Source organism: Pituophis catenifer, unplaced genomic scaffold (assembly GCF_029215685.1).
Source record: "Pituophis catenifer annectens isolate HBS135680 unplaced genomic scaffold, rPitCat1.0.hap2 SCAF_2, whole genome shotgun sequence".
NCBI lineage: Eukaryota > Metazoa > Chordata > Lepidosauria > Squamata > Colubridae > Pituophis > Pituophis catenifer.
Window position 1 is genome coordinate 11,077,452 of NW_027256882.1, and position 144,179 is coordinate 11,221,630.

The 144,179-nt window shown below is 41.5% G+C and overlaps 4 protein-coding genes and 1 pseudogene across 4 annotated transcripts; all 5 read right to left on the minus strand.

Moving 5' to 3' along the window:
- Positions 1–42,620: 42,620 nt before the first annotated feature.
- LOC139309832 (vomeronasal type-2 receptor 26-like) lies at positions 42,621–56,282 on the minus strand. Its single transcript, XM_070934034.1, has 6 exons — positions 56,272–56,282; positions 52,295–52,586; positions 51,082–51,894; positions 48,882–49,112; positions 45,022–45,148; positions 42,621–43,522 (listed from the first exon to the last, which is right to left on the minus strand). The coding sequence occupies exons 1-6, from the start codon at positions 56,280–56,282 to the stop codon at positions 42,621–42,623; spliced, it is 2,376 nt and encodes a 791-aa protein (XP_070790135.1).
- A 1,464-nt stretch (positions 56,283–57,746) lies between these two features.
- On the minus strand, positions 57,747–67,362 carry LOC139309833 (vomeronasal type-2 receptor 26-like). Its single transcript, XM_070934035.1, has 6 exons — positions 67,211–67,362; positions 65,114–65,405; positions 63,092–63,907; positions 61,846–62,073; positions 60,550–60,676; positions 57,747–58,648 (listed from the first exon to the last, which is right to left on the minus strand). Exons 1-6 carry the CDS (start codon positions 67,360–67,362, stop codon positions 57,747–57,749), a joined length of 2,517 nt encoding a protein of 838 aa, XP_070790136.1.
- Positions 67,363–71,283: 3,921 nt separating this feature from the next.
- On the minus strand, positions 71,284–80,036 carry LOC139309834 (vomeronasal type-2 receptor 26-like). Its single transcript, XM_070934036.1, has 6 exons — positions 79,885–80,036; positions 77,785–78,076; positions 75,770–76,585; positions 74,522–74,749; positions 73,445–73,571; positions 71,284–72,185 (listed from the first exon to the last, which is right to left on the minus strand). Exons 1-6 carry the CDS (start codon positions 80,034–80,036, stop codon positions 71,284–71,286), a joined length of 2,517 nt encoding a protein of 838 aa, XP_070790137.1.
- Positions 80,037–83,957: 3,921 nt separating this feature from the next.
- Positions 83,958–108,439, minus strand: LOC139309835 (vomeronasal type-2 receptor 26-like). Its single transcript, XM_070934038.1, has 11 exons — positions 108,433–108,439; positions 105,932–106,128; positions 101,094–101,220; positions 98,657–98,778; positions 97,981–98,230; positions 92,476–92,644; positions 90,475–90,766; positions 88,444–89,259; positions 87,196–87,423; positions 86,119–86,245; positions 83,958–84,859 (listed from the first exon to the last, which is right to left on the minus strand). Exons 1-11 carry the CDS (start codon positions 108,437–108,439, stop codon positions 83,958–83,960), a joined length of 3,237 nt encoding a protein of 1,078 aa, XP_070790139.1.
- A 28,775-nt stretch (positions 108,440–137,214) lies between these two features.
- On the minus strand, positions 137,215–139,354 carry LOC139309836 (zinc finger protein 91-like; annotated as a pseudogene).
- Between the last annotated feature and the right edge of the window lie 4,825 nt (positions 139,355–144,179).

Below are 144,179 nucleotides of genomic sequence, written 5' to 3' on the forward strand. Positions count from 1 at the left end.
TCTTTTGTGGACATCCGGTAGAAAAAGGGGAATTGACTTTTTTCACTCAGAGCCTCTGAAACAATCCTCCAACTGATCTGGAAAAGCAATCAAGAATGCTGTGTTATTCTTGGGATCAAATAAACTCCAAACTACAAGATTTTAATAAATTCAACTTGGTTTTCATGAACATATTAGAATAGTTCATTGTTGATTAGTCATTAGCTTTATAAATGTCAATATCTCAGCTGGGATATTTATTTTATTTATTAGTTTGTCAAACATGTACAAGATAGCAGGTATGAATATGAACATGGACATGAACGAAGAAAATAAATACAAATAAATGGGGACAGTAGGACAGGGACGGTAGGCAGACTGGTGCGCTTATGCACGCCCCCTTTACGGACCTCTTAGGAATGGGGTGAGGTCCATGGTAGACAGTTTAAGCTTGAAGCTGTGGGGGTTTGAGGATGTAACAATGGAGTCATGTAGAGCATTCCAGGCATTGACCACTCTGTTGCTGAAGTCGTGTTTTCTGCAATCAAGTTTGGAACGGTTTACCTTGAGTTTGTATCTATTGTTTGCCCATGTATTATTGAGGTTGAAGTTGAAGTTGTTGCTGACAGGTAAGACGCTGTAGCAGACAATTTTGTGTACTATGCTTAGATCAGACCACAGGCGGCACAGTTCCAGATTGTCCAAGCCTAAAATTTCAAGCCTAGTGGCATAAAGGATTCTATTGCGAGTAGAGGAGTGGAGTACTCTTCTCATGAAATACCTCATATTAATGTCTGATATACAGTGTGGATTCCTGGCAGATGAGCTGTATTTGAGAATTGGTCTGACAAAGGTTTTGTATGCCGTAATTAGCAATACAATGTTATCGGAGAAGAAAATTTATTGAATAGTTCAGTTGGAAGAAAAGTTCCTCTGGGACCTTCAATCTTTTGTGATGAATTTCAGCAGATTAGGGTAAAAATAGTTGATATGTTGGCTAATGAATTTTTTTTACAATAAACTGGTTATTTAATGCTATTGGTCACTATGCATCCATACATATGTTTTTACTAACAGTCCTTAAAATAATCCATTTCATAAAGTTGTTAATTAATTCTAGAACTCCCTACAAATCCATAGGACATAAATATTGTATCAACTGTAGGTAAGATAATCCATTGGATTTCTTTTCATGAATATGGGATTTATTTACCATTGAAAATATTTTGGTTGGGTTCCTGCACAAAATATGAGTTTTCTATCACTGCTGCACCTTTCTTATTATAAATGTCCCTTTAATTGGACACAGAGGCTCTCCTCACCTTCACACGTGTGCAGCAGAAGCCCACAAACAATGAAGATGGTATCATGATAAGGTATGTCTGCTTTGATCCTTGCCTCCACCCCACTATGATCTTAATCCCTGGTCATGACACTTCCAGTGGCCAAAGGAGCTCTTCAATTCCATAGAGAAGATAGAGCTAACCACCTTCCCTCTCATTTTACAAATTACAAATCACACACACAAACCTGTGGGATTTTGTAGGGACCTACTAATGTTGACATCTGGATTGAGACGTCCCAGTCAGCTCCATCAATAAGGGCCAAAAGATTGTCCTTCCTTCCACAACTGTAGTTGGGAACATTGGCTTCGCCAGTAGAGAGTATGCTCAGCAATGCCTCTGAAGTGCCAAGTGTATTCAAATAGTTGTCATGGATGTTGTAGCCAAGTGTGAGATTGTGCAGGAAATAGGGATTCTTGTTGACTGCTTGAATGGCGAAAATGAACCGTAGGATTTCTGAATGATCACTAAAGCCCCTGTGTTTAAAAATGTACATTTGATCATTATGATCATCTTCTTCATCATCATCATCAAAGAAACAACAAAATTCTTGTTTTTTTATTTCATCCTCTTTGTCTCCACAGGACTATTGAGTTTTATGGAAACACTGATCCAAAACCAAAGGTGAATGACAGTCACCCGTCAGTATATAATTTTTCATTAGTGTTGAAAAGATGGGATGTAGGTACTTTTCAGCAGGGTGAAGAATCATAAGTAAACCACTCCACAGCTGTTTTTGCTGGGTATAATTACAGATTGTACTGTTATAGAGACTAATTTGATTTTAAATTTAATAACCGCAGCAAGACTTTTGGTGGTGCAGTATTGGAAGAAGGAAGACTTGCCTACTATTGAAGAATGGACACTAAAAGTAGCGAACTTAGCAGAGATGGCTAAAATTTCAGCGTATTCAAATGAAGGATATATTGTGGAATGGAGAAGATGGATCGACTATATTCAAAACAAATATCGGATTAAAAAGTTTCAAATAGTCTGTGAATGAATAAAGAGATTTTAGAAAGTATTTAAATTTAGTGATGTAAAAGGGGAGTTAAAAGTACAAGACGGAGATAGGAGTCTATAGATAGTTAGCATATGTTAGTATATGATTGTTAAATGCTATACCCTGTATTTTGCTCTGGGAAGTCGGGGGGAGGGCTGGGGAGAGAGGGGGGAGGTGGGATGGGAAAACATTTGTAAAAAAATTTTAAAACTTTTTAATAGAAAAAAAAAGAATCATAAATAAACCATTATTTGTAGCAGTCTTAATTTTCATTGGCCCAATAAACCAGGATTTAAAGCATCCAATCATTAAAACAGACGTATTAAAAAGAAAAAGATGTTTCAAAAGTGATCCAGAAAAGCAATGTTAATAGTGAACTAAAAATATTGAGTAAGAGGATGTATAGAGATGATGTATTAGGGATATAGATATAAGAGATAGGTTAAAACAAGAAAGAGTTAAGGTATAAACAAGAATATAGATTACCGATGTGACAAGTTTGAAAAGGAGATGTATAGATGAATTTTTGTTTACTTGTTTCGTATGTTTTGTTGTTGCTTGTTTGTTTGTTTATATTTTCTAATAAAAAATTAAAAAAAACATGTCATTTTTTATTCCTATAAATATTAAGAATTGAATATCAATGAGCACTTATAAATCTATGGAAATGGGCTGAGCAGGGGCATCTCTTATCTGGCAATCTATTTTAAGCTTCCTCGAGATTGGCTGGGACATCAGCAATATCAGAAGCAGAAGCTCCATAATTCATAAGGTTAAATCAATTTTAAAAAATGCAGCTCAGGAAGAGATTCTAGTGGGTAAATCTAGTTGTTAATGCACCTGGCTAGAAAGTGGGAGGCCGTGACTTTAAATCCTGCCTTAGCCATGAAAGTCTTCTGGGTGTTTGGGGGCCAGTCAGTCTCTCTCAGCCCAACGTATATAGCAATAGCACTTAGACTTATATACCGCTTTACAGTGCTTTATAGCCCTCTCTAAGCGGTTTACACAGTCAGCCTATTGCCCCCAACCATTTGGGTCCTCATTTTACCCACCTCGGAAGGATGGAAGGATGAGTCAACCTTGAGACAGGTGAGAATTGAACTGTCAAATTGCAGGCAGCCGGCAGTCAGCAGAAGTAGCCTGCAGTACTGCACTCTAACCACTGCGCCACCACAGCTCAATATCATAGGATTATTGTTGTGATGAAAACAGGAGGAGGAATGTGTGTTAGATATGTTTGTTGCCTTGAGATATTTGTAAAAATAATAAAAACAGGATATAAATAAATAAGTGTGTGAATGAATGAATGAATGAATGAATGAATGAATGAATGAATGAAACAAAAATATAGGAGTATAAGAAATGTTAGAATGTATCAGACTGAACAATCTGTAACAGACTGAATGACTTACGACTTAGTTTGAATAGAAGGAGCCACGTCAAAAGGCAATATTATGTCCTCTATTTTTATGGCAGTGGCAACCATGCTAATCAGATGGTCTCCTGGCCTATAAAAACTCCATGGGATTTTTTTATCTTGGTGCTGCAAAATCATAGGGCAGTTCGTTCTAAGATTCCCAGAGATTCCCTGAGACACCAGCAGCAACAGAAGCAGAAGCAGGAGCTCCATAATTCAGAGAGAGGAATCAATCCCCTTCCCATTTCTAAGCCAGAAAAATAGAAGGTGTTGGCAGAATGTAAAGCATTCTCACAAAATGAGAATCCCAGCAGCTTTCAGGATTCAGAAAGAGACAAACCGAGGTTCACCCGGAAATGAAAGATAAATTCAAGAGCACAGTCCCTGCCTGCCTTTAAACTGATGCTGCATAGTGTGTGATCTGAATCATTTATCCTTTTCTGATGCAAGATCCTTTCCATATTGCTTCTGCCTGATGTTCACATCAAAAGCAGTCATTGGAGACATAGCGGAAGAGGCCTCAAAGATCAAGATGGTGATAATTACAGTGAGAAGAACTTCTCTGGAGATCCTGAAGTTCTTCCTTGTTTCTATGCACAGAATGTCAGAGGAGAAAAACATACAGATGAAAAATCACAGATACACTTGGGGAAGAGAGAATGTTTTGCAGTGATGAAGTCCTTCTTGTTAGGACATGTCCAGAAAGTGATGCTGGAGGAAGAAACTTCAGCACCCAGAGAATGGACTTTTGCCGTCATTCAGGATGGCCGGTTGTCTCCAGGATTGCTGGGAAAGGTCACTCCGAGCTATGGAGTTCAGTGCTACTCTTGTCACTTAACTCTAGTACTGTCTGTCTTCTAACACCAATGAAGCAGGCAGAACTCTTGAATCCTGCCAAATGTTCAGAATAGGGCCTGTTTGTGATTTTTTCCCCAAATCCCTCCCCCTCCCCATAAGGACCCAGGCTGAATGTCCAATCCCATCCCTTATGGTGTCATGTGGGGCACATCTTCAGGTGTTTTCGTCCATCTGGTATTCCAGGACGGTTGACCTTGACTGGATATAAACATCTCCATTCAGCTGCACAGTAGATCATTAGAGCACCCCTCCCTTTTTGTCCACACAGGCCATCTTCACTTCAGCTCACTTCCCCACCCAAATGCCAAACTTCCCCCCCCTCCCCATTACTATGGCAGCCGATAGCAAGCATGCATCAAAGTGGTTGGCACTATTCTCCAAAGCACCAGAGGGCAAGACAAGAAGTAACAGATGGAAGCTTATCAAATGTTCTGAATAAACAGACAAGTGTTATTGCAAATACAGCTCCAACTATGAGTCAAGGGGCAGAGGAAGTGACTTTCCATTTCTTCCTTCTCCGTGAGGTTGTTTCTTTAAGGAAGAGAGGAAAGATCAGGGAGTGGACCATCATCTTTCCTTCTTTCTTTATATGGGCTTCAGCTGCCATCCTTTTCCTATCATTGGATGTGGCAATGACGGTTGACCTCTAAGCAGCTTCCAGAGAAGGTGGGCTCTCCTAGCAGTTCTCTAGATAAATCTGGTTAGTGGAACCTCAGGATTGCCTTCCTGTTATTTTCTATCGTAGATTATTATTTTCTCAGTCACATAGCACAATTGTGAAGCAGGGGTGAAATTCAGCAGGTTCTTACAGGTTCTGGAGAACTGGTAGCGTAAATTTTGAGTAGTTCAGAGAACCGGCAAATACCACCTATGACTGGCCCCAGAGTGGGGCGGGAATGGAGATTTTCCAATATCCTTCCCCCAGGAGGGGAGGGAATTGAGATTTTGTAGTATCTTTTCCCTGCCATACCCACCAAGCCACGCCCACAGAACCGGTAGGGAAAAATTTTGGATTTCACCCAAAGGGAAGGTTCCGACAGACGCCCTAATTAATTCATGAGTCTCAAGCCAAGTTTCAAAAGAAATCCAATTATTTATTACGAGCAGCATGTCGGCATCTACTTGAGTGAGGTCTGCTCTGCCGCACATAAGTTACGTCTCAACTTTGACCCTGTTTTCCCCCTCCTCTCAGTCTGTGTCATAAATCACATTCTCCAACAAGGCACTCCCGCGGGCTGTAGAACCACGCCTCACAAACCGGTTTTGGTAATCTGAAATCCAACGTTGGAAGAAGGTGTGAATGGAATGAATTTCCCCCTTGCTTCCCATGGCAACTCGAGAGCAGGCTAGAAATGTTTTGCAAGTTGACAACAATGCTGAAAGATTCCCATTTAGGAACCAGAGGATCATGTGGCTTTTTCAAGAGACTTCCATCTGTTTTCTTTTTTTCTTTTCTGGTTCAAGTCTGGAGTTTTGGGTTGACTCGGTCTCTTTTTTCTTTTTTTCTTTTGAAAAATTTTATTTTTATTTTTACACAAACGTACATAAAATCATAAAAACATCTTCAATTACACACAGTGTGTCGGTTGGTTACAAGTCTTTTGTGTGTCTTCACCATATTCATAGGGGGCGGAGCTGGCGTCGCAATGGTATGGCGGGTTGACTCGGTCTCTAAAAGGTTCGCCATCACTGATCTAAACCTTTATCAAGCTGCTCAGTACATAAGTAACAGTCTTATAAAGTGGCAAAATTATCTCCAGGAATGTAGCAGGAGACTCTTTTGCACATTTATGTTGTTTTTAACTACAAAAAAAATGTACATTTGAAACAAATTAAGTTTATCACTTGGTATGGCCTTATTATCTGTGGGACCACCACTTCCAGGTAGAACTCCCCCTCCATTTTTTTTCCCAGCTAGGGAAAAGAAATAATTTCCCACACACACACAACCACCACCGCATTAGTGTCACTGAGAACAAGTTTTTGTATTTCCAATTTAGCGCTGCCTATGTACAACTTAACATTGTGATCAGGCCAAGGGGCTAAAAAAACCCTTTCCTTTCTACATAGATAATGCAGAAATCTATAAATTTGATAAACAAAATGTAAACATTGGGGCATGGTCTATGAGAACTCGCTGCAGCCAACTTGCCGCAGCCAATTCGCCATGCAACGGCTCGCCACAGGGCAAGAGATACATTAATATCAAAGAAGCAGTGGAAGAGAATCATTAAAGAAAAGATGCTGAGGAATGAACGAAATGAAACGTGGACGACAAAAATTTTTTTAAAAAATAGTTATTTTAAATAATTAAATTGAATTATTCAATTGTCTGCAGTGAGTTATCCCATGATGAGTTGGCTACGAAAAATTGTGCCCACGGTGAGCTGACCATGGCGAGTTGACTGTGGTGAGTTGTTCTGTTCCATGGTCAAAATCTTGCTGACTGTTTTGTAAAACAATAAGTAGGATCCAACTTCAGTCTCTGAAATTGTGTAATTGTCCTGTTATGTCTATGAATTACTTAATGAATGGATGGAAAAGAGAAAAACAATTTCAGCTATCTCCATGTGCGCTTACAGATGTTTCTGAATGACTTCACTTTTTGTAAAAATCTACTTCTAAGGTCGAGATCTAGAGGTTTAAAAAATGCAGTCATCAAGCAGCAAATCCTTTTTCAATTGAATCCACAGCTTTGAGGACTAGCAATTCCCAATGGACAGGTCTATGGAGAAAAGATCCCTTCCACTCTGTTGAGGGGGAAGGAATCTGACCAGGGGTTGAATCCACTGCTTTGAAGACTAGCAAAACCCAACTGACAGGATGAATAAATGTTAAAACAAGCTAAACTGTAGGGGAAGAAGAAGAAGAAGAAGAAGAAGAAGAAGAAGAAGAAGAAGAAGAAGAAGAAGAAGAAGAAGAAGAAGAAGAAGAAGAAGAAGAAGAAGAAGAAGAAGAAGAAGAAGAAGAGGAGGAGGAGGAGGAGGAGGAGGAGGAGGAGGAGGAGGAGGAGGAGGAGGAGGAGGAGGAGGAGGAGGAGGAGGAGGAGGGGGAGGAGGAGGAGGAGGAGGAGGAGGAGGAGGAGGAGGAGGAGGAGGAGGAGGAGGAGGAGGAGGAGGAGGAGGAGGAGGAGGAGGAGGGAGAGAAGTCCTGAACAAGCCATAATTTTAACACTAGGCAGAGTTCAAGGATACTGATGCTTATTGGAATTAAAAGATAGGGAGAAGTAGAAAGTGGTCATATCAGCATTGAGGAGCACCAAACTCCAAGGGACCTGAGTGACCTTCCCCAGCAATCTCTGTGGATGCTGAAAAGCATAGGAGACAATTCACCGTCCTGGAGGACATCAGAAGTCAACGCTCCAGCATCACTTTTGGGACATGTACCCAAAGGAAGGACCACAACTGCCGCAGAACTTTGCCCCCACCATTGTGTCCGGAATTTTCATAAACACGTTTTTCTCTAGATACATGTTTGATTATGGTATCCCAGTAGAAGCTCAGGACAGGTTGCGTCTTCCTGTAATTATCACTATTACTGTCTCTGAGACCTCTTCTCCTACTTCTCTAGTGACTGCCTTTGATGTAAACATCGTGCCAGGGATCTAGCATCGGAAAAGGATAAATGCCTCAGATCAGGCTGAAGGTTTGGCATTGGCTTTGGGATAGGCAAGGGCTATGCTGTTGAATGTATTTTTCTCCCCTTTGCATGTGAAGCTTGGTTGGGCTTTGTCTGCAGCAAGAAAACCAGGGTTTCCAGGTTATAAGAATCCTTTGAGTTCTAATTCTTCTTGTTGTCGTTTAGAGATAGGGAGGCGATTCAGCTCGAGGAGGAATGGAACTCCTGCTTCTGCTCCTAATACTGCTCTTGTTGCCCCAGATAAATGCGGAGAAGCTCAGAAACAAATGTCCTCTGACTTTGGACCAGCAGGATCCACAATGTGTAAAACCGTGGAACCATTACAAGCCAGGAGAGCATCTGATTAGTGTGCTTGTCACTGCAACAACAGCTCTCTATAAGCCATTCGACTTCAGCAAGACTCCTTTTCTGCAATATAGGGTGTAAGTAATTCAACCTGTGATGCACAGGCATAACCTCTATTTGAATTTCTACACTCTTTTTCACTTATTCGTATTCTACTAATTAGTAGCATAATAGTCACAGGAACCATGTAATTTCTTGGCTTGTTTTGATATCCATGCCTCCCCCCCCCCTCTTTTTTTTTTTTTTTGGTCTTACGTTGTATAAAATGCTCAAATCCAAGAATGAGGCAGAAAACATCCCGAAGGAACATGGAAAAGAAAAACCCAGAAGCCCCAATCCAGATGATCTTCCTTTCCTCTTATAGTGCTGATTCAAATTCTTGCTTATACTCTCATTTTACTTTTCCCATCACTTTCTTTGTTAAGTCGAAAGGGTGATTTTTAAATCAGGCATTTTATGAATATTGATTTTTCCACATTTTCAAAATATGCTTATAAATATTAAAAGCCTGTTCCCTATATAGAATTAGTGGAGGAAGATTTGTTTTACTATTGCTTCTCTTGCTCACTTATGAATTCCATGCTCTTGTTTATATGGTTCTACTTAAATGGTTTAGAATAGAATAGAATAACAGAGTTGGAAGAGACCTTGGAGCAGGGGTGGGTTCTAAATTTTTTTACTACCGATTCTGTGGGCGTGGCTTATTTTGTGGGTGTGGCTTGGAGGTCATGTGACTAGGTGGGCGTGGCTAGCTGGTCAGAGTCATTTCTGGAAGGTCATCGCACTTACAACCCGACTCATTTGTTTGCTTTTAACACTGATCAGCTGTAGGACGGCCCTTTGAAGCCCCTCGGCAAGAGTTTAAACAGTTTTTTTCCCTCATCAGCTGGGACTCAGGAGGCAGCAATAGATTGGGGTTGGAACCAAATAAAAGGTAAGAATAACGTGGGGGGTGGGGGAGGGGGAGAACCGGTTCGGTGACGTCATATCGTCACCGTTACCGACTCGGCCGAACCGGACCAAACAGGGAGGAACACACCACTGCCTTGGAGGTCTTCTAGTCCAACCCCCTGCTTAGGCAGGAAACCCTACACCACTTCAGTCAAATGGTTATCCAACATTTTCTTTAAAATGTCCAGTGTTGAACCATTTACAACATCTGGAGGCAAGTTGTTCCACTGGTTAATTGTTCTAACTGTCAGGAAAAATTTCCTTAGTTCTAGGTTGCTTCTTTCCTTGATTAGTTTCCACCTTCTTGTCCTACCCCCAGGTGCTTTGGAGAATAGCTTGACTCCTTCTTCTTTGGGGCAACCCCTGAGATATTGGAAGACTGCTATCATGTCTCCCCTAGTCCTTCTTTTCATTAAACTAGACATACCCAGTTCCTGCAACTGTTCTTCATATGTTTTAGCCTTCAGTTTCCTAATCATCTTTGTTGCTCTTCTCTGCACTCTTTCTAGAGTCTCCACATCTTTTTTACATCGTGGTGACCAAAACTGAATGTAGTATTCCAAGTGTGGCCTTACCAAGGCATTATAAAGTGGTATTAAAATTATTTTGAAATAATAATAACTAGTGGGTCAAGTGGTTCAATACGTCTCTCTTAGAGACCTCATAGATAAATTTTTGCTATGACAATCTGTCCCTAACCTGATCTTCAGGTTTTTCACCCATTGCTACTCTCTCAGTCCACCTTGCTATTGGTGATTCTTTCATTTCACCTTTTCCTAACATTTATACTACTTAATGCTACTATTAATAACAATGTAGCTGTTCTTATTAACCTGGTGGAGGAACATCTCTATTCTATCTTCTCAATGGTCATAAAAATTAAATGCTGATCAGCTTGTATAATTTGCCTTTGGGTTTGGACCAGGCCTGGTTTAAGGTTGAAAAGGTTCAGGCAATCAAACAAGGATAATTTCAATATAGATGATAATGATGGTGATGATGATGATGATGATGATGATGATGATGATGATGGTGGTGGTGGTGGTGGTGGTGGTGATGGTGATGGTGATGATGATGACATCTAATTACAGTGAAGGAAACACTGGTTATTCAAAGATTCTACCCTTCATTCTCACCATTCAAGAAGTCAACAGGAACCCCCAGCTCTTGCACAATCTAACGCTTGGCTACAACATCCATGACAACTATTTGAATAACATTGTGACTTCAGATGCCTTGCTGGACATCCTGTCTACTGGAGAAGCCAATGTTCCCAACTACAGCTGTGGAAGGAAAGACAATCTCTTAGCTCTTATTGATGCAAGTGATGATGACATCTCTGTGCAGATATCCATTATGGTGAACAACCAGAAAATCCCACAGGTTTGTGTGAGAATGTATCCATCTATCAATGTACCCATCTGAGAGTGTATCCATGTGAGTTGGTTGTGAGTGAGTGAGTGATTGCTCCAGATTCATCTTCTCCATGAAGTTAATTGTCATTGTAGGCGTGATGGCTATAGATTGGGGATCCACAGTGGGGAAAGGGAAAGGATCAGAGCAGATGTAGCTCCCCATGTCAGCATCTCCACAACTTCTGGGGTTTTTGCTGCATCCTCATGAATATGCAAGAGATGAAAACAATGAGGAGAGACACAAATAGTACAGAAACCATATTATAAATGGCTATATTATTATATTACGAATTATTAAACAAATCTAAAATTCCTGGAAACAATTGTAAGACAAAGTTAGATTCATTAAGATCTAATTCAGTTCTTGATCTGATTCCAAATAAGACACAACATTCTTTCTTTCTTTTTACAGATCACTTATAAAGGGGTTTCAGACACTCTGAATGATCAAACTCAATTCCCCTTTTTCCACCGCATGGTGCCCAAGGAAGGAATCCAGTACCCAGCAATTGTCCAACTGCTCCTCCATTTCAGATGGACCTTGGTTGGGGTCTTTGCTCCAGACACAGGGGAGGGAGAGGTTTTCATGAGGACTATGGCTCCTACGCTTGTCAAGAATGGAATTTGTGTTGTTGTGTCGCAGAAATTCTCAATGAAGCCAGGTGAAATACGCTTCATTGATGGCCTCTCTAAATGGAGACAAGTCAATGTCTTTGTTTACTTTATAGAAAACGGTTGGCTTGAACATGGAATCAGGATCGCACATGACACACTTCAACACTTGCCAGGACCCACTGAAGGAAAAGTCTGGATCACCACAGCCTTATGGGTACTTACATATTTATGGCAATATAATGCAGAATATTTAAAGTCCATCCATAGTATTTGGTTCTTTCTTATCCAGACAAAAAGGAGGCAGAAATATGATTTCTTTCAAGAAGCTTTCTGTTTTAACAGAGATTTCAAAGAAAAGGCTTTTAACTGTTCTTTTTCCAAGCATGTCTTTTGTGTCAAAGGCCGGAGAAGATGCACTGAGAAAGCACCATTGGACACACTACAGGAAAGGAAGGGAATCTGGATTTTAAATGAACACCGCATCTATAGTGTTGTTAAGACTGTGGCGCATGCCTTGATCGCTGCATATTCTTCCAAATCCAGGAGAAGGAATGAGGGCAAAGACAGGTTGGTGGCTCCAATGCTACAGCCATGGCAGGTATGGGACAAGATCCATTAAACCAGTGGTAAAATCTGAACCGGTTTGCTACCGGTTTGTTGGCCGTGCATGCACACCAAATGTGTACTGCGCGTGCATGCACAGTGCACTCCAAATGCATGATGTGCATTTAAAAAGCTACTGGTTGGGACTCAATAAACGCCAAAAGGAGACTTGGGAAGGTAGGTAGAACAGCGAGGGGGGGATCAGCTATGCCGCGCGGTTTAGCTTTGCTCGAAAACAGGAAATCCTGCTTTCTAGCAAAGATAAATCGCGTGGTACAGCTGATCGTTGGATCGTAGCTTTTTCACTACCAGTTCAGCCGAATTGGAGCAAACTGGCAGCATTTCACCCCTGCATTAAACCTAGTTCCTTCTCAGCAGAAATCCAAAGGAAGAGCGAGGGAAACCTTCTCAAGATCCTTCTGCTCTTCCACCACCTTCTTCTCCTCCTTTGGTCCCATTGCTTCCTTGTCCAATTCTTTCTACTCAATGGTTGTGAGTCAGCTGTAGGGAGTTCAAGGGTTGGGAAGGAGAGCATTAAACATCTCTGGTTTTTTGCTGATTATTTTCTCACTGTACCGCTCTTTTCAGCAACTGCAGATTGTTTAGTTTGTGTCCGGTAAGCATATATCATGATGCTAAATAGGGTGATTTTTTTAAAAGATATATCCATTTTTTTTTAAAAAAAAAAAAATTCTGTATGGATGTATGTATTTGACATGTTATAATTTTAAAGTGATTTTGCATTAATAAAGTTTATATACACCCTGACACCCACCTAGCCTCACCCCCTCCACTCTGCAGTGGAGAATCCCAGTTAAAGCCTTGTTAACTGATGGCTACCTGGTCTTTCATGAAGACCATCCATGAAGGAGAGACTGAACTTCTCTGGTTCACCCTCAAGCAGCTCTTCTTTCTGAGATATTTTTTCCTGTTGTTTAATCAGGAACTACCTTTAACCTCCTTTTTCCCATATCCCGCACTCTGTTTTTGTTGCTTATACATTTTATTAAGATTGTTTTGTACAGTTCAAGATAAATAAAAAGAAAGATGAAGAAGAAAAAGTGCAAAAAATGAAAGTTGGGAAAGATAGCAAAAGAAATGGAAATCAAGATATAATTAGATCAATGTTCCTTTCAATACGTATTTAGAAGCTTGTTAAGTCGCGGTGGCTCAGTGGCTAAGACGCTGAGCTTGTCGATCAAAAGGTCGGCAGTTCAGCGGTTCAAATCCCTAGTGCCGCATAACAGGGTGAGCTCCTGTCACTTGTCCCAGCTTCTGCCAACCTAGCAGTTCGAAAGCACATAAAAAATGCAAGTAGAAAAATAGGGACCACCTTTGGTGGGAAGGTAACAGCTTTCTGTGTGCTTTTGGTGTTTAGTCATGCCAGCCACATGACCATGGAGACGTCTTCGGACAGTGCTGGGTTTTCGGCTTTGAAATGGAGATGAGCACCGCCCCCTAGAGTCAGGAATGACTAGCACATATGTGCGAGGGGAACCTTTACCTTTACCTTTAACTCTTAAAGATTACATAAATCCCTTTTTGGTGGAGGCCCTTTCTTTTATCTTCTTCTTCAATCACCAAATCCATAAATTGTCAATTCCTTTGTGTCTTACTTCAGCAAAGAGTCCATATAAGGTTTCCAGTCTTCTAAAATATATATATATATATTCTCTATGACCAATTGGAACATTGCCGTTTCTGCAAATTATGGCAATTTCACAATCAATTCCTCAACTGGGGAAATTTCAATATTCTTCCACTGCTATGTGTGTATTAGCATTGCTGCAATTATCCTATATGAGTCAATTTTCCTTAGGTCTTTGCTAATTCTTTCTCCTTAAATCCCAATAAAGAGAATGGTGGTAAAGTGGTAAAGAATTCTTTGCATACTTCATAAGTATCTGTTTCCTTTTTTCCAACGATGGCTTGAGATATCTCTATACTTCTTTGATAATTTTTCTAATGTTACTTGATACATACTGTAATAATACCAAATGCCAATCAGAATAGAATAGAATAGAATAGAATAGAATAGAATAGAATAGAATAGAATAGAATAGAATGGAATAGAATGGAATAGAATAGAATAGAATAGAATAGAATAGAATAGAATAGAATAGAATAGAATAGAATAGAATAGAATAGCCAAGTGTGATTGGACACACAAGGAATTTATCTTGGTGCATATGCTCTCAGTGTACGTAAAAGAAAAGATACATTCATCAAGAATTATAAGGTACAACACTTAATGATAGTCATAGGGTACAAATAAGCAAACAAATCATATTAGGAAACAGTCAATATATATCGTAGGGATACCAGTAACAGGTTACAGTCATACAGTCATAAGTGGGAGGAGATGGGTGATAGGAACGATGAGAAGATTAATAGTAGTGCAGACTTAGTAAAAAGTTTGACAGTATTGAGGGAATTATTTGTTTAGCAGAGTGATGGCGTTCAGGAAAAAACTGTTCTGGTGTGCAGTGCTCTATAGCATCGTTTTGAGGGTAGGAGTTGAAACAGTTTGTGTCCAGGATGCGAGGGGTCTGTAAATATTTTCACAGCCCTCTTTTTGACTCGTGCAGTATACAGGTCCTCAATGGAAGGCAGGTTGGTAGCACTGGTTTTTTCTGCAGTTCTAATTATCCTCTGAAGTCTGAGTCTGTCTTGTTGGGTTACAGAACCAAACCAGACAGTTATAGAGGTGCAGGTGACAGACTCAATAATTCCTCTGTAGAACTGGATCAGCAGCTCCTTGGGCAGTTTGAGCTTCCTGAGTTGGTGCAGAAAGAACCTTCTTTCTTGTGCTTTTTTGATGACGTTTTTGATGTTAGCTGTCCATTTTAGATCTTGCGATATGGTAGAACCTAGAAACTTGAAGGTCTCTACTGTTGATACTGTGTTGTCTAGTATTGTAAGAGGTGGAAGTATGGAGGGGTTTCTCCTAAAGTTTACCACCATTTCTACGGTTTTGAGTGTGTTCAGTTCCAGATTGTTCCAGTCGCACCACGAGGCTAGTTGTTCAACCTCCCGTCTGTATGCGGATTCATCATTGTCTCGAATGAGACCAATCACTGTTGTGTCATCTGCGAACTTCAGTAGTTTAAAAGATGGATCGTTAGAGATGCAGTCACTGGTATACAGAGAGAAGAGAAGTGGAGAGAGCACACAGCCTTGGGGGGGGGTGTTGTGCTAATTGTACAGGTGTCTGATGTGATTCTGCTTAGCTTCACCTGCTGTTTCCTTTATGTTAAAAAGTTTATGATCCACTTTCAAGTGTGTTCAGGTACTTGTAGCTGGTTTAGCTTAGTTAGAAGAGTGTCTGGAATGATGGTATTGAATGCTGAACTAAAGTCTACGAAGAGGACCCTTGTGTAGGTCTTTGGAGATTCAAGATGCTCATTTATCCATCTCAAGATTATGACCAAAATAGCAGGCCATTTTATCATGCAATCCTTAACTTGGTTCCGTTTCAAAGCTTAACACCAAGCTTTATAGTGTTGCTATTACATGCTCATCATTTGTATATAATTCAGTTTCCAATTCTGTTTTATATTTTTCAAAATATCTTTTTAATTGTGCATATTAAAAACATTGAAAGTATTCATCCTTCTATTTCTTTCCAAAAACTGAAGGTTCACTCACCTGGTATTATTTTTTCTATTGTGCTGAAGATCTCCATTTAATATAAATTCTTCCCCCCCCCCAAAAAAAAATGTGCTCTAAATAGTAGACATGGTGAGACCAGAATCAATAAATAGTCTTCATCTGAGGTTTGGAGCTGGCTGCTCTCCAAATTTCCCAGAACTCTTAAAAAGAGCTGACAAGATCCCTTCAGATCTTCAGTCTTCTCTCCAGGAACAGCAGTTTGGGCAATCTCAGAGCTTTCTCCTTGCTCTTAGGTCCAGCTTAAATCCAGCTACCAGCTTTCTCCTCTGCATTGTTTCACCACCTGACTTCCAGCTTTGCAAAAATCAAGAGGTATTCTTTCAACAGCATTCCCACAATCTATTAAGAAAATGATCTAATCAAAAAACGGGAGATTAGCCTGGTGAGCTTTGATCCTGAAAAATCCTGATCTTACCTCATTGTCTTCATTCTTTATGAATGGTTCCTTTAAGATCTGCTCCAGAATTTTCTCATAAATTGATATTAGATTAAGAAATCTGTAGTTTTCTGGTTCTTTATTTTTTGCTTTTGAAGATGCTCTCCCATCTAAGAAAACTAAAATGGCTAAAGGCCAAGTAGGATCAGAAACCTAGTTCTTTCTTTCTTTCTTTTCTTTCTTTCTTTTTCTTTGCTTCTTTCTTTCTTTGAATTACTGGATTTTTTAAATTCTAGTTTCATCATTTTGTGGACAAGACTGTCTTTTACAATATTTCACGGGCAAAACTGTATTTGGAGGCAAATGGAGATCTAGGAGCTGACCTGGATATCTTTAGTTCAGTGGTTATCTACAATGAAACCATCATTGAAAAACAACTGGGGACTTTTGAAAGAAAGAAACTTACTGTTGACCAAAATACTCTGTCACAGATGAAGTTACTGAAGAAGGTTTGGAAACTATTATCATTTTCCCCCTCAGTTTTACATTTATAAATGTTTGAATCCCTTGGATATTTTTCACTGGGTAGAAATACAGGTAATCCTTGATTTACGACCATAACTGAGCCCAAAATTTCTGTTGCTAAGTGAAATATTTGTTAAATGAATTTGCCCATCTGGCTTCCCTATTGACTTTGCTTGTCAGAAAGTCGCAAAAGGGGATCACATGATCCCAGGACATTGCAAGCATGATAAATATGAGTCAATTACCAAGCATCTGAATTTTGATCACGTGATCATAGGGATGCTACAACAGTCATCAATGTGAAAACTGGTCAAAATGTCACTTTTTTCAGTGCCGTTGTAACTTTAAACAGTCTCTAAACAAACTGTTGTAAGTCAAGGACTACCTATACCTCAGTGTCAAACTCGATCATGTCATGTGACGTATCACGACATATCGCAACATTTTTTGCCTTTGTGGAGCTGGGGTGGGTGTGGCCTGCGTGTGACGTATCCAGCCCACAGGCCACCAGTTTCACGGGCCTGATCTATAATCAACTCAATGAGTCCTAACACATTAACTGTGGCATCCTTCTATTTTTGCTTAGCGTCTGCCTCAGTCCAAATGTGTGGAAAGTTGTCATCCTGGATTTGTCAAGCGGGCTCGGGAAAGAGAGCCAGTTTGCTGCTATGACTGCATTCCTTGTCCGGACGGCACCTTCTCCACTCAAGAAGGTCGGTGACACTAGAGCAGTGATGGCTAACCTTTTTGCCATCGTGTGCCAGGAGGGGGAGGGGGTTGGGGATCATGCATGCATGTGCCCACACCCATAATTCTATGTGCCCCGTCCCTTTGTATGCACGTGCGACACCCCCCCCCAGCATGCGATGGCCCAGTAGGCCCATTTTTCTCTCTCACCTTGCTCCAGAGCCTCTCTATGCTTCTGGGGAGGGCAAAAACAGCCTTCCCCACCCTCCGGAGGCCAGAAACAGTCCATTTCTCAACTCCCAATTGGACAGGAAGTGACTTTTTTGCTGTCCCCAGCCTCCAGAGACTCCTGGAGACTGGGAAAGTAAGAGATAAAAACAGGCCTTCCTCACTACCACCCCCAGTACATCTGGAGGCAGGAAACAGCCTGTTTCCCTACTTCTGGTGGGCCCAGAAGGCCCAAAAATCACCTGGCTGAGCTCGCGTGCCCACTGATATGGCTACATGTGCCACCTGTGGCACGCATGCCATAGGTTCGCCATCACAGCTCTAGAGGAAAGGCAGATCTTGTCAAAATGGATTTATTCAGAGCATTTTTATGAAAATTCATGTAAAAAGTCACATTGAAGCTCAATTGGGGTTTTTTGTTTGCTTATTTTTCCAACTGCACAATTTTCTATCTAAAGGAAAGAATAGCAAAAAGTTGAAGGAAGATCTGGGAAGAGAAAGGTGTGACAGACTGGATGTGCTTGATCACTGCCAGAGAAAATATCTCTTCCACTTTCTTGTTTGGTTGTCCCTTTCCATGTTCTTTGAAAATTGAGGGATTGTCTTAGATCTATTGGAGTTGTTTTTAAAAATTATCCTTTTGCTTTTCTCAGACACAGAAAAATGCACCAAGTGCCCAGATGATCAATACCCAAATGTGAAGAGAGTCCAATGTATTCCAAAAATTATAACCTTCCTGACTTGTGAAGAACCTCTGGGCATCATTCTGGTCTCTTTTGCTCTACTATTGTTCCTAACTACTGGATTCATTTTAATCATATTCGTTAAACACCTAGGAACTCCCATTGTCAAAGCCAACAACCAGGACCTCTCCTTCATCCTCCTGGTCTCTCTCCTGTTTTGCTTTTTGTCTCCTTTTCTGTTCATTGGTCAACCAAGGAAAGTCACCTGCCTCCTCCGACAAACGGTATTCAGCATTGTCTTCTCAGTAGCCGTGTCTTCTGTGTTGGCAAAATCCATCACCGTAATACTGGCTTTCCTGGCCACAAAACCAGGAAACCGAATGAAAAGATGGTTGGGGAAGAGCTTGGCCAACTCCATCATCCTTTCTTGTTCTAGTGTTCAAATTATCATCTGCTCCATCTGGCTTGGAGTTTTTCCCCCATTCCCTGACTCTGACCCCCACTCCCAGCATGGAATGATCATCCTGCAATGCAACGAAGGATCTATTGCCATGTTCTATATCACACTCAGTTACATGGGCTTCCTGGCTGCCATCTGCTTCTCAGTGGCTTTCCTGGCCAGGAATCTCCCTGGGGCCTTCAATGAAGCCAAGCTGATCACCTTCAGCATGCTGGTCTTCTGCAGCGTCTGGATCTCCTTTGTGCCCACCTACCTGAGCACCAAGGGGAAATTCATGGTGGCTGTGCAGGTCTTCTCCATCTTGGCCTCCAGTGCTGGCCTGTTGGGTTGCATCTTCATCCCCAAGTGCTACATTATCCTTCTGAGGCCAGAGCTTAACACAAAGGAACAGCTTAGCAGCAGAATAAATGTAAAAACATGAAATATAAACCATTATGATATTAGAAGAATTAGGAAAGCTCCTTTCATTTGTATGAAGAAATTATTTATGTCCACTTAAATTGTTCACCAAAGTCAAAGAACATCTGTCAGATACAAGCAACTAGAACCACTCATGAATAGACTCAAACAGAAGTTTTCTTGTTAGTCACCCATGTTACAAGAATCTCACTAGACTTACTGCTTTCTCTTAGGAATGGTCAGATAAAGCTTCAGGGACTCTGGCGGAGGTCAGGCCTATGCCACTTTCTGCAGTGCATGGACTCTCAGCTCAAGTTCCCTCTTAACACCTCCCTTCAGTCTAGCTGGAGGCTCCACAACAAAATGATATGTACATATTTATAAATGGGAAATGATTGAATGACTGGATTGTTTTTTTAACTCCCTTTCATCTCAGTGAATCTTGTTAAAGAGAATTTTGAAAATCATTCAGAAATTTTTGATGTTCAGCAACCGTCAATGACCCCAACACCTTTTGAGAAATAACTTGATCACTTGTCCCAAAAGTGCTTTTTTCAAGAGACAACTGGACTTTCTGGTTTTTCTTTGAAGACGTTTTGCTTCTCATCCCAGAAGCTTCTTCAGCTCTCTTGAATAATTATTTCCATGACAGTGGTTGTGTATGTATGTATGTATGTATGTATGCATGCATGCATGCATGTATGTATTATGCATGTATGTCACTGGTGAAATCCATTTTTTTTAGTACTGGTTCCGTGTGCATGGCTTGGTGGGCATGGTGTGGCTTGGTGGGCATGGCAAGAGAAGGATGCTGCAAAATCTCCATTCCCACCCCACTCCAGGGGAAGGATACTGCAAAATCCCCATTCCCGCCCCACTCCTGGGGGAAGGATATTGCAAAATCTCCATTCCCACTCCACTCTGGGGCCAGCCAGAGGTGGTATTTGCCAGTTCTCTGAACTACTCAAAATTTCGACTACCGCTTCTCCGAACTGCTCAAAATTTCTGCTACCAATTCTCCAGAACCTGTCAGAACCTGCTGGATTTCACCCCGATGTATGTATGCCTTTAACAAATTTATATAGCCACCCAACTCAGAGATAGGTATATAGGGGCTACTTACAACATTTACAAAATTTAAAACTCCATCATATGATAAAACTATTTTTTTAAAACCTTACCCTATCTCATTTCCCATGGCAGCAACAATACAGTTAAATTAGCCACTTATTCAGCTCCATTTCCATTTGTGGCCCCCTGGTCCACTGAAAAAGCCTCAATTTCAGGGCCTTTCAGACAAGGAGCAAGGTAGGGACCCACCTTATCTCAGGGAATGATGTTCGATAAAGAAAGGGCCACCACCAAAAAGGTTCCTGAGCTGTTCCATAGTTAACAACAGGAGGTAGAAAATTAAAATTCTATCATTGCCAACACTATTGCCAACCTGGCAACAGACCCCAGTAGCTTAAGTGGAGGCAGCATATGGTAGGAGGAAGGGCAGCACACCAGCAGCAGTCAGATTCCTAAGTCACTGGAAGGCCTTCCTTCCAATGATCTGCAGAGCAGAGCTCCTGAGAGGCTGTAACAAAACATGGAGGAAAATGGGTGCCTCTACTCTTTTCTCCTGGGGTTTGACTAAGTCAAAAGCACAAACTGGGGTGGCCCACATTTTCAACCAAGAAGGGGATCTGTCCCCTCTGGACACAAGCAGGTTTCAGTGGGACTTGGCAGAGCTGTGGTGGCGTAGTGGTTAGAATGCAGTACTTCAGGCTACTCCTGCTGACTGCTGACTGCCAGCAGTTCGGCAGTTTGAGTCTCACTGGCTCAGGATTGACTCAGCCTTCCATTCTTCCAAGGTCAGTAAACTCACCTGAGTAATGGCCCATGTGAAGAACAAGACATTGAAGGCCCTTCAAAACATCAGAAAGTTGAGGGCCTTCTGGATCTCTCCAGGAATCTCGCTCCAGAGGGCAGACACTACTATAGAGAAGGTGCCCAATAGGGGTCCTAATACTTGACATTGTTTCAACAAACTTACTTGGAGTGTGCCAAACCTGGTGGATCACATCACTAAGGCTGAAACTATAGGGTACAGACTGTCCTTCAAGTAACCAGGCCCTATGAGTGCGCTGTGGTGCAGTGGTTAGTAGTAGTACTGCAGGCTACATCCACTGACTTCCAGCTGACTGCAATTTGGCAGTTCAAATCTCACTAGGCTCAAGGTTGACTCAGTCTTCCATCCTTCCAAGATGGGTAAAATGAGGACCCAGATTGTTTGGGGCAATAGGCTGACTCTGTAAAACCATTTATAGAGGGCTGTAAAGCACTGAAGCGGTATATAAGTCTAAACGCTATTGCTATCATGGACAAAAGCAGCCTTATTATACAACAACTGAGCATTCGAAAGCAACAGATGGAATCCAGGCCCTACATGGGACCATTTCAAAATACAGCACCCAATATCCCCAATAATGAGCCACAACCAGCCCAAAGGTTGGTCCTGCCCATCTCCTAAGCTCCACCTTCTACCAACCCCCACTTCTTCTTTCTACGCCAAGATGTACATATCAATTTCCCCCCCCCCCACATAATCACCCCAACAACCAACTAAGAAGCTTCAGGAACATTCACACCTTTCAAGCACCTTCCAAGTGCTCTTGTTGCGGGGGGATTCATAAAACAACCTCAGAGATAGGAAGACCAAAAGGATCCCACCCCACTGAGGCTGATCACACAACCAGAAGAAAGTTCATTAGGTTCCTATAAATCAGTACCTCGTGCTGCCGCCACTACCAGTTCTCTGAAACATGCGCCACGTTCGCCTCTACCGGTTCAGCCGAACCAGTCTGAACCGATAGCATTTCACCCCTGGATTGCACCCTCTACCATGATGTGGGCATCACCGCCATCACTGCTGTAGACTACACAGCTTTGTTTTATTTTACAAGCTAAGAAACTTTGAATTATAAAGAATCACAGTGTCCTGCATAAATACGAAAGAACCACATAAAGAATGTCAAGAGCCTTGATAGTACAGTGGTTTAGTGCACCCTCTTATTAACACAGCTGCCTGCAATTTCTGCTGGTTCAAATCTCTCCAAGGCTCAAGGTTGACTCAGCCTTCCATCCTTTCTAAGGTAGGTAAATTGAGGACCCAGTTTGTGGGGGCAATAAGATGATTTTGTATAAATATACAAAAGTATGAAGGCTATTGCTTAACGCATTGTAAGCCGCCCTGAGTCTCCGGAGAAGGGCGGCATATAAATCAAATAAAAAAAAAAGTAAAAATAAATAAAAATGCCTATCCATTCTATTACTTTCTCCCGATTTGCTGAAGTCCATGGGTTGTTATTTTGCTGCCCCTTAGTCAGCTCTCATCCGAAAATTTATATTGCTGGAACAATATAAATCATTTCATGTGAAAGCAATTTTAAAATCAGCTGCAATTTAGGGTTAATATATGGAGATCTAATTTAAAAAAAAATCACAAACAGGCTCCACTCAACATTAGGCAGTGTTCAAGGTTACTGATTGCTTTCTTGGCCTTAGAAGATAAGTGTCCCCAACCTAGAATGGCAAACTCCATAGTTTTGGGTAACCTTCCACAGCAGTCTCTTGTTGTCCCCAAAAATAGTTCAGCCTGGAGCAGAAGCCAGTCAGAGCCAGGCACAAGTGACAGACTTTCACAAAGGAGCTGAGACCCTGAACAACAGCAAAACACAAACATTTATACAATTGATTTCCAGAAAAGGGGGAAATAAAGTTTCACAAAGCTGTTACCTTTTTGGGAACCCTACTTTGCTTTTTATCAATGTGTCCTTTTGTTTATGGAGTTATGCCTTGCTTAAGCCTTACGTATCCCTTTGCCTATAGCCGTGATGACGAACCTATGGCACGGGTGCGACAGGTGGCACGCGGAGCCATATTGGTGGGCACGCGAGTGTTGCCCTAGCTCAGCTCCAGCACGCATGCACGCACCGGCCAACTGATTTTCACGCCTTCCGGTCCCACCGGAAGTCAGGAAAATGGCTGTTTCTGGCCTCCGGAAGGCCTCCAAGAGGATGGGGAAGGCTGTTTTTGCCCTCCCCAGGCTCCTAGAAAGCCTCTGGAGCCTGGGGAGGGGGGGAAAACGGGCCTACCAGGCCCACCGGGCCATCACGTGCCAAAAGCAGGGGGAATTGTGGGGGGGGGGGTCAAGTGCGCATGCGTGGGAGGGCGGAGCGCATTGAATTATGGATGTGGGCACACGCACCCAGGACCCATCACGCTCTCCCCGCTTTTGGCATGCAGCGGCAAAAAGGTTAGCCATCACTGGCCTATAGGGTTATGCCTTTACTTGAGCCTACGTGTTCTTTTTCCCTACTTGTGATTTCTGCAGCTTATCTTATTGTTGCCATATCTTGTAGCTTCCTATTTGAGTATGTGTTGTTACATTTCCTCCAATTCTACTGACAGTCACATTCCTCTGAGTTATTAATCTTTCTCAGGATGGGGGCATACTTTTTTTTTTTATTTATTTATTTATTTATTTAATTTGATTTATATGCCGCCCTTCTCCAAAGACTCAGGGCGGCTTACAATGTGCTCAGCAATAGCCTTCATCCTTTTGTATATTTATACAAAGTCAGCTTATTGCCCCCACAAACTGGGTCCTCAATTTACCTACCTTAGAAAGGATGGAAGGCTGAGTCAACCTTGAGCCTTGGCGAGATTCGAACCCTGCAGTAATTGCAGGCAGCTGGTTTTAATAACCAGCTTAATAACAGGGTGCCTTAAACCCCTGTACTACCAAGGCTCTTTTTTTAAATACTGTTTTTTAATGGGTGGTCCATCACTCTGGAGACAAGACACTAAGTTGAAGGACAGAAGAAGTTAATTCTTTAGTATTCAATTACCTTCCTGCCTCATCACTTTCTGCACATGTCCTGACAGGAAGGACCACAACCACTACCGAATAGTACTCCCAGGGGTGTTTCTCTGACTTTTTCACTAACATACTTTTCATGTTAGTGCCTCTGCACATGGAACTCCAAAGTAGAATAGAGTAGAGTAGAGTAGAGTAGAGTAGAGTAGAGTAGAGTAGAATAGAATAGAATAGAATAGAATAGAATAGAATAGAATAGAATAGAATAGAATAGAATAGAATAGAACAGAATAATAATAACTTTATAATAATAATCACTTTATTGTCATTGTACATGTATACACAGTATACCCATACAACAAAATTCATTTAACACCCAAAGAGCAGGTCCAACACACATAACATGGCTTGAGACCTGGTTACTTACGGGACCGCCTACTACCATCATCAGCCTCCCACCGACCAGTACGCTCCCACAGAGAGGGGCTCCTCCAGGTGCCGTCGGCCAAACAATGTCGGCTGTCGGCCCCTAGGGGGAGAGCCTTCTCTGTGGGGGCACCGACGATCTGGAATGAGCTCCCCCAGAGATACGGAGGATTCCGGATCTGCGCACCTTCCGCCGCGAGTTGAAGACGTTTTTATTTCATCAAGCTGGCCTCGCCTAAATCTTCTCCCTTTTAAGTGTAAATTCTAAATTTTAATGGATTTTAAAATATGGGTATTTTTAAATTATGGGTATTAATTCAGCCAAATTTATTTAATCCATTTTATTCTATTTTAAATTTTGTATATTTATGTGTTTTATTTTATGGCTGTGCACCACCCTGAGTCCTTCGGGAGTAGGGCGGTATAGAAATTCAATTCAATAAATAAATAACAATCCCCAAACACACTCCCACCCACCACAATTCCCCACTCCTAAACCACCCAAATATCCACACAACAGACCAAGTAATACTGTCCAACAGCTCACTGATGGTGGCCCTTTAGTTCATTGTTGAGTGCAATTATAGCTCTGAGATAAAAACTATTCAGAAAACGTGTGGTCCGAGTTTTAATTGTTCTGTATCTTCTGCCAGAAGGCAACAGTCCAAAAAGATTGTAAGCAGGATGGGAAGAGTCTCTGAGAATGTTATGCAGGAAAGAGATTCAGAGACTCTTCCCAGAGTCTATTCTATTCAGAGAATAGAATAGAATAGAATAGAATAGAATAGAATAGAATAGAATAGAATAGAATAGAATAGAATAGAATAGAATAGAATAGAATAGAATTCTTTATTGGCCAAATGTGATTGAATAAACAAGGAATTTGTCTTGGTGCATATGCTCTCAGAGTACATAAAAGAAAAGATACGTTCATTGTATGTTGTTGAAGAAGTTCAAATTTCCCAGAGAAGGAATTTCTCACTGTAATTATTGCCATCCCGGTCTTTAACACCTCTTCTACTCCTTCTCTAGTGACTGCCTTTGACGTATACATCAAACTGAAGCAACATGGAAGGGATCTTGCATTAGAAAACAATAAATGCCTCGGTGTGGTTTTGAGACAGTCAGGGAGGCTTTGCTCTTCAATGTTCCCTTGTCTCCTTTCCTGGTGAAGCTTGGTGTGTCCCTGAATCAGGAAAGCCGCTGGCATTTCCATCCTGTGAGAGTGCTTTCAATTCTTCTGATTTCTTGTTGTTTAGATACAGAGAAGTGACTGATTCAGCCAAGGGGGAATGAACCTCTCGCTTCTGCTTATGATGCTATTCTTTGTGCTGACCCAGAGAAACTCTGGGAGGCTCAGGACCAAATGCCCCCTGACTTTGAAGAGGCAGACCAAAGGACATGCATGGAGCTATTACAGGCAAGGAGACCACATCATTGGCGTGGTTGTCACCACAACAAAATCTTTGCTTCAGCCATTACAATTTAATGGAGCTCGGTACATTTCTTCTCCTCCATAAGTCATGCACTAAGATGGAGTTGCATTCCCTCCGTTTGCATTTCTAATCTTCTTCCTTTCTTCTGATTCCACTTATTCCTAATTTACAGGATATATGTAAGTTATTAGATCCTTTCGAGTCATGGGGCTCTCCCCTTTAGTCTTATCTTGTGTGAGAACCTCATATGCAAGGATGGGACTCAAGAAACCCTACAAAAAGCCCAAGAAAGGGAGACACAGAAGTCCAGAGAATCTTCTCCTCTTCTACTCCTGAATTTACCCCTTGAATACTGACTTTTCATTCATATAATTGCAGAAAGGATTGTAGTTGCCTCTGCCCAGCACTTATTCAATGCCTGTCCTTATAGAAATACAAGATATTTATTTTTAGAATTGCTTTGTTGGTTCACTAATTCATTCATTTTTGCTTTTATGGTGGTTCTACTTCAATAATTGAATGATTTTTGAATCTTCATTATTGGGCAAATTAAAATCAGAACTACAGGTTCTGTAGTTCTGATTTACATTTACATTTACAACCACAATTGAGCCCAAAATCCAATGCCCCTCCCAAGCAGGAGACCCTACACCATTTCTGACTCTCGAAAGGGTGCAGAGAAGAGCAACAAAGATGATTAGGGAACTGGAGGCTAAAACATATGAAGAACAGTTTCAGGAACTGGGCATGGCTAGTCTAGTGAAGAGAAGGACCAGGGGAGACATGATAGCAGTGTTCCAATATTTGAGGGGCTGCCAGAGAGAGGTGGAGGGCGGGGGTCAACCTGTTTTCCAAAGCACCTGAAGGCCAGACAAGGAATAATGGATGGAAACTGACCAAGGAGAGATTCAACCTAGAAATAAGAAGAAAGTTTTTGACAATGAGAACAATCAACCAATAGAACAGCTTGCCTTTGAATGTTGTGGGAGCTTCATCACTGGAAGCTTTCAAGAAGAGACTGGACTACCATCTGTCAGAAATGTTGTAGGGTCTCCTGCCTAGGTGGGGAGTTGGAATAGATGACCTACAAGGTCCCTTCCAACTCTGTTAATCTGACTTTTGCCAATAAAGACTATCTCTGTCCCATCTTCTCACCACTCATAAAAATGAAATAGTGATGGGTTACTATCCTTTTCCTCTGTATTTGGATACATCTTGGCTTAAGGCTCAATAGGCTTGTGGAGACAAAGATGAGTAAATTTAAAAATAGTTTTTCTGACTGTTGATGGTAATGTTGATAACATGGACATTTTTAACAGTACTATATATGATGATCTGCAAAGAATTCTACAGCTCATATTTGCCTTTCAAGTGGTCAACAAGAATCCCCAGCTCGCCCTCAATCTCACACTTGGCTACAAAATCCACTTCAACTATAGGAATACTCTTGGCACTTTAGCTGCCTTGCTGAACATGCTATCTACTGGAGAAGCCAATATTCCTAACTATAGTTGTGGAAGGAAGGACAACCTCTTAGCACTTCTTGATGGAGCAGGAAATGACATCACTTTCCAAATGTCAACCATGGGAAACATCTACAAAATCCCACAGGTTTGTGTCTGTTTCTTTATTTGACAAAACGAGTGGGTAGGATGCATGGGTGAGGGATAGTTCCAGTTTTTCTTCTCTGTGGTATTTTTATTTTATTTATTTATTTATTTGTCAAGAACGTATTAGGTAATTTATATAATTGTAAGCATGAATTGAATACATAAAATAGATACAAGTAAACATTAGGACAGGGACGGTAAGAGCTGGTGCTCTTATGCACGCCCCTTACAGACCTCTTAGGAATGGGGTGAGGTCAACAGTAGACATTTAAGGTCCGGTCCGGTCCGGTCCGGTCCAGTCCAGTCCAGTCCATTCATTTTCTGCTCTGCTCTGCTCTGCTCTGCTCTGCTCTGCTCTGCTCTATTCAAGTCTAGTCTAGTCTAGTCTAGTCTAATCATTTTCTGCTCTATTCTATTCTATTCTATTCTATTCTATTCTATTCTATTCTACTCTACTCTACTCTACTCTACTCTACTCTACTCTACTCTACTCTACTCTATTCTATTCTATTCTATTCTATTCTATTCTATTCTATTCTATTCTATTCTAGGACATTGATATTCCTGAACAAATAAGAAGAGTCAAAATGACCCCATGATTGCTTGGGCAGTAGTTACTAAAGATTTTTGTTTGGCTCTGAGGCTAGGAGTGACATGAGCTAGAGAAAAACTCGTAAGAATGCATCCTTCAAAAAGGGCTGAAAAGTCAACTTTTGCTGATACAAGTGGGACATGAGGATGACCCTGTATTGGAAAGAGCCTCCAAGACAAGATCCTTTCCATTCAAGAACTACCGTTCCAAAATTGAACTTGGGCACTGTCAATGCATTTCCTTCTTTGGCATTTGAGAGAAATGTACAGGATAACTTGATACTATCAGCACCGCTGTTCCCAATTTCTGATGACCTCCAGTGGCAGTTGAATGGAGAAAATAAATGGCAGAGGAGGCACAACTCAGCCATCATCTGTGTGCATGGCAGATATAAGGGAATCTATTAAAGGTAAAGGTTCCCCCTACACATATGTGCTAGTCATTCCCGATTCTAGGGGGCAGTGCTCATCTCTGTTTCAAAGTCAAAGAGCCAGTGCTGTCCAAAGACATCTCTGTGGTCATGTGGCTGGCATGACTAAACACCAAAGGCATACAAAAGCTGTTAACTTCCCACCAAAGGTGGTCCCTATTTTTCTACTTGCATTTTTTATGAGCTTTCAAACTGCTAGATTGGCAGAAGCTGGGACAAGTAACGGGAGCTCACCCTGTTACGTGGCACTAGGAATTCGAACTGCTGAACTGCTGACCTTTCAATCGATAAGCTCAGCGTCTTAGTCACTGAGCCACCATGTCCCTTTCAGAGAATCCATTAGTAACACAGTAATGCAAATTACTCCACCTTCCAGGCAATTCTGAAGGACACTTGATCAATACTACTGAAACCTCTAAGAAGTCTAAAAAACAAAACCCAGTAGAGTTTCATTCCCCTTATTTATTTATTTATTTATTTATTTATTTATTTATTTATTTATTTTTCGATTTATATACCGCCCTACTCCCGAGGGACTCAGGGTGGTGAACAGCCAAGAGATAAAACACACAGAATTACAAAATTTAAAAACAGTATAAAAACCTTGGCCCAGAACAGATTAAAACAACCCTAAAATTTTAGACAAATTTAAAATTTACAATTAAAAAGAGAGGTTAGGCCAGGCCAGCCTGTTGGAATAAAAAGGTCTTGAGGGCGCGGCAGAAGGTGCGTAAATCCGGAATCCTCCGTATCTCCGGGGGGAGCTCATTCCAGATAGCAGGTGCCCCCACAGGGAAAGCTCTTCCCCTGGGGGCCACCAGTCGACACTGTTTGGCCAACAGCACCCTGAGGAGCCCCTCTCTATGAGAGCGTATTGGCCGGTGAGAGACTACTGGTGGCAGCAGGCGGTCCCGTAAGTACCCGGGTCCTAAGCCATGGAGTGCTCTAAAGGTGGTAACCAAAACCTTGAAGCGCACCCAGAAGACCACCGGGAGCAAGTGCAGCTCGCGCAGGAGAGGTGTTACATGGGAACGCCATGTCGCTCCCATAACCACCTGCGCGACCGCACTCTGCACCAGTTGGAGCCTCCGGGTGCTCCTCAAGGGGAGCCCCATGTAGAGAGCATTACAGTAGTCCAGGCGGGAAGTGACGAGGGCATGAGTGACCGTTTCATTCAGTAACAAATGTAAGTCATCCAACATGGTGACCAGTCTTTTGAATTGAAATGGATCCTGAACATATTGTCCTCTACTTGTTTCTTTAGACATTGCTAATCAGGGAAAAGAAGCTAATCAGGGAAAGGAATATTGCATTTCCCAGACCTTCTTCAGCTTCAGCCATGAGAGAGAATCCTGGCTGATGATCAATCTTTGCCTTTCAATACTCCCCACTTGCACATTCTCTTCATTATGAAAAACCATTGTCCTCATGATGTTCAGGTCAGCTCCTATGTCTCCATTCTTCTCCAAGTACAGTTTCTCATGGGAAATATTGCAAAACTCAGAGGGGTCCAGGAAGAGATGGAACTAGAACGGAAATAATTCAGGAAAATAGCCTTATCTCATTTCATCTTTTCATATCTTCAAACTTGTTTACGGTATAATAATTAACTCCTAGGAACATCAACATTCTCACTGCCCAAAAATTCATGACTTCCTTGTCAATCTCCTTTTGTTCAAAGATATTTGATATTTATTAGCACATATGGAGACCTAGTGAGGAAACAGTGAAAGATTACCCTCCAAAGCACCTGAGGGTAGAACAAGAAGCAATGGGTGGAAACTAGTCAAGGAGGGAAGCAACTTAGAACTAAGGAGAAATTTCCTGACAGTTAGAACAATTAATTAGTGGAACAACTTGCCTCTAGAAGTTGTAAATGCTCCAACACTGGAAGTTTTTAAGAAGAGATTAGATAACCATTTGTCTGAAGTGATGTACAGTTTCCTGCCTAAGCAGGGGGTTGGACTAGAAGACCCAGAAGACCTCCAAGAAGACCTCTGAGGTCCCTTCCAACTCTGTTATTCTATTCTATTCTGCCCCAGTATCTATTATGAGACAAACTCTGCCAAATAAAACTTTCCTATATAAAGTTCTCTGGTTGACCACTTCATCCTTCTGAAGCCTGCAGAAGAAATCAGCTTTCATCAACACTAATATGCAGAGAACACTTACTGAAGAGATGGAGAATTGGTGGAACGCTGGGATAAAATGACCATTATTTGACTGGTAAGTAAAAGTCCAACATGGAAGTAGAATTTCATGAAGATGAATTTGAATAAATCCAGAGGAATCATACTGTACATGAAAGTTAAGCCAAGAGATTTTTCAGGGCAGAGATGTCAAATTTGTCAAAACCATTAACTATTTAACTTCAAGGCCAAGAAGCCCAGGTCCAAGAGTCTGTTGGACTCTGAGAAAACTTGAAAGAAGACACAGTGGGTCTAAATTGCCATGAAGAGAAGAGAATATACCTTCAAATCTGCAATGAAGATGTGTTTTCCCCCACTATGCATATAGTTGGACTATAAGTCCAACTCTGGCACCTAGTCAAATTGTGTAAATTCAATGTTCTTAGATTGAATGCCCAGTCTGCTCCTGACTGGAAGAATTAGTTGGGAAAAGATGGGTGAGAATGGTTAAAAAAAGATAGAAAAGCATAACTGGACAATATTGAGGAATGGAACCAGAGGACAGGAGAAGAAGTCACAGAGCCCTTGTGAACCTCTAGGAAGAAGACAGGAATGGGAAGACCGTCAAGTCCAAAACTGAAAGAAGTGTAGCATTCGGGTGAGGGTAACTAAGTCGCATCTGCTATTTTCAATTATGTGTCAAAGTCTATTGGCAGCTTCACTTAGCCTATAAAAGTGTGGTTGTGTAGAGAAAAAAGGAAGATGACAACAAGCAGAAAGGAAGCAGAAATCACTCATTGTCACTCATTGGAATAAACTATCTCTCTAATGATTTTGATGAAAGGTGGAGGTAATTGTGTCAAATATCTCATTTGATAGCAATATTTGTGAAAATTATCTCAAATAGTAGTGGGTTGCACACCGAATGCTCACAACCATTGAGCAGAACGAGTTGGGCAAGGCAGCAAGCACATTTTTTTTTAAACAAAGCAAAAACCACTAGAAAAGCAGAAGGGGTTGAGATGGTTCCTCTTCCTCTTCCTTTGGATTCCTGCTCAGAAGGAACTAAGTTTGGTGGATCCTTGTTGGAACTCCATACCTGCCATGGCTTCAGTCTTGGATCCCCAAATTCTCTTCACTCTCCTTCCTTCTCCTCTTGGATCTGGAGGAATACGCAGCATTCAAGGCATGGGCCAGAGTCTTAACTATACTGTAAACATGGTGGTCATTTGAAACCATGTCCTTGCCTTTTTTCTGCTGGGTCTCCAATGATGCTTCCTGTGTGCATCTTCTCCGGCCTTTGACAGAAAGGATGTGCTTTGAGAAAGAACATTTAAAGATCTTATATTTAAACTGACGTTCCACATAGAGATTTGATTCAAAGGCATCATCCTTTGGCCTTTTTTTTTCCTGAATAGCAAAGTTCCAAATACTATGGACGTATTTGAAAAATTTCCGACTCAGCATTGAAAAGGGAGCCACAGTTGTGGCAATCCAGACTTTCCTTTCAATGGGTCCTGGCAAAGCTTCAAACATTGCATGGACAAAGATCACTCCACTCATGAAGTTACCGTATTCTATAAAGTAAACAAAGACATTGACTTGTCTCCACTTAGAAAAGGGTTCCCAGAGGGGTATTTCATTTTTGCTCACTGAGAATCGGTGTGATATAACAACACAAATTCCATTCCTGACAAACTCAGGAGTCAAAGTCCTGATGAAATTCTCTCCAGTGTCTATGTCAAAAGCAAAAAAACCAATCAAATTCCATCTGAAATAGAGGAGCAGTTGGACAATTCCTGGATACTGGATCCCTTCTTTGGGGGCCATCCGGTGGGAAAAGGGAAAATGATTTTTATCGCTCAGATCTTCTGAAATAAATTTATAGTTGATCTGAGGGAGAAAAAAAGAAGAATATATGTGGTCAGATCAAGTCAAGAATGTTGGTTTTTATTAATCCAGCTTGGCTGCTATTGACATCTTTGGGTAGAAAATTAACTACCCAAAGGGTAAAATGGGTAAAATGTTTACTAATATTTTAATATCTGGTTAATGTTAGTGCTCATGAGGAGTCTATAATACCTAATTGGTGTTAACCAATTATGGTGTAGTCCGTAATAACTGTAGACGAGACAATTTGTATAAGAATAGCTAGAATAGAATAACAGAGTTGGAAGGGACCTTGGAGGTCTTCTAGTCCAACCCCCTGCTCAGGCAGGAAACCCTACACCAATTTATTTGAGTTCTTTTCAGGAATCAGGGACTGAACATATTCTTTTGGCTAAAAGCATGGACAAGGAATCAAAGATAAGGAGGGTTGCCTCCGAGTTAAGATAACTTGCAGAAATTTCAGCACGCAAACTGATCCTGGTCGTAACCTGCAAGTCAATCAGGAGCCTGTAATCTAAATTAATGCCATCTCCTGTCACAGGTTTATTATTTTGCAGCACACAGGTTTGAGGGATTGACAAACACAAATCCAATAATCCTGCAAAACTTCTTTTTGTGGGTGGAAGCAAAAATACAAATATGAAGAACCAATTGAGCATGTCCAAAAATATTTCACAAGAAGAGTTCTCCACACCTCTGCTCGCAACAAAATACCTTATGCCACCAGACTTGAAATTCTGGGTTTAGAAAATTTAGAACTATGCTGTTTTCGATATGACCTAAGTGTAGCTCATAAAATTATCTGCTACAATGTCCTACCTGTCAATGACTACTTCAGCTTCAACCACAATACACGAGCACACAATAGATACAAACTTAAAGTGAATCACTCCAAACTCGATTGCAGAAAATATGACTTCAACAACAGGATGGTCAATGCCTGGAATTCACTACCTGACTCTGTGGTTTCATCCCCAAATCCCCAAAATTTTAACCTTAAACTGTCTATTGTTGACCTCACCCCATTCCTAAGAGGTCTGTAAGGGGCGTGCATAAGAGCACCAGCTCTTACCATCCCTGTCCTAATGTTTACTTGTATCTATTTTATGTATTCAATTCATGCTTATAATTATATAAATTACCTAATACGTTCTTGACAAATAAATAAATAAATAAAATGAAAATACCACAGAGAAGAAAAACTGGAACTATCCCACACCCATGCATCCTACCCACTCGTTTTGTCAAATAAAGAAACAGACACAAACCTGTGGGATTTTGTAGGTGTTTCCCATGGTTGACATTTGGAAAGTGATGTCATTTCCTGCTCCATCAAGAAGCGCTAAGAGGTTGTCCTTCCTTCCACAACTATAGTTAGGAATATTGGCTTCTCCAGTAGATAGCATGTTCAGCAAGGCAGCTAAAGTGCCAAGAGTATTCCTATAGTTGAAGTGGATTTTGTAGCCAAGTGTAAGATTGAGGGCGAGCTGGGGATTCTTGTTGACCACTTGAAAGGCAAATATGAGCTGTAGAATTCTTGGCAGATCATCATATATAGTACTGTTAAAAATGTCCATGTTATCAACATTACCATCAACAGTCACAAAAACTATTTTTAAATTTACTCATCTTTGTCTCCAGAAGCCTATTGAGCCTTAAGCCAAGACGTATCCAAATACAGAGGAAAAGGATAGTAACCCATCACCATTTCATTTTTATGAGTGTTGAGAAGATGGGACAGAGATAGTCTTTACTGGCAAAAGTCAGATTTGGAACAGAGTTGGAAGGGACCTTGTAGGTCATCTATTCCAACTCCCCACCTAGGCAGGAGACCCTACAACATTTCTGACAGATGGTAGTCCAGTCTCTTCTTGAAAGCTTCCAGTGATGAAGCTCCCACAACATTCAAAGGCAAGCTGTTCTATTGGTTGGAACCAATAGTTGGAAGGGACCTTGTAGGTCATCTATTCCAACTCCCCACTGTCAAAAACTTTCTTCTTATTTCTACGTTGAAACTCTCCTTGGTCAGTTTCCATTCATTATTCCTTGTCTGGCCTTCAGGTGCTTTGGAAAACAGGTTGACCCCCGCCCTCCACCTCTCTCTGGCAGCCCCTCAAATATTGGAACACTGCTATCATGTCTCCCCTGGTCCTTCTCTTCACTAGACTAGCCATGCCCAGTTCCTGAAATTGTTCTTCATCTGTTTTAGCCTCCAGTTCCCTAATCATCTTTGTTGCTCTTCTCTGCACCCTTTCGAGAGTCAGAAATGGTGTAGGGTCTCCTGCTTGGGAGGGGCGTTGGACTAGATGACCTACAAGTTCCTTCCAACTCTGTTAATCTAATCTAAACATAAATTTTGGGCTCAATTGTGGTTGTAAATGGAAGACTACCTGTAGTTCTGATTTTTATTTGCCCAATAATGAAGATTCAAAAATCATTCAATTATTAAAGTAGAACCACCATGAAAGCAAAAATGGATGAATTAGTGAACCAACAAAGCAATTCTAAAAATAAATATCTTGTCTTTCTATAAGGACAGGCATTGAATAAGGGCTGGGCAGAGGCAACTACAATCCTTTCTGCAATTATATGAATGAAAAGTCAGTATTCAAGGGGTAAATTCAGGAGTAGAAGAGGAGAAGATTCTCTGAACTTCTGTGTCTCCCTTTCTTGGGCTTTTTGCAGGGTTTCTTGAGTCCCATCCTTGCATATGAGGTTCTCACACAAGATAAGACTAAAGGGGAGAGCCCCATGACTCAAAAGGATCTAATAACTTACATATATCCTGTAAATTAGGAATAAGTGGAATCAAAAGAAAGGAAGAAGATTAGAAATGCAAATGGAGGGAATGCAACTCCATCTTAGTGCATGACTTACGGAGGAGAAGAAATGTAACGAGCTCCATTAAATTGTAATGGCTGAAGCAAAGATTTTGTTGTGGTGACAACCACGCCAATGATGTGGTCTCCTTGCCTGTAATAGCTCCATGCATGTCCTTTGGTCTGCCTCTTCAAAGTCAGGGGGCATTTGGTCCTGAGCCTCCCAGAGTTTCTCTGGGTCAGCACAAAGAATAGCATCATAAGCAGAAGCGAGAGGTTCATTCCCCCTTGGCTGAATCAGTCACTTCTCTGTATCTAAACAAGAAATCAGAAGAATTGAAAGCACTCTCACAGGATGGAAATGCCAGCGGCTTCCTGATTCAGAGACACACCAAGCTTTACATGGAAAGGAGAAAAAGTTACATTCAACAGCATAGCCTCTCCCTCTCCTAAATTTCATGCAAAACGGTTCAGCATGACTGAATTCAGCCTTTATCTTCTTTTCTGTGCAAGATCCCTTCCATATTGCTTCAGTCTGATGTTTACATCAACTGCAGCCACAGGAAAAGTAGCATTTCAAAGATTGGGGTGGTGATAATTATAGGTATAGGTATAATTAAATTCTCCTCTCAGGATTTTGGATCCTGAACTTTCTTCCAAGGTTCTGTGTGAGGAGGGGTAGGTAGAGAAAAGCAGATTAGAGAAAAATTGCAGAGAGATGCCTGAGGGCATTGTTCTGTAGTGGTTATTGTCCTTCATGTCAAGACACGTCTAGAAAGTGATGCTAGAGGAAGTCAGTTTAATACCCAGGAAGCTAACTTCTGCTGTCTGCTGTCCAACAATCGGTCTGCTGTCTGCTGTCCAACAATAATTTTACCGACTTCAGAAGGATGGAAGGCTGAGTCAACCTTGAGCCTGGTGAGATATGAACTGCCAAGTTGCAGGCAGCTGGCAGTCAGAAGTAGACTGCAATACTGCATTCTAACCACCGTGCCACCACACCTCTTAAGTGGGTGGCATTAGATCAGATATCATCCACATGATTTCCTTGATTCTATGGTACCCTGAACTCTTCAATGTCCCACTTTTCTTTTTTCTAATATAATGGTGGCCTGCTTAAAAACTAGAATAGTGATAGAAATAAGAATATATGCCTTTAGATAAAGGACTATGTCTTAACGTAAATATGTGTATTAAAATTAGGATTAGTAAGAGTGACCTGACTAGAAGGCTAATTATGCTGACTGCCGACTGCCAGCAGTTTGGCCGTTCGAATCTCACCAGCTCAGGTTGACTCAGCCTTCCATCCTTCCAAAGTCGGTAAAATGAGGACCCAGATTGTTGAGGGCAATATGTTGACTCTGTAAACCGCTTAGAGAGGGCTGTAAAGCACTGGGAAGCGGTATGTAAGTGCTATTGCTATTAAAAGGAAAATAATCACCTGCCAGATCTTCAATAGCTAAACCAAGTTGAAGTCATATAGAAGGCCATGAGTTAATTTCAGGATTTAAACCAAAATCAATGTTATTAAAGATGCTAAAAGAAGATAAGGTTTCTCACAGAAGACAGTTAAAACAGGATAAACATACAAAAAAAAAAACCCACCCCAAAACAAAACAAAACAAAACACAATTCTATCTACAGCAAACAACTCAGTTTCTAGTTTTGTCTTCTCATCCTGGACAGAATAACAGAATTACAGAGTTGGAAGGGACCTTGGAGTTCTTCTAGGCCAACCCCCAACTCAGACAGGAAACCCTCTACCATTTTTTTTTAAAAAAAATTGATTTATATGCCGCCATTCTCCGGAGACTCAGGGCGGCTTACAATGTGTTAAGCAATAGCCTTCATACTTTTGTATATTTATACAAAGTCAGCTTATTGCCCCCACAAACTGGGTCCTCATTTAACCTACCTTAGAAAGGATGGAAGGCTGAGTCAACCTTGAGCCTGGTGATATTCGAACTTACAGTAATTGCAGACAGCTGGTGTTAATCACAATGCTTTTAGTCTGCTGAGACAAATGGTTGACCAATCTCTTCTTGAAAACCTCCAGCGCTGGAGCATCCACAATTTCTGGAGGCAAGTCATTCCATTGATTGATTATTCTGTCAAGAAATTAGATATCCCAAATGCTTCTCATCTTTATCCATTATTGGCTTTCTGGTAAGATGACTGTGGGGACAGGAAACCCATCCAGCAACCCCTGCTTGCCTCTTTGCAAGACCCCACCAGCTCCGAGTCCACCACCACCCCCCGCCTCCCATCTTGCAGCCTATAATCTGGATAGATTTCCTTGGGCATTTTAATCAAACAATCAATGAGAATAGAGCTGGAAGGGACTTTGGAGGTCTTCTAGTCCAACCCCCTACTCAAGCAGGAGACCCTATACCATTTCAAACAAGTGACTGTCCAGGCTCTTCTTAAAAACCTCCAGTGATGAAGCACCCACAACTTCAGAAGGCAACTTCTGTTCCACTGGTTGATTGTCTTCACTGTTAGGAAGTTTCTCCTTAATTCCAGGTTGCTTCTCTCCTTGATTAGCTTCCATCCATTGTTTCTTATCTGTTGCTTTGGAAAATAATTTGACCCCCTCTTTGGACATAAACTGTTTCAATTCCTACCCGCAAAACGACGCTGTAGAGCACTGCACACCAGAACAACTAGACACAAGAAGTTTTTTCCCGAACTCCATCACTCTGCTAAACAAATAATTCCCTCAACACTGTCAAACTATTTACTAAGTCTGCACTACTATTAATCTTCTCATCGTTCCCACCACCCATCTCCTTCCACTTATGACTGTATGGCTGTAACTTTGTTGCTTGTATCTTACAATTTATATTGACTGTTTCCTAATATGATTTGATTGCTTATTTTTACCCTATGACTATCATTAAGTGTTGTACTTTATGATTCTTGATGAACGTATCTATTCTTTTATGTACACTGAGAGTATATGCACCAAGACAAATCTCTTGTGTGTCCAATCACACTTGGCCAATAAAATTCTACTCTATTCTCTATTCTATTCTTTTTTTGTGGCAGCCCCTCAAATATTGAAATCCTGCTTTAGGGAAGAAGCTTTTCCTCCCTTCCTGCCAGGATCTCCTGCAGCTTCTTGGGCTTGGGGGTGGATGGGGGGAAGGGAGTTTATCATCCAGGGTGCAAAAGGTGTGAAAAAGGGTGGGGGGGAAACAAAGCCTGAAAAAAAATTGCTGGACGCAAAACATCCTTCAGTGCTTTTTCATCAGGCTCTGCGGAGGGAAGAGAAGCGAAGGAGGGCAAGAGGCAGAAGCGCATGCTCAGTTATCTTCTGAAGCTCGCAGGCTGCCAGTATACTCCCCCCCCCCTGCAGAGAGGGAGCCCCATAGCGGTCCCCACCTGCCACAGCAGCGCATTTTTTGCGAACCTGAGGTAAAAAAAAAGAAAGTGCGTTTTTTGGCGGGAGAAAGAAAAAATGCGCGTTTGCCTCCTTCGCAGAACAATCCGAGCGGAATCAGATCTGAGAGACAGGAGAGGGGAAGGGGGGCAGCGGATGATGGGACATAACGGGAGCGTCTCAGGCACCCGGTCGCAGGAGCTGGAGAACTCCCTTTGCTCAGAAAGGAGCAGGAAAGCGCCTCCTTTTCCACTTATCCCAATACGGGATCTGCTTTTGCTCATGAGGAAGGGCCTCTCGGTACCATATTAAAGCGTGTCAGGGTAGTTTGAGACCGACGGACAGGATGAGGTGATGGAGCAACGAGAGGGTTGCGAAGACGGTTCCCTCGCGCGTTTTCCCGCCTTTTAAACTGAGGTAATTTTCCCTCAGCGAAGCCGTCCCTCAGAACTGGCGTTTTTCCGCCCGGCAACAGGTAGGCCATTCTTTATTTTTTATTTTTTTATGTTTCATAAACATTTTGAATAGCGTGTATTGTCAGGGTATATGAGTTTTAAAAATGAAAAATAAAGAAAAGATAACAAATAATATTAACACGTGCACTGGTGACAATAGTAATAATGTAACCGATTAGTTTTGGCCAAATTTCTTTTTATATTAGCTCATTTATAATTCTGTTAATATATATTAGCATATTTGTAGTTATAAACCATCTTTATGTTTAATTCAGACATAGCAATAATCTTTCTTCATATAATTTCTACCTCTTATCTACCTCGTAGGCCATTCTTTATTTTTTTTATGTTTCATAAACATTTTGAATAGAGTGTATTGTCAGGGTATATGATTTCTACAAATGAAAAACAAAGAAAAGATAGCAAATAATATTAACACGTGCACTGGTGACAATAGTAATAATGTAACCGAATAGTTTTGGCTAAATTTCTTTTTATATTAGCTCATTTATAATTCTGTTAAAATATATTGGCATATTTGTAGTTATACACCATCTTTATATTTAATTCATACATAGCAATAATCTTTCTTCTAATTTCTACCTCGTAGGTCATCCTACTGTATTAAGGCCGCTCTAATGGTGAGGTATGGAGGGCAGGGGCTGTGAGTGGGGAGGGGAAGAAGCCATTTCAGTACTCCCCCATGGGGGGAGGGGGTTCCTTCAGAAGACCTCCCACCCCCATTCTGGGTTTGCTTGCCCTCTCCCTATGCAAGGAGCTGATTCCACAGACATGACCAAGCAGATGCTTTCAAGGTAAAATGCATAGGATAGATAGATAGAGGGAGGGAGAGAGGGAGGGAGGGAGGAGAAAGAAAGAAGGAAGGAAGGAAAGAGAGAGAAAAAGAAGGAAGAAGGAAGGAAGGAGAAAGAGAAGGAAGGAAGGAGAGAGAAAGAAGTAAGGAAGAAAGAAAGAAAGAAAGAAAGAAAGAAAGAAAGAAAGAAAGAAAGAAAGAAAGAAAGAAAGAAAGAAAGGAGTCATGTAGTCCAACCTTACCCAAGCAGGAGGCCCTACACCATTTCTGACAGATGGCTGTCCAGTCTCTTCTTGAAAGCTTCCAGTGATGAAACTCCCACAACCTCTGAAGGAAACTTCTGTTCCGTTGGTTGATTGCTCTCACTGTCAGAAAATTTATCCTTATTTGTAGGTTGAAGTGTGGCAAAGAAAAGTCATAAAATGGGGCAAACTCATTTAACAAATGTTTCGTTTGGCAACATAAATTTGGGGCTCAATTGTGGTCATAACTCGAGGACTGTAGTCCTTTTGGAATACAAGTTAGAATGTATTTTGTATTGCAACAACTACAGAATTATTCAGCTAGTAGATGGCAGCGTTTAGTGTGCATCTATGGTTATAATCCATGGTTTCTTTATGTTCTGAGGAGAGTTTCCTATGACAGTTGAGGCAGTTAAAAACCGTTAAGCAGCAAGGCACATGGTGACTCTTCACTGTACATTTTATATGATCTGTATGGCCATGTAACCATCCTCTGATACCAATCTGCATGGTTATTTAATAATCCTCTGCTATAATTTGTATAGAATAAAACAGAATTTTTATAGAATTTCTATAGAATAAAACAGAGTTTCTACAGAATAGACTAAAATAGAATTTCTAGCAAGTCCATCCTCTCTTAAGCCCTTAAGAGCAGAATGAGATGGATGTCACATTACACGAGATCCCTATGTTCAAGACATGGTGTGTGGGGAGATAGCATATGTCCTGTTTGGTATTTGCAGTTACATTGACCATCAGAAGATGTTATTTAATTTAACAAATTAACAGTTGGAAGGGACCTTATAGGTCATCTAGTCCAATCCCCCACCCAAGCAGGAAACCCTACACCATTTCTGACAAATGGCAGTCCAATCTTTTCTTGAAAGTCTCAAGTGATGAAGTTCCCACAACTTCCGAATGCAAGCTGTTCCATTGGTTGATTGTTCTCACTGTCAGAAAGTTCCTCCTTATTTCCAGGTTGAATCTCTCCTTGGTCAGTTTCCATCCATTATTCCTTGTCTGGCCTTTGGGTGCTTTGGAAAATAGCTTGACCCTTTCCTCTCTGTGGCAGCCCCTCAAATATTGAAATACTGCTATCATGTCTCCCCTGATCCTTCTCTTCACTAGACTGCCCATGCCCAGTTCCTGCAACTGTTCATCGTGTGTTTTAGTCCATGTCTGGAATATCTTCAAGGCGCCCACTTTAAAAATATGTTTGATAGAGAGCTATCATGGGTTTTACTTTTGTCATAGATCCCATCAAATAAGGGAGCATCTCAAGTGCCTTTGAAGCATCCAAAGTGTCTGGTCCACAATGATCTTTTAAGATATATCTATGTTAAAGATTGTAAAGACAAAATTCAATTTGAAGTCAGGAGAAATCCATGGGATAGTCATTACTTAATAACTGATAAAAAGTCATAATCACATCTTCCAACCAAACATTGAATATCAAATACTCTTGTCATTCAGACACCAATCAGGTTTTGAGAATTGGGGGAAAAAATCTTGCTCATTGTTTTCCAGAGATAAGGACAACTGAACATATTGTCCTTGTGGAAAGGTTAATGGGAATTAGTCAAGTAGGAGGCAGTTTTTGATATTCAACCAAGCAGAGAGTTTCTTTGAACAAATCATTAAGATAAATATTTTCGTTCCTAAATTAAGCCTAATTTAAAGTTTTTTCCCTCTACTTGGAAAGAGAACGGAAATTTGTGTCTCAGAATTTGGTCGACTGAGGAGGCCATCAATCATTTCTTAGGCTCAGAGAGGCAGTGACTTCTCAGCAACAGGGAATGTTTCTGGATTTACTAACTATGTTTCCAGCCTACCTGAACTTCAATGGACACTAGATGGGGAACAACACAGCAAACCAAAAAATGTAAAACACAATATAAACTATTCATTTTTTAAATTTTATTTTCTTTCATTAATCTCATTTAGTTTTACTTAGAAAAAAGTTGTTCAGAGATAATCAAGCATGCTTGTGTTTTTGTGTGACTGAATCCTGAAGCTGTAGGGTGGATATTATTGAGCTGTAAATAAACTACAAGGAAAACATTAAGCAAAAGTAAGCATAATTCTTGGGAATGAGAAACCAAAACTAAAAAAACTTTACAATATAGATGATACATTTTGGGCTCCAATTTTGTAAAAAAAAAAAAAAATAATTTGGAAGGGAATTGTTCAATTTTGTTGTTATCACCATCCCAAAAATCTAAAGATGGCAGGTTGAATTTTTCAAAATGGAAAACAAAATAAAATTGTTTTGTCACGAGGAATCCTAAATTATTATCATAAAATACAAAAAAAAAAAAGCAACGCCTATGTTCTTACTTTACTTTTAATACAAGCTGCTCCTTTGTGTTGAGATCTGGCCTCAGGATAATAATGTAGCACTTGGGGATGAAGATGCAACCCAGCAACCCAGCACTGGAGGCCAAGATGGAGAAAACCTGAACAGCCACCATGAATTTCCCCTTGGTGCTCAGGTAGGTGGGCACAAAGGAGATCCAGACGCTGCAGAAGACAAGCATGCTGAATGTGATTAGCTTGGCTTCATTGAAGGCCCCAGGGAGATTCCTGGCCAGGAAAGCCATTGTGAAACTAATGATAGCCAAGAAGCCCATGTAGCCCAGGGCTCCATAAAACATGGTAACAGACCCTTCGTTACATTGCAAGACAATCTCTCCAGACTGGGAGTGGAGGTCTGACTCAGGAAAGGGGGGAGAGACTCCTAACCAGATGGAACAAATGAGAATTTGAATCCCAGAACAAGAAAGAACAAGGGAATTGGCCAGAGACTTCCCCAGCCACCTCCTCATGGTGTTGCCTGGCTTTGTGGCCAAGAAGGCCAACACTACTGTGATTGTCTTGGCTAAGACTGAGGAGACAGCAGTTGAGAAGACAAAGCTGAAAAAGGTTTGACGGAGAAGACAAGTGACTTTCCTTGGCTGGCCAATGTAGAGAAAGGAGGTCAGGAAGGAGAACAATAGGGAGATAAGAAGGATATAAGAGAGGTCACGGTTGTTGGCTTTGACTATTGGAGTTTCTAAGTGTTTAATAAAGATTGCTAACACAAGCACTGTGGCTAAAGACAAGATCAGAGCAGCAGAAACCAGTATATTCCCGAGAAGTCCTCTATAGGATAGGAAAGTTATGATCTTGGGGATGCACTGATCTCGTTTCTCATTTGGATGCTGATCCTCTGGACATTTGGTGCACCTTTTTGCATCTGCAAATAAGAGAGATGAAAGAAACATCATTATCCACCACCAGCAGCCTTTTCTCCTTCTGTCTGCCTTGTCCACCTTTATCATCTCTTCCATGAACGCATCATATGAGATTGGACAATTCCATCTATTTTTTTTTATTGAAAAGTTTTATGAAATACAAACATTTTCACCCTCCCCTCCTCCCTCCCTCCCCCCCCACCCCCCTCCCTAGACAGAACAAGCACAGGGTATAGCATTCACAAATAAAAAAAAAATACTAAAATATGCTAACAAATTAATATAATTGATATTTCCCCTAGATCTTTAACTCCTTGTAATTCAAAAGAACAAACATAAACTACATCAAATTATTTCATTCATAAGCTATATGAATCTTCTTGTTCGGGTATTTCTTTTGTAAATAATCAATCCATCTTCTCTATTCCAATAAATATCTTTCGTTTGAATGGTCTTTAAGATATGATGAAATTTTTGCCATTTCTGCCAAATGCACAACTTTTAATGTCCATTCCTCAATGGTAGGTGGATCTTCCTTCTTCCAGTACTGTGCCACCAGTAACCTGGCAGCCGTTATTAAGTTCAAAACCAACTTAGTCTCTATTACAGTACAATCCGTGACTATTCCCAACAGAAAAAACTGTGGTGTAAATTTAATTTTTTTCTTTAAAATATTTTGAATAATCCATCATATTTTTATCCAGAAAGCCTTAATTTTTTTACATGTCCACCATATATGAAAATATGTAGCATCTTCACACTCACATCGCCAACACTTAGGTTGTAAATTTGGGTACATACAAGCTAATTTTTTTGGGTCTAAATGCCATCTATAAAACATTTTATAAAAATTCTCCCTTAAATTTTGTGCTTGTGTAAATCTTACATTTCTGACCCATATTTTTTCCCATGTATCCATCATTATTGGTTCACCTACATTTTGTGCCCATTTTATCATACAATCCTTGACTAACTCTGTTTCAGAATCTATTTCCACTAGTGCATTATACAACCTTTTTATGTGCATTTGACCTTTATCTCTTGTTTGCTTTATCAGATTCTCATCCTGGTGCAAAATAGATTCCATCTATTTTTGTTGCTGTTGTTGTTTATATTTTCCCAGCAATCAATTTCATTCACATTTGCCTTTACCTGAGGGTCTTACATATTTTAAAATATTCTTTTTCTTGTAATTCTACAGGACTTTTAATGTGTCCTTTTCAACTTGTAAACAAGTTGCTAAAACAAAGTCAGCATGGGGAATTTTGAAAGATAAATCCTTTTCCATATAACAGTTCTCTTTTCTCATCAGAAAAACTGCAGAGATGATCAAAGGAAAAAAAGAGGCTGGCTGAATTGCATAGTCTTTCTCACAGGTGATTTCTTACAACTCACTTCATGAAACTCATTCTCAAGGCAAGGAAACCAAAAAAAGAAAGACCCCAATTGAGAAATTAGAATCTCTGTTTGCTCCCACTGAGGGAACTTTAGAGACACCAACCTTCCTGAGTGGAAATGGTCCCTTCAGCACAAGGAATACAGTCGTAGCAGCAAGGGGGCTTCCCTTCCTGAGGCACCTTGACAAATCCTGGATGGCAGCTTTCCACACACTTGGATTCAGGGAGGGACTAAACAAAAATAGAAGGAATATATAGAATAGATATAGAATATATAGAATAGAAGGCAATATATAGGAAATAGGAGTTTGTCCTTATTGCTTCTGCTGATAGCCATTTGGTAGCTCTGTCTAAGGTGACCTGGTGTTTGTTGAACACAGATGGGTTATAGCACTTTTTGTAGGGGCCCTGAAAAGTCAGTAGGTTCTTGAATGAGAAGTAAAATGTCTTCAAAGAAAAAGTCCAGTTGCCTTTTGAAAAAGCACTTTGGGGACATCAAAAGGGATAGTGGTGAGGCATAATCAGTCCTGCACGATTCTGTAATTAGAGCCAATCTCAAGACTGCAGTTCTGCCCTTCCTGTGCAATTGAAAACCACTGAAGAAGAATATGGTGATGAAAATCCTCAGTGATTCAGGTAAAATTGTCTGAAGATTGAGTCATGGCAACTGGACTTCTTTGTTGTTGTTAATTTAAGACATTTTGTTGTTCATCCAAATAGCTTCATCAGTCACAGCAAGTTTATAGGCAGAGAATCATTGGAATGTACTCGCTCCTCCCGCACCCAACACAGAGGTTGAAAGAAAAATAAGTTCAGTTGCTATGACTCAATTATCAGACAAGTTAGAATTAGAATTCTTTATTGGCCAAATATGATTAGACACACAAGGAATTTGTCTCCAGAGCATAAGCTCTCAGTGTACATACAACAATAGTGATAGTTCATTATCATAGTCATTGTAAAAATGCATTCATCATAAAACATTAAATACAACACTTAGTGATAGTCATGGATACTAAACAAGCAATCAACATAAATCATACTAGGATACTAAGTAAACAATATAAATTGTAAGATACAAACAACAAAGTTATAGTCATAAGGAGATAGATAATAGGGAAGATGAGAATAATGATGGTAATACTGCCTTTCTAGATAGTTTGATAGTGTTGTGGGAATTAGTTGTTTAACACAGTGATGGAATGGGGAAAAAACTCCTTGTGTCTAGTTGTTCTGATGTGCAGTGCGCTATAGCGGCGTTTTGAGGGTAGAAGTTGAAACAGTTTATGTCCAGGATACAGGTGAAATTAGAATATTCAAAAAATTAGAATATCGTGCAAAAGTTCATTTATTTCAGTAATGCAACTTAAAAGGTGAAACTAACATATGAGATAGACTCATTACATGCAAAGCGAGATAATTCAAGCCTTGATTTGTCATAATTTTGATGATTATGGCTTACAGCTCATGAAAACCCCAAATTCACAATCTCAGAAAATTAGAATATTACATGAAATCAATAAAACAAGGATTGTACATAGAGCAATATCGGACCTCTGAAAAGTGTAAGCATGCATATGTACTCAGTACTTGGTCTGGGCCTCTTTTGCATCAATTACTGCCTCAATGTGGCGTGGCATGGATGCTATCAGCCTGTGGCACTGCTGAGGTGTTATGGAAGACCAGGATGCTTCAATAACGGCCTTCAGCTCTTCTGTATTGTTCGGTCTCATGTCTCTCATCTTTCTCTTGGCAATGCCCCATAGATTCTCTGTGGGGTTCAGGTCAGGCGAGTTTGCTGGCCAATCAAGCACAGTAATCCCCTGGTCATTGAATCAGGTTTTGGTACTTTTGGCAGTGTGGGCAGGTGCCAAGTCCGGCTGGAAAATGAAGTCAGCATCCCCAAAAAGCTCGTCTGCGGAAGGAAGCATGAAGTGCTCCAAAATCTCCTGGTAGACAGCTGCGTTGACCCTGGACCAACACCAGCAGATGACATGGCTCCCCAAATCAACACAGACTGTGGAAACTTCTCACTGGACTTCAAGCATCTTGCAGTGTTTGCCTCTCCATTCTTCCTCCAGACTCTGGGTCCTTGGTTTCCAAATGAGATGCAAAAGTTGCTCTCATCAGAAAAGAGGACTTTGGACCACTGAGCAACAGTTCTTTTTTTCTTTAGCCCAGGTAAGACGCTTCTGACGTTTGTTGTTCAGGAGCAGCTTGACAAGAGGAATATGACATTTGAAGCCCATGTCCAGGATCCGTCTGTGTGTGGTGGCTCTTGATGCACTGACTCCAGCCTCAGTCCACTCCTTGTGAAAGTCCCCAACACTTTTGAATAACCTCTCCAGGCTGCAGTCATCCCTGCTGCTTGTGCACCTTTTTCTTCCACACTTTTCCCTTCCACATAACTTTCTATTAATGTGCTTTGATACAACACTTTGGGAACATCCACCTTCTTTTGCAATTACCTTTTGAGGCTTTCCCTCCTTAATGGAGGGTGTCAATGATGGTTTTCTGCACAAATGTCAGGTCAGCAGTCTTTCCCATGATTGTGATTCCTACTGAACTAGACTGAGAGATCATTTAAAGGCTCAGGAACCCTTTGCAGGTGTTATGGCTTACTTAGCTGATTAGAGTGGGACATTTTGAGCCTAGAATATTGAACCTTTTCACAATATTCTAATTTTCTGAGATTGTGAATTTGGGGTTTTCATGAGCTGTAAGTCATAATCATCAAAATTATGACAATCAAGGCTTGAACTATCTCGCTTTGCATGTAATGAGTCTATCTCATATATTAGTTTCACCTTTTAAGTTGCATTACTGAAATAAATGAACTTTTGCACAATATTCTAATTTTTCGAGTTTCACCTGTATTTTCACAGCTCTCTTTCTGGCTCACGCTGTATACAGGTCCTCAATGGAAGGCATGTTGGTAGCAATTGTTCTTTCTGCAGTTCTAATTACCATGTTTTTCGCACTATAAGACTCACTTTTCCCCCCAAAAAAAATGGGTCGAAATGTCTGTGCATCTTATAGAACGAATGTTGCTGAAGCCCCACTCACCTGCTGGCCCCCACCCTTCGGCCTCTGCCTCCCAGCAGTTTGCTTTCTTGCAACAAAAAGAAATCAGTCTGGTCAACTTCAGCACAGCCTGATTTAGCATGAGCAGCTGATTGGCGGTTGGATCGGCCTCCCAGAATACCACCAATCAGCTGTTCCAGCCTTCCGCGTGCCCCACTTTCGGCCTCTGCACCTCCCATTTTCAGCCGATTCCAGGCAGCAGGAGATTGCCACCGCTGCCAATCACAATCCCCACTGCCTGGAACAGGCCGAAAACGGGACAAACAAAGGCAGAAAATGCGCAGAGGCGGCGATGGGTGACAGTGGCAATCCCTATAGCCTGGAACAGCTAATCAGAAGGCCAATCCAACCGCCAATCAGTTGTTTAGCTGTTGTGCTGAAGCTGACCAGGTTGTTTGCTGTTTGCTGCAAGGAGGCAAATTGCTGGGAAGCAGAGGCAGATTTTTTTTTCTTGTTTTCCTCCCCAAAAGCTAGGTGCGTCTTATAGTCTGGAATGTCTTATAGTGCAAAAAATACAGTATCCGTTGAAGTCTGTGTTTGTCTTGATTGCAGGGTCAAACCAGACAGTTAAAGAGGTGCAGATAATAGATTCAATAATTCCTCTATCAGAGAACATTTCACCAAGGTTGCCATTGGCAATGCTATCTTGAATTATGTTCAACTTTACCTGGACATTGACACTTTGCAATGTACTTTGAAGAGGAAATCCCTGAGGTTGGTGCAGAAGGAGTTCATACATTCCAATGATTCTCTGCCTAATTAATTTGCTCTGGCTGATGAAGCTGTTTGGAAGAGCAACTAACGTTTCAACTAACAAGAAAAATATGAAGGTTGCCATGACTCAACCTTCAGACAACTGGGGAAGAAAGATTTTCTTCACCTGGTTAAGCCATTTGGGGGACAACATTGCATCCTGGTCAATAATAAACATGGCATCTCCTGATTGCTGTTTTGTTAAACTCCCAAATTTTCCCTGGACAACTGACATATTGGGAAACTGGAATGAACTCATGATGTCAAAATCAGCAGCCAGCTCTCCATTTTCATCCAGATATAATCCATCCAAAGAGTTATTGTGAAGCTGGAAAATGTTTTGCAGGAAATGATGAAACTAAAATAATAGAGAGGAGGGAAGCAAAAAAGGACAGGTATTCTGAACACAGTTCTGCACTTCCAGAATTCCACATCTATGAGTACCCATATAACTTATTTCTCTATGTATCATGGGTGCAATTAACCTAATCTGCATTCTGTAGCTTATTTAAAATTGTTATCTGAAAGTTCAGTTGAACACAGCCCAGATAAATCAGTATTTGTACGACCATCTAGTTTTCATCATAGCATGTTGAACATTGTGATGAAGGTAGGAGATTTTCATTACCTGAACATCTATTTAGGGGGGAACATGGTCAAACATGCTCCATTAGCTTGTTGATTACTTTCTTCTTCAGAAAAAGAAAAGAAACAAGGTTTGTTTAGTTTGAGTTGATTATAATCCATAGAGAAATTGAAAAAGGAGAGTCACAGAAACTGGGGGAAAGTGACCTTATTTTAGAATTCTTAATTTTAGGTACTAACAGAGAAAATAATAAACATTTACCTTGGAGTCCAAAACAGCAAATTCAAATAAAGTCCACAGCACTGGGAAGAAATTCTTATTAAAAAAAATCTTTACATTATAAAGCACCAATCTGCATTAATAAATTGAAAGATCTTTAGAAAATTCATCGAATTCATTCTAAACTTGAATGAATTCAAATTTATATCTTGGATTACAGGGTAAAGGAGTTTAATTTAGAACAAAGCTCCATAAAGCTAAATTACTAAGAAAAAAAGCTTTTCTTAGTAATTTAGAGATGGATGATGTGATCATGTTAAAAAGCATACCATAAAAAGATCCTATTAAAAGAAAATCATATATAACTCCAATAAGGCAAAAAATAGAGGAGGACAGAAGAAACTAACTATCAGGTTTCAATATCGTCTCAGTTAAAATAAATTGCATTTCCAAACACATAGTCTTTGAAGAAATCTTTCATTTTATTAAGCACGACAACCTGTCCCCGATTGTGGCGTAGCCAACTCTGACTTCCTGACCCCAAACCTTCCCTTTCCGTTCCCCAATTCTCTGTGTCTCATTGGCCCTCTTCCAAATCACTCTCCCCATATCTATTACTTCAGCTCCCAGGAATATCCCACCTCCCATCTCATCTCCTAGGGGATATTATCTTCAGGGAAAATAAGTAGGTGAGAAGTCAAGTGTCCTCTTGCCAGCTGCCCCCTCTTCTCCTTCTTATGTCAGCACTAGAGTAAATGCAGGTTGAAGTGCTGACACTAACTTTCTATATTAAATGTCTATGGAGATTCTCAGTCATCCAGGTCCTGGTTGTCCCAAAGGTGGTTTTTCAAGAGGCAACTGGACTTTCTGGTTTTTCTTTGAAGATGTTTCACTTCTCATCCAAGAAGCTTCAGCTCTCACTGGATGGTGGAAAATGGAAGGATTTATACTCCTTGCAGAGAGCTGGTCATTTGCATTCTTTTAGCTAGCCGTTAAAGTCACCTGGAGGTTTATCTGTGTTATCAGGGTCACCTGAGTGGTGCAAATTAAACAGTTCCAAGAAGGCTCCACCCCCACTTGCACCACTCAGGTGACCCTGATGATACAGATAAACCTCCAGGTGATTTTAACGGCTAGCTAAAAGAATGCAAATGACCAGCTCTCTGCAAGGAGTATAAATCCTTCCATTCTCCACCATCCAATCAGAGCTGAAGAAGCTTCTTGGATGAGAAGCAAAATGTCTTCAAAGAAAAACCAGAAAGTCCATTGCCTTTTGAAAAAAAGCACCTTTGGGATTTCTATATTAAAACTTTAATGGAGATCTGAAAAATAAAAGGAGATGGAAAATAAATAGTAGATGGAATGAGAGATATGTTACTATGGATAAAGGGATACAGTTAGCTCTATAGTCAGGAAAACTAAATCGCTGAATAAAATTATGAATATCATAGATAAGTCACCAGTTAAAAAATTGCGGGGGGGAGGGGAGGATGGAAAAAATGGGATTATGTCAAGAGAATACCTGCCATGGCTGCAACTGCTGAACAGTCAATTGATCTTTTTCATCTTTCACTTTCCTCTTGGATCTGGATGAATACACAGCATTTAAGGCCCTGGCCACAGTCCAGATAGAGCGATGAATGATGTAGCTGTCGAGAGACAGGATTTCTTCAATCTTCTCTTGGGGCAGAGCTTCTGGGTCCTCTTCCTCTGGGCATCTTGTCCAGCCTTTCAGGGACAAGCCATGCTTAGAATATGAACAATGAAATGCTTTGTTTAAAAAGTTTAGAGTAAAATAATAAATAGATAAAAAATCATCACATTTGGCATTTCTGCCAGTCTGGATTAAAAAGGAAATGTAGCCATAGACGGCTGGAATAATCTCTGAAGTATACTGTAAATCCAAGGTAAAATCCCACAAAGTTGTAGTGATCCAGACCTTTCCAATTCTGAGTTTTAGATAGTTTCCAATTATGCCTTGCGTAATTATTATTCCCATCATGAAGGTATCGAACTCGGCAGCGTAAACAAAGACATTGACTTGTGTCCACTTGGAGAATTGGAAAGCATCAATCTTTACATAATGCGTAGTCACAGGGAAGATTTGGGATAAAACAACGCAAATGCCATTCCTGACAAGCAAAGGAGTCAAACTTCTTATGAACCTCTCTCCACCATCCGTGTCTGGTGCCACCAAACCAACCAACGTCCACTTGAAATGCTGGAGCAGTTTAATAATTGTAGGGTACTGAATGCCTTCTTTGGGGACCACTTGGTAGAAAAAAGGGAAGTTGGATTTCTCATTCAGAGCCTGTGAAACAGAAATGTAACTGATCTGAAAAAGAAAATAAGGATGGGTTATATGCTGTGTCAAATCCAATTCAGGAAATTAGCAATTGAAATCTCTGTTAAAAATCCTGGTCCTGGTCCTTATATGATAGAGGAAGACACTTCAACATTTTGTCAAAGACTATGTTCATATGACAGTTTTTCTGATTGGTATGTTCATAGGTTGAACCCATTCCTTGTAGCCTTGAGTATAAGATATTTCTTTTATAAATTAACTCAGATTTAGCCCAGGTATTAGAGATCTAGATGTTTTAAATATTTGACCTCTGTATGAATTTAAGCCAGCACCAATTGCGTTAGGCCAACAGTTACAATGATAAAAAGCTGCCCTTTATTTTTATGGAAAAATCAAAGTAGAAATCATGTCTCCCAACACATGCACACACCTGTGGAATTTTATAAATGCCCAACATATTTGAAATCTGGATGGAGATATCATCATTGGACCCATCAAAAACTACCAAGGGCCCATTATGGCTTCCACATCTGTAGTTTGGAATATTTGCCACTCCGGTGGAAAGCAAACCCAGCAAAGCATCCAAAGTCATGATTGTGTTGAAATAGCTGTCATGGAGGTTGTAGCCCAGGGAGATGTTGGGTAGGAGCTGGAGATCCCGGTTGATCTCCTGGATTGCGAAAGGAAAGGAGAGAATTTTCCAAGTCAACGGGCTTCCCTTCCTGAAAATATATACATTTCAAACCATCATTAATGAAAATAATTCATTTTTATGTAACTTCACAATGGTTTCTGTTTAAATCTAAAATGAGTTAACAGCCAATGTATTAAAAGATGTCTGCATGTAGTAAATGCTCACTGTTACTTTTTAATGTCATTATCATCATCATTTACCCAATAACCTTTTTGGAATAGCTCTATGGATAGGAAATTTGAAGTTTGAAAACAAGACCAAAATTTAGATGCATTAGTATGCATTGCAAAATGGGGGGGGGGCCTCCAAATTGCACTGTAAAAGCATTCTTTAAAATCAGCAAAGGTATGATGGTTTATCTAAAATTGATGCTTTGAATGCCGTTTTGTCATAGATATTTTTATTAGGATTTCTAATCCCAACAGGATCCCTCTTGGATGTTGTGTTTAAAACAGGGAAGACCCTTCTTCTGTTCAGACCTTGAAATCTCCTTCAATTATCTTAATCAACTAATGAAGGAGAGAAGCAACTTAGAACTAAGGAGAAATTTCCTGGCAGTTAGAACAATTAATCAGTGGAATAACTTGCCTCTAGAGGTTGTGAATGCTCCAACACTGGAAATTTTTAAGAAGAGATTGGATAACCATTTGTCTGAAATGGTGTAGGGTTTCCTGCCTAAGAAGGGGGTTGGACTAGAAGACCTCTAAGGTCCCTTCCAACTCTGTTATTCTAAGACTTCTATCCTTGTAATTGGCCCAGGAATTCTAAGACCAAATTCATGTAAACCTCATTGGTGTTATCTACACATTGTTTGAGCAGGAGGTTTAATATTTAAGTTTTACCATGTTTAATACTTTTAAGACTTCCAAGACAAGGTGGAAAAACCCAACCTTTTACCAGTGACCATCCATACTTTGCTGAGATGCTTCCAGGGAGCGAAGCATCCTGAGCTGTGAAATACCTCCTATGTTTCCAAAGCTACCCCAGCAGTTAAACTTCTGCTCACTTGAAATGTCCACCCCTTGCTCCTAGTCTTGAAAAACTGGTTCTCAGATATTGTGAAGCAGCTATATCCCATGTCTCTCCATCGTCTTCTCTTTTCCAGTACAGGAAAAGGGAACACTTTCAAGAATTTTATTTTCATATTAACAGTTACCATTAAATAATTAATCATAAAGAGTGCAGGGGGAGGGAAGACATGCTATCTCAGTTAAGATCTCTATGTCCAGATGATTGACAAGAAAGTGAGTGTTTTCCACTTTATTGAATGGAGAGATGACTTTACATTTGAGAAGATGCACTGGGAACACAGAAAGTTGTTTAGGGGCTGATATCTTTGCACTGGTGCACCGCAAAGAGAGACCAAATGGGAAAAGCTGATCAAAAGATTAGTCCTGACATTGGACACAAGATATATTGCTTTTGCAGCTTTTTGCCCCCTAAATTGCTGTCGAGGGATTACCTGGCTGCATATTTATCATTGTTCTGTCTAAAGAAGCGTTGCAATCATGCCTTGTGAATTCTACAACACCCCCCCCATCTTTCTCCAACACAAGAAGACAGCAATAGGTGAAAGATGACAGTGAAATAGTGCAGTCACATACCTAGAAGTCTGGAAATTAGCAATGACCAGCAGAGAAGCAGTTTCATTGTACCTACCCAAACACCTTTGCAGAGGGGCTTCTGCTGAAATCGTAAGGGAGGAAGGATGTTCTAGTTGCACCAATGACCGCACCCATAAGAAGGTCTCCTGGCTTGTAATAATTTAGTGGGTCGGCTTCATTCTTCTTCAGGTTCAAAGGGCATTTCAAACCAAGCTTCCCATCAGATGCATGAGGAAGCAGCATGAGAAGGAAAAACAGGAAAACCATTTTTCTGCCTGAGCCAGTCTCCTGCCTTGTAGCTTCTCTTTTTCTCAGATAAAATCTGAAGGAGGAAACAAAGCTTCCTTGAAATGCATTACATTAAAAGGGGACATGGGGAATTCCTTAGCACTGTCCCAGATGTTCGCTGAGATTGTAGATGTTGAGCTCGTCAGCATTTGTCATATAATAGGTCGTTTCATGTTTTATTTTTCCTGGAGGCTGATGTTTATGTGCAAAATTCACTTTGGAAACTATCCCTAGAGAAGTGACATGAGGGAATGAGCAAATCACTGTGATTTTGTTGATGTGAAGAACAAAGAGCATCTCCTTGAACTCTGTAGGGCTCCATCTGGTTTTGGAAGTCCCAGATAGGGTTTCAATGTTTAAGTGAATGAGATAGGAGGATGTGGCCAATCCATAGAATTACAGAATGAATTAATCAGAAGGGATTTTTTTTTTTCAGATCAGTACTGCAGTTTATTTTATTATTTATTTGTTTGTTTCTTTGTTTGTTTTTATTTTTGTCAGGCTTGTATAAGATAACAGATATAAGTATAAACATAATTATGAATACATTATGGAAACACCTTTAGCAATAGCGGATCTCTTAATATGTACCAGAGTGTCTTCCAAAAGCAGCAACTGTACAAGTGGCAGGAAATTGGGGATGACATTCAGGCATCCTTGTGAGCATCTTACATAAAAGAACTCCTATAAGAGGAACTACAGTGTTGAAAAAGGTTTCAGGTTCAGGGTGCCTTATATTTAATTTTAGGCTATTTTTCACTGTGCTCCTTAAGTTTCACTACTAGAGTTTGAAGATCATTTGCCGTTTTAATTATTATATAAGGGAATCAGTAACAAACTACAAGATTGAAATATTGATCAACATGAAGTAATTCATGAATACGAATGTCTCATCTCATAATCTGGAGGCTGTAAGTGTTTGGATGAAGAACCAGTTTTCAGCTGAACCATGGCAAGAGTGAGTGGCTTCAGGTTTTGGGACCTGCTAGGTCTAGGTCTATACCATTGAATTTCACAAACACATACAGTGCACAATCTGCAATTTCCCCTAGATTCACAACTCTCTTGAACAGCAGGAGGCAGTTGTGGCTTAACAGGGCTTTTGCACAGCTTCATTCCTAGATTGGGAGGCTATACTCATATACACTCATGCCCTCATCACCTCCAGATTGGACTACTGTAATATATTTTACATGAGGTTACCCATGAAATGAATTTAGAATCTTCAACTGGTGCAGAATGCAGCAGTGTGGGCAGTTATGGGTGCTTTTATAACAGTGTCTATCACACCTCTGCTGTGCAAGCTGCATTGGAGGCCAAATTGCTTTTGGAACCAATTCAAGGAGCCTGAGTGGCGTAGGAGGCTAATGCCTCCTACTGAGGCAGCATATAACATCCAGCTGCCTACAATTACTGTGAGTTCAATTCTCACCAGGCTCAAGGTCGACTCAGCCTTCCATCCTTTCTAAGGTAGGTAAATTGAGGACCCAGTTTGTGGGGGCAATAAGCTGACTTTGTAAAAATATAAAAAGTATGAAGGCTATTGCTTAACGCACTGTAAGCCGCCCTGAGTCTCCGGAGAAGGGCGGCATATAAATAAATAAATAATAAATAAATAAATAAATAAATAAATAAATAAATAAATAAATAAATAAATAATAAAGGTGCTGGATTTAACCTTTAAAGCCCTTCTAGCTAGTTACTGGGTTTCCCTGCTTAAGTCAGCCCATCCTATTAGATCTGGCAGAGAGAGACTACTAATGATGTATAGTTATTGAGTTTGCATCTAAGGAGGCAGGTCTTCTCTGCCATGATACCCACCTCATCTGCATCTTTAGCTAGTAAAGAAGAACTATGATCTTCTTTATAAAAACACGGTGGCTCAATGGCTAAGACACTGAGCTTGTCTATCGAAAGGTCAGCAGTTCGAATCCCTAATGCCACTTAATGGGATGAGCTCCCGTTATTTGTCCCACCTTCTACCAACCTAGCAGTTCGAAAGCACGTAAAAAATGCAAGTAGAAAAATGGGGACCACCTTTGGTGGGAAGGTAACAGCGTTCCGTGTGCCTTTGGCATTTAGACATGCTGGCCACATGACCATGGAGACGTCTTTGGACAGCACTGGCTCTTCGGCTTTGAAACGGAGATGAGCACTGCCCCCTAGACAGTTGTGGGATTCAAGTAATTTAACAACCGGTTCTCTGCCCTAATGATTTCTTCCAACAACCAGTTTGCTAAACTGCTCAGAAAGTTAACAACCGGTTTTCCGGAAGTGGTGCAAACTGGATGAATCCCACCACTGCCCCTAGAATCAGGAACGACTACCACATATGTGCAAGGGGAACCTTTATGATCTTCTTTAATATCAATCAATGTGAAGTACTGTAATTCACACAGAGGTCAATAGCTAGATATTGTCTAGAAACTTCCTAGAAGGGAAAGTTTCAAGAATGCCCTTTGCCAAAAATCTCAACAATGTGTTTAAAAATGTGGGAAAGTGTTTTATCTTTGTAATTTAACTAAGTGGATTTAATGGGGAGAAAATGAGCAGTGTAGAAGGCAATTCCCTTCTTTTGCATTAGAAGGGTAACTATATAATTCAGAAGTGTAAAATCTCTGAAGCCCAAGGAGATACTTGATTTTTGAAAGTTGCACCGAGGTCTGAAAACAGCTCAGTGGAAAACGTACCAATTATACATTTTACCTCATTTATTTTTTATGCTTGATTCAACTAATCAGGGACAAATCTCATCCTATTACATTTACATCCAGTGTCTGACACAAGTATGTCCCTTCTGGCTTTTCTATCATGGTGCTCAGATCCACACTACCTGCGTCTCCCCATAAGAATGGAGGAAAACCATTTAAGTGTTCTTATGGGATAGTCCCATGTTGCTGAAGTTGTCCAGCTTTAAGGCACCAGAGAAAAAGGAACAGAAAGAACACCAAAGCATATCCAGTGCATTTATTAAGAATTAGGCCTGTTCTCATTTGTCAGCTTGTGGAAATCTGCGAACCTCTAAATGTCATGTTTTAAATTAAAAAGTGGTTTTCATAATTCGCTCTCCCTGCCCCTCTTTCTCCTTTGCTCTTTCAGCCTTACTTATTAAATCAGTGAACGCCCAAGTAGGATTCCTCAATAAATTGTGATATGATTTAGAAAACTAAAATAGTGCAATAAAATATTTTTTCTCTGCAGACTAATTTGTACATATACCCCCAATATTTGGAAGAGCAAGGAAATTTTCTTGTTAAATTAGATTGCTAAAAATGAATCCAGAAAAGTTAGGTTTTCTATTTTACTTTTACTATAAGATGTTCCTTGGTGTTCAGATATGGTCTTAGTAAAATGATGTAACATTTGGGGATGAAGATGCAGCCCAGCAGCCCAGCACTGGAGGCCAAGATGGAAAAGACCTGCACAGCTACCATGTATTTCCCTTTGGTGCTCAGATAGGTGGGCACAAAGGAGATCCAGACACTACAGAAGACCAGCATGCTGAAGGTGATCAGCTTGGCTTCATTGAAGGCTCCAGGCAAGTTTCTGGCCAGAAAAGCCACCGTGAAGCAGATGGTGGCCAGGAAGCCCATGTAGCCCAGGGCTCCATAAAACATGGCAACAGACCCTTCGTTGCATTGCAGGACAATCTCTCCAGGCTGGGAATACATATCAGAGTCTGGAAAGGGGGGAGAGATTCCCAACCAAATGGCAGAAATGGCAATCTGGACACTAGAACCAGAAATAACAATGGAGTTGGTCAAAGCTTTTCCCAGCCATTTCCTCATCGTGTGTCCTGGCTTTGTGGCCAAGAAGGCCAACACTACTGTGATGGTTTTGGCCAACACAGAAGAGACCGCAAGTGAGAAAACGATGCTGAAGGTTGTTTGACGGAGGAGGCAGGTGGACTTTCTTGGCTGACCAATGAAGAGAAAGGAAGTCAAAAAGGAAAGCAGGAGGGAGACCAGGAGGATATAGGAGAGATCCCGGTTGTTAGCTTTGACAATGGGAGTTTCTCGATGTTTAATGAAAATTCCTAACACCAGAGCAGTAGTGATGGAGAAATATAGAATAAAAGAGACTAGGATGATCCCCAAAGATTCTTGGTAGGACATGAAAGTTATCATTTTAGGGATACATTGAACTTTGGCCATGTTCGGATATTGATCTTCTGGACATGTCAGACATTTTTTTGCATCTGGAAAAAAAAAGTATAATATCTCTAGTAGAGGTTTTACTTTTTCCATTTGCTTGAATGCCCTGTTTGGGGCGAAAGCTCCTTCACACATGTTTGAGGTGGAGATTTTATAAAAATGATGAAGCTTGGGAAGAATTTAGGTAAAGGGGAAACATTCCCCACCCCCCATCACCAGCAATTTTCAAGAGATATGGGAATCCCCATTCTAACAAACTGAAAGGCAACTGGGTTGCCAAATTAAATATATCTAGGAGCCTGTTCTAACCCAGCCTTCGCAAGTAGTGATAAGACATTTACTCATGAGTTAACCCCCTTTTTATAACAGGGCAGTAACAGTCTTTTATTCACAGGGATAAACAAAAGATCATATATAATTAGTCCCAACAAACCTGGGTTTATCCAAGAAATCCGAATTGCTTGCTGTATACTAGAAACAAACAGTTGTCTCTGACAACTGGCCACTCCCAAATCCCTCCTATTTATTTCCCAGCAAGGGAGGGGCTAGCTTGTGTCTGCATCTGCCTATCCCTGAGAGTTGGCTTACTGCTTTCCTTTGCTCTCCTCTCCTTTCTTCTGTGGGCATATGCGCATCTGGGATGGCCCCCATCTGTTCTTCCCCCTCATTCAGCTCAGGCCCCAAAGAGAGCTCCCTCTCCACCTGGGGGAGGACAAAGGGTCCTGGCTCTCCCTGTGTCTCTGATGCTGTTTCCTTATCAGAGCCTCCCAAAGGCTCTGAATCTGGCCCAGGCCCTCCCTCCTCGTTTGACTCTGCTGCTAGCTCTGCTGGCAGCTGACGGGCCACAACAGAGCCGCCAATTTCTGTAACTTAAGCTTCATTTGTAAGCTTCACCTCTCGCCTTGACTACTGCAACACTCTCTACATGGGACTCCCGTTGAAGAGCACCCGGAGGCTCCAACTGGTCCAGAATGCAGCAGCGCGGGTAGTGACGGGAGCAGCATCTTGCTCCCATGTAACACCGTTCCTGCGCGAGCTGCACTGGCTCCCGGTGGTCTTCCGGGTGTGCTTCAAGGTGTTGGTTATCACCTTTAAAGCGCTCCATGGCATCGGGCCTAGCTATCTCCGAGACCGCCTGCTGCTACTGACGACCTCCCATCGTCCCGTGCGCTCCCACAGAGAGGGCCTCCTCAGGGTGCAATCAGCCAATCAATATAGGCTGGTGACTCCCAGGGGGAGGGCCTTCTCTGTGGGGGCACCTACACTCTGGAATCAGTTGCCCCCAGAGATAAGGAGAATCCAAGACCTTAGTGCCTTCCGCCGTGCCCTTAAAACCCATTTTTTCCAGCAAGCCGGGCTGGCTTAAGAAGAAATTTTAAATGTTTTAATTGGTTTGTATTTTTAATTTTGGGCCAAATTTATATATATTTTAATTGTTTTTTAATATTTGTATTTCATGTTTTTTAATTCTGGCTGTACACCGCCCTGAGTCCTCAGGGAGAAGGGCAGTATATAAATTTAAAAATAATAATAAATAACAATTAGGGCAAAAAGAAAAGGTATGAATGAATAAAATAAATCAGTGTATGACTGATTTGGTACACATTTTTCCCAGGTAGTGGATCAGTTTTTCCATGAAAACCAGCATCTTAGTCTGCTTTTGGTGGCTGCTGGGAGAATGTCACTAATGGCCTTGGCTCTGGCATCCATAGGATCAGACTGATGAAAGTAGAGTGTCAATGTTTTGATGCAAATCTCAGCCCTTTTCTAAGTGCATCAAGGCATGGCCCAGAGGGAGAAAGCTTATGGCTTGGCATTACAGCACCACTTTCATTATTCTGGTGAAAGCTGGGTGAACATGGTGATGCTGCTAGCTTTCCCAAAATGCTAATTTTCAGACACATACACAAACACTCCTCCTCCCTTTTTCTCCAGCATCACCCACCTTCCCAAATGGAGATGGTCCCTTCTCCACAAGGAAGGCAGTCATAGCAGCAAAGGGGTTCCCCTTCCCGAGGCACCTTGACAAAACCTGGATGGCAGCTTTCCACACACTTGGAAGAAGGCAGAGGCTGAGCAAGAAAAAAGAAAGAGAAGTCAAGGAAATGTGATATATCTCATTTATTTGTGGCGATGAGAGATCCGGAGTATAAAATCATTCTTAAGCAGCGTGCTGAATTTGGAGCTTCAAGCCTGTATACTGTTCTTATGACTGATACAACTATCTATTGCTTCCCTGATTAGGTCTCACTCTGTTCATTCCTTCTGCTTCTTCAGGGTTTCCCATGAAGATTTCTGTTAACAGCAGTAGCAGTAGCAATAGCACTTACACTTTGTGCTTTACAGCCCTCTCTAAGTGTTTTACAGAATCAGCATATTGCCCCCAACAATCTGGGTCCTCAGCTTACAGACCTCGGAAGACTGGAAGGCCAAGTCAACCTCGAGCCTGGTGAGATTTGAACTGCCAAATTGCAGTCAGCAGAAGTAGCCTGCAGAACTGCACTCTAACCACTGTGCCACCGTGTCTCTGGACTGAGCTTCAGGTGATCTGATGGTGCTTTGCAAATGTCATCATATTTTAATGCTAAGCAGCTTTCTCCATTTGCACCTAGCCCTGACTAATACATGCCTTGATGGCTTTGTCTTTATGTTGCCTCCCTAAGACACCGTCTTCTCATTATCCACAAATTTATTTATTTATTTATTTATTTTATTAAATTTCTATACCGCCATACTCCCGAAGGACTCAGGGCGGTGAACAGCCACAGGATAAAACACATAAATACAAAAATTTAAAATAGAATAAAAACGAATTAAATTATTTGGCTGAACAAATTTAAAATACCCCATAATTTAAAAACAAATTAAAATTTACATTTAAAAAGGGGAGAAGATTTAGGCCAGAATCAATAAGATTGATTTAAGTTGTCCTTGACAACTTCCACCATCCCATAACTCACAAAATGGGTGGAGGAAAGCTCCATGTTCTTTTTGTCATTCTGATTCCCCTTGTGGACCTTTATAGACTTCATTGCATTGTCATGCCAATCTAACAGTAAAGATAACATTCTTTGTGTGATATCAAGAATGGCCTCGTGATGTTTATGAAGGGATGATAAGGCTCCAGTATAGGAATAAATGGAGAGATGAGATCTTTTGGTTTTTGCAATTAGAAGAATGACAGGTATTCAAGGCAGTAAAGTTACTAAAGTTGGAGAAATTAAAGCCTTTTCTCTCTCACCTTGTCCAGTAGGTTGAGGGGGGCAGTATCATCTTGATCAATGAAAAGCTTGAGCTCTGGAGATTCTTCTCTTCTCAGACTCCCAAATTTCCATCTCTTTATGGATTTATTAGGGAATATCATCGAGCTCATGATGTTTAAATCAGCTGCCATCTTGCCATTCTCATCTAAATACACTCTACCCATGGAAGAGTTGTAAAAATGAGAGCTTTGGAGGAAGGAGTGAAACTGGGACGGTGAAGGGAAAACAGGAGAGGAAAAATAGAAAGAGCAGATGATGATGTAGGAGGGGAGGAAGACAAAAAAAGAGAAGGAAAGGAGGAGATACGACTAATTTTTCAGCCTTGAAAGTCCCGTGGAGGAAACTCATTCAAACTCAGGTGGCTATGCATTTTTGAATATCTGGACACATCTTATATTTTAATCTTAAATGTTCATTATGAGATCTAGTTCTTTGGGAAGGAAAGCATTATGTTTACGTATTACTAAGATCCCTAAATCTGAGCTGAGTTTCTACTCAGAAAAAAAAATGAAATCAAGGAAATACCAAATGACTCGGTGTATCTCTCTTGGGTATGTGGTAGTATTATTATATTATAATTTGTTTTTCACATATCTGAACCATTCATTGTTCAACCTTCATTGTTGAACTCTGAATGGTGTACAATAGAACATTAAAATATAAAACAGTATATATAAAAGTTAAAATTAAAATTAGACAAGAGTGAGTGAACACTATTAAAATTAATTAAGAGGCAAAAGGAGGGTTTTTAACCAGCACCATGCCTGCATAGTCCTCTGGGCTCTCCACACAGATCAACAGAGCTCTGTCAACCCTGAAGTGACTTGACCGAAGCCATTTTAACATCCTTTTCAGAAGATCAGTGGCTGCTTCAACTCTGGGGAAAATGGCAGCGAAGGCTCTCTTGCTAGACCCCACCAGTCATAGTCTTTTAACTGATGGGGTCTGTAACATATCTTTCCTCCCTGGCTGGGTGGGATGGGCTGATGTAATGGGATGAAGATAATATTGCAGTTGTTAAGTAGTTATCATTTTAATCACATTAATTTTAGAATTTTTAATTAAACACTTGAACTATTATTGTTTTGTACCTAGGGGAGATTAACTGTTGCATTTGCTCAAATCTCAGCATGGTGCATTGTTTCCATTTAGCTATACATTCCATGCAGTTAGTGTACTGAGCCTCAAGTAGAGGATAGAGACCTACAAATGAAAATGTAATACCTGCCATGGTTGCAATTTATGAACTTCCATCCTGCCTCTATCCTTTCTCCTCACCTTCTCACTTCTGGAAGAGTATGCAGCATTTAATGCCTGTGCTGCAGCCCAGACAGAGTGGTAAATTTGGTAGTTGTCTAGAGAGAAGCTCCTTTCCTTCCCCTCCTTGGTCAGTTGGCTCCTCAGCTTCTCTTTCTCGGTGCACTTTGTCCTACCTTTCTTGGCCAAGGGATGCTTTGAATATAAACAAGGAAATGTTATCTCTACAAATCTCCTAATAGACGGATAAAATAAGTGGAAATCATCCTGGTTTGCCCACTTTTTCTGGTGGGTGAAGAAGGAAAAATAAACATAAGTGTAGAGTATATTTCGTGGACTGTATCTCATATCCAACATAAAATCCCAGCTAGCTGTAGTGATCCAGACTTTGCCATAAGTGGATGCTTTCACACGGTTAAACACTTTCTGCATAATAAATATTCCACTTATGAAGGAACCTTGTTCTCCAAAATAAATAAAGACATTGACTTGTGTCCATTTGTAGAATTGTTTTAAATTAATATATATATTGAAGGCAACCACAGAGATGGTTTGGGACAAAACCACACAAATTTCATTCCTTGTGAGCAGGGTTGTTAAAGTTCTCATGAAGGTTTGTCCATCGTCATTGTCTGGAGCAATGACCCCAATTAAAATCCATCTGAAATGATGGAGGAGTTTCACAATCCCTGAGTACTGGGTTCCTTTTGAAGGGAGAGTCCGGTAGAAAAAGGGAAACTGAGTTTTATCGCTTAGCACATGTGAAGCAAAAGTATAACTGATCTGAAAAGGAAAGTATTAAGGGTCACTATTTTGTCATATCAAGGTCCAAATATTAACTATCCAAATTGAGGATTTAAATTACGTTTTTCTTCTTGGAGAAAGGGTAGCCACCTTTCCCCCCCTCCCCCACAAAAAAGGAACTTTTATATGGTAGTTGCTTCCCTTGTCATTTCACCCAACTACAAGCCCTTAAGCAGGAACCTCACTTTAGAGATCATTTCTCCATTAATGACTAAGACGTCCTGATGGGCTGTCTATTAAAATAAAGCAAGGTCATGACACAGACTTGAAAGTAAATCAGGAAGCCTGTAATTGTGGAGTCAATCTGGCAAGAACAAAGACTGCTTATTCACAGGGAATATGCAGATGTAAAGCTTGTAACAATTCTGGGTAGTTAGAAAGCTGATAAAAGTAAAACAGAGTTAGGCAAATTGCAGACCTCAGCTAAAAATTAGGAATAGAGATGGCCTGCAGGAAATAAAATGTTTATTAGATAACTCCTGGAGCATTCATTAGGCAAGGCTTAGAAGAGGGATAGATAGAGACCAAAAGAACGTATATATTTTCATGTATATATGTATAAACACGGCGAATCCGATGTCAAACAGAATTGTTATTATATTTTACTTGTGTAAAAAAAAACCAATAAAGTGTAAATAAAAAAAAAAGAGAGAGACCAAAAGAACAAATAGCTAGATCATTACTAAAATGTTTATTAGATGGTTATTACTTACTATCCTGCTTTGTCCCCCCTTCTCCTTTAGTGAAAATATATAAAACTTTCTTAATCCTTTGTTCTTGGTTCTTGGCATTTAGGCCAGGAGCCGGTTTCATTGGAGTACTCCAATAAAAAGCAATCAAAAACACAAATCACCTCATGTCTGGTGTCCATCATTGACCTCGGCACCAGGCTCAGACCCAAATTGGGGACAACAGTCTATTCATCCAACCAACACTGAATTCAAATAACCATTAAGGGATCAGGCTTTCTACCACAAACAGGTATCTATCTATCTATCTATCTATCTATCTATCTATCTATCTATCTATCTATCAAGAACAGCTGGGCCATGCCTTGAAGATGCTATTATTAAGGGGAAATTATCACAATTAGATTTCATGAGTCGCCAATCAGCATTGGGATATCAGGATGCTGACTTTTCACTCCTATTACAAATCTAGGTACAGTTCCATGCATACAAACACCTGTGGGATTTTGTAGGTGCCCAGCATGGCTGAAATTTGGATGGAGATGTCCGTGGCAGCCCCTTCAAGAAGTGCCAGGATGTTTTTCTGCCTTCCACAGCTGTAGTTGGGCACGTTGGCCTCTCCAGTTGAAAGCAGGTCCATCAGAGCGTCGGAAGTCATTTTCACATCAAAATAGCTGTCCTGGATTGTGTAGCCCAATGTGATGTTGGGTAAGAATTTTGGATCCTGGTTGATCTCTTGGACAGCAAAGAGGAAGGACAGGATTTTCCAATAAAATGGATTTATTTTCCTGCAAATATGATTACATTCCACAAACATCAACCACAGCAAGATACCAGTCTATTTCATTGCTTTTTTTTAACCTTGTAAATATTTGCAATGTATCAATAACTATTGACTACATCCATAGTTGATGTAGACTATATCTGCAATTCTATCTAAGCTGTTTTCTATCTCCTGTCATTGGGAGGTAGGAATTTGATGTTATTTTTGGGTCAAGACATATTTTGACATATTTTGAAGTAGATTCTTATTTCTGATCTGCCAATTTCTGAATGCTGTGTGAAGTCTACAAAGCTACTGAAAACTTTAAAACAGAACACTCATGGAAAAAAGTGGATATAACTCATTATATCAAGCAATTAAGGAAAAGTGATTAAGATAGTTTTTTTCAAAATTTGCAAAGATGCAAGACCTAGTGAACGTATGAACTAGGGATGAGAGGTGACCGAGATTCACTTCCTAACCAATATTGCTGATACTTACATTTTGTTGGTTACTTCACAAACCATTCAATTCATACCCTTATATTTTTTAAATAGAATTTTTTTTAAAAAAAGAACTCAAATTGCTCGTTCCTTTTTAAGCACTTTTTTCCCATTTGCACAATGTGAAAAAATCATTAAGTTTCCTGTCAGCTATTTGGAGCGGTTTCCTCTTCCTACTGATCTTTCTCCTCCTCCTTCTCTTTACCCATCCCCTTCTCTTCTCCAACCAGTTTGTGCTCTGGGCTGGTGACTTGGCATTGATGTATCCACAAATTTTCTCATTCAACAGTTCTGATCATGTTTGGTGAAAATATGCAGAAGAAAAGCAGAATAGCTCTTTGCTCTGCACATTAAACTGGTGGCAGAAAGACTTCCCATTCCTCTAGCTCAGGAATGTCAAACTCAAGGCCCACGGAGTGCTTAGATCTGGCCCGCGGAGCCGCCCTGGAAACAACGAAGGACCGGCCCTTGGTGCCTCTGCCAGCAAAAACAGAGCTCGGGAGGGGTCCATTTTCACTGGCAGAGCAGTGGTGAGTTTCTACCAGTTTGACCCAGTTCGGGCGAGCCAGTAGTGATGATGGTGAGCTGAGAGCGAACGGTTTCTCTCTGATGGTTAGGTTGGCCCTCCCGCTGGCCCCTGCATTATAGATACCTTTTATTTGGTCGTTTTTAGCCCAGCTGAAAGGCGCAGCAGAGCGGATTGCCGCATCTCAGCTGTTCCATAATACACTGCGCTTGCGAAGCGCGTGCAATATGCGGTTGAAACCCACCACTGTGACAGAGGGTTAGCAAAAGAAAAATAATAACAAAACAAAAGGAGAAATGTTTTTTTGCATTTGAGCATCCAAGAAGGGACAGGAAAGGAGAAAGGGGAAGAGGAAAGACCAAGAGCCTGGAGGAGCCTGGATAGCTCAGCAGACTAATGCATTGTAATTTAACTCCAGCTGTCTGCAATTAGTAAGTTCGAATCTTGCCAGGCTCAAGGTTGACTCAGCCTTCCATCCTTTCTAAGGTAGGTAAATTGAGAACCCAGTTTGTGGGGGCAATAAGCTGACTTTGTATAAATATATAAAAGTATGAAGGCTATTGCTTAACACATTGTAAGCCACCCTGAGTCTCCGGAGAAGGGCGGCATATAAATCAAATAAAAAAAAAAAGATGGGAAGAGAGCAAGGAAGGAAAGAGGGGAAGGAAGAAAAATAAGTTGGAACACCCCTGTAGTCTTACTCAGAAACTATAGCAGAGGGAGTCCTGTGGAAATTATTTTGTTGAAAAAGAGTCTTTATTCCACAGATCATGCCACTAATGAAAAGGTCTCCTGGCTTGCCGTAAATTGATGGCTGTTCTCCATCCCGCCCCAGAGTCAAAGAGCAGGAGGTCTTCCACATCTTGGAGGCTGTGCAAGGCAGGAACAGGCTCAGCAGAAATAAGAGGATCATTCTTTCTACGCCTGCACTGTTTCCTGCCATGGAACTGCATTCCTTACACTGTTAGCAGAACACCTTTCAAGCTCAAACCTGCAGTAGCTTCTGTAGTGTAGACGGAGCTCAATCAAAGGCTAACATCTGATAGGATAAGACAATGTTCATCTGCACAGCATCTGCCCTACCCAAAACTTCACCCAAGGTGTTTATGCAGCCTGGAAGTTGGATTACCTCATCTTGCTCTTCGGCTGTTGGGAAGGAAAATCCCAAGGGATGTGGCATCAACATGAAAAACAAGGGATAGTGGTGATTTTGAAAATTATGAGGAGAAGAAACATCACTGTTGTAACTTCCTCAAGAGTGTCCTTTCCAAAATGCTCCATTGAGAAAGGAAGTTTGGAAAAAAACACCACCAAGACACTAAGTCAGCCCCCCCCCCCATTAGATCTGGCAGAGAGGGACTACTAATGATATATAGTTATTGAGTCTGCATCCAAGGAGACAGGTCTTCTCTGCCATGATACCCACCTCATCTGCAGTTTTAGCTAATAAAGAACTATGGTCTTCTTTATAGGGACCCGGTGGCTCAGTGGTTAAGACACTGAGCTTGTTGATCGAAAGGTCGGCCGTTCCTGCCAACCTAGCAGTTCCAAAGCATGTAAAAAATGCAAGTAGAAAAATAGGGACCCCTTTGGTGGGAAGGTAACAGCATTCCATGCGCCTTTGGCATTTAGTCATGCCGGCCACATGACCACAGAGACGTCTTGGACAGCGCTGGTTTATCGGCTTTAAAACGGAGATAAGAACCACCCCCTAGAATCAGGAATGACTAGCACATATGTACGAGGAGAACCTTTACCTTTATGATCTTCTTTAATATCAATCAATGTGAAGTACTGTAATTCAGACAATGGTCAATAGCTAGATATGGACTTCCTAGAAGCGAAAGTTTCAAGAATATCTCAAAATGCGCTTCAAGGTTTTGGTTACTATCTTTAGAGCGCTCCATGGCTCAGGACCAGGGTACTTACGAGACCGCCTCCTGCCACCAATAGCCTCTCACCGACCAGTTCGCTCCCATAGAGAGGGACTCCTCAGGGTGCCGTCGGCCAAACAATGTCGACTGACGGCCCCCAGGGGGAGAGCCTTTTCTGTGGGGGCACCTACCATCTGGAACGGGCTTCCCCCAGGAATTACGAAACATCCAAGACTTACGCATTTTCCGCCGTGCCCTGAAAACGTTTCTATTCCAACAAGCTGGTCTGGCCTAACTCTCCCTTTTTAAATTGGCTTTTAAATCGGGTTTTAGACCTCTTAGATAAATTTGGATGTTTTAATCTTTGAGCCAAATTACTTAATCTGTTTTTAATAGTTTTTAACTTCTATATGTATTTGTATTTATTATGGCTGTTCACCGCCCTGAGTCCTTCGGGAGTAGGGTGGTATACAAATATGAAAAATAAAATAAAATAAATAAAATAAAATATCTCAACAATGTGTTTTAAAATGTGGAAAAGTGTTTTACCTTTGTAATTTAACTAAGTGGATTTAATGGGGAGAAAATGGGCAGTGTAGAAGGCAATTCCCTTCTTTTGCATTAGGAGGGTAACTATATAATTCAGAAGTGTAAAATGTCTGAAGCCCAAGGAGATACTTGCTTTTTGAAAGTTGCACAGAGGTCTGAAAACAGCTCAGTGGAAAACCTACCAATTATAAATTTTACCTCATTAATTTTTTACGTTTGATTCAGCTACCATATTTTCCGGCATATAAGACGACTTTTTAACACATGAAAATCTTCTCAAAAGTCGGGGGTCATCTTATATGCCGGGTGTCGTTCTCCTGTAACCAGGCAGACCAGCCCAAAAGGCTCTGACGAGCCTTAAATGGCTCTGGCGATCCAAGCCCTGACGATCTGCTAATCAGGCAACTCAGCTGGGATCGCCAGAGCCATGGAGAAGGAAAAAAGTTTTCTCCTTTCACATGGCTCTGACAATCCAAGCCCTGACGATCTGCTAATCAGGCAACTCAGCTGGGATCGCCAGAGCCATGGAGAAGGAAAAAAGTTTTCTCCTTTCACATGGCTCTGACGATCCAAGCCCTGACAATCTGCTAATCAGGCAACTCAGCTGGGATCGCCAGAGCCATGGAGAAGAAAAAAAGTTTTCTCCTTCACATGGCTCTGACGATCCAAGCCCTGACGATCTGCTAATCAGGCAACTCAGCTGGGATCGCCAGAGCCATGGAGAAGAAAAAAAGTTTTCTCCTTTCACATGGCTCTGACGATCCAAGCTCTGATGATCTGCTAATCAGGCAACTCAGCTGGGATCGCCAGAGCCATGGAGAAGGAAAAAAGTTTTCCCCCTCCAGCTTGCTTACCTTAGCTGCTTGCCTTGCTTCGCTTGCCTGAATCCATTCCATCAGCAAGCCACTCCCTGCCTGCAATCAAGCAGGCAGGGAGTTGTGGACTTCAACTCCCAGAATTCCTCAGCCAGCAAAACAAAGCTGGCTGAGGAATTCTGGGAGTTGAAGTCTACAAGTCTTAAAGTTGCCAAGGTTGGAGACCCCTGTTCTATTGGGTAAGTTTTTTTCCCCTTTGGGATCTTTAAAAAAAATAGTTAATTGGGGATTTTTTTAGTTGTTCTTTTTTAGACCTAGCCATTTAAAGTTTAGGAAGTTTTAAATTTAGCTTTCATATAAAAATAAAAATAAAATAAAATAATATTTGTGCAGCTTTCTGAGATTTACTATGTTTTTGTAGTGTTTCACTCTAACTACACAAACACACAAAATCTCACAAAGCTGTGTGTGGAATTTTCTGTGTGTAAAGTGTGAAAGTTGTTTTTTGGGACTTTTTGTGGCTGTGTGAGGTTCCTGCTTGTTGCAGGGGCCATTTTGGGTCTAGCACAGCTGCTTTTACATTGTGGGTGAGCCAGTTGATGTGTTTTAATTTTTATTTGATGTGCGTTGGAAGAGGGGTAGTCTTATACGGCAAATATAGCCCAAACCCTATATTTTAACAGGAAAATTCAGGGGTCGTCTTATATGCCCAGTCATCTTATACGCCGGAAAATACAGTAATCAGGGACAAATCTCATCCTGTTATATTTGCAGAGGTCTGCAAACAGGTCAGTGGGAAATTATATATTACATATTTTATCTGATTTATTTTTTATGCTTGTTTCAGGTTTATCAAGGACAAATCTCATCCTGTTATATTTACATCCAGTGTCTGACACAATTTTCTCCCTTCTGGTTTTTCTATCATGTACTCAGATCCACACTACCTGCGTCTCCCCATAAGAATGGAGGAAAACCATTTAAGTGAAGAGGTTCTTATGAGATAGTCCTGAGTGCTGAAGTTATCCAGCTTTAAGGCACTAGAGAAAAAGGAGCAGAAAGCATATCCAGTGCATTTATTAAGAATTAGGCCAAGAGAAGACACAACTGTTCTCATTTGTCAGCTTGTGGAAATCTGCAAACCTCTTAATGTCATGTTTTAAATTGAAAGGTGGTTTTCATAATTCGCTCTCTTTGCCCGGCTTTCTCCTTTGCTCTTTCAGTCCTACTTATTAAATCAGCAAAAGCCCAAGTATGACTCCTCAATAAATTGTAATAATAATAATAATAACCTTTATTGTCACTGCACAACATATGTACAATGAGATTGGTGGAGCTCCCTCAGTGCATCCCCCCCAACACAATACAATTCACAGTGAAGACAGAAAATCCCTAACCCAATAAACCATATTAACAAACACCCACTCCTAATGCATGTTGCGCCGTCCCTGCGAGTCCATCGTACTACGTAGTTATGAGGTTATTTCGCATTCATATGATTTAGAAAAGTAAAATAGTTCAATAAAATATTTTCTCTGCAGACTAATTTGTACATATACCCCAATATTTGGAAGAGCAAGGGAATTTTCTTCTTAAATTAGATTGTTAAAAAATGAATCCAGAAAAGCTAAGTTTTCTATTTTACTTTGATTATTAGATGTTCCTTGGTGTTCAGATTTGGTCTTAGTAAAATGATGTAACATTTGGGGATGAAGATGCAGCCCAGCAGACCAGCACTGGAGGCCAAGATGGAGAAGACCTGCACAGCCACCATGAATTTCCCTTTGGTGCTCAGATAGGTGGGCACAAAGGAGATCCAGACACTACAGAAGACCAGCATGCTGAAGGTGATCAGCTTGGCTTCATTGAAGGCTCCAGGCAGGTTTCTGGCCAGAAAAGCCACCGTGAAGCAGATGGTGGCCAGGAAGCCCATGTAGCCCAGGGCTCCATAAAACATGGCAACAGACCCTTCGTTGCATTGCAGGACAATCTCTCCAGGCTGGGAATACATATCAGAGTCTGGAAAGGGGGGAGAGATTCCCAACCAAATGGCAGAAATGGCAATCTGGACACTACAACCAGAAATAACAATGGAGTTGGTCAAAGCTTTTCCCAGCCATTTCCTCATCGTGTGTCCTGGCTTTGTGGCCAAGAAGGCCAACACTACTGTGATGGTTTTGGCCAGCACAGAAGAGACCGCAAGTGAGAAAACAATGCTGAAGGTTGTTTGACGGAGGAGGCAGGTGGACTTTCTTGGCTGACCAATGAAGAGAAAGGAAGTCAAAAAGGAAAGCAGGAGGGAGACCAGGAGGATATAGGAGAGATCCCGGTTGTTAGCTTTGACAATGGGAGTTTCTCGATGTTTAATGAAGATTCCTAACACCAGAGCAGTAGTGATGGAGAAATATAGAATAAAAGAGACTAGGATGATCCCCAAAGATTCTTGGTAGGACATGAAAGTTATCATTTTAGGGATACATTGAACTTTGGCCATGTTCGGATATTGATCTTCTGGACATGTCAGACATTTTTTTGCATCTGGAAAAAAAAAGTATAATATCTCTAGTAGAGGTTTTACTTTTTCCATTTGCTTGAATGCCCTGTTTGGGGCGAAAGCTCCTTCACACATGTTTGAGGTGGAGATTTTATAAAAATGATGAAGCCTGGGAAGAATTTAGGTAAAGGGGAAACATCCCCCCCCCCATCAACAGCAATTTTCAAGAGATATGGGAATCCCCACTCTAACAAACTGAAAGGCAACTGGGTTGCCAAATTAAATATATCTAGGAGCCTGTTCTAACCCAACCTTTGCAAGTAGTGATAAGACATTTACTCATGAGTTAACCCCCTTTTTATAACAGGGCAGTAACAGTCTTTTATTCACAGGGATAAACAAAAGATCATATATAATTAGTCCCAACAAACCTGGGTTTATCCAAGAAATCCGAATTGCTTGCTGTATACTAGAAACAAACAGTTGTCTCTGACAACTGGCCACTCCCAAATCCCTCCTATTTATTTCCCAGCAAGGGAGGGGCTGGCTTGTGTCTGCATCTGCCTATCCCTGAGAGTTGGCTTACTGCTTTCCTTTGCTCTCCTCTCCTTTCCTCTGTGGGCATACGCGCATCTGGGATGGCCCCCATCTGTTCTTCCCCCTCACTCAGCTCAGGCCCCAAAGAGAGCTCCCTCTCCACCTGGGGGACGACAAAGGGCCCTGGCTCTCCCTGTGTCTCTGATGCTATTTCCTTATCAAAGCCTCCCAAAGGCTCTGAATCTGGCCCAGGCCCTCCCTCCATGTCCTCCTCGTCTGACTCTGCTGCTAGCTCTGCTGGCAGCTGACGAGCCACAACAGAGCCGCCAATTTCTGTAACTTAAGCTTCAGTTGTAGGAATTATAGGCCAAAAAGAAAAGGTATGAATGAATAAAATAAATCAGTGTATGACTGATTTGGTACACATTTTTCCCAGGTAGTGGATCAGTTTTTCCATGAAAACCAGCATCTTAGTCTGCTTTTGGTGGCTGCTGGGAGAATGTCACTAATGGCCTTGGCTCTGGCATCCATAGGATCAGACTGATGAAAGTAGAGTGTAAATGTTTTGATGCAAATCTCAGCCCTTTTCTAAGTGTATCAAGGCATGGCCCAGAGGGAGAAAGCTTATGGCTTGGCATTACAGCACCACTTTCATTATTCTGGTGAAAGCTGGGTGAACATGGAGATGCTGCTAGGTTTCCCAAAATGCTAATTTTCAGACACACACACAAACACTCCTCCTTCCTTTTTCTCCAGCATCACCCACCTTCCCAAATGGAGATGGTCCCTTCTCCACAAGGAAGGCAGTCATAGCAGCAAAGGGGTTCCCCTTCCCGAGGCACCTTGACAAAACCTGGATGGCAGCTTTCCACACACTTGGAAGAAGGCAGAGGCTGAGCAAGAAAAAAGAAAGAGAAGTCAAGGAAATGTGATATATCTCATTTATTTGTGGCGATGAGAGATCCGGAGTATAAAATCATTCTTAAGCAGTGTGCTGAATTTGGAGCTTCAAGCCTGTATACTGTTCTTATGACTGATACAACTATCTATTGCTTCCCTGATTAGGTCTCACTCTGTTCATTCCTTCTGCTTCTTCAGGGTTTCCCATGAAGCTTTCTGTTAATAGTAATACCAATAGCACTTAGACTTATATATTGCTTTACAGCCCTCTCTGAGCGGTTTACAGAGTCAGCCTCTGGCCCCCAACAATCTGGGTCTTCATTTTACCGACCACGGAAGGATGGAAGGCTGAGTCAACCTCGAGCCTGGTGAGATTTGAACTGCCAAATTGCAGGCAGTCAGCAGAAGTAGCCTGCAGAACTGCACTCTAACCACTGTGCCACCGTGGCTCTGGACTGAGCTTCAGGTGATCTGATAGTGCTTTGCAAATGTCATCATATTTTAATGCTAAGCAGCTTTCTCCATTTACACCTAGCCCTGACTAAAACATGCCTTGATGACTTTGTCTTTATGTTGCCTCCCTAAGACACTGTCTTCTAGTTATCCACAAATAAGATTGATTTAAGTTGTCCTTGACAACTTCCACCAGCCCCATAACTCACAAAATGGGTGGAGGAAAGCTCCATGTTCTTTTTGTCATTCTGATTACCCTTGTGGACCTTTATAGACTTCATTGCATTGTCATGCCAATCTAACAGTAAAGATAACATTCTTTGTGTGATATCAAGAATGGCCTCGGGATGTTTATGAAGGGATGATAAGGCTCCAGTATAGGAATAAATGGAGAGATGAGATCTTTTGGTTTTTGCAATTAGAAGAATGACAGGTATTCAAGGCAGTAAAGTTACTAAAGTTGGAGAAATTAAAGCCTTTTCTCTCTCACCTTGTCCAGTAGGTTGAGGGGGGCAGTACCATCTTGATCAATGAAAAGCTTGAGCTCTGGAGATTCTTCTCTTCTCAGACTCCCAAATTTCCATCTCTTTATGGACTTATTAGGGAATATCATCGAGCTCATGATGTTTAAATCAGCTGCCATCTTGCCATTCTCATCTAAATACACTCCACCCATGGAAGAGTTGTAAAAATGAGAGCTTTGGAGGAAGGAGTGAAACTGGTGAAGGGGAAAACAGGAGAGGAAAAATAGAAAGAGCAGATGATGATGTAGGAGGGGAAGAAGACAAAAGAAGAGAAGGAAAGGAGGAGATACGACTAATTTTTCAGCCTTGAAAGTCCCGTGGAGTGAAACTCATTCAAACTCAGGTGGCTATGCATTTTTGAATATCTGGACACATCTTATATTTTAATCTTAAATGTCCATTATGAGATCTAGTTCTTTGGGAAGGAAAGCATTATGTTTATGTATTACTAAGATCCCTAAATCTGAGCTGAGTTTCTACTCAGAAAAAAAAAATGAAATCAAGGAAATACCAAATGACTCGGTATATCTCTCTTGGGTATGTGGCATAACTCTGAATTTAGACTTATTTTGGTATTTTTCTGTAGTATTATTATATTATAATTTGTTTTTCACATATCTGAACCATTCATTGTTCAACCTTCATTGTTGAACTCTGGATGGTGTACAATAGAACATTAAAATATAAAACAGTGTATATAAAATTAAAAGGAGACAAGAGTGAGTGAACACTATTAAAATTAGTTAAGAGGCAAAAGGAGGACTTTTAACCAGCCCCATGCCTGCATGGTCCTCTGGGCTCTCCACACAGATCAACAAAGCCATGTTTTAATTCCTCTATCAACCCATCAAGTGACCTGACCAAAGCCATTTTAACATCCTTTTCAGAAGATCAGTGGCTGCTTCAACTCTGGGGAAAATGGCAGCGAAGGCTCTCTTGCTAGACCCCACCAGTCATAGTCTTTTAACTGATGGGGTCTGTAACATACCTTTCCTCCCTGGCTGGGTGGGATGGGCTGATGTAATGGGATGAAGATAATTGTTGTTAAGTAGTTGACACTTGAACTATTATTGTTTGGTACCTAGGGGAGATTAACTGTTGCATTTGCTCAAATCTCAGCATGGTGCATTGTTTCCATTTAGCTATACAATCCATGCAGTTACAGTAATGAGCCTCAAGTAGAGGATAGAGACCTATAATGGAAAAGGTAATACCTGCCATGGTTGCAATTTATGAACTTCCATCCTCTCTCTATCCTTTCTCCTCATCTTCTCACTTCTGGAAGAGTATGCAGCATTTAACGCCTGTGCTGCAGCCCAGACAGAGTGGTAAATTTGGTAGTTGTCTAGAAAAAAGTTTCTTTCCTTCCCCTCCTTGGTCAGTTGGATCCTCAGCTTCTCTTTCTCGGTGCACTTTGTCCTACCTTTCTTGGCCAAGGGATGCTTTGAATATGAACAAGGAAATGTTATCTCTACAAATCTTCTAATAGATGGATAAAATAAGTGGAAATCATCCTGGTTTACCCACTTTTTCTGGTGGGTGAAGAAGGAAAAATAAACATAAGTGTAGAGTATATTTTCTGGACTGTATCTCAAATCCAGCATAAAATCCCAGCTAGCTGTAGTGATCCAGACTTTGCCATAAGTGGATGCTTTCACACGGTTAAACACTTCCTGCATAATAAATATTCCATTTATGAAGGAACCTTGTTCTCCAAAATAAATAAAGACATTGACTTGTGTCCATTTGTAGAATTGTTTTAAATTAATATATATATTGAAGGCAACCACAGAGATGGTTTGGGACAAAACCACACAAATTTCATTCCTTGTGAGCAGGGTTGTTAAAGTTCTCATGAAGGTTTGTCCATCGTCATTGTCTGGAGCAATGACCCCAATTAAAATCCATCTGAAATGATGGAGGAGTTTCACAATCCCTGAGTACTGGGTTCCTTTTGAAGGGAGAGTCCGGTAGAAAAAGGGAAACTGAGTTTTATCGCTTAGCACATGTGAAGCAAAAGTATAACTGATCTGAAAAGGAAAGTATTAAGGGTCACTATTTTGTCATATCAAGGTCCAAATATTAACTATCCAAATTGAGGATTTAAATTATGTTTTTCTTCTTGGAGAAAGGGTAGCCACCTTTTGCCCCCCCCCCAAAAAAGGAACTTTTATATGGTAGTTGCTTCCCTTGTCATTTCACCCAACTACAAGCCCTTAAGCAGGAACCTCACTTTAGAGATCATTTCTCCATTAATGACTAAGACGTCTTGATGGGCTGTCTATTAAAATAAAGCAAGGTCATGACACAGACTTGAAAGTAAATCAGGAAGTCTGTAATTGTGGAGTCTATCTGATAAGAACAAAGACTGCTTATTCACAGGGAATATGCAGATGTAAAGCTTGTAACAATTCTGGGTAGTTAGAAAGCTGATAAAAGTAAAACAGAGTTAGGCAAATTGCAGACCTCAGCTAAAAATTAGGAATAGAGATGGCCTGCAGGAAATAAAATGTTTATTAGATAACTCCTGGAGCATTCATTAGGCAAGGCTTAGAAGAGGGATAGATAGAGACCAAAAGAACGTATATATTTTCATGTATATATGTATAAACACGGCGAATCCGATGTCAAACAGAATTGTTATTATATTTTACTTGTGTAAAAAAAAACCAATAAAGTGTAAATAAAAAAAAAAGAGAGAGACCAAAAGAACAAATAGCTAGATCATTACTAAAATGTTTATTAGATGGTTATTACTTACTATCCTGCTTTGTCCCCCCTTCTCCTTTAGTGAAAATATATAAAACTTTCTTAATCCTTTGTTCTTGGTTCTTGGCATTTAGGCCAGGAGCCGGTTTCATTGGAGTACTCCAATAAAAAGCAATCAAAAACACAAATCACCTCATGTCTGGTGTCCATCATTGACCTCGGCACCAGGCTCAGACCCAAATTGGGGACAACAGTCTATTCATCCAACCAACACTGAATTCAAATAACCATTAAGGGATCAGGCTTTCTACCACAAACAGGTATCTATCTATCTATCTATCTATCTATCTATCTATCTATCTATCTATCAAGAACAGCTGGGCCATGCCTTGAAGATGCTATTATTAAGGGGAAATTATCACAATTAGATTTCATGAGTCGCCAATCAGCATTGGGATATCAGGATGCTGACTTTTCACTCCTATTACAAATCTAGGTACAGTTCCATGCATACAAACACCTGTGGGATTTTGTAGGTGCCCAGCATGGCTGAAATTTGGATGGAGATGTCCGTGGCAGCCCCTTCAAGAAGTGCCAGGATGTTTTTCTGCCTTCCACAGCTGTAGTTGGGCACGTTGGCCTCTCCAGTTGAAAGCAGGTCCATCAGAGCGTCGGAAGTCATTTTCACATCAAAATAGCTGTCCTGGATTGTGTAGCCCAATGTGATGTTGGGTAAGAATTTTGGATCCTGGTTGATCTCTTGGACAGCAAAGAGGAAGGACAGGATTTTCCAATAAAATGGATTTATTTTCCTGCAAATATGATTACATTCCACAAACATCAACCACAGCAAGATACCAGTCTATTTCATTGCTTTTTTTTAACCTTGTAAATATTTGCAATGTATCAATAACTATTGACTACATCCATAGTTGATGTAGACTATATCTGCAATTCTATCTAAGCTGTTTTCTATCTCCTGTCATTGGGAGGTAGGAATTTGATGTTATTTTTGGGTCAAGACATATTTTGACATATTTTGAAGTAGATTCTTATTTCTGATCTGCCAATTTCTGAATGCTGTGTGAAGTCTACAAAGCTACTGAAAACTTTAAAACAGAACACTCATGGAAAAAAGTGGATATAACTCATTATATCAAGCAATTAAGGAAAAGTGATTAAGATAGTTTTTTTCAAAATTTGCAAAGATGCAAGACCTAGTGAACGTATGAACTAGGGATGAGAGGTGACCGAGATTCACTTCCTAACCAATATTGCTGATACTTACATTTTGTTGGTTACTTCACAAACCATTCAATTCATACCCTTATATTTTTTAAATAGAATTTTTTTTAAAAAAAGAACTCAAATTGCTCGTTCCTTTTTAAGCACTTTTTTCCCATTTGCACAATGTGAAAAAATCATTAAGTTTCCTGTCAGCTATTTGGAGCGGTTTCCTCTTCCTACTGATCTTTCTCCTCCTCCTTCTCTTTACCCATCCCCTTCTCTTCTCCAACCAGTTTGTGCTCTGGGCTGGTGACTTGGCATTGATGTATCCACAAATTTTCTCATTCAACAGTTCTGATCATGTTTGGTGAAAATATGCAGAAGAAAAGCAGAATAGCTCTTTGCTCTGCACATTAAACTGGTGGCAGAAAGACTTCCCATTCCTCTAGCTCAGGAATGTCAAACTCAAGGCCCACGGAGTGCTTAGATCTGGCCCGCGGAGCCGCCCTGGAAACAACGAAGGACCGGCCCTTGGTGCCTCTGCCAGCAAAAACAGAGCTCGGGAGGGGTCCATTTTCACTGGCAGAGCAGTGGTGAGTTTCTACCAGTTTGACCCAGTTCGGGCGAGCCAGTAGTGATGATGGTGAGCTGAGAGCGAACGGTTTCTCTCTGATGGTTAGGTTGGCCCTCCCGCTGGCCCCTGCATTATAGATACCTTTTATTTGGTCGTTTTTAGCCCAGCTGAAAGGCGCAGCAGAGCGGATTGCCGCATCTCAGCTGTTCCATAATACACTGCGCTTGCGAAGCGCGTGCAATATGCGGTTGAAACCCACCACTGTGACAGAGGGTTAGCAAAAGAAAAATAATAACAAAACAAAAGGAGAAATGTTTCCCCTTTTGCATTTGAGCATCCAAGAAGGGACAGGAAAGGAGAAAGGGGAAGAGGAAAGACCAAGAGCCTGGAGGAGCCTGGATAGCTCAGCAGACTAATGCATTGTAATTTAACTCCAGCTGTCTGCAATTAGTAAGTTCGAATCTTGCCAGGCTCAAGGTTGACTCAGCCTTCCATCCTTTCTAAGGTAGGTAAATTGAGGACCCAGTTTGTGGGGGCAATAAGCTGACTTTGTATAAATATATAAAAGTATGAAGGCTATTGCTTAACACATTGTAAGCCACCCTGAGTCTCCGGAGAAGGGCGGCATATAAATCAAATAAAAAAAAAAGATGGGAAGAGAGCAAGGAAGGAAAGAGGGGAAGGAAGAAAAATAAGTTGGAACACCCCTGTAGTCTTACTCAGAAACTATAGCAGAGGGAGTCCTGTGGAAATTATTTTGTTGAAAAAGAGTCTTTATTCCACAGATCATGCCACTAATGAAAAGGTCTCCTGGCTTGCCGTAAATTGATGGCTGTTCTCCATCCCGCCCCAGAGTCAAAGAGCAGGAGGTCTTCCACATCTTGGAGGCTGTGCAAGGCAGGAACAGGCTCAGCAGAAATAAGAGGATCATTCTTTCTACGCCTGCACTGTTTCCTGCCATGGAACTGCATTCCTTACACTGTTAGCAGAACACCTTTCAAGCTCAAACCTGCAGTAGCTTCTGTAGTGTAGACGGAGCTCAATCAAAGGCTAACATCTGATAGGATAAGACAATGTTCATCTGCACAGCATCTGCCCTACCCAAAACTTCACCCAAGGTGTTTATGCAGCCTGGAAGTTGGATTACCTCATCTTGCTCTTCGGCTGTTGGGAAGGAAAATCCCAAGGGATGTGGCATCAACATGAAAAACAAGGGATAGTGGTGATTTTGAAAATTATGAGGAGAAGAAACATCACTGTTGTAACTTCCTCAAGAGTGTCCTTTCCAAAATGCTCCATTGAGAAAGGAAGTTTGGAAAAAAACACCACCAAGACACTAAGTCAGCCCCCCCCCCCATTAGATCTGGCAGAGAGGGACTACTAATGATATATAGTTATTGAGTCTGCATCCAAGGAGACAGGTCTTCTCTGCCATGATACCCACCTCATCTGCAGTTTTAGCTAATAAAGAACTATGGTCTTCTTTATAGGGACCCGGTGGCTCAGTGGTTAAGACACTGAGCTTGTTGATCGAAAGGTCGGCCGTTCCTGCCAACCTAGCAGTTCCAAAGCATGTAAAAAATGCAAGTAGAAAAATAGGGACCCCTTTGGTGGGAAGGTAACAGCATTCCATGCGCCTTTGGCATTTAGTCATGCCGGCCACATGACCACAGAGACGTCTTGGACAGCGCTGGTTTATCGGCTTTAAAACGGAGATAAGAACCACCCCCTAGAATCAGGAATGACTAGCACATATGTACGAGGAGAACCTTTACCTTTATGATCTTCTTTAATATCAATCAATGTGAAGTACTGTAATTCAGACAATGGTCAATAGCTAGATATGGACTTCCTAGAAGCGAAAGTTTCAAGAATATCTCAAAATGCGCTTCAAGGTTTTGGTTACTATCTTTAGAGCGCTCCATGGCTCAGGACCAGGGTACTTACGAGACCGCCTCCTGCCACCAATAGCCTCTCACCGACCAGTTCGCTCCCATAGAGAGGGACTCCTCAGGGTGCCGTCGGCCAAACAATGTCGACTGACGGCCCCCAGGGGGAGAGCCTTTTCTGTGGGGGCACCTACCATCTGGAACGGGCTTCCCCCAGGAATTACGAAACATCCAAGACTTACGCATTTTCCGCCGTGCCCTGAAAACGTTTCTATTCCAACAAGCTGGTCTGGCCTAACTCTCCCTTTTTAAATTGGCTTTTAAATCGGGTTTTAGACCTCTTAGATAAATTTGGATGTTTTAATCTTTGAGCCAAATTACTTAATCTGTTTTTAATAGTTTTTAACTTCTATATGTATTTGTATTTATTATGGCTGTTCACCGCCCTGAGTCCTTCGGGAGTAGGGTGGTATACAAATATGAAAAATAAAATAAAATAAATAAAATAAAATATCTCAACAATGTGTTTTAAAATGTGGAAAAGTGTTTTACCTTTGTAATTTAACTAAGTGGATTTAATGGGGAGAAAATGGGCAGTGTAGAAGGCAATTCCCTTCTTTTGCATTAGGAGGGTAACTATATAATTCAGAAGTGTAAAATGTCTGAAGCCCAAGGAGATACTTGCTTTTTGAAAGTTGCACAGAGGTCTGAAAACAGCTCAGTGGAAAACCTACCAATTATAAATTTTACCTCATTAATTTTTTACGTTTGATTCAGCTACCATATTTTCCGGCATATAAGACGACTTTTTAACACATGAAAATCTTCTCAAAAGTCGGGGGTCATCTTATATGCCGGGTGTCGTTCTCCTGTAACCAGGCAGACCAGCCCAAAAGGCTCTGACGAGCCTTAAATGGCTCTGGCGATCCAAGCCCTGACGATCTGCTAATCAGGCAACTCAGCTGGGATCGCCAGAGCCATGGAGAAGGAAAAAAGTTTTCTCCTTTCACATGGCTCTGACAATCCAAGCCCTGACGATCTGCTAATCAGGCAACTCAGCTGGGATCGCCAGAGCCATGGAGAAGGAAAAAAGTTTTCTCCTTTCACATGGCTCTGACGATCCAAGCCCTGACAATCTGCTAATCAGGCAACTCAGCTGGGATCGCCAGAGCCATGGAGAAGAAAAAAAGTTTTCTCCTTCACATGGCTCTGACGATCCAAGCCCTGACGATCTGCTAATCAGGCAACTCAGCTGGGATCGCCAGAGCCATGGAGAAGAAAAAAAGTTTTCTCCTTTCACATGGCTCTGACGATCCAAGCTCTGATGATCTGCTAATCAGGCAACTCAGCTGGGATCGCCAGAGCCATGGAGAAGGAAAAAAGTTTTCCCCCTCCAGCTTGCTTACCTTAGCTGCTTGCCTTGCTTCGCTTGCCTGAATCCATTCCATCAGCAAGCCACTCCCTGCCTGCAATCAAGCAGGCAGGGAGTTGTGGACTTCAACTCCCAGAATTCCTCAGCCAGCAAAACAAAGCTGGCTGAGGAATTCTGGGAGTTGAAGTCTACAAGTCTTAAAGTTGCCAAGGTTGGAGACCCCTGTTCTATTGGGTAAGTTTTTTTCCCCTTTGGGATCTTTAAAAAAAATAGTTAATTGGGGATTTTTTTAGTTGTTCTTTTTTAGACCTAGCCATTTAAAGTTTAGGAAGTTTTAAATTTAGCTTTCATATAAAAATAAAAATAAAATAAAATAATATTTGTGCAGCTTTCTGAGATTTACTATGTTTTTGTAGTGTTTCACTCTAACTACACAAACACACAAAATCTCACAAAGCTGTGTGTGGAATTTTCTGTGTGTAAAGTGTGAAAGTTGTTTTTTGGGACTTTTTGTGGCTGTGTGAGGTTCCTGCTTGTTGCAGGGGCCATTTTGGGTCTAGCACAGCTGCTTTTACATTGTGGGTGAGCCAGTTGATGTGTTTTAATTTTTATTTGATGTGCGTTGGAAGAGGGGTAGTCTTATACGGCAAATATAGCCCAAACCCTATATTTTAACAGGAAAATTCAGGGGTCGTCTTATATGCCCAGTCATCTTATACGCCGGAAAATACAGTAATCAGGGACAAATCTCATCCTGTTATATTTGCAGAGGTCTGCAAACAGGTCAGTGGGAAATTATATATTACATATTTTATCTGATTTATTTTTTATGCTTGTTTCAGGTTTATCAAGGACAAATCTCATCCTGTTATATTTACATCCAGTGTCTGACACAATTTTCTCCCTTCTGGTTTTTCTATCATGTACTCAGATCCACACTACCTGCGTCTCCCCATAAGAATGGAGGAAAACCATTTAAGTGAAGAGGTTCTTATGAGATAGTCCTGAGTGCTGAAGTTATCCAGCTTTAAGGCACTAGAGAAAAAGGAGCAGAAAGCATATCCAGTGCATTTATTAAGAATTAGGCCAAGAGAAGACACAACTGTTCTCATTTGTCAGCTTGTGGAAATCTGCAAACCTCTTAATGTCATGTTTTAAATTGAAAGGTGGTTTTCATAATTCGCTCTCTTTGCCCGGCTTTCTCCTTTGCTCTTTCAGTCCTACTTATTAAATCAGCAAAAGCCCAAGTATGACTCCTCAATAAATTGTAATAATAATAATAATAACCTTTATTGTCACTGCACAACATATGTACAATGAGATTGGTGGAGCTCCCTCAGTGCATCCCCCCCAACACAATACAATTCACAGTGAAGACAGAAAATCCCTAACCCAATAAACCATATTAACAAACACCCACTCCTAATGCATGTTGCGCCGTCCCTGCGAGTCCATCGTACTACGTAGTTATGAGGTTATTTCGCATTCATATGATTTAGAAAAGTAAAATAGTTCAATAAAATATTTTCTCTGCAGACTAATTTGTACATATACCCCAATATTTGGAAGAGCAAGGGAATTTTCTTCTTAAATTAGATTGTTAAAAAATGAATCCAGAAAAGCTAAGTTTTCTATTTTACTTTGATTATTAGATGTTCCTTGGTGTTCAGATTTGGTCTTAGTAAAATGATGTAACATTTGGGGATGAAGATGCAGCCCAGCAGACCAGCACTGGAGGCCAAGATGGAGAAGACCTGCACAGCCACCATGAATTTCCCTTTGGTGCTCAGATAGGTGGGCACAAAGGAGATCCAGACACTACAGAAGACCAGCATGCTGAAGGTGATCAGCTTGGCTTCATTGAAGGCTCCAGGCAGGTTTCTGGCCAGAAAAGCCACCGTGAAGCAGATGGTGGCCAGGAAGCCCATGTAGCCCAGGGCTCCATAAAACATGGCAACAGACCCTTCGTTGCATTGCAGGACAATCTCTCCAGGCTGGGAATACATATCAGAGTCTGGAAAGGGGGGAGAGATTCCCAACCAAATGGCAGAAATGGCAATCTGGACACTACAACCAGAAATAACAATGGAGTTGGTCAAAGCTTTTCCCAGCCATTTCCTCATCGTGTGTCCTGGCTTTGTGGCCAAGAAGGCCAACACTACTGTGATGGTTTTGGCCAGCACAGAAGAGACCGCAAGTGAGAAAACAATGCTGAAGGTTGTTTGACGGAGGAGGCAGGTGGACTTTCTTGGCTGACCAATGAAGAGAAAGGAAGTCAAAAAGGAAAGCAGGAGGGAGACCAGGAGGATATAGGAGAGATCCCGGTTGTTAGCTTTGACAATGGGAGTTTCTCGATGTTTAATGAAGATTCCTAACACCAGAGCAGTAGTGATGGAGAAATATAGAATAAAAGAGACTAGGATGATCCCCAAAGATTCTTGGTAGGACATGAAAGTTATCATTTTAGGGATACATTGAACTTTGGCCATGTTCGGATATTGATCTTCTGGACATGTCAGACATTTTTTTGCATCTGGAAAAAAAAAGTATAATATCTCTAGTAGAGGTTTTACTTTTTCCATTTGCTTGAATGCCCTGTTTGGGGCGAAAGCTCCTTCACACATGTTTGAGGTGGAGATTTTATAAAAATGATGAAGCCTGGGAAGAATTTAGGTAAAGGGGAAACATCCCCCCCCCCATCAACAGCAATTTTCAAGAGATATGGGAATCCCCACTCTAACAAACTGAAAGGCAACTGGGTTGCCAAATTAAATATATCTAGGAGCCTGTTCTAACCCAACCTTTGCAAGTAGTGATAAGACATTTACTCATGAGTTAACCCCCTTTTTATAACAGGGCAGTAACAGTCTTTTATTCACAGGGATAAACAAAAGATCATATATAATTAGTCCCAACAAACCTGGGTTTATCCAAGAAATCCGAATTGCTTGCTGTATACTAGAAACAAACAGTTGTCTCTGACAACTGGCCACTCCCAAATCCCTCCTATTTATTTCCCAGCAAGGGAGGGGCTGGCTTGTGTCTGCATCTGCCTATCCCTGAGAGTTGGCTTACTGCTTTCCTTTGCTCTCCTCTCCTTTCCTCTGTGGGCATACGCGCATCTGGGATGGCCCCCATCTGTTCTTCCCCCTCACTCAGCTCAGGCCCCAAAGAGAGCTCCCTCTCCACCTGGGGGACGACAAAGGGCCCTGGCTCTCCCTGTGTCTCTGATGCTATTTCCTTATCAAAGCCTCCCAAAGGCTCTGAATCTGGCCCAGGCCCTCCCTCCATGTCCTCCTCGTCTGACTCTGCTGCTAGCTCTGCTGGCAGCTGACGAGCCACAACAGAGCCGCCAATTTCTGTAACTTAAGCTTCAGTTGTAGGAATTATAGGCCAAAAAGAAAAGGTATGAATGAATAAAATAAATCAGTGTATGACTGATTTGGTACACATTTTTCCCAGGTAGTGGATCAGTTTTTCCATGAAAACCAGCATCTTAGTCTGCTTTTGGTGGCTGCTGGGAGAATGTCACTAATGGCCTTGGCTCTGGCATCCATAGGATCAGACTGATGAAAGTAGAGTGTAAATGTTTTGATGCAAATCTCAGCCCTTTTCTAAGTGTATCAAGGCATGGCCCAGAGGGAGAAAGCTTATGGCTTGGCATTACAGCACCACTTTCATTATTCTGGTGAAAGCTGGGTGAACATGGAGATGCTGCTAGGTTTCCCAAAATGCTAATTTTCAGACACACACACAAACACTCCTCCTTCCTTTTTCTCCAGCATCACCCACCTTCCCAAATGGAGATGGTCCCTTCTCCACAAGGAAGGCAGTCATAGCAGCAAAGGGGTTCCCCTTCCCGAGGCACCTTGACAAAACCTGGATGGCAGCTTTCCACACACTTGGAAGAAGGCAGAGGCTGAGCAAGAAAAAAGAAAGAGAAGTCAAGGAAATGTGATATATCTCATTTATTTGTGGCGATGAGAGATCCGGAGTATAAAATCATTCTTAAGCAGTGTGCTGAATTTGGAGCTTCAAGCCTGTATACTGTTCTTATGACTGATACAACTATCTATTGCTTCCCTGATTAGGTCTCACTCTGTTCATTCCTTCTGCTTCTTCAGGGTTTCCCATGAAGCTTTCTGTTAATAGTAATACCAATAGCACTTAGACTTATATATTGCTTTACAGCCCTCTCTGAGCGGTTTACAGAGTCAGCCTCTGGCCCCCAACAATCTGGGTCTTCATTTTACCGACCACGGAAGGATGGAAGGCTGAGTCAACCTCGAGCCTGGTGAGATTTGAACTGCCAAATTGCAGGCAGTCAGCAGAAGTAGCCTGCAGAACTGCACTCTAACCACTGTGCCACCGTGGCTCTGGACTGAGCTTCAGGTGATCTGATAGTGCTTTGCAAATGTCATCATATTTTAATGCTAAGCAGCTTTCTCCATTTACACCTAGCCCTGACTAAAACATGCCTTGATGACTTTGTCTTTATGTTGCCTCCCTAAGACACTGTCTTCTAGTTATCCACAAATAAGATTGATTTAAGTTGTCCTTGACAACTTCCACCAGCCCCATAACTCACAAAATGGGTGGAGGAAAGCTCCATGTTCTTTTTGTCATTCTGATTACCCTTGTGGACCTTTATAGACTTCATTGCATTGTCATGCCAATCTAACAGTAAAGATAACATTCTTTGTGTGATATCAAGAATGGCCTCGGGATGTTTATGAAGGGATGATAAGGCTCCAGTATAGGAATAAATGGAGAGATGAGATCTTTTGGTTTTTGCAATTAGAAGAATGACAGGTATTCAAGGCAGTAAAGTTACTAAAGTTGGAGAAATTAAAGCCTTTTCTCTCTCACCTTGTCCAGTAGGTTGAGGGGGGCAGTACCATCTTGATCAATGAAAAGCTTGAGCTCTGGAGATTCTTCTCTTCTCAGACTCCCAAATTTCCATCTCTTTATGGACTTATTAGGGAATATCATCGAGCTCATGATGTTTAAATCAGCTGCCATCTTGCCATTCTCATCTAAATACACTCCACCCATGGAAGAGTTGTAAAAATGAGAGCTTTGGAGGAAGGAGTGAAACTGGTGAAGGGGAAAACAGGAGAGGAAAAATAGAAAGAGCAGATGATGATGTAGGAGGGGAAGAAGACAAAAGAAGAGAAGGAAAGGAGGAGATACGACTAATTTTTCAGCCTTGAAAGTCCCGTGGAGTGAAACTCATTCAAACTCAGGTGGCTATGCATTTTTGAATATCTGGACACATCTTATATTTTAATCTTAAATGTCCATTATGAGATCTAGTTCTTTGGGAAGGAAAGCATTATGTTTATGTATTACTAAGATCCCTAAATCTGAGCTGAGTTTCTACTCAGAAAAAAAAAATGAAATCAAGGAAATACCAAATGACTCGGTATATCTCTCTTGGGTATGTGGCATAACTCTGAATTTAGACTTATTTTGGTATTTTTCTGTAGTATTATTATATTATAATTTGTTTTTCACATATCTGAACCATTCATTGTTCAACCTTCATTGTTGAACTCTGGATGGTGTACAATAGAACATTAAAATATAAAACAGTGTATATAAAATTAAAAGGAGACAAGAGTGAGTGAACACTATTAAAATTAGTTAAGAGGCAAAAGGAGGACTTTTAACCAGCCCCATGCCTGCATGGTCCTCTGGGCTCTCCACACAGATCAACAAAGCCATGTTTTAATTCCTCTATCAACCCATCAAGTGACCTGACCAAAGCCATTTTAACATCCTTTTCAGAAGATCAGTGGCTGCTTCAACTCTGGGGAAAATGGCAGCGAAGGCTCTCTTGCTAGACCCCACCAGTCATAGTCTTTTAACTGATGGGGTCTGTAACATACCTTTCCTCCCTGGCTGGGTGGGATGGGCTGATGTAATGGGATGAAGATAATTGTTGTTAAGTAGTTGACACTTGAACTATTATTGTTTGGTACCTAGGGGAGATTAACTGTTGCATTTGCTCAAATCTCAGCATGGTGCATTGTTTCCATTTAGCTATACAATCCATGCAGTTACAGTAATGAGCCTCAAGTAGAGGATAGAGACCTATAATGGAAAAGGTAATACCTGCCATGGTTGCAATTTATGAACTTCCATCCTCTCTCTATCCTTTCTCCTCATCTTCTCACTTCTGGAAGAGTATGCAGCATTTAACGCCTGTGCTGCAGCCCAGACAGAGTGGTAAATTTGGTAGTTGTCTAGAAAAAAGTTTCTTTCCTTCCCCTCCTTGGTCAGTTGGATCCTCAGCTTCTCTTTCTCGGTGCACTTTGTCCTACCTTTCTTGGCCAAGGGATGCTTTGAATATGAACAAGGAAATGTTATCTCTACAAATCTTCTAATAGATGGATAAAATAAGTGGAAATCATCCTGGTTTACCCACTTTTTCTGGTGGGTGAAGAAGGAAAAATAAACATAAGTGTAGAGTATATTTTCTGGACTGTATCTCAAATCCAGCATAAAATCCCAGCTAGCTGTAGTGATCCAGACTTTGCCATAAGTGGATGCTTTCACACGGTTAAACACTTCCTGCATAATAAATATTCCATTTATGAAGGAACCTTGTTCTCCAAAATAAATAAAGACATTGACTTGTGTCCATTTGTAGAATTGTTTTAAATTAATATATATATTGAAGGCAACCACAGAGATGGTTTGGGACAAAACCACACAAATTTCATTCCTTGTGAGCAGGGTTGTTAAAGTTCTCATGAAGGTTTGTCCATCGTCATTGTCTGGAGCAATGACCCCAATTAAAATCCATCTGAAATGATGGAGGAGTTTCACAATCCCTGAGTACTGGGTTCCTTTTGAAGGGAGAGTCCGGTAGAAAAAGGGAAACTGAGTTTTATCGCTTAGCACATGTGAAGCAAAAGTATAACTGATCTGAAAAGGAAAGTATTAAGGGTCACTATTTTGTCATATCAAGGTCCAAATATTAACTATCCAAATTGAGGATTTAAATTATGTTTTTCTTCTTGGAGAAAGGGTAGCCACCTTTTGCCCCCCCCCCAAAAAAGGAACTTTTATATGGTAGTTGCTTCCCTTGTCATTTCACCCAACTACAAGCCCTTAAGCAGGAACCTCACTTTAGAGATCATTTCTCCATTAATGACTAAGACGTCTTGATGGGCTGTCTATTAAAATAAAGCAAGGTCATGACACAGACTTGAAAGTAAATCAGGAAGTCTGTAATTGTGGAGTCTATCTGATAAGAACAAAGACTGCTTATTCACAGGGAATATGCAGATGTAAAGCTTGTAACAATTCTGGGTAGTTAGAAAGCTGATAAAAGTAAAACAGAGTTAGGCAAATTGCAGACCTCAGCTAAAAATTAGGAATAGAGATGGCCTGCAGGAAATAAAATGTTTATTAGATAACTCCTGGAGCATTCATTAGGCAAGGCTTAGAAGAGGGATAGATAGAGACCAAAAGAACGTATATATTTTCATGTATATATGTATAAACACGGCGAATCCGATGTCAAACAGAATTGTTATTATATTTTACTTGTGTAAAAAAAAACCAATAAAGTGTAAATAAAAAAAAAAGAGAGAGACCAAAAGAACAAATAGCTAGATCATTACTAAAATGTTTATTAGATGGTTATTACTTACTATCCTGCTTTGTCCCCCCTTCTCCTTTAGTGAAAATATATAAAACTTTCTTAATCCTTTGTTCTTGGTTCTTGGCATTTAGGCCAGGAGCCGGTTTCATTGGAGTACTCCAATAAAAAGCAATCAAAAACACAAATCACCTCATGTCTGGTGTCCATCATTGACCTCGGCACCAGGCTCAGACCCAAATTGGGGACAACAGTCTATTCATCCAACCAACACTGAATTCAAATAACCATTAAGGGATCAGGCTTTCTACCACAAACAGGTATCTATCTATCTATCTATCTATCTATCTATCTATCTATCTATCTATCTATCTATCTATCTATCAAGAACAGCTGGGCCATGCCTTGAAGATGCTATTATTAAGGGGAAATTATCACAATTAGATTTCATGAGTCGCCAATCAGCATTGGGATATCAGGATGCTGACTTTTCACTCCTATTACAAATCTAGGTACAGTTCCATGCATACAAACACCTGTGGGATTTTGTAGGTGCCCAGCATGGCTGAAATTTGGATGGAGATGTCCGTGGCAGCCCCTTCAAGAAGTGCCAGGATGTTTTTCTGCCTTCCACAGCTGTAGTTGGGCACGTTGGCCTCTCCAGTTGAAAGCAGGTCCATCAGAGCGTCGGAAGTCATTTTCACATCAAAATAGCTGTCCTGGATTGTGTAGCCCAATGTGATGTTGGGTAAGAATTTTGGATCCTGGTTGATCTCTTGGACAGCAAAGAGGAAGGACAGGATTTTCCAATAAAATGGATTTATTTTCCTGCAAATATGATTACATTCCACAAACATCAACCACAGCAAGATACCAGTCTATTTCATTGCTTTTTTTTAACCTTGTAAATATTTGCAATGTATCAATAACTATTGACTACATCCATAGTTGATGTAGACTATATCTGCAATTCTATCTAAGCTGTTTTCTATCTCCTGTCATTGGGAGGTAGGAATTTGATGTTATTTTTGGGTCAAGACATATTTTGACATATTTTGAAGTAGATTCTTATTTCTGATCTGCCAATTTCTGAATGCTGTGTGAAGTCTACAAAGCTACTGAAAACTTTAAAACAGAACACTCATGGAAAAAAGTGGATATAACTCATTATATCAAGCAATTAAGGAAAAGTGATTAAGATAGTTTTTTTCAAAATTTGCAAAGATGCAAGACCTAGTGAACGTATGAACTAGGGATGAGAGGTGACCGAGATTCACTTCCTAACCAATATTGCTGATACTTACATTTTGTTGGTTACTTCACAAACCATTCAATTCATACCCTTATATTTTTTAAATAGAATTTTTTTTAAAAAAAGAACTCAAATTGCTCGTTCCTTTTTAAGCACTTTTTTCCCATTTGCACAATGTGAAAAAATCATTAAGTTTCCTGTCAGCTATTTGGAGCGGTTTCCTCTTCCTACTGATCTTTCTCCTCCTCCTTCTCTTTACCCATCCCCTTCTCTTCTCCAACCAGTTTGTGCTCTGGGCTGGTGACTTGGCATTGATGTATCCACAAATTTTCTCATTCAACAGTTCTGATCATGTTTGGTGAAAATATGCAGAAGAAAAGCAGAATAGCTCTTTGCTCTGCACATTAAACTGGTGGCAGAAAGACTTCCCATTCCTCTAGCTCAGGAATGTCAAACTCAAGGCCCACGGAGTGCTTAGATCTGGCCCGCGGAGCCGCCCTGGAAACAACGAAGGACCGGCCCTTGGTGCCTCTGCCAGCAAAAACAGAGCTCGGGAGGGGTCCATTTTCACTGGCAGAGCAGTGGTGAGTTTCTACCAGTTTGACCCAGTTCGGGCGAGCCAGTAGTGATGATGGTGAGCTGAGAGCGAACTGGTTCTCTCTGATGGTTAGGTTGGCCCTCCCGCTCGCCCCTGCATTATAGGTACCTTTTATTTGGTCGTTTTTAGCCCAGCTGAAAGGCGCAGCAGAGCGGATTGCCGCATCTCAGCTGTTCCATAATACACTGCGCTTGCGAAGCGCATGCATAATGCGGTTGAAACCCACCACTGTGACAGAGGGCTAGCAAAAGAAAAATAATAACAAAACAAAAGGAGAAATGTTTCCCCTTTTGCATTTGAGCATCCAAAAAGGGACAGGAAAGGAGAAAGGGGAAGAGGAAAGACAAAGAGCCTGGAGGAGCCTGGATAGCTCAGCAGACTAATGCATTGTAATTTAACTCCAGCTGTCTGCAATTAGTAAGTTCGAATCTTGCCAGGCTCAAGGTTGACTCAGCCTTCCATCCTTTCTAAGGTAGGTAAATTGAGAACCCAGTTTGTGGGGGCAATAAGCTGACTTTGTATAAATATATAAAAGTATGAAGGCTATTGCTTAACACATTGTAAGCCACCCTGAGTCTCCGGAGAAGGGCGGCATATAAATCAAATAAAAAAAAAAAGATGGGAAGAGAGCAAGGAAGGAAAGAGGGGAAGGAAGAAAAATAAGTTGGAACACCCCTGTAGTCTTACTCAGAAACTATAGCAGAGGGAGTCCTGTGGAAATTATTTTGTTGAAAAAGAGTCTTTATTCCACAGATCATGCCACTAATGAAAAGGTCTCCTGGCTTGCCGTAAATTGATGGCTGTTCTCCATCCCGCCCCAGAGTCAAAGAGCAGGAGGTCTTCCACATCTTGGAGGCTGTGCAAGGCACGAACAGGACCAGCAGAAATAAGAGGATCATTCTTTCTACGCCTGCACTGTTTCCTGCCATGGAACTGCATTCCTTACACTGTTAGCAGAACACCTTTCAAGCTCAAACCTGCAGTAGCTTCTGTAGTGTAGACGGAGCTCAATCAAAGGCTAACATCTGATAGGATAAGACAATGTTCATCTGCTCAGCATCTGCCCTCCCCAAAACTTCACCCAAGGTGTGTTTATGCAGCCTGGAAGTTGGATTACCTCATCTTGCTCTTCAGCTGTTGGGAAGGAAAATCCCAAGGGATGTGGCATCAACCTGAAACAAGGGATAGCGGTGATTTTGAAAATTATGAGGAGAAGGAACATCACTGTTGTAACTTCCTCAAGAATGTACTTTCCAAAATGCTCCATTGAGAAAGGAAGTTTGAAAAAAAACACCACCAAGACCAATTCAAAAGAAAAGACTGGAATAGATCAGCCAAAGGGGAGTGAATGGAGACATGGTAACAAGGTCAGCCAATGAATAGGCATGGTAACAGGTTCAGCCAAAAGGGCTTATTTGGAAACAGAAACTTAAGTCTGAAGTCTGGGCGTGGCTTAGGCAACTGAGTCTGTGCAGAAGCTTAACTTCCCTGTATAGAGGGGGCTCCCTTTGTATTAAGAGCCTTGGTGGTACAGGGGTTTAAAGCACCCTGTTATTAAGCTTATTAAGACCAGCTGCCTGCAATTACTGCAGGGTTCGAATCTCGCCAAGGCTCAAGGTTGACTCAGCCTTCCATCCTTTCTAAGGTAGGTGAAATGAGGACCCAGTTGTGGGGGCAATAAGCTGACTTTGTATAAATATACAAAAGGATGAAGGCTATTGCTGAGCACATTGTAAGCCGCCCTGAGTCTTCGGAGAAGGGTGGCATATAAATCAAATTAAAAAAAAAAAAAAAAGCTCTGTGATCAGCTCTGAAATGAAAAGGCCTGGGCTTGTCTGTCTACTGAACTAAAACTGGAAACTGATCTCTCTACTTGTTATCACATTGAAAGAACTCTGCTATTGGTATTGTAAAATTTACTTCATCTGTTATTATGTATATAAAAAGAAGTTAATGAATCCAGCTGAATCAGTTATCTGTGTGTGCTTCTGGATTTTTTTTTATTTTTTTTTATTTTTTTTGCAAAAAACTAACAATTTCCAAGCCGGGAGACACTGCCTACTACTTCATTGAATTATTTTCATGGAGTTTAGCAAGTTTTATTGATATGAAAGGGAAAGTAATTACAAGAATTCAACTATTTCCCACTTAGAAATACGTACACCTGATTTTTTAATTTATTCTTGCATACAATTCATGTGAATATAATGAATATCTTTTTTTTAAAAAAAAGAATTTTTACAATTCTTCCAATATCATAGTGGTGTTGCATTTTTACATTTATTCTGCTTTAAGCAGGTTGGGAGTTCATGTCAGATTCAGGGAATGGAAAAAAAAATTCCCATCCCAGTATTTATTTATTTATTTATTTTATTGAATTTGTATACCGCCCTACTCCCGAAGGACTCAGGGCGGTGAACAGCCATAGAATAAAACATATAGATACAAAATTTAAAATAAACTAAAACGAATTAAATAATTTGGCTGAACAAATTTAAAACCCCAATAATTTAAAACCAAATTTAAAATTTCCATTTAAAAAGGGGAAAGACTTAGGTCAGGCCAGCTTGATGAAATAAGAAAGTCTTGAGCACGCGACGGAAGGTATGCAGATCTGGGATCCTCCGTATCTCCGGGGGGAGCTCGTTCCAGATAGTAGGTGCCCCCACAGAGAAGGCTCTCCCCCTGGGGGCTGCCAGTCAACATTGTTTGGCCGACGGCACCCAGAGGAGCCCCTCTCTATGGGAGCGTACTGGTCGGTGGGAGGCTATTGATGGTAGCAGGCGGTCCTGTAAATAACCAGGTCCTAAGCCATGGAGCGCTCTAAAGGTGATAACCAAAACCTTGAAGCACACTCAGAAGACCACCGGGAGCCAGTGCAGCTCGCACAGGAGAGATGTTACATGGGAGCGCCACGTCGCTCCCGTCACCACCCGCGCGGCCACACTCTGCGCCAGTTGGAGCCTCCGAGTGCTCCTCAAGGGGAGCCCCATGTAGAGAGCGTTACAATAGTCCATACGGGAGGTGACAAGGGCATGAGTGACCGTGCGTAAAGAGTCCCGATCTAGAAAGGGACGCAACTGGTGGATCAGGCGAACCTGATGAAAAAGTAGCACAGAACTTGATTTTCAGAGCAAGAAAGGATAACGGAGTTGGACAGACTTTTTCCCAGCCATTTGTTCAGTGGTGTTCCTGACTTTGCAGCAGGGGTGAAATCCAGCAGGTTCTGATAGGTTCTGGAGAACTGGTAGTGGAAATTTTGAGCAGTTCAGAGAACCGGCAAGTACCACCTCTGGCTGGCCCCAGAGTGGGGTGGGAATGGAGATTTTGCAGTATCCTTCCCCTGCCATGCCCACCAAGCCACACCCACAGAACTGGTAGTAAAAAAAATTGAATTTCACCACTGCTTTGCAGCCCAGAAGGCCAGCACCACCATGATTGTCTTGGCTGAGCCAGAGAAAACATCAACTGAGAAGATAACACTACAGGCTGTTTGACTGAAGAGGCAGGTGGCTTTTCTTGGCTGCCCAATGAAAAGAAGAAGGAAGAAGGAAAGCAGGAGGGAGATGAGGAGGATTTAGGAGAAATCCCTGTTATTGGCCTTCACTATGGGAGTTTCTCGGTGTTTAATGAAAATTCAAAAGACTAAGTCTTACTTCATGTAAAGATAATGAAGAGGATCAAGGAAGCCAGGATGATGTCCAACTCTTCCTCAAAGGATAGAAAGATTGTAATTTTAGGCCACATTGAACTCTTTTCTTGGGAGGAATGCTGATCCCTGATGTTTCCTAACATCTGAAGAAATTACTGGGGGAGGTCATTCAGAGCCTTGGAGCTGGATTTCATTGGCATATGGCTAATACTCAGCTCTATTGCCCTTAGCTACATTTGAGAATAAACCATAGAGAGAAAATGATGAGGTTCAAACTGACTTAGATTTCCATATCTATGCCATTTTAGGCAACAGATTAAAGGGCCTCCTCTTTTAGAATAGAATAGAGCTGGAAGGGACCTTGTAGGTCTTCTAGTCCAACCCCTCCTCAGGCAGGAGAACCTATACTATTTCTGATAAGTGACTGTCTAGTTTCTTCTTAAAAATTCCAGTGATGGAACACCTATGATTTCTGAAGGCAACCTGTTCTACTTATTACTTGTCCTAATTGTCAAGAAGTTTCTCCTTAATTCCAGGTTGCTTCTCTCTTTGATTAGTTTCCAACTGTTGTTTCTTCTCCTGCCCTCTGGTCCTTTGGAGAATAAGTTGACCCCCTCTTCTTTGTGGCAGCCCCTCAAATACTGGAATACTGCTATCATGTCACCCCTTGAGTGCGCTTCAAGGTGTTGGTTCTCATCTTTAAAGCGCTCCATGGCTTAGGACCCGGTTACTTACGAGACCACCTTCTGCCTCCGATAACCTCCCACCGGCCAACACGCTCCCACAGAGAGGGCCTCCTCAGGGTGCCGTCTGTCAGGCAATGTCGGCTGGCGACCCCCCGGGGAAGAGCCTTCTCTGTGGGGGCACCCGCCCTCTGGAATGAGCTACCCCCAGGGATACGACTAATCCTGGACCTCCGGACCTTCCGCCGGGCCCTGAAGACTTTTTTATTTCAGCAAGCCGGGCTGGGTTAAATTTTTAATTGGGTAAATTTTATGGGTAAGGGGTTTTAAATTGGAGAAGCCAAAGATAGTTTAATTTTGTTTTAATGTATTTTAATATTTGTATTGTGTGTTTTTAATTCTGGCTGTTCACCGCCCCGAGTCCTTCGGGAGAGGGGGCGGTATAAAAATTTAATAAATACTAATACTAATACTAATTCTTCTTTTCTTTAGACTAGCCAGACCCAAATCCTGCAGCCATTCTTCATATATTTTTGTCGCCAGACCTTTGATCAGCATTCCAGAAAACCCCTCATTCCAAGTAAAGACTCTGAAGCAAGCATTTTTCAAAGTTCTATTTATTAGAATAGGTAAACTGACACATCTGGGAAAACCCGAATCTGAGAGGTCCAAATTTTCCTTCAGTAAATCAAAATCCCCCAAACCATCCCCTCACTCCTCAGTCAATCACATGCTCCAATCAACCGCTGTCCCATCTTGAGACATCATTCCAACCACTCCTTCTCCAGATGCAGGATTGCCCTGACCTTGACCGACAGGAAGAATGCTATTATGTCTACAGACAACCCCTCTACTAAATCCCCCCTCCTACTTTCCCACACAGGAGAAAGTGGCAGCATGGAAGCTTTCGGCCTAATATGGCTTCCAAAGCTGACACTTAGTTTCTCTCCTCAGAGTCTAGTACAATCTGTCCTACATTCATATAATTACTGGCTTTCATTGTTCTATGGCTAATACAGGTAGTCTTCAATTTACAACAGTTTATTCAAAGTTACCAATGGCACTTAAAAAAGTTATCTATGACTATTTTTCATACTTGCAACCATTGTAGCATCCCTATGATCATGATTTACATTTGGATGCTTGGCAACCGGTTCATATTGATGATGGTTGCCATGTTCCAGGGTCAAGTGTTCGCCTTTTATGACCTTCTGAGAAGCAAAGTCAATGAGGAAGCCACATTCACTTAACAAATGTATTACTAATTTAACAATTGCAGTGATTTACTTAACAAATGTGGCACGAAAGGTGGTAAAATGAGGCAAAACTCACTTAACTAATGTCACACTTAGCAACATAAATTTTGGGCTCAACTGTAGTTATAGGTTGAGGACTACCTGTAGCCAGCTCTATTGCCTTTACCTACATTTGAGAATAAGCTATAGAGGTTCAAACTGATTTAGATTTCCATATCCATGTCATCCTAGCCAACAGATTACAAGAATCTTGTCGCCTCTGTCCTACATTTATATAATTACATCATTGCAATTCTGCTGTTATATGGTTACATCACAATTATTCCTTGTTAATTGGTTTATTTTAACCTTTGATTATTTCTTGAAATATATTTAAATTATATTTTTATTTCCTATGTCTGTAAGTCACCTTGGTAGTCAAATAGATATAAGGGCAGCATACAAATCCAACAAAATGCAATACATAAATATTATGCCTGTGAGAAAACAAAATTTTCATCACTTTTCTATTTTACTTTTACGGTTAGATGTTCCTTTGTATTTAGATTTGGCCTCAGAATAATAATGTAGCACTTGGGGAGGAAGATGCAGCCCAGCAAACCAGCACTTGAGGCCAAAATTTGCACAGCCACCATGTATTTCCCCTTGGTGCTCAAGTACGTGGGGACAAAAGACACCCAAACACTGCAGAAGACTAGCATGCTGAAGGTAATCAGCTTAGCTTCATTGAAGGCCCCAGGTAGATTCCTGGCAAAGAAAGCCACCATGAAGCAGATAGCGGCCAAGAAGCCCAGGTAGCCAAGGGCAGAGTAAAACATGGGGACGGATCCTTGGTTGCATTGCAAGACGATCTGTCCAGATTGAGAATATGGGTCAGAATCAGGGAACGGGGGAGAAACTGCCAGCCACGTGGCACAAATAACAATTTGGACAAAACAACAAATAAGAATAATGGAGTTGGTCAAACTCTTCCCCAACCAACTCCTTACTCTGTTTCCTGGTTTCGTGGCCAGGAAGGCCAGCACCACCATAATTGTTTTAGCCAAAACAGAAGATATGGCAAGTGAGAAGATTATGCTGAACACCGTTTGTCGAAGAAGACATGTGGTTTTTGTTGGTTGGCCAATGAACAAGAAGGAGGACAAGAAGCAAAGCAGGAGGGAGACGAGAAGGATGTAGGAGAGGTCCCGATTGTGGGCTTTGATGATGGGGGTTTCTAGGTATTTAATGAATATGATTAAAATGAAGCTTGTGATTAAAGACAAAAGTAATCCAACGGAGACCAGGATGATGCCCAGATGTTCCTCATAGGACAGGAAGGTTATGATTTTGGGAATGCATTGGATTCGGTCCTTATTTGGATATTGATCATCCGGACACTTGGTACATTTTTCAGCATCTAAGAGAAGCAAGAGAGCAATTTTTTTAAAAGAATTCTTTTTATATTTCAAGAAAGACCTTCTTTGGATGACAGCTGACACCAAAAGACATGAAACCCATAATAAGGTCTAGATGATTTGTTATAGAGGGTGGAATGTACAGAATAAATGGGAAATGGAAATATTCTTTAAATATGTACAAGATTTTATTTCAGAATATCTGAGTTGAACTATTTAGTATCTCCACAAAAAGAAGTAAGAAGAGTACCAGAAGAGAGAATTAGAAAGTTATTGGCTCCCCAGTTTAAATAACAAAAACAATTATATTTTATAATTTGATTTCAGGTTAATTCTGATCAGTTATAATTGCCAGTTTTTGTGTGTGTGAGTGTGTGGAAATTGGAAATATTTGTAATTGAGTAGCAAATTTTTAAGATGGGGGAAATATTGATTTCTCAAGAAGGTTATAAAAGTTGGTAGAACTTAGATAGAATCTGTCTCTTTTTGGATGGAGAGTTTAAACGGTTTATGTTAATCGAAATTAATTTAATTTCTTCTTCCATTTTACCTTCTACTGACGACCCTGGTTCCTTTCCTTAATCTTGTTTCTGTTTGGACTTTCAGGATTTCCAGTAAGATGATATAGAATATTTATGAATATTTGGATACTACTACGTCTATATTATTGGAGGTCAATCTTTCTATATTGCCTCCAACATTTTATACCATTTATTGTTCACCTATCCCAATCTGCATTTACTTTTTAAAAAATAAGCAAGCTTTGGATAATACAGTATTTGTTTGGTGATACTTTAGACATTTAGAAAGTACCATAATGACATCTTAGGATAATGTAACCCAATCCATACAACACAGTCATATTAAGAAAAATCAGTTTGAATGTTTCCATCAAAGACATCCCACCTCAAGGGAACATTCAATCTTCAAAGACTTATGAAACACCATCAAGGATCAAAGACTAGCAAATATTGGCAATATGTAGAGTTAATTGCAGTAAGTCATGAAAGATTTTGTAGCTGGTACCCAACAACCTGAATTCCATATTTAGAAGCACCAAAACTCCCTGTGCTACATTCTGGAGTAGCTGCAGTTTCCAAAAGATTTCAAGGAAGGGGGAGGCAGTAACATAGATTGCAGTGCAGAAATCCAGTCATCCAGGTCATGGTTGTCCCAAAGATAGAGTAGAATAACAGAGTTGGAAGGGACATTGGAGGTCTTCTAGTCCAATCCTCTGCTAAGGCAGGAAACCCTATAATATTTCAGACAAATGATTATCCAATCTCTTCTTTAAAACTTCCACTGTTCTGATGATCCAAAGTTTCTGATGATCGTGCGGCTCAGCTGGGCATGGTGGGAGGGGACAGGGATTTTTGCTACTGGTTCTCCGAACCACCAGCTGCCATTGCTACCAGATCGGGCAATCCGGTCCAAACCGGGAGCATTTCACCCCTGCTTCTCATCCAAGAAGCTTTTTCAGTTCTGACTGGGATGAACAGAATCTGAATGACAGAATCTCCATAGACATTTAGCTATGCACTTTGGGATAAAATGGTGAGTCTTCACCATTTGACCCTTCAAATGGTGAGTCCTCTGTTTTGTTTGGTCTTCTTTCTCTGAATCCACCAATTCTTTCTCCAAGGTCCTACCAATTAAATCTTTCCACATATAGTGGTCTATAATTTTAATAAAGATTCGCTGGCTAGCTGACTGTCTGACTGACTGATATCTTTCTGGGTGTGCTTTTTGGGCACAGCACAATATAAGATTGATTTGGGAGAGAAACAGCTATTGACTTAAGGCCACTCCTCAAATTTCAAAGAACTCAGATGTTCTTCCAAACTGAAAAGAAGATGTATTTTCTCTGGCAATAATAGCAATAGCATTTAGACTTATATACCGCTTTACAGCCCTCTCTAAGTGGTTTACAGAGTCAGCATATTGCCTACAATAATTTTGGGACCTCATTTTACCCACTATGGAAGGATGGAAGGCTGAGTCAACCTTGAGCTTGGTGAGATTCAAATTGACAAATTGCAGGCAACCTGCAGTCAGCAGAAGTAGCCTGCAGTACTGCACTCTAACCACTGCGCCACCATGGCTCATAATAAACCTTGCCTAATCTACTGTGCCCTTCTATTGCTTCTGAGCCCATTCTTCAAGATCTCTTTGTTATTCTCTTCTTTGAGAAGAAGAGCACGTTGAGCATGTTGAAAAGATACAAGAAAAAAGTCAAGCTTAGATTTGTCTTTTAACTGCACTTTGCTCTGGATAAATCCATTTCCACAAGGCTCGCCCTTTATTTTGTGTCACTCACCTTCCTGAGTGGAGATGGTCCCCTCTGGACAAGGAAAACAGTCATAGCAGCAAACTGGTTCTTCTTCCCGAGCCCGCTTGACAAATCCAGGATGACATTTTTCCACACATCTAGACTGAGGCAGAGACTAAGCAGAAAAACAAGGAATGTCAAAGAAAATGTGTTAGAACTATCTATCTATGAACAATGGACATAGAGATGAGTTAGCCAAGAGCAATATGAAATTTCTAACCAATTCCAAATGTTTGTAACTGATACAACCAGGTATAAAATGGAGACAAGATTTAAGTACTATGACAACCTTTGGATTTCTCTTCGTAGCTGTGTTTTGACGAAAGGCCTATTGCACTTTTTAAGGTGGGGTGAAACAGAGGCATGGATAATTCTGGTCAGCTCTGGACTGCTTAGAAACATCACAGATCAAGCCAAATCCTAATTCCAAAGCTTGATTTCCCAATATGACCAATAACACCTCCATCCAGGCTAGATTCAATTTCATTTGATTCAGCCAACAGTGAACTTGGGCACTGGTCAATCGAATTATCACCTATTTTATTTATTTATTTATTTATTATATTTCTATACCGCCTTTCTCCCGTAGGACTCAAGGCGGTGTACAGTCAAGAAAAATATAGATACACAAACATCATAAAATTGCTAATTAAAATTATTACTTAGTTTGGTCAATTAAATAAAACCCAGAATTAGATAACATAGTTATTTATGTTATATACTTATTTGAAGGCAAGGATATAATGAAAACCATCTTGAATGCATTGGGGTCAATAGAAAAGGGAAAAAGAATGGCATTGCAATAGAGGCCACCCAACCAAACAGAGGAAATAGATGAACTTTTTCCTAGTCAGATAACTAGGTTATGTAGGAGGCATACCACATTATTAATGAGACACTTTAATTGCCCCAACATTAACTGGGGGACAAACTCTGCACCTTGTGTCTAGCAGACAATCTAGCAAACAATTTTTTCTTCCCCAAAGTAGAGAAGAGAACTAGATGGTTAGCCATACTGGACTTAATTCTCACTATTTGAGATGAAATGATAGAAGACGTTGAATGTACAGAAGACGTTGAATGTACAGGAACCTTGGGCAGTGGGGACTGACCATGCAAAAAACATTATGCAAGCACAAGCAATAGAACAAAGTCAAACTAGAGTCTTAGAATTTAAGAGAGCTGATTTCAATAAATTTAGAGCTTGGGATGGATTCTATGGATAAGAATCCTCATGGGGAAAGCAACTTGAGATGCTTGGGAAACTTTGAAAAGTGAGATTATAAAAGCCCAGTCTAGCACAGTTCCAATGTAGAGGAAAAATAAGCGATCTCAAAAGAAACCAGCATGGCTCATAAAGAACTCTGATAAACTGAAAGACAAATGGAATAAGTATAAAAAGTTGAAAAAAGGGCGCATAAAGAAGGCAGAATATCAGCAAATATCCTGACTCTGCAAAGATGAAGTCAGGAAAGCTAAGGCTCAAAATGAACTAAGGCTTGAGACAAAAGTCAAAACGAACACACACACAAAAAACTTATTTCAACATGTAAAAAAGAAGAAAAAAGAAAACAATTGGTCCATCAATGGGAGAAAATGGCAAGAAGATGATGAGCACAGGGAGAAAGCAGAATTGCTTAACTCATTTTTTGCATCTGTCTTTACACAAAAGGAAAAAAGAAAAAACAGTCTAAGCTATCAAAAAATACTATAAAATGCAGATTAGAAAATCAAAATAAGCAAGAAAATGATAAGAGAACAACTATCCACAGTAGAGTTCAACTCATCATGGCCAGATGGTTTATACCCCAGGATTCTGAAGGAATTGATAGACGTGATCTCAGAAACACTGAACTATATTTTTTAAACATTGTGGAGCACCAGAAAGTTATCTGATGACTGGGAAAGGGCTAATGTAGTCCTATCTTCAAAAAAAAAAGGGGGGGGTGGATCCAGGAAACTACAAACCTATCAACCTAACATCAATATCTGGGAAAATTCTGGAAAAGATAATCAAGCAACAAATCTGCAGATACCTAGAGGCAAACAAATCCACAACCAGAAGCCAACATGGGTTTGTCAAAAACAAATCATGCCAGATAAATTTTATTGCATTCTTTGACAATGTGACAAAATTAGTGGACCAGAGAAGTGCTGTCGATATAATTTACTTGGACTTCAGTAAGGCATTTGATAAAGTTGACCACAGCCTACTACTTGATAAGATAGAAAAATGTGGGTTAGACACCATCACCACCAGATGGCTTCATATCTGGCTGACCAACTGCACTCAACATGTACTTCCTAATGAAACTGCATCTACATGGAGGGAAGTATGCAGTGGGGAACCTCAGGGCTCTGTCTTAGGCCCAATACTCTTCAATATCTTCATCAATGATTTAGATAAGAGGATACAAAGAGAACACATCAAATTTGCATATGACACCAAACTGGCAGGAACAGCCAACTCTCCAGAAGATAGGCTCAAGATACAGAAGGATCTTGACAGACTTGAACACTGGGCCCTATCTAACAAAATAAAATTCAACGGTGAGAAAAGTAAGGTTTTAAATTTAGGGAAGAAAAATCAAATGCACAGATATAGAATAGATGGTACCTGGCTCAATAATTTTAACTGCAAGTGGGACCTTGGAGTCCTAGTGGACAATCACTTGAATATGAGCCAGCAGTATGCTGCAGCTACTAAAAAAGCCAACAATTACAGCCTTTTAATGTAGGCTACATTAAAAAGAGGGACAGTATCAAGATCCCATGAGATGTTCCCATGAGGTTAGTAAGACTTTATAATGCCCTGGTAAAACCACACTTCAATATTGCATCCAGTTTTGGTTGCCATAATATAAAAAAAATGTTGAGACTCTAGAAAAGAGTGCAGAGAAGAGCAACAAAAATGATTAGGTAAAACATATGAAGGGTGATTGCAGAAATTGGATGTGAGGGCTGACATGACAGCAGAGTTCCAATATCTAAGAGGCTGCCACAAAGAAGAAGGGGTCAACCCAGAGGTGATATTCAGCCGGTTCGAACCGGTTCGGGTGAACCATTTGGACTGGTTCGCCGAAGCGGCAAATACCACCTCTGGCAAGCCCTGCTCCCGGTTGCCCAGTCGCCGCTTGCCCCTGCCCACCCACTCACTGCTCATCCTGGTCGCCCGGTCGCCCCGCCCACCCCCACCGTATATACGTTGCCTTCACCACGCAGCCCAGCTAATCGCCTCATCTACATGCCTCACCGCTCTGCTCACCAAAGGTAAGCATGCCGCCTACTCGCCCTTCATCTCAGGGCCAGGGATGCACCATTCCCCGAGGCCCTGGAGCCTCCGCCCACTCGCCATTCGCCTTGGCCAGGTCGGGGAATGCGCCATTTATAATGCCCTGGTGAGATGACGCTTCAAATATTACATCCAGTTTTGGTTGCCACGATATATAAAAGATGTTGAGACTCTAGAAAGAGTGCACAGAAGAGCAACAAAAATGATTACAGTAAAACATATGAAGAATGGTTGCAGGAATTGGATGTGAAAAGAAGGACTAGGGGTGACATAATAGCCAGTGTTCCAATATCTAAGGGGCTGCCACAAAAAAAGAAGGGGTCAACCTATTCTCCAAAGCACCTGAAGGCAGAACAAGAAGCAATGGATAAAAATTAATCAAAGAGAGAACCAACCCAAACTAAGCAGAAATTTCCTTACAGTTAGAACAATCAATTAGTGGAATGGCTTGCCACCAGAAGTTGTGGGTGCTCCATTGCTGAAGGTTTTTAAGAAGAGATTGGACATCCATTTGTCTGTAATGTTATAGAGTTTCCTGCTTGAGCAGAGAGGTTGGACTAGAAGATCTCAAAGGTCCCTTCCAATTCTTTCATTCTGTTATAATCCCCAATTTCTGATGACCCTGAATAGTAGACACAACAAGGTTATTTTCTAAGGCAGGGATCCTCAACCCCTGGTCCATAAACCAGCACCGGGCTACAACATGCCAGAAACTGGGCTGTGCAAACAAGTGAAGCCCCATCCATGGGATACAGGCAGCACATGAAACCATGATCCCTCCAGTCCACGGAAAAACCATTCTCCATGAAACTGGTCCCTGGTACCCAAAAGGTTGGGGGCCTCTGATCTAAGTGCTAAAGAGTAATTAACCAGCACTGGATATTGTATATGGATAAAATTAGTGTAAAGCAATGCTCCAATTAACTGGCACCTGCCAGTTAATTCAGAAAAACAGCTTGGTTGATAGTACAGAAAGTTCCCAGGATGTCTATGAAAACTAAAAGGGCTCTACTTCCTATATTCAGTTCACAGTATAGGTCATCTACCAGTATGAAGAGGCCTGTCAGCCCTGGAGGCCATCCTTAAATTTGGATCTTCAGGGCTGCCACAGCGGTGGATGGGCAAGCTGTGGGAATTGGAGGGGGGTGGATGGAGACAGTGTGGGTTGTATTGCCATAACAACCTTTTTCCCTTGGGAGTCAAGGACGTTCAACCTGCACCTGGGGAGGCGTGACTGGGAGTCAACTATAGTTGGGGACAGTGACCTGATTGGACCATGTGATGCCCATGTGGATGCAGGGAAGGAACTTTGACTTTACTTTGGGTGGGGGAAACCCAGGGGCTTTCAGATGCGGGTTTTCCCAGATGTGCCAATATGACATTTCTAATAAATTCAAGCTTTGAGGAAAATGCCTGCCTTGGAGTTTTGATTCCGTTGGAGGTGTTACTTGGAACCGATAAACCCACTCCCATCGAAATGGGTCCTGTTTTAAGACTTTGCAAAGCACAAATAACAAGCCACTATTTCACCCACCTTATTGAGTAACTTCAACTGTGACAGAGCATCTTGACTGATAGTAAGTCTGTCTCTTTCAGTAGTCCCCAGTTCCTTTCTGATGAGTTTCTCCTTGGGGAGAACCACCCAGCTTGTGACGTTCAGAACTGCTGCTACATTTCCCTTTTCATTCAAGTATAGTTTCTCCATGGAAAGATTACAAAACTCATTCTTTGCTAGAAAGGGGTGAAGCTAGAGCAGAAACATCCAGTAATTCAAAACAAGGAAACTTGATATTTTCCCATTTGAATCATCTACCACTGTCAAATTTGCAAAAATCCTTAAATGGGAGAACAAATATTACAACTAAAAATTTTAAAAAAGGAGATTTGGTCCTGAAGATTCTGGGAAAATCCATGGGCAGATCACAAAGAGATGATTCATAAATTCCTTGAAAATGGGGAGTTGTGAATAACAAATATGGACTTCTTGGTAATCTCAGAGTTTGGAAGTTTTCTTGCAGATGTTTGTTATCTGACTGAAGAAGTTACCTATGCTGAAGATGTTACCTAAGACAAATAAAAAACCATGTCCATGTAGACAACCAAGCTTAGAGAGCATCAAGATCAGCTGTGAAATTATTCCAGTATTTTCATTGATGCAGGGAGATAGAAGAATCAAGCATCATTCTGTAATGCAAGTTTTATGCAAAATCTTAGGGGAAAAAACGAATTTGATATCTTTTTTTAAAAAGCCAACTTTTCAGTTTTTGAAAAAAATGGTATTTCCTGATAGATAGAAATACAAAGATGATATTCAGAAGAAACCAACCTGATTTATACCAATTAGGACCTGAAAAACTGGTCTTGTCTAAGAGAATAGACAGATGGAGGCTATAATGTAGATATTTCGCTAAATGTTGATTTGTATCACTACTTGTATTATTATTATATATCAGTTCTGATCAGTGATAGCAATAAGATTTTATTATTAAGCCTTTAATGATTTTGATGAAACGTGGTGGGAATGGCTCTCAAATTGGCAGCTAATATCAAATTATGTGGCATAATCTATTACCTAAAAGCAAATCTAAAGCTAAAAAAAATACCCCTTAATTTATTAAAATGGCTTAAATAACAATGAAATTTAAGACAGAAAGGAGTACAAACATCTTTACTCAGAAGAACAAAAATGAGTTGCATGTGTAGAGGATTACAGATCCCTCACTTAATAAGAATATTTTTGACAATGATCTCAAAATAGTAGTTGTTGCAAAGCAGGAGTGTAATGTGAATGGGCAAAAGACAGATACGTCAGATAGGAATCTCAGGAAATGTACATTCTACTTTATTCTGATTTAGGGAGATCTCAGCTCAGGTACTGGATCCACTTGAAGAAAACCATGCAGAAAAATTGGAACAGGTTCAGAGAATGGCTGTGAAGCTATTGAAGAGATCAAAGGAGCTGTTCTTAGCCTTGAGAAGCAACAATGAAGAAAAATCATGTTGGTTTACGTAGCCACGAATTAGATCTCTAATCGTATCTTTACCAACTAAGACATTTTATTCACAAAATCTGTTTGCTGGAGAAGAGAGGACATGGCTGTGTTCAATGCCTGAAAGCTGAAAACCTATTCCCTCTTATTCCAGATTTTGGGTTGCCGATTCTGACTGAATAACAAGACAATCATCCTAAAGAGAGTCCCTCTCTGAGGAAGATGGGCAGTTCCAAAATGTGGAAAATAAATGGAAGAGCAGTTTGAGAGACAAGCAATCGAACCAGAGAACTTCAGGCTCCCCTTTACTATGGGTCTTAATCAGAGGTGGGATTCACTTACCTTCCCTACCGGTTCACAAATGTGAGCATGTGTGCGATTGCTTTGCTCGCCAGCGCCACCGCCGTCCATGTGCACAGCATTCCACCCATGCACTTTGCGCGTGAGGCATAGATAGGACAGCATAGAGTCGGGGGGCAGGGCCACCTGCGATTTCTACTACTGGTTCGGGTGAACTGAGCCAAACCGGCAACGTAACACCTCTGGTCTTAATGCAAAGAGATGGTAGTCATCAGCCAGAAAAGTTTTAACTGGATTTCCTGCACTGTTGGGCTAGATGGCCTCTCGAGCTTTTTCAATTTTGTGAATGCAAAATGGTTTTAAAACGTTAGCATACCAATCATATATATCCATACAGAATAGGGTTTTTCTTTAATGAATATACGGTATCTTTTTTAAAATTCACAGCATTCAGGATCATGAAATACACCAGACACAACCAAGCAAAGCTACCTGCAGTTTCTGAAAACAGTGGCCCAACAATAAAAGGATTTTCGGTACTCTGAAAATCCTCCCACTCCTAGAACTCCCCAGTCTCAGAAGACAATCTTTGTGCAGAAAGATTTGGGCAAGGAGCAGTGGGACAAAAGAAGGTGGAGAAAGCAGTGGAAAACCATAATGAGGTTGATAAGGTTTCTCTCTCTTTGCCTTTGGATTCCTGCTCAGATGGATCTATGTTTGATAGATCCTAGTCAGGATCTCATACCTGCCATGGCTGCAGCTTTGGAAATCTCAATTTCTCTTTGCCCTCCTTCCTTTTCCTGGTTCTGGAGGAATAGGCAGCAATGGTCAGAGTCTTAATGACACTGGAAACGTGGTGATCAATGAAAAACCGAGTCCTCCCACTTTTTTCTAAGGTCTCCAGTTGCTCTTTCTCAATGCATCTTCTCCGGTCTTTGACAGATAAGACGTGTTTTGAAAAGGAACAACTAAAAGCCTTTCTAAAGTCTCTCTTAATATAGTAAGTAAGCTTGGCTGTCTCAGGAATTCTGGGAGTTGAAGTCCACAGGTTGTAAAAGAGCCACATTTGCCCACCCCTGGACTAGACTCTGTTATTCTGTTACTCTGTTTTGTTATAGCAAAATAAGTATTGCAACTCCACCATAAAGATCTTCAGGTTTCCTTAATGCGTAAAATTATTCATAGAAAGGTTTGTCCAAAGGCCTTAAATCAAGATTTTCTTCAGAGTCTGCATTCTGCTTCTGGCCTCCTATAAAACTATATCCTTTCTTCCTTCCATGGGGTGAAATGAAATGAAATGAAATGAAATGAAATGAAATGAAATGAAATGAAATGAAATGAAATGAAATGAATAGAATAGAATAGAATAGAATAGAATAGAATAGAATAGAATAGAATAGAATAGAATAGAATAGAATAGAATAGAATAGAATAATAGAATAGAATAGAATAGAATAGAATTTTTTATTGGCCAAGTGTGATTGGACACATAAGGAATTTGTCTTGGTGCATACGCTCTCTATACATAAAAGAAAAGATACATTCGTCAAGAATCATAAGGTACCACACTTAGTGATAGTCATAGGGTACAAATAAGCAATCAGGAAACAATATCAATATAAATCATAAGGATACAAGCAACAAAATTTCAGTCATACAGTGATAAGTGGAAGGAGATGGGTGGTGGGAACAATGAGAAGATTTATAGTAGTGCAGACTTAGTAAATAGCTTGACAGTGTTGAGAATTATTTGTTTAGCAGAGTGATGGCGTTCGGGAAAAAACTTTCAGTGTTTTCACTTGTTTTTAAGTTTTTCTTATATGTTTGTGTGTGTGTGAAATATATTTTTTAACTGCACACAGTACTGATGACGAGTTTTTTTACAAAAGTTGGCTTTGTTCTTCAGGACTGACACACTATTGCAGCAGCTATTTTGTGGTGATGCCCTTGAGCATTAACTTTCAAAATAAATGTTGACTCTAACTTAGCAGGAAACTACTTCAGTTTTGTGACATGCTCGGGCAGTAACAAAACCCCTGGAGTGTTCTCTTTAACTACCATGCCAACAAATGTCAGATTTGTTTTTTTCCTCAACCACAGGTGTGGTGTATTCCCTCCTCGGCCAATTTCAAGCACTGAGTTACCATACCTCTGAATTCTTGATGGCTGATTTAATTCTAGCTCTCTACCCTAACCATACGGGGATTCATTACCCTTTGATTTCTCTCTAGAGAAACGCCCAACAATCTTTGAGTCCAATAACTAATTGAATTACTCAGGGATGTCCCCTGACAGGGCAAATTATCATAAAAGTTTCAGTTCTGCTCTTTGGCAGAATCCTCCAGGGGAGACTTTTGACAGACAGAGGGAGTCAGGTGCAGTTCGCTTCCCACACTGACCCTGGAGGCTTGAAATGTAATTATTTCCTGGCTGAGAACTTTGCTTTAGGCAAAAGATGTCACTGGATAATTTCAGTCTTTGGACTGAAAGATCAGAGCTGCCTGGATTCCTTCACATCAAAATGTGCTACCCTGGGAAAAATAAAGAGTTGAGTGCAAAGGGGCACGTGTTTCTGCCTGCCAGAGTCATTTCCCACAAAGAGCTCCCTTTTCCATCTCTTTTCCCCAAATGTAAACTCAGCTTTCTAGGCTAGTGTTTCAGCTGGTGCAAGGCTCACTTGATTCCCTTGTCCCTCCCATCCACACTTCCGCCCCCCCTTTGTTGAACAGAAGGGTTGGGTAACAACTTTTACTCCCTTGCCACTAGGGGCACTGGCTGCAAGTAGAATATTGAGGCCCCTTACAGATGTGAAAGAGACCACTAGGCATGTCAATTGGGTGGGGGGGGGGGTAATTATAATTCTACTACTGTCAAAGAAGAGAGAGACTGGCAGAGCCAGGGGGAGGAGTCAATTAATCTGGATTAGTCCTTACAAATGGGTACAAGATGGCAAAGTCTGACCCCTCTCGAATGCTGTTGAACTTTATCTAGTCTGCTCCAGGTGCAAACCACCAATCTGGGAAGATGTCTGGGTAAAAGGCAGGAGCAATAAAACTACTAATTGAACTCTTCACGTGTGGATCTGGTTGTTGGCGCCCAGCAACTATACAGTTGTAACATTGTGGAGTAAACCCAGAAGGCCAACAAATATGCTGGATTACAGCACCCAGAATTCCCTGTTAACGGCCAGGGTCCTCGCCTCTCCCACCTGGTTTAGCGGGCTGCGCCAGGCGTGGGAAAATCCACTGCTCTTTTCCCACGGGGAGGGGCACCCAGCGCCTTTACACCACCAACTTCCGAAGTTTTTTTTTTTTTTTCCCCCGCCCGCCCTGCCAAAGGGAGAAACCAGGAAGGGCCTTTACATCCCCTTCCAATCTACCCCCCCCCACCCCCCCATGCAACCTCTAGGATTCTCCCCCGCCCTCGGCATAAAGCCTCTAGAAAGCCACTGGCGGTGCTCCATGGGTTCCCGGCCGATGAGTTCGGTGCGGGGGAAAGAGGAGGGGCTGAATTCTGTCAGCCCCGCCTCCCTGCAGAGGTGAATTGCCAGCCCGCTTTGCATTGCACGGCCTCTTAAGTTTCGGCCGCAGAATTTCTCCGGGAGAAGCCGACCATCTTGGCAGCTTCAGAGATCAAACGGAGCATGCGCGAGAAACGTTGCCCGCAGTAGCTCCCGTCGGGGGGGGGGGAAGGAGGCGTGAACAGATGTTTCCCAAGGAAGCCGGTTCTTTCCTTTCCGTTCTAGGAGTTAACACTTCTCTGTCTTTACGGGTCTCGCTCTAGGAGTTAACACCTCTATGTCTTTAACCGTTCCACTGCGCCTTGCTCTTGCAGGCATAAATGCCGTGAACCGTACAGCCGCGTGAACTGCACAAAGTAGTTGATTGGCTTTTCTCTTTCCCACGAGCAAAAAGCAGGATTGCGTGGAAAGCGAGCAAGGAAGCCCTGCGGCCCCTGCGCCCAGCTGAGACGCTCCCTTTGTGTCCCATCACCCACTCCCCCCCCCGCCCTTCAGATTTTATTCCCCTTAGATTGTTATGTAAAGGAGGCAAATATTTGGAGGTCAGGGTTGAAATGTGGAGGGGAGGGGGCAGTCCTTTATGCGCTGGCTTGCAAGGTGAGGCTGTCATGGCAGGCAGCCACCACCAGGGGGTGCGCCCTCTGCAGGCAGCGGAGTCCTGGCAGCCCCAGAGCTTCAGAAGGGTACTGAGCATGCGCTGCGGGCTCTTGCTCCTTTCTGCTTATCTTTCCCTGAGCCTGATGAAAAGCCGTCGGGGGAAGTTGTGCATCCAGCAAAGGCTTCCCTCCCCTCCCCCGCCCTTTGCACCGTGGACCCCCCCCCCCACCCACACACCCCCCCCAAGGGCCAAGACACTCCAAGAAGTGCTGGCAGGGAAAGAGAAGCAGCTTCTTCCCTAAAAACGCTGCAGGAGCATTTAAGCATCCCCATAGCACATCCCCCCCATAAAGATTTGCCAGTGCAATGCAGAGGATATGTGAACCTGGCAGAGGGAAAAAAAGAAATTTGAACACAGGTAGCCCTCGATTTACAGCACTTTGTTTAGTGACCGTTCAAAAGTTACGGCACTGAGAAAAGTGACCTGGGCCCTTACAGCATCGCCAGGATCATCATCATCATCATCAGGGGTGGGTTCTAAATATTTTTACTACCGGTTCTGTGGGTGTGGCTTATTTTGTGGGTGTGGCTTGGAGGTCATGTAACTAGGTGGGCATGGCTAGCTGGTCAGTGTCATTTCTGGAAGGTCCTCGCACTGACGACCGGACTCATTTTGTTTGCTTTTAACACTGATCAGCTGTAGGATGGCTCTTTGAAGTCCCCCCTCCCCCCAAGAGTTTAAACAGGTTTTTTCCCTCTAGTCATCAGCTGGGACTCAGGAGGCAGCAATAGATTGGGGGTGGGACCAAATAAAAGGTAAGAATAACGGGGGGGGGGGGGGAAAGAACCGGTTCGGTGACATCATGACGTCACCGCTACCAGCTCGGCTGAACAGGGAGGAACCCACCACTGATCATCATCCTTTAATAGACCCATAATCCCTTGCGGGGTGGAGTCTGGGCAACTGAATGGAGCTAGCAGAGTGTTTACTGGCCGGATGCCCTTCCTGACGCCAATGCGGAGATTTGTGTGTCCAATCACACTTGGCCAATAAAGAATTGAATTCTTATTCTATTCTATTCTATTCTATTCTATTCTATTCTATTCTATTCTATTCTATTCTATTCTATTCTATTCTATTCTATTCTATTCTATTCCATTCCATTCCATTCCATTCCATTCCATTCCATTCTATTCTTCAGCAGATATATTCTCATTGTGCCCAGAGCAAATTATGAATTGCTTCATAATTATGACGGATGCTGTGTCCTAAGGTCATGGGATCCCCTTTTGCGACCTTCTGACCAGCAACGTCGATGGGGAGCCAGATTCATATTTTTTTTTTTTAATTTGATTTATATGCCGCCCTTCTCCGAAGACTCAGGGCGGCTTACAATGTGCTCAGCAATAGCCTTCATCCTTTTGTATATTTATACAAAGTCAGCTTATTGCCCCCACAAACTGGGTCCTCATTTTACCTACCTTAGAAAGGATGGAAGGCTGAGTCAACCTTGAGCCTTGGCGAGATTCGAACCCTGCAGTAATTGCAGGCAGCTGTGTTAATAACCAGCTTAATAACAGGGTGCCTTAAACCCCTGTACTACCAAGGCCCATTTAGCAACCAGGTTACCCATTGAATAAATGCAATGACTCATTTTAAGAACTGTGGCAAGAAAAGTCGTAACCTAGGATGAACTCGCGTCACAAATTTTTCACTTGGCGACATAAATTTTGGGCTCCATTGCGGTCGTAACTTGACCGCTACCTGTATTATGGAGATAAAATGGAATGAAATAAAATTCCTACTACCACCCTCACTTTTCTCTCAGCTCAACCCACCTCGCAGGATTGCTGCTGGGTGGGGGAGGGAAATAAAGAGCCAGCAGTACAGGTAGTCCTTGACTTATGACCACAATTGAAGCCCAACATTTTTGTTGTTATGTGAGACATTTGTTCAGTGAGTTTTGCGCCATTTTATGACCTTTCTTGCCACAGTTCTTAAGTGAATCACTGCAATTGGAAAGTTAGGAACCCAATTTACCCAATGAGTGAACCTGGCTTTCCCATTGACTTTGCTTGCCAGAAGGTCGCAAAACGTGATCAGATGACCTTGGGACACAGCAACAGTCATAAGTATGAACCAGCTGGCAAGCATTTGAATTTTGATCACGTGACCAAAGGTCATAATTGTGAAAAATGGCCCTAAGTCACTTTTTTCAGTGCCGTTGTAATTTTGAACAATCACTAAACGAACTACTAAAGGAACTGTTGTTAAGTCAAGGACTACCTGAATTAGGTATATTCTTTGTCTTACAGGTAATCCTTGATTTACAACAGTTTGTTTAGTGACCATTCAAAGATAAAATGGTAAAATGAGGACCCAGATTGTTGAGGGCAATGCTATTTAGTATACTGTCTTTGGTGTAAGCCGCCCAGAGTCCTCAGAGAGTGGGTGGCATAGAAATAATAATAATAATAATAATAATAATAATAATAATAATAATAATAATAATAATAATAATAATGCACTGAAAAAGTGACTTATTACCATTTTTCACACTTACGGCCACTGCAGCATCCCCAGGTCACGTGATCAAAAATTCAGATGCTTGGCAACTGACTTATTTTTATGACGGTTGCGGTGTCCAGAGATCATGTGACATTTTGAGACCTTCTGACAAGGAAATTCAATGGGAAAGCCAGATTTACTTAACAACTGGGTTGCTGACTTAACAACTACAGTTAACAACTCTGCTACTAACTCAAACTACAGCAACTTAGTAACTGTGGCACAAAAGGTCGTAAAATGGGGCAAAATTCACTTAACAACTGTCTCACTTAGTAACAGAAATTTGGGAGTCAATTGTGGTCGTAAGTCGAGGACTATATGTATTTATTTAAAAATGCAGAATAAAAAAACCCTAATAATAAATAATAATAAAGTTATCCATTCTTTCCAAATAATTCAGTACTCCTCTTCTGCATAAGGTATTTTCTTGGACATACTTGAAAATGTTCATTAGGATACAAAAAAATGTTTATAACTTTGCTTTGTAAAAGTGAATTCAAGAGCAAAAGCAAGATAATTAATTAAATCTAAAGGACAGCTTTCTGAAATAAAGGGCTGTAATTTACAATACATAGAATAACAGAGTTGGAAGGGACCTTGGAGGTCTTCTAGTCCAGCCTCCTGCTTAGGCAGGAAACCCTACACCACTTCAGGACCTATGATCACTATAACTATCTTCTGGATCATTGGCTATTTCTCCTCCCACCCCAGTTTGGTATCTTCTGCAAATTTGATGATATCCCCACATCTAACTTAACAGCACTCCGTGCGCCTTTGGCGTTTAGTCATGCCGGCCACATGACCATGGAGATGTCTTCAGACAGCGCTGGCACTTCGGCTTTGAAACAGAGATGAACACTGCCCCCTAGGGTCGGGAATGACTAGCACATATGTGCGAGGGGAACCTTTACCTTTACCTTAACTCATTTATGAAGATGTTGAAGAGTACTGGGCCTAAGACTGAACCTTAGCGTGCCCCACTGCATGCTTCCCTCCGTGTAGATGTAATTCCATTGAAGACTACACAATTGGTCAGCCAGTTACAAATCCATCTGGCAGTGGTGATGCTGTCTATCCCACATTTTTCTATCTTTTCAAGAAGTAGACTCTGGTCTACTTTGTCAAAAGCCTTACTGAGGCCTCCAAGTATACAATGTCCACAGCATCTCACTGGTCCACTAAACAACCTAGATTTCCCTCTTTATCTCTGAAAGGACTCCTGGCAAAGGGTTTCACCCATGCCCACTTCCACTTTAAAGGTAGATGAGGCCAGGATGATGAAAACACCTTCTATATGTGTTCTGATTCTTGGGCTTTATTATTTATTTGTCCCTGTTTTAATTGGTTTTAATTAGGATTTTCTTTTATCATTGTATCTTTTTAACTGTGTTCGCCGCCCTGAGTCCTTCGGGAGAAGGGCGGCATATAAATATTTGTAAATAAATAAATAAAATATATCCATGATGGCGAACCTATGGCACGTGTGCCACAGATGGCACGTGGAGCCATATCAGTGGGCACGTGAGCTCAGTTCCGGCGCGCATGAACGTGCCGGCCAGCTATTTTTCGGGCCTTCTGGGCCCACCAGAAGTCAGGAAACAGTAGTCTTCAACATCTTCATAAATGAGTTAGATATGGGGATATCATCAAATTTGCAGAAGATACCAAACTGCATGCAATGCCTGTACAACCCACATTTGGATTGGGGGTGGGCAAAATAACAGCCAGGCATTTGGAAATTAGCAAATTTTCCTTGTGGGGTAGGAGAAAGTCTTTCTGGAGCTCCTTTCCAGCTGATTTGGGGAGACACTGGAGTGAGTCGAGAGCTACTGGTGTAATCCAGATCATATATATTCAAAAATACATTGAGCACAAGAGGGCAGCATTGCGCTTCTTTTTGAGTACTACTAGAACTACCAAATCTCTGAACAGGGAAAGGAGGACATGGACAATTGGAAAGAAGGGGAAATGGAGAGAAAAGAAGGGTACACTGTTTAACTTTAGCAGATGTCAAGATCAGCAACAAAAGTTACAGTGAAAAATTGCAAAAAAAAAAAAAAGTGTACTTAAGCACACACGTATATGAAATAACTTGATTAGTTTCCACTCATTGTTTCTCTTCTCAAAGCACCAGAGGGCAGGACAAGAAACAATGGATGGAAACTAATCTAGGAGAGAAGCAACTGGGAACTAAGGAGAAATTTCCTAACAGTGAGAACAATTAACTAGTGGAATAGCTTGCCTTCAGAAGTTGTGGGTGCTTCATCACTGGAGGATTTTAAGAAGAGACAGGACAGTCACTTGTCTGAAGTGGTATAGGATCTCCTGTTTGAGCAGGGGGCTGGATTAGAAGACCTCCAAGGTCCCTTCCAGCTCTATTCTGATTCTAAATAATTTTTCCAACATCAAAAGGCTGCTTTTTCAACTGGGATATTTTTTCCCACAAATCTTTTATGTTCCAGAACATATGCTAGGTTATTCAGATTCGTATCAAAGAAAGTCAGAAATCATTCTTTTTCTGCTATTCTTTTTTTTTTTTTTGCATTTTTATCTTTTTATCTTCTATCTTTCTTAATTTTTTTTCTTCCTTATATAGTTTACTCTTACGTTTTTAGTTTTGGGGTTTTGAAAATTAATAAAGTTATTAAAAACAGTATATACCCATGATGGCGAACCTGTGGCACGCGTAGCCATATCAGTGGGCACGCCAGCTCAGCTCTGGCGCGCATGTGCGTGCCGGCCACCTGATTTTCAGGCCTTTTGGGCCCACCAGAAGTAGGGAAACAGGCTGTTTTCTGCCTCCAGAGGGCCTGGGGGTAGGTGGGGAAGGCTGTTTTCGCCCTCCCCAGATGCATAGAGAGGATCTGGAGCCGGGTGACAAAGAAAAACATGCCAGGAACAAGGGGGGATGGGGGGTTGGGCGCGCATGCACAGGGCGGGGCGCATAGAATTATGGGTGTGGGCACGTGCGTGCGTGAACCTCCCCCACCCCCCCTTCCTGGCACGCAATGGCAAAAAGGTTAGCCATCACTGGTATATACTAACCATTATATTAATAATATAGCATCAACAATGATACACTTTGAAAAATTCACAACAGAAATACATGGCAAGTTGTACAGATTCTAATGATCTGAAGTGATCTGAAGGGACTGGATGAAGCTCACTGCAACAATCAGGAAATAAACTAAATAACATAAATCTAGGCTGTACAATCAATTGACCAACAAAGAAGGGAAAGAAGCCAACAGTATGTTGTTGTTAGTTGCGAAGTTGTGTCCAACCCATTGCAACCCCATGGACAACGATCCTCCAGCAGTATACAAGGCCACAAAACAGAATAACAGAATTGGAAGGGACCTCAGAGGTCTTCTAGTCCAACCCCCTTCTCAAGCAGGAGATCCTACACAATAATTTGAATGACTAGCATTGTGAAAACCATCCAATTTTTTTTTAAAAAAAAGATTAAAAAAGCCAAAAAAATGTTTAATTTTAAAACAATGGTTGCTAAATGGACAACCAAAAGGAACATTTGAGATAATAGGGCATTTAGTAACCTTATTGGTTCTGTAGGTCAACCCTGGCACAATTTGGTTGCCCATGGTTCAGAGGGAGATCTTGTTTTTCTCTAGTTTTGGGTTGAAAAAAAACAGGTAAGATGAAAAAGATCTGAGTCCTGTGGAAGCTAAGGTGAAGGATGGAGATAACAGAGCCTGGCTTTCTTAACACAAAGGGCAGTCCAGACTATTTCTCTGAACTCTGAACCCTTTTCTTGCTCACATTTTATTTATTCATCTGTTTTTCTGCTTGGGCAAGATGGCTTGTAGGAGTTGTAGGTGTCCCAGGGTCCTCTGATCACCTTTTGCGACTTTCTGACAAGTAAAGTCTATGGGGGAAGCCAGATTCACTTAACAACCATTTTACTCATTTAAGAACTGCAACATTCACTTAACAACTGTAGCAAGAAAGATTGCAAAATGGGGTATGGTTTACTTAATAATTGTCTCACTTAGCAACAAATTCTGGGCTCAATTGTGGTCTTAAGTCGAGGACTACCTATATAAAGGTAAAGGTTCCCCCTAGCACATATGTGCTAGTCGTTCCCAACTCTAGGAGGCGGTGCTCATCTTCGTTTCAAAGCCGAAGAGCCAGCCCTGTCCGAAGAAGTTTCCATGGTCATGTGACCGGCATGACTAAACACCAAAGGTGCACGGAACTCTGTTACCTTCCCACCAAAGGTGGTCCCTATTTTTCTACTTGCATTTTTTTACGTGCTTTTGAACGGCTAGGTTGGCAGAAGCTGGGACAAGTAACAGGAAGTCACCCCGTTATGCGGCACTAGGGATATATATAATTATATATTATATCACCTATATAAGATCTTATATATTATATAAGACCTATATAATAATGCTTAAATATTACAATCGTTATGTGTCATTAAGTTTAGAATGTTGAGGAAGGCCCAAGGGTACCCTCTTTTGTTTTTTATCTTTTTCCAATTTTACTTCAAGGAGTACAGGTTTTCAAACACATTTTGAAATATTGGCAGATATATTCATTTTCTGATTGTTTACCCTATGCCAGACCATGGATACGAGTGACTTTTGTCAAGATCCCATTTGGGTCGGTCACCGGGACCAGAAGTATAGTCTTCTGAGCTTTCAGACTTGTCCTGGAACCCATCCTCAGAGAACATCTCTCTCACCAGAGAAGTTCCCTGAAGATGGGCTCCAGCACAAGTCCGAAACTTCAGAAGACTACACCTCTGGTCCTCGTGACCAACCCAGATTGGATTCTGCAATATTATCCTGGTATATGTGTATTTGCTTTCATTCGCGAGTCTGTGTCAGATCACCCGAATTCACCAGGCAGTACATCTGGAGTGACCCAGAAGGGCCTTCTCCATGGTGGCTCCCTCCCTTTGGAACATCACCCCTGCAGAAATTAGACTGGCCCTCACTCTGAAATTCTTTCAGAAGGCCCTGAAGATGTGTTTCTGCCAGCAGGCCTGGTAACCCAGAGTGCAATGGAGCCCATCAAATGGCTTATTTAATTAATTTATTTATTTATTTTATTCAATTTGTATCCCGCCCTTCTCCTAGTGGACTCAGGGCGGTGCACAGCCAGAACTAAAACACATACCAATACAAAATTTAAATTTTTTAAAAGAATTAATTAATTAATTTAAAAGAATTTAAAAGAATAATCATGTACTGTTGTGTCGGGCGGGGGGAGAATAGGGTGGTTATTGTTTTTTATCATTTTTTTAAATATATTTTGTGTTTTACTGTCTGTAAGCCTCCTAGAGTCCTTGCGAGAGAGTAAATGGCTATATAAATGTTATAAAATAAAAATAAAAAAATAAATTAAATTAAAATAAAATAATAAAAATAAAATAATCAAATCAAATCAAATCAAATCTATGGCATACAAGTCCCACTTCATATCCCTAATACGGATGATGAATCCATGCTAGTATTCTGTGGAAGGAAATTGAGGGTCTTCAGTAACTTAATGGCTGAGGAAATGTGATTATGTGTGCTTTTGGAAGCTTGAAAACATACCAAAATGTTTCAGCTATGGATGAATGAAAGGACAACATGCAATAAGGACTGAATTATCACTATCTACTCCAATTGTGACACCTGCCACCAGGAAGAGGGGGTCAACCTATTTTCCAAAGCACCAGAAGCTAAGACAAGAAGCAATGGATGGAAACTCAGCAAGGAGAGAAGCAACCTAGAACTAAGGAGAAATTTCCTCAGAACAATTAACCAGTGGAACAACTTGCCTTCAGAAGCTGTGGGTGCTTCTAAAAACTGGAGGTTTTTAAGAAGAGACTGGACAACAATTTGTCTGAAATCGTGTAGCGCAGTGATGGCTAACCTTTTTGCCGTCGCATGCCAAAAGTGGGGGGAGCGCGGGGGGGTTGTGCGCATGTGTGACCACACCCATAATTCAATGTGCTGTCCCCCCGCACATGTGTGACCCCCCCTGCGCTCCCCCCTCTTTTGGCACGGTGGGCCGGTAGGCCTGTTTTTTCGGCCTCCCCAGGCTCCAGAGGCTTTCAAGGAGCCTGGGGAGGGTGAAAACTGCCTTCCCCATCCCCCCGAAGGCCCTCTGGAGGCTGGAAACAGCCTGTTTCCTGATTTCTGGTGGGCCCAGAGAGCTGAAAATCAGGTGGTCGGCGCGCGCATGCGTGCTGGAGCTGAGCTAGGGCAACACTTGCGTGCCCAGATATGACTCCACGTGCCACCTGTGGCACCCATGCCATAGGTTCGCCATCACGGGTATAGGGTCTCCTGCTTGAGCAGGGTGATGGACTAGAAGACTTCCAAAGTCCCTTCCAGTTGTATTCTGATTGGGATTGGTGCTTCTCAGACTCCTAGTCAATTATGTGGACAAAGCCATGAAACGACTTCCAGAAGGGGTGACAAATCCTTTTTATATCTTTATCCCCATGGAAAGATGTGTATGTGTGTTGTATGTGTGTGATTTAAGATTCCAAAAATACCCATCATCTTACTATCGTCTATGGGAAATCCTCTCAACTGCAGCTCTGTTTCCTTCCTCTCCTCTGTCTGGCTCAAGAGGAAACCTGCCAGGGACATTGCCCGAGATGTGATCTCTATACACCGGCCAGGATGACACAGGGACCTTCTCCTTCCCCTGCCAGGTCTTGTGAAACCATCTCTCCTTCGGGTTCTAAGGGACAGCTCCAAAGTATCTCCTAGTTTTGAAAGCAAATTGCTTCCATGAGGCAATCTTCAGGATGGGTTCTTTTCCTCGTTCAACTGCCAAAGACATTTTCCACTTTCAAATATGGAAGCCCGATGCAGCCAGAAAGACGGAAGCATGTTTTATACGATTTTGCAAGCAATGCCTGTGCAACCTGCATTGGTGTTGGGGGGCAAAATGACACCTAGGCATTTGGGGATTGGCAAATTCTCCTTCTGGGCTGGGAGAAAGCCTTTCTCCAATTTCTTCCCAGCTGATCTGAGGAGGGACTGGAGTGTTGCTGGCAAGCACCAGTTCACGCATATTCGAAAATGCAGACCACTAGAGGGTAGCATTGTGCTTCTTCTCTTTGACTTGTGGCTAGAGCTACCTGATTTCTGAACAGGGAAAAGAGGACATGGACAATTAAAAAGAAGGGCACTGTTTAAATATAGGACAAGTCATGCGATCTATAGATTCCAGGGATCATGAATTTGAAGGGGGTAGATCAAAAATAATATAAATCTGGGCTGTTCAATCTGGTGATTGATGAGGGAAAGAAAGAAGCCAAATAATATACAAGGTCATAATATATAAATCTCACTGATGGTGTGACCAACCATAATTCATTCAATTTGTATGCTAGCTTGAGTCCCAGCATCTCTGGTTAACTTACAACTGTTAAAAACATTGAAGAACATAAATCAATTCAAAAGATCCCGCTATATAGGGTGTTAGTCAGATCACACTGAACTGTGTCCAGTTCTGGAGACCTTTTTAAAAAGAAAGATATTAAGATTGAGCTGGTCCAGAGATGGACAACAAAAATGATGCAAGGTCTGAGGGCCAAATCATATCAGGAGAGATTAGAAAAATGAATGTGTACCCTGGAGGACAAAAGGGAAAGTGGGGACATGATTGAAACCTCTAAATATATTAAGGTTGTGAATAAGGAAGTACTAGAAGGCAATACTTTGAATGTTTGGCAAAAATCAAGAACAGGGTGGGTATTCTCAAAATGATAGTGGGGGAGTTCAAAAGTAATATTAGAAAGTATTATTTCACAGTGTGGTGGAAGTATGGAACCAACTTCCAGTGGAGGTAGCGACAAACATCAGTAACTGAGTTTAAACATGCTTGGGATAAATGCATATCCACCATGCATCCATAAAATTAAAAAATAATTAAAAATGATAATTAAATCATCATCATTTTAGTTGTTGTCCATCCAGTGCAGGATGAAGGCCTCTTCCTCATGTTTCCAACCAATATGGTCCTGAGCTTTCTTTTGCCAATTGGGCCTGCCATACTTGCCGATGTCATCAATCCATCTTGTTTTAGGTCTCTTTCACTGGACACTTTTTATCAAGTGGGATCCATTCTATGACTGCCTTGGTCCACCTATCATCAGTTCTTCTTGCTACCAGCCCATTTCCATTTCAATTCTTTTCCTCTCTTGATATTATATACTTTCATTTGTTTAATAATTCATATGCAGGTCTTTCTATCCTGTCTTGTAATGCCAAGCGTGTATCTTTCTATGGCTCTCTGCACCACTCATTTTTTGTATTGATTGTGAGGCTAGTGTCCGTTTCACTGGCATACGTTAGAGCAGGTAGCACACACTGATTTAAAATTTTTCTCTTCAGGCATAGGGGGAGGTTGTTCTGGAAAATTATGCTTAACTTGCCAAATCCCTGCCAAATACATTTAACCCACCGTTCAATCTCCTTTCTCTCCTCTTCCATTGAGATCCATTGGCCAAGGTATATGTAGTGGTCTACTATGTCTAGTTCTTCTCCAGATATATTTTTTTAAAATTCTTTGGTGAATTTATTAAACATAACATGGCTCTTTTTCAGGTTTATTTTTAAGCCAAATAGTTATTAATAAGTCATTAATTAAAAAGAAAACAAAAAAAAAACACCCTTGAGTGAGGCTGAATGACTCTCATCTCAAACCACCTCACAAACTTGTTGTGGGCAAAATAGGAGGGATTTTTGTGTGTGTTCACAGCCTTGAGTTAAATATTGTTAGAATTTTGTGGTCCGATTTCCTGAGCTGTGTCACAAATAAACACAAATGGCAGCTGCTGGAAGTAGAGTAGTTTCAACCACATACAATGGTTAAAGGTAGCCTACATTATTAGTGGGTCCGCCAGTAGATGTTTATATAATGTCAAGCAGTTTTTGACCTTTAGATGTGCAGACTGAGGTGCTTCTGCCCTGGGCTTTGATTATTAGGTACATGTTGGATATGTAAATTTAAATGTTGTCCTGAGGATGTTTAAATCCTGGAAGATCGCCCTCAGATATGCAGATTCCTTCCTAATTGTGGATTTATTACAAGATCAAATTGACATTAATTTAATTTAAATATCCCCCCTTTATTTCTATTTACTTAAATATCCCACCTTTATTATTTTTACAAATAACCCAAGACGCCAAACATATCCAACATATTCCCATTTTCCCCACAACCACAAACCTGTGGGGTGGTTTGAGATGAAACCATTCAGCCTCACTTACTCAGTACTAACTCACTCAGTTAACTTAGTCCTCACTTACCAACCGTCCATTCACTGACAGTTCCCACAACGATGCTCAATAAGGAATCTTATGGCTGGTCTTCAGAAGTTCTGATCATGGTCATGTGAACGCAGTTCAGGCACTTAGCAACCATAAGCATAGAGACATAGAAAACTGATGGCGGAAAGACCTAGTGGTCCATCGAGTCTGCCCTTTGAAGGTTTTTTTTAAAAATTAAATTATTAAGAACCATTTGGCTAAAAAATAAACCTGAAAAAGAGTCAGGTTATATTTAATAAATAAATTCACCAAAGGAAGAAAACATTTTATATCTTAAGAACTAGACTTAGTAGACCACTATATACCCATGAGAGAGAAAGACTGGACGACTCCTCCCAATTTTTCCTTGAAGAGATTTCTTTAATGGAGCAAGTGAGGTATTCTTAATTTTAGGCCAAGCATCAAATGCAAATCAAGGTTTTCTTGGTACGCTTATTCTGAGGCTTGCCGGCACGTCAATCTTTTAACTTCTAATTAAACCTAAAGAAGGTGGGATCTAGTCATCACCATCTTAAACTGGAGCTATCTCAACAGCAACTTGCAACATCTCCAACGTCTTCGCGGCTGAGGCGCCATTACGGGACTCATCTGAGGGACATCTTGAGGGGGGCCCAGATTGTTGAGGGCAATATGCAGACTTTGTAAACCTCTTGGGAGAGGGCTGTAAAGCGCTGTGACGCGGTATACAAAGCTAAGCGCTATTGCTATTTGTCAGGTTTAAAAAGGGACAGCTACTCCGCAGCTCTGCCGCCTCAACAGCTCTAGGAAGACACTCCGGACGGGCTTGAGGTAAGAAGGTCCAGCTTTCTCTCAGCTCAGAGGCAGCCTTTGGCGCCGTTACTGCGCGCAGGCGCCGTTCCGCCGGATGACGTCACAAGCAACGGTTGCCCGCGCGCGTCCCTGGCGTTCTTTTTAAATTTAAAAAAAAAAAAAACGCAACCGCCTGAGAGCTCCCGGCGGCAACGTTCTCGCGCATGCTCCGTTTGTTCACTACTGCTGCTGCTGCCGCCGCCGTTGTGCTTCACTCCGGAGATTCTGCGCACGATTGCTCGGAGGCGGTGGAGGGGGCTGTTTACGCGCGACGTAGAACGTGCTGGGAGGCAGCGCCAGAAGGACTCGGCGGCCCCGCCCCTTTCCACCCGGCAAAGAGCCGTTGAGCGCAGCCAGGACTTTCAGACTAAGCAGACCCGATGGATTTCAGCCGATCCTAGAAGCTGCGGGAATTGGGGGAGGGGGAGGGATAACGGCCTTTTCTTGTTCTCCCGTCTTGACAGAGTGGGGGTGGGGCAGAGAGTCTTCTTTGGCGAGCAAATCCCGAAGAGGTCGTGAAAAGGGCAAAAGGTGCCCCTCCCCGTGGGAAAGGAGCGGCGGATTTTCCCACGCTTAGCAGGCGCACACCTGGCTACCACGAAATTATACAGTAGAATTATAATTAGTAACTGCTCTAGCTGAGGTATCTAATAGTGGCCCTCTTTCACATCTACAGGAGCTTCAGTGGTTCTATTCCCAGCCAGCGCCCCTAAATCAGGGGTCAGCAATCTGCGGCTCCGGAGCCACATGCGGCTCTTTGGGCCCTCTGCTGTGGCTCCCTGTCAGATGATCTCACCACTGGCTGACCCCTCGCCCTCCCCTCCCGGTCACTCTTTGCCTGGCTTGAGAAGGTAAGGGTCACCACGGGGGATGGGAGAAGCGGCCAGGGCAGAGACAGAGAGATACAGAGAGAGATATAGAGAAAGAGGGAGGGAGGGGAGAGAGAGGTATGTCAAAAGGATTTTGTGGTTCCAGGTGTTTTTTAACAACTGGTTCTCTGCCCTAATGGACTACTGTAATGCTCTCTACATGGGGCTCCCCTTGAGGAGCACCCGGAGGCTCCAGCTGGTCCAGAATGCGGCCGCGCGGGTAGTTATGGGAGCAGCATGGCGCTCCCATGTGGCTCCCCTCCTGCGCAAGCTGCACTGGCTCCCTGTGGTCTTCCGGGTACGCTTCAAGGTCTTAGTTACCACCTTTAGAGCGCTCCATGGCTTAGGACCGGGGTACTTACGAGACCGCCTTCTGTCACCAATAGCCTCTCACTGCCCAGTACGCTCCCATAGAGAGGGGCTTCTCAGGGTGCCGTCAGCCAAACAATGTCGACTGGCGGCCCCCAGGGGGAGAGCCTTTTCTGTGAGGGCACCCACCATCTGGAACGAGCTCCCCCCAGAGATACAGAAGATTCCGGATCTGCGCACTTTCCGCCGTGCCCTCAAAACATTCCTGTTTCAGCAGGCTGGCCTGGCCTAACTTTCCCTTTATATTGCTTTTTGATTTTATTTTAAACTGGGATGTCTTGAACTATCTAGGACCAGAGTGTTTAGTATATTTTAATTGGTTTTTTTTTATTATTAACGTTTGTATTACATGTATTTTTATCGTTCGCTGTTCACCGCCCTGAGTCCCTTAGGAATAGGGCGGTATATAAATTTAATAAATAAATAAATAAATAAATAAATAAATAAATAAATAAATAAATAATGACAGGCTGGGTAGGCATGGCTACGGGGGGGGTCATGTGACTAGTAGAAGTGAGTGACATCGAGTTGGCCACACCCACCCAGGTTTTGTGGCTCCTGGTGTTTTCTGTGGGAAAGGGGTCCAAATGACTCTTTGAGTATTTAAGGTTGCAGACCCCTGCCCTAAATGGTAAGAGGGTGAAAGTTGTTACCCAACCACACCTGGAAAGCTCGGGGATCCCCAACCATTTTGTAACGGGGGAATAAATAAATACAGGTAGCCCTCAACTTGCGACAACAATTGAGCCCCAATTTTTTGTGGCTAAGCGAGACATTTGTTAAGTGAGTGTTGCCCCATTTTTATGACTTTTCTTGCCACAGTTGTTAAGTGAATCACTGCAGTTCTTAAGTTAATAACATGGTTGTTAAGTGAATCTGGCTTCCCCATTGACTTTACGTGTCCAAAGGTCGCAAAAGGTGATCACATGGTCTGGGGACAATGAAACGGTCATAAATATGAGTCCCTTGCAAGCATCTGAATTTTGATCCTGTGACCATGGGGATGCTGTAAGTGTGAAAAACGGTCATAAATCATTTTTTTCAATGCTGTTGTAACTTTGAACAGTCACTAAATGAACTGTTGTAAGTGGAGGACTATCTGTAAAGGAATAAATAAAGGGGAGCTTGGCAGGAGGGGACAAGGGAATCAAAAGAGGCTTGTAGCACACAAAGCAGTACCCAAACAACAAAGCTCATATTGGGGAAAGTGAGTGGAAAGAGGGCTCTTTTGGGGGCGACCCTGAAATACCTTTGTATTCAACCCTTTATTCTCCCTGGCGTAGCACATTTTGAAGTGAAGAAATATGACTTGTTTTGCTATATATGGGGAGAGGCATAGGAACCAGAAGTTCAGAGTCTGAAATTATCTAGTGACACTAATTTCCCCCCATAAACTGGGAAATATTTACATTAGGGCCTTCAGAGTTTGTGTGTGAAGTTAACCTTGTTTTGATTTTGATGTTTCAAATTACTTTAATCATAAGACTTAATGGAGGCATTAAATGGCTGTAACTCATAAGGGAGCTATTTTAGGTTTGTCAAGTACCTAGGCATTAATTAGCCACTGTTGCAGGCTCTTTCATCATCACATCTTGGAAAGTCACTTACATTTGCCCCTCGCTGAGAAATTTCAGAGGACTTTCAAATCATGTAACCAAGTTTTGTTTATGGGCTCAGCTTCAGCTCTGCCTCTGCAGAGGAGTTGTGACAGGCTTCACTTTTCTCTCCTATAATTATGAAAACTGTAGGGATTTCTTTTCTCGCTGCTTTCTCTCTGGAGAGATGATCATCTTTTGAAGCCAATAACAAACTAAATTAGTAAGAGGTGTCCCCAGATACAAAGACTTAGAAAAACAAACTTTCAGTCACACTCTGCTCCAAAACTCTCTTGAGTAGCCCTTTTGCCAAATAGCAAAGGTAATGTTAGGCTAACATCCTGCACTGAACCTGAAGGCCATAAATGTAAATAACTTTTGCCTGCTTAAAGTTTGACTGAGGCTTACACTCAGATCAGTGGTGAAATGTAAAATTTGTTACTACCGGTTCTGTGGGCGTGACTTGGTAGGGTAATGTGACTGGGTGGGCGTGGCCTTTTTTTTTAACTTTTAAAACCATTTTTTCTACAACCTCTTCAGCCCAAGAGGTTGTTAAAAAATGCTTTTAAAAGCCTTTGCCGATCCCAGCTGAGTTGCCTGATCGGCAGAGGCTTTTTTTCTTTTAAAAACATTTTTAAATGCTTTTAAAAGCCTCTGACGATCCCAGCTGAGCATGCGATCATCAGAGGCTTTTTTTTTTTACTTTTGAAAGCATTTTTTCCGCTGAAGATGTTGTAGAAAAAATGCTTTTAATTTTTTTTTAAAAAAGCCTCTGATGATTGCGCGGCTCAGCTGGGCGGGGGGGCAGGGATTTTTGCTACCGGTTCTCCGAACCACCCGCTGCCATTGCTACCGGATTGGGTGATCCGGTCCGAACTGGGAGCATTTCACCCCTGACTCAGATACATTCAGAATCAGTGTTGGAAATGGCCTTTAGAACTTTGAGTGCAAAACCACATCTAGGAAGCCACCTGGATTTAAGCTTTAATTGAAGGAAAGCTTTTTTAATTTTCCTCTATGAAAATGTAACGAGTTGATTGCAGTCCTGGCTTAGCAATAGTTTAAGTGAAAGAATAGCAATGATAATAGCATTTGGATCTGTGATGGTGAATCTATGGCACACATGCCATAGGTGGCACGCAGAGCACTCTCCGTGGGCAAGTGCGCCATCGCCAGCTGCTCTTCTGGTTTCCAGCATGCGCATGCGTGTCAGCCAGCTGGCTCTGGTGCACATGAAGACCAGCATACATGCGCCGGAAACCAGAAAACCAGGTGGCCAGTTCGCACGTTCCGGTTTGGGCACTCGGTTCGCCGTCACTGAGACTGATATACCGTTTCCTAGTGCTTTACAGCCCCTTCTAAGTGGTTTATAATATCAACATATTGCCCTTTACAATCTGGGTCCTCATTTTACCAACCTCGGAAAGATGAGACTGAATCAACCTTGAGCCAGTGGGGATCAAACTCCTGTCCGTGAGCTGAATTAGCCTGCAATTCTGCATTCTAACCACTGCGCCATCCCGCTTCTTAATAAATGTTCCTATTTAAAAGCTGACAATGGGCAGAAAACCAAAATCAAATTGTAATTTTCCAGTAGTGGCAAGGTGCCAAAATTGTAGACCGAGTTTTAAGAAGTCAGGAGTTAGTTGCTATCCGGGCCTTCGTGCTCAGTGTAGGAAGGTCCTCTCATGTCACCTAATGCACTTGCACTTCAGGAGAATTTTACTTTTATTCTTCTCCTTAGCCTTTTTCCTGTAAGTCAAATATAGTGTCTGCTTTGTTTTGGATCAACCAACTGTTGATCCATTGGTTGTGACAGGAAATTGACCAACCTGACGTTGTAGGCTGAAAGAGTGACTGACTTACAGGGAACTATAACTGACAGTCGGTTCTAGTTTCTAGCCTGGGTTTTTAACCACTACAGAAAGACCTCAACTTACAACCACAATGGCACTTGTAATTTCAGTTATAAGTCATTGCTGTCATAAATCAAGGCATTTTATGAGACTTTTTATGATGGTCTAAAGCGAGCCATCACAATCATTAAGCAAACCACATGGTTGTAAGTGCAAATCCATTATCCTGAATGAACATCTCTTGGTGATCACCTTTAAATCCCTTCATGGCATGGATCCAGGTTACTTGAGGGAGCCATCTCATCCCACTGGAATTGGCCTGTCCCACCTGTGCCAGCGTGTGAGGTTGGCCTCAACCCTCCTATCCTTTCATAAGGGCCTAAAGATGTGACTCTGCTAGTTGGCTTGGAGCCCCTGTGGAGGAATAGCACAAGGGAGGTAGTTGATCGAGTAACATCAGATCCCACCTCCTCCAAATCTGCCCCCACGCTCCCTATGTATCCTTAGGTTTTAATGTTTGATTGTAATTATGTAATTATGTTTTTCATTGTATACGTATAGACATATTTTAATGACTGTAAGCCTCCTAGAGTTATCTTATTGTTCTGTCCCCGTCTCCACACACACACAAACACAGCCAGCCGAGAGTTAAGAAAGCACTTGGCACGCTCACAGGTTGTTATCTAAAACTTGGCAGCTATACGAGCATCGACTGCCAAGGACTTTACTTCATCAGATAAACAGAAAATACATACAAATTGCAAATAGTCCAGTTCAAAACAAGGAACCTTCGGCAGATTTAGGCGTTGTTCAAGTGACTAGCCAGAGTTAGTTTTTGTTCGTCACAGAGTCTTAAACAGCCACCACACTCTCTTATATAGTCTCAGGGGTGTGGTCCAGTGACTCAGTTATAATCCCTGGCACGCCTCCTTAACTGCTGCAACCGTTTATCACACCTTCGTTGGCGTGGATCCAGGAACGACAGATCACCTCCCTCGCTCTCATCGGAGACACTTGGCTCCTGGCTAATCTCCTCTTCCTCGGCCGGCACTTGAGGCAGTGCCAGAGGGGAAGGGCCTGGAGAGGGAGGCCTGGCCGACTCCTCTTCTTCATGTTTGGAGCCTTCTTCCTCCGTTGAGATAGGCTCGGAGGGCGGGGCCACAACACTTATGGTAAGATGGATGGCTAATAAATTTTATAAATAAATGAAGGCTTTTAAGGCCTCCATCGGGAACATTGTTTTACCTGGGGGACCCGAAGCATGCCCATCCTGCCAGATGGCCTAGGATAGGAAGAAAACATCAGGAATATAGTAGGCAGTCCTGCCCCATGTTATCTATGTAGATGATATAACCTATAAAGGTGACAAACTCTACCTTAAATTGCACTTGATAGCCTACTGGGAGCCAGCGCAGTTCGCACAGCAGTGGTGTTACATTGACATACCACAGAACTCATAATATTGTCCATGCTTCTGCATTCTGGACTAGCTACAGCTTCTGAATGTTCAAAGGCAGCCGCATGGAGAGTGCATTGGTTACCCCCTCTCTAAGAGCTGTGACGCCAGGAGACCCCCTGATTGTGGCGCAGCTCTGACAGGGAGTATCATCCCAGCCAGAGTTGAGCTAATCACTAGATATGGGGCAGTGGTGAAATCCAATTTTTTTTACTACTGGTTCTGTGGGCGTGGCTTGGTGGGCATAGTGTGGCTTGGTGGGCGTGGTTTGGTGGGCGTGGCAGGGGGAAGGATACTGCAAAATCTCCATTCCCACCCTACTCTGCGGCCAGCCAGAGGTGGTATTTGCCGGTTCTCCAAACTACTCAAAATTTCCTCTACCGGTTCTCCGAACTACTCAAAATTTCCGCTACCAGTTCTCCAGAACCTGTCAGAACCTGCTGGATTTCACCCTTGATAGGGGGAACTATAAAGCCCACAAGTACTTGGTCTTGTCAGAGTTGAACCAAAGCTGGACCACCCTCCATCCAGGTCTGTAGAGCCTCCAGGTATTAGGAAAGCCCCTTGACAGCATTACTTGGGTACCCTGGGGCAGAGGTATATGGCTAAGAATCATCACTGTATCGATAGTACCTAACCCAATGGACTGTGTCACAGCGGTTTCATGTAGATTTGGGGAACAAATCAAGAACTGTGACACTTGATTCAGCAGAGGCCCAGAGCTAGATTTCTCCTCTCTTTCCACCACTGACAGGAATTGCCCTTGGACAAAGGAGAATCAGTAAAGAATGCTGATTATCGGTATATTTTCCATGTTCATTATTTACCATATTAAAAAATTTTTAAATGTTGATAAAAGTCTCGCTTTTATATTCTCGATATTTGATATGTTATATTTCCTCACAAAGACGTAGCTTCTTTTGATGCTGTCCTTGAATGGTGTTTTATTGAAAGTTTTGCATTTGATCAACTGGAAATTTACTGTTTTGGTCATCAATGCTTTTCTTACGATCCTGCATCGCCATAATTATGCCTCTGATTGGTTTACTGCTCTGCATTTTTGTACGTACGTACGTATGTATGTACGTATGTATGTATGTATGTATGTAATTTCTATTTTGCCCATCTCTGATACAGTGACTATGGGCAGCTTACAATATAATACAGTTTTTAAAATGCTAAAAACCCAATTAAAATTAGAAAAATTGAATAGAAATGTTAAAAATTAGAAGCCAAGATGATGGATAAGAATTTTCTCTATCTGGTCAGCCATCCCAATGTAGCAGGGGCTTGTCAGGGGCCCAGGTCAAGCAGAAGAGCCATGTTTCTAGATTTTTCCAGAAGGACAGTAGTGTGAAGCAGACCTCACCTCTGACTGGAGAATATTCCAGGGGTGGTGGCACAGCAGAAAAGGCTCTTCTCTTGGATACCACCAGCTGAAATTCTTTGGCCAGTGGGATCTGAAGTAGGTCATTTCCACTAGAACAAATGTTCCCATCTGGGTGACACAGTTCCTCAGATTCCCTAGACCCATGCCATAAAGCAGCGTTCCCCAACCTTTGGGGCACCAGGCACCAGTTCCGTGAAGAAAGTTTTTTCCGCAGACCCAAGGGGGTGTGGTTTTGGATGCTGCCTGCATTCCACGGATGGGACTTCACTTCTTTGTGCGGTCCAGTTGCTGGCGTGCCTCAGACAGGTGTCAGTCCACAGACCGGGAGTTGGAGACCCCTGCCATAAAGGGCTTTAAAAGTAATGATAACATCTTCAATTGGACCCAGATGAAAACTGGCAGCGGTGTGACATGTGCCACCCAAGCGGCCTCCAGAACTGTCCACGCTGCTGTCCTCTCTATCGGTTGTAGCTTCCAAATAACTCTTCAAGGTTAGCCCCATGTAGAGCGCAGTGCAGTCATCCAACCAGATGACCAGGACATGAGTGACTGCACTCGGCCTCACAATCCAGGAAAGATCACATGTGGCACACAACTGGCAGTCTCCAAGCCACAACTGCTATTCATAAAATTTGATTGCACAATACTTGCCTCCAGAAGTTGTGGGTGCTTGATCACGGGACACCCTTCTCAAAATTTTACCTCAGAAGTTGCACCAGGTGGGGAATTAAACCTGGAAAGGGATAAACTCAGTGGATATAAAAGAATTTTTTGAAAAGGAGAAAAATCAGGAGAACTGGCAGCTTGCATAAACCTAATATTTTAATCTAACAAATCTTCAAGACACATCCATGACATTATACGTAAAGAAAAAAAATGAAATACGTGTTAGCAGAGATGAAGTGCTCAAGAGACCTCAAAACAGAGACTCTGAGGAAGCCTATATATTGAAAAATCTGAGGAACAAAAGGTCCTAAGGAAAAAAAAGATAAAGTATAAAATCTGTTCTATGAAGAATAATAGAACAGGAAAGGTTCTTGCACCATTGTGGAGAGATTTGCCTGTATTTGGAGAGGAAAAGGGATGGTGATAAGGGAATTGACAACCAAAAAGACAATGTGTGGGGAACTACACATAATAGTTAAAAGATGTGGTAAATGGCAGCCCTGAGGATGCTATGGAAGCTCCACCTGCTTTTTATGTGAGAAGTTTATGTAGTCAGCTTCGTCAATACTTTGCAAATGGTGCGACTCATTGGCTGATCTGCATTTGGCCCTTATGTTTCTCACCAAGTGGAAAACTTTCAGGTTTACTTGTGTATTACCATAATGGCATTTTCATGACCATCTTCTCTAACTTAATTCTGAGGTAAAAGCAAATTGTGTTCTCTGCATGAGGTATCCATTTTGTCTTGTCTTCTCTGGATTGGACATGGGAGCTAGGGTGTTTCCTCTGGTAATAAAATTCCAAATAATTCTTCCACTGTTAAGATGTTTAGAGATGGAGAGGCATGATTTGGGACTTATAAGATTGGTATTTCAGATGCCTTTATATTTTCAGTCTTTGTAAGATTTCCATTTTCTTGTGTCCCCCAAATTAAGTCATGTTTATGATTCCGTTCATATTCACCCTTTGCTTTACTAAGCAACTGGCTGGGAAGAGGGAGAAACTGGAGAAATACCTATGGGGTTGGAGAAGGATGAACTTAGAAAAAAAATAAGAGGTCATTCCTTCTAAGGTATTGTGGCCCGTACGTGGCCTGTGCAGCTAGTAGCTGATTCAGACAGCAAGGAGGCTGGTGTGGTGCTGCGCCAGTAGCCTGTGCAGCTGGCACTCGAGTCAGACAATGAGTAGGCTGGAGAAGATGTGGTGCCAGAAGCGGGGATTCAGCCAGGGCCTCCAGAAGCTCCCTTAAGTGAAGAGGACGAAGAGGAGGAGCCTCCTCTCGATGCATGGGTGTGCAAAGCTGCCAAAAGGCAGGAGTGGCTCCTCAGGAGGAGGTCTCCTCGAGAGTAAAACTTGGGGCTAATTGGCCACTCCCTTAGCCTATTTAAGGAGGAACGCCAACTGAAGCAATTTGCAGGGAACAACTTCATTCACATACCTTCGTGTCTTGTCTTGCTGATCTTATCAGCTTCCTGCAAATTGCTTCTGGGCATTCTGCCAACCACAGTAGTTATTATTCTTTGAATTCTTGGCGGCTGTTAATGCAGTTAATTAACAGCCGTTGTTGTAAAAGACTGGTTTATTTAGTAAACTTAAGGTTTGAACGGACTTTGTGTGTGCTGCGTTCTTTGGGGTCCGTAGCTGGGGCAGAACATAAGGAGAATTTCATGTTATCATCCTGGAAGCACATTTCTAGGAGTGGCTCAATTGAGAAGTATGTTTGGTATGTCTGAACTGGTAGTTTGGGATGTGGCATGTGGGGCGAGCAGATGATGAGAGCATGTAGGGTGGGGATTTGCCTGACCATTAACTACAGATAGTCCTCGACTTACAACAGTTCATTTTGTGACCATTCAAAGTTGCAGTGGCACTGAAAAAAAGTGATTCATGACCATTTTTTAGGATCGTGTGATCAAAATTCAGATGCTTGGCAACTGCTTCATATTTATGACCATTGCTGTGTCCCGCGGTTTTGTGATCACCTTTTGTGATTGTCTGACAAGCAAAGTCAATGGGGAAGCCAAATTCACTTAACAACTGGGTTACTAATCAATCACAGGGATTCACTTAACAACTAACGTGAGAAAAGTTATAAAATAGGGCAAAACTCCCAAATGTCTCAACAACAGAAATTTTGGGCTCAATTATAGTCGTACGTTGAGGATTACCTCTACACCAAAGATAAGAATGGAGGGCAACAGTGCAAGAATTTCTCCAAATTTCTCCTGGATGAAGCGTCGTATCTAGATCCGTTCCAGTCGGGCTTCAGGCCTGGGTACAGCACGGAAATGGCATTGGTCGCGTTGGTTGATGATCTCTGGAGGGCTCGGGACAGGGGTTGTTCCTCTGTCCTGGTCCTGTTAGACCTCTCAGCGGCTTTTGATACCATCGACCATGGTATCATGCTGCACCGGCTGGAAGGGTTGGGGGTGGGAGGCACCGTTTTACGGTGGTTCTCCTCCTTTCTCTCTGACCGGTCGCAGTCTGTGTTGACAGGGGGGCAGAGATCGACCCCGAGGCCCCTTATATGTGGGGTGCCGCAGGGATCGGTTCTCTCGCCCCTTCTGTTCAACATTTATGTAAAGCCGCTGGGCGAGATCATCCGTGGTTTCGGGGTGAAGTACCATCTGTACGCTGATGACACCCAGCTGTACATCTCTACCCCGGACCACCCCAACGATGCCCTTGAAGTGATGTCCCAGTGCCTGGAGGCCGTACGGATCTGGATGGGGAGAAACGGGCTCAGGCTCAACCCATCCAAGACCGAGTGGCTGTGGTTTCCGACGTCCCGATATAGTCAGCTGGCGCCATCGCTGGCTATTGGGGGCGAATCATTGGCCCCCACGGAAAGGGCTCGTAACTTGGGCGTCCTCCTGGACTCGCGGCTGTCTTTAGAAGAGCACTTGACGGCCGTGACCAGGAGGATTTTTCATCAGGTTCGCCTGATTCGCCAGTTGCGTCCCTTTCTAGATCGGGACTCGTTACGCACAGTCACTCATGCCCTCGTCACCTCTCGTCTGGACTATTGTAATGCTCTCTACATGGGGCTCCCCTTGAGGTGCACCCGGAGGCTCCAACTGGCGCAGAGTGCGGCCGCACGGGTGGTTATGGGAGCAACATGGAGCTCCCATGTAACACCTCTCCTGCGCGAGCTGCACTGGCTCCCGGTGGTCTTCCGGGTGCGCTTCAAGGTTCTGGTTACCACCTTTAAAGCGCTCCATGGCTTGGGACCTAGTTACTTACGGGACCGCCTACTACCATCATCAGCCTCCCACCGACCAGTACACTCCCACAGAGAGGGGCTCCTCCAGGTGCCGTCGGCCAAACAATGTCGGCTGTCGGCCCCTAGGGGGAGAGCCTTCTCTGTGGGGGCACCGACGATCTGGAATGAGCTCCCCCGAGAGATACGGAGGATTCCGGATCTGCGCACCTTCCGCCGCGAGTTGAAGACGCTTTTATTTCATCAAGCTGGCCTCGCCTAAATCTTCTCCCTTTTAAGTGTAAATTCTAAATTTTAATGGATTTTAAAATATGGGTATTTTAAATTATGGGTATTAATTCAGCCAAATTTATTTAATTCATTTTATTTGATTTTAAATTTTGTATATCTATGTGTTTTATTTCATGGCTGTGCACCGCCCTGAGTCCTTCGGGAGTAGGGCGGTATAGAAATTCAATAATAAATAAATAGATAAATAAATAAAATATTTTCACTGGAATTGCATTGGAATAATTTACCCTAAAACATCTAATATTGTTAACCCCAGCAAAACTCAAACATGAAGTCATTTAAGAATTCAAAACAGCTGTACTTTATTATTTTAGATCCCATTTTGAGTTTGCCAGATGAGGCCTCTCCTCTGTAGTTCTTCCTGTTCCTTCTGTTGCTCCAGCTGGCTGAGATGGAATTGACAAGAATCACTGCTCAGAAACTGCTCCAGGAGTTTATCATCTGAGACTCTGTGTGACTCAGTGGCTAAAGACACTGATCTTGTGGATCAAAAAGTCGGCAGTTCAGTGGTTCGAATCCCTAGTGCTGCATAATGGGGTGAGCTCCCATTACTTGTCCCAGCTTCTGCCAACCTAGCTGTTCGAAAGCATGTAAAAAATGCAAGTAGAAAAATAGGGACCACTTTGGTGGGAAGGTAACAGCATTCTGTGCACCTTTGGCATTTAGTCATCCGGCCACATGACCACGGAGACGTCTTCAGACAGTGCTGGCTCTTCGGCTTTGAAATGGAGATGAGCACCACCCCCTAGAGTCGGGAACAACTAGCGCATATGTCTAAGTGGAACCTTTACCTTTAACTTTATAGCTAGAAATTTCTTGGGGCCAATTATATTGGAAGTGGACATTCCTGATGATCGGTCACTACCAGACCTCTGGAAAGATGGTTTCATGGATTTTCACAGAACCTCTTTCCACATTCCAAGCATTTTTACTGTTTCTTCTTCATGTGGATTCTTTTCTGTTAAAGCAGAATAACAGACTAACAGACCTGAAAGGAACCTTGGAGGTCGTCTAGTCCACCTCCCAAGCTTTTGAATACAGCTTCTCCCTTGTGTGGACCATCTGATGGGAAATCAGCTGAATCTTTTGGGCAAAGCTCTTCCTACACTCTTCGCATTTATATGGTTTTTCCCTTATGTGAATCGTTTTATGATATGTAAGGGAACGGCTATTGGTGAAGCTCTTTCCACATTCCATACATTTATATGGCTTGCCCCCCTTGTGAATCCTTTTATGGTATGTAAAGGAACTATGCATGCTAAAGCACTTCCCACACTCTGTGCACTTATATAGTTTTCCCCCCGTGTGGATTCTTTGATGGGAAATAAGTTCGGTACTTCTCCTGAAGCTCTTTCCACATTCTGTGCATCTATACGGCTTCTCCCCTGTGTGAATCACCTTGTGGTTATTAAGAGTAACCTTAAGAGTGAAGCTCTTTCCATACTCCGTGCATTTATAAGGTTTCTCCTCATTATGAATTTTTTTATGGGAATTGAGATTACTGCGCTGGCTGAAAGTCTTCCCACATTCCATGCATTTATGCGGTCTCTCCTTTGTGTGCGTCCTTTGATGGGAAGTCAACTGAGTGCTCCCCCTGAAACTCTTTCCACATTCTATGCATTTAAACGGTTTCTCCCCCGTGTGGATCCTTTTGTGGTAGGTAAGTTGAAAGTTTTGGATAAAGCTCTTTCCACACTCTTCACATTTGTACGGTTTCTCCCCTGTGTGAATCATTCTATGGGAATTAAGATTACACTTCTGACTAAAGCTCTTTCCACAATCCATGCACTTATATGGTTTCTCCCCCGTGTGGATTTTTTTATGGGAATTAAGATAGCTGCACTGGGTAAAACTCTCCGCATTCCATGCATTGATATGGTCCTTCTCCTGCATGGATCCTTTTATGGTATGCAAAGGAACCGCTCATGCTGAAGCTCTTTCCACACTCCGTGCACTTATATGGTTTTTCCCCTGTGTGGATCCTTTGATGGGATATAAGCTGACTGCTTTTCCAGAAGCTCTTTCCACACTCTGTACACGTATATGGCCTCTCTCCTGTGTGTATCATTTTGTGGGAATTAAGAGTCACCTTCTGAGTAAAGCTCTTTCCACATTCCATGCATTTATATGGTTTTTCCTGTGTATGGATTTTTTTATGGGAATTGAGATTACCGCACTGGCTGAAACACTTTCCACATTCCGTGCATTTATATGGTCTCTCCTTTGTGTGGGTCCTTTGATGGGAAGTCAGTTGAATGCTCCACCTGAAGTTCTTTCCACACTCCAAACACGAATATGGCTTCTCCCCTGTGTGGATCCGTTTATGATAGGTAAGTTGAAAGTTCTGGATAAAGCCTTTTCCACACTCTTCACATTTATATGGTTTTTCCCCCGTATGAATCATTCTATGGTAATTAAGGTTACACTTCTGATTAAAGCTCTTTCCACAATCTGTGCACTTATATGGTTTCTCCCCTGTGTGAATTTTTTTATGAGAATTAAGATAGCTGCACTGGCTGAAAGTCTTTCCGCATTCCATGCATTCATACGTTCCGTCGACTGTATGGATCCTTTTATGATATGTACAGGAACTGCTCAAGCTGAAGCCCTTTCCACAGTCCGTGCACTTATATGGTTTTTCTCCTGTGTGGATCCTTTGATGGGAAGTAAGCCGAGCGCTCTTCCGGAAGCTCTTTCCACACTCCATACACGTATATGGTTTCTCTCCAGTATGAATCATTTTATGGAAATTAAGAGTAACCTTTTGGGTAAAGCTCTTTCCACACTCCGTGCACTTATATGGTTTTTCGCCTCTGTGGATCTTTTGATGGGAAGTAAGCTGGGTGGCCTTCCTGAAGCTCTTACCACATTCCATACATTTATATGGTTTCTCTCCCGTGTGGATCATCTGATGGGAATTAAGAGTAACCTTTTGAGTAAAGCTCTTTCCACATTCCATGCACTTATATGGTTTCTCTCCTGTGTGAATTTTTTTATGGGAAGTAAGATATCTCTGCTTGCTAAAACTCTTTCCACATTCCATGCATTTATACTGTTTCCCTCCTGAATGGATTCTTTCACTGGAAGCAAAGGAATTGCTCTCACTTAAATGCTTTCCATTCTCTGCACATTGATATGGTTCATTTCCCATCTTCGTTTCACCACATAAAGAAAGGTTAGAAGTCCAATTGTAGCCGTTTTCAATCTTTTGGTATACATCCTCTTTTTTAGTGCTAATTGTGTGATGTTCGTGTAAATCTGAGCCCTCTTCAAATGTTTCCACGCTTTCCACATTTATTTTTTCGTTGTGATCTTTTCTGGGAAGAAAGTCCTGGATTTCAGTGGATGGGGAAGTTGATCTACTTTTACTCTCATTTTTTGACAGATTTCTTTCATGTTCTTTGGGTTCCATTGAATTTGCAAGCCCTTCTCTTCTCTCTTCGTGCCTGATCATTTGGAAGGCTTCCTTGTTCTCTTGAATACAATTTCCTTAAGAGAAAAAGAATGAATGAAAAATTGAGGCAAGGTAGAGGAAGCAAACTAAGAATTCAAGCACAGAAAGTGAGTATAAATTTCTTAGTGAAATTCTGCCATATTTCTTCCCCGAACTTCCACAACTTTAACCTTAGACTGTCTACTGTTGACCTCACCCCCATTCCTAAGAGGTCTTTAAGGGGCGTGCATAAGCGCACCAACGTGCCTACCGTTCCTGTTCTAATGTCCCCATTTATTCGTATCCATTTCAGGTATTCATAATCATGTTTATACCTATATCTGTCATCTTATACACGCTTGACAAATAAATAAATAAAAAGTATTTTGAAAGGAGTTTGTTCTGCTGACCAACATTACGGTAAATACTCTGATCTAAGCCTTACAAATTTGGCGTTTGAGTGACAAGTTATTATAATGTCCATATGTATAACACTACACAGTGTAGAAGCGGATCACTTCTATTTTATGAGCTTCTTAAACCATCAAAAAATCCATTTGCTTACATAAAAGAGACATTTGCACTGTTACACCATCTCGTTGAATGAATTAATTCTGCTTATGGGTTGCTATCAAATCTCCGAGTTCAGCTAAGGAAGTGAGAAATCAGGGGGGAAATGCTGGTAATATATATTCCAGAGGTGAACAAATGGAACCATGGGAGCAAGGATTTATAATTACTAGATCTAATTTCTTGTCTGTCTTGAAATACCTGCTATTAACTGTGGTAAAACAATAGCTTATAGAGAAACAGGAAGGGATTCAGGGAGCACAGCAGCAGTCTATAAAGTTAATTTCATTTACATTTACTGGTAACCTTCAACAGAATTGTCCAGAATTTCCCCATTAAATTAGGGTCATAAATCCAATCATTTGACCTGTGGGAATGCAGTGGCCATAGTACATGTATAGACCAGTTTAACTGGTTGGACACTTGTATGGAGCTTAGCATCGAAATAATCTGACTAAGAAAAGCGGGTTCATATGGATACTCTCTGAAGGGCCCTATTCATTCTCTCATTGTTTTTAACATAGGACGTGCCTGCAAAAGTAAAGATATCTCCTTGTATAAACATCCTGGGATACAAAGTAAAAATATCTCTTATCTCTTTGTAAACACATTCCTGAGAATCAGATAACAGAGATGGGCCTCTCGCCTGGTAGTATCTGATACCAAGCAGCCAGAGTTAGGTTTTGCTTTGTATCTTTACCATTGTTTCCCTATCTCTTGTGTGTAATATGAGATGTGTGGCCATAATAACGCCTTCTGATGACGCTGTATTAGGGTAACTAATAAAAGAGATTGTAGCCTTTTGTTTGCTGCTCTCTCATCCCGAGAAAATGCTTGTCCTGTGTTTTCCTAAACTGGAACCCCCATGAGAAGCCCGCCAGGATGAATTCAACATCTGGTGTCCCCGACGTGATTCATGGATCGAGCACGTCTCTTGGCACCCTCATACTCATTCGGCTGGAAGAGCCTCTGCAAACCAGGGCCGGTCGTCTGCGAACGAAGCACCCTCCCATAAATCGTGAGTATGGGGGCAGAATTCTCTAGTTCTCCCAGGTTACGTACCTCCACAAACTTAGAGAATTGGCCAAGTCCTCAATTATTGTTTTTAAAAAAAGATAACGGGAAAGTCCTGCCCATGAAAAGAATTTGATTTACCTTCTAAAAAACTTTTGGCAATAAAAGGGCTCTTTAAAAGTGAATCTGTGGAAGCAGATGGGAACATGCCTCCACAAACCTCCCCAGCCCTGGAAAATTTTTTGCACTCTGGAGATTAGTTATAGAGTGTTTTATGATACATTAAAAAATAAATAAATAAAAGCCTTCAGGACACTGTTAATAGTTCCTTTTCAGACTTTGTTGAGAGATTGCTCTCACCTTAAATCACCCACGCAGACGCACGGCATGAAATTAAACATCAGCTCATTCTGAAGGAGTCAGTTACACCCCCACTAAGCAGAATTTAAAGAAACAGTTAGACAAAAAAAGGGGGATGGATAGAATAAATTGCTGAAATGCTTTCAGTGTGTCTGCCGGCTGCAATTTTGCAAGCTTCTTCTGAATGTGCTTAACAAGCCTTCAGAAAAATGCTTGTTTCTGGCAAGCGTCAACAAGCCTTCTCTAACATAAAGAAAGCTAAAAAACAACACCACTTAAAAGCTATTGTTGGGCTGGAAAAAAATCTTAATTTGGCAGATATGATTAAAGTGTGTCAGGATCATCATATAGATGACATTTTAATTGGAGCACAAAAAATACAACCTAATTGGCTTTTTGAAAATACAAAATGATTTATGTGTAAATGAATTGCACATTGCCCCAGAAAAAATACAGCTGTACGCTTCTTATCTGTATAGGGCATAAACTATGTGCAATCTCTTTCTGCTCCGGCTTTTAAAGTTACCCAAAGTTAAATTTGCAACAATTACTGGGTACTATTAATTGGGACTGCTCATATTTTTCTTTACCTATGCATTTACTTAGTCCATTATTTGAGTTATTGACTAAAAGAAAAAGCCAGGAGATTTAATTCTGTTTTAGAACAGCAAAAGGTACATTGCTTTATTTGTCTTATTACCATCTAAAAATGTTTTACCCTTTATTTAAGCTATTGCTGAAATTATAACCTTGGAACGTAATCCAGACTGTCGAAGAAATGGAACTGATCTAATAAATATTATTCTTTCTATCACAAAATCTGACTTTTACTTTTGTCTTCGGAATGATTCATCTCTTCAGTGTGCTCTAACTGACTATGTAAACTGTATTTCATATCATTTGCCTAAAGATCCTAGGTTTACTTGCTTAATGATTTTCTCCAGAGGAGCCACTGCTTACAACGACATCTGGAAAGAATCTTACACTAATTGTCTGCGACTATCTTAGCTTTCACACTTTTTCTCAACAAGCTTTTAATTTGATCTCTGACTCTCAGTATGTTTCTCAGGCTGAAAAAATAAATAAATAAATTGTTTATTGTTCTTCCCACCCGGGGTTTAGCAGGAAATAAAATTAGAGCCTGTCTAAATGGGAAGACTCAGATAATTTGAACTAATCAACTTGAAGTGATTTCTGTTAAAAATATTTTGTTGATGTACATCTATAATGATAGTGTGTGGAATTGATATGCTTGGCTGGCCAGCAAAAATTGACTGGGTTTGAACTTGAAACTGTGGAAAACCGGGCAATGGTTATGGGCCCATATCACCTTTTGTGATTATGACTGTTGCCTGAATTTTTTCACTGTTTTGGGAATAAACTAGTTCATTGAAATAATTTGAATGACTGATTCGCATGAAGGATGTATTATACAAAAGGTCTGATTGCAGTACAGATGTGAATGGTTGTGTATTGGATTGCATGAAATGTAATTTTGTGTATAAGCACTTTTTTTCTTTTCTCTCCCTGCCCTCCGAGGAGAAGGGAGGCTTGGTCTGTTTTAAAAATTTTTTTCCTTTCCCTCACCCCCTCCTTTTTTTTCCTGGGAGATGAGAGGCACGAAAGAGGGGGGCTACGGTTTCTTTGTACTTTTAACCATTTTTTTTTCTCTCAGAGAACCAGCCAGAGAAAGGCGGGAGTGAAAGGGTGATATCTGATACCTGCCTTTGCAGAGCACTGAACGGCTCAGAATGCAATTTTGATTTTTTTCCTTCTGAACATTTTTGACATTTTAAATACTTTCATACCCAATTCTATTTCAGAGTATTGACTCAAAATACTCCTTAATGTTTTTATGTCTACGTGCATTTTGCATACTTAACAAATGGCATGTTTGTTCTTTGTTTGTCTGTTGTTTGTTTATTTGTTTTTTTTTTGTTTGTCAGCAGCAAAAACTGCTGCCAATTTTAGGAATTATCACAGAGATGAGTTAGAAATTACAATATGTAGACAGAGAGATAAAATACTTAGGACATTTAATTAATGAAAGAAGTAACACCTGAAGAGTTGAGGAAATTTTTAGGATTGACTGGATATTGTAGGCTGTGAATAGATAATTGTGCTATTTTGAATAAAGACTGGTATGCAAAGAACCCAGTGTTACAGGGAATGTAAGAGAGAGTTAGTGAAGGAAAGCAGAAAGTTGACTTTTGGAAGTATGCTCGTCTACAAGGAGATTTAGAAGGACGATCAGATATTGGTGTTAAGAAGGAATTGAATTGTTTAAGAGAAAGTTGGTTTGCACAGACAGGCTGGCTTGGAAGTCAGAATGGCAGTGGGAGAAGGACTTGAATGTTTAGTGTTATAAGGAGATTTGTTTATTGGAAGGTTATAGATATTGTGGATAGCGGAGACAGAGATTGGAAGAGGGAAATGACAAAGCTGCAACTGCGCTCATGGTTATATCTTCCATCACACCATGGGACAGTCATGCCTATTTTCATCAAAATAAAAAGCTTTAGCGAAACAATTTGGTCTCATGGCAGCTGAAGTGACTGCCATCATACAACAATGTCCTACCTGTAGTCAACAAGCTCAT

Excerpts from the sequence above, each read along its gene's own strand:
- LOC139309833 (XM_070934035.1), bottom strand. The coding sequence starts at position 67,362 with ATGCAGTTCCATGGCAGGAAACAGTGCAGGCGTAGAAAGAATGATCCT. Across the intron at positions 63,908-65,113 it reads GCACCTACAAAATCCCACAG|ATCAGTTATACTTTTGCTTC; the intron begins GTGTTTGTATGC and ends TTTCCTTTTCAG. Across the intron at positions 62,074-63,091 it reads ATAAATTGCAACCATGGCAG|TTTCACTCCTTCCTCCAAAG; the intron begins GTATTACATTTT and ends TCACCGTCCCAG.
- LOC139309834 (XM_070934036.1), bottom strand. The coding sequence starts at position 80,036 with ATGCAGTTCCATGGCAGGAAACAGTGCAGGCGTAGAAAGAATGATCCT. Across the intron at positions 76,586-77,784 it reads GCACCTACAAAATCCCACAG|ATCAGTTATACTTTTGCTTC; the intron begins GTGTTTGTATGC and ends TTTCCTTTTCAG. Across the intron at positions 73,572-74,521 it reads CCCTCAACCTACTGGACAAG|CCTCTGCCTTCTTCCAAGTG; the intron begins GTGAGAGAGAAA and ends TTTCTTGCTCAG.
- LOC139309835 (XM_070934038.1), bottom strand. Across the intron at positions 98,231-98,656 it reads TGGGCATCATCCTGGTCTCC|ATCGTCTTGCAATGCAACCA; the intron begins GTTGGATTACTT and ends CAATCTGGACAG. Across the intron at positions 84,860-86,118 it reads GACCATCTCCATTTGGGAAG|ATGCAAAAAAATGTCTGACA; the intron begins GTGGGTGATGCT and ends TTTTTTTTCCAG.
- LOC139309832 (XM_070934034.1), bottom strand. Across the intron at positions 51,895-52,294 it reads GCATTTATAAAATTCCACAG|ATCAGTTACATTTCTGTTTC; the intron begins GTGTGTGCATGT and ends TTTCTTTTTCAG. Across the intron at positions 45,149-48,881 it reads CCCCCAAATGGCTTAACCAG|TCCCTCCCTGAATCCAAGTG; the intron begins GTGAAGAAAATC and ends ATTTTTGTTTAG.